The sequence below is a fragment of the Leopardus geoffroyi genome, chromosome B4 (assembly GCF_018350155.1).
Source record: "Leopardus geoffroyi isolate Oge1 chromosome B4, O.geoffroyi_Oge1_pat1.0, whole genome shotgun sequence".
NCBI lineage: Eukaryota > Metazoa > Chordata > Mammalia > Carnivora > Felidae > Leopardus > Leopardus geoffroyi.
Window position 1 is genome coordinate 42,496,248 of NC_059341.1, and position 143,186 is coordinate 42,639,433.

The window sequence follows — 143,186 nt, forward strand, 5'->3', positions numbered from 1 at the left end:
AAATTGTTGGAAGGACCTAAAAGGAGCAGGGCCTCTGCCGCATCCCAGAAATGGCTTCAAAAAAAAGACTACTGGGGCGCCTGGGTGGCTCAGTGGGTTAAGTGTCTGACTCTTGATTTCGCCTCAGGATGTGATCTCGCGGTTAGTGGGTTGGAGCCCCACACCAGGATTCTCTCTCTCTCTGCTCCTCCCACCCCCTCCCCTCAAAGTAAATAAACTTAAAAGCCAAAACAAAAACAAGACTAGTAAATTCACTCAGCAGGGAACCTTCAGAAAGGGGAGGAATCAAGACCGTTGCTGAAACTATTGAGTTCAAGAACATAGTGCTTTGGTTATGACCCAGCAGTCAGGAAGCTACTGTTGCTCACACTGCCTCAGCAGCCTTTAGGGACCATGAAGCTTGTAAGTGGATATTGGAACACTGCTGCAGAAAAACCCTACATCCCATGACCATGCTGGCCAGTAGCAACAACCAAAGCAGCCAGAAGATGGCCCCTGCCTCACTTCCACTTTTCAAGTCTCTTGGATGTGCCAATTATTGATAGATCAAAACTTAACAACTAGAGGGGCGCCTGGGTGGTGCAGTCGGTTAAGCGTCCGACTTCAGCCAGGTCACGATCTCGCGGTCCGTGAGTTCGAGCCCCGCGTCGGGCTCTGGGCTGATGGCTCAGAGCCTGGAGCCTGTTTCCGATTCTGTGTCTCCCTCTCTCTCTGCCCCTCCCCCGTTCATGCTCTGTCTTTCTCTGTCCCAAAAATAAATAAACGTTGAAAAAAAAAATAAAAAAAAAAAAAAATAAATAAATAAAAATTAAAAAAAAAACAACTTAACAACTAGAACCCTAGCTGCAAGGAAATCTAGGAAATTGAGTTTTCCAGCCTCTGTAGGTACAGGGAAAGATATAAAGAGAGAGAATGGGTGTCAGCCATACCTATCACAAGTATATATGTACCTGCATTAAAAAAAAATTTTTTTTTTTTAATTTTAGAGCACAACGGGCACCTGGGTGGCTCAGTCAGCGGAGCGCCTGACTCTGGTTCAGGTCACGAACTCACAATTCCATGGGTTCGAGCCCCACATTGGGCTTGGGGAGCCTGCTTCAGACTCTCTGTCTCCCTCTTTCTCTGCCCCTCCCCCATTCTCTCCCTCTCTCTCTTTCTCAAGAATAAACTTAGCAATAAAAAAAGAGAGAGAGCATGAGATAAGGAGGGGGCAGAGGGAGAAAGAGAATCTTAAGCAGGCTCCAGGAGGGGCTCCTCCCTGGTCGGGTTCCATGCAGGGCTCCACTCGGCTTCATCCTCCGACCCTGGGATCATTAACCTGAGCCAATCTCAAGAGTCGGGCACTCAAACAAATGAGTCACCCAGGCACCCCTTTACATTTTAAAAATGTTCTTGGTAATGGGCACCTAGCTGGCTCAGTCAGGGGAGCATGCCATTCTTGGTCTCGGTGTCGTGAGTTTGAGCCTTACATTGGGTGTAGAGATTACTCAAATAAAAAACTGTGAAGGAAAAAAAAAAAAGAACATGCTTGGTAATAAATAAGTAGAATGAAAGGACTCTGAGCCAGAACCAGCAAAAGAAGGAAGCAAAGTCTGTTTCACACTTTTTTATTTTATAGACCAATCGGGATATAATGGGGAACAGAGAACTTTTGATATAGTGACATAAAGACATTACCAGGGTGCCTGGGTGGCTCAGTCCGTTGAGCGTCCGACTTTGGCTCAGGTCATGATCTCACGGTTCATGGGTTCAAGACCCACATCGGGCTCTGTGCTGGCAATTTAGAGCCTGGAGACTGCTTTGGATTCTGTGTCTCCCTCTCTCTCTGCTCCTCCCTTGCTTTCTCTCTCTCTCTGTCTGTCTGTCTCTCCCAAAAATAAAAAAAAAAAAAAATTAAAAAAAAAATTACCAACTATCTTCTACCATAACCATCATTTCACAAGAGAATTAACATCTTTAATTTTTTTTTTTTTTTAATGAAATGAAAGAGAGACAGAGTGTGAGTGGGGGAGGGTCAGAAACAGAGGGAGACACAGAGTCCTAAGTAGGCTCCTGGCTCTGAGCTGTCAGCACAGAGCCTGATGCAGGGCTTGAACTCATGAACCTCGAAGATCATGCCCTGAGCTGAAATCAGTCGCCTAACCAACTGAGCCAGCCAGGCCCCTGAGAATTTGCATTTTTAATACAAAAAAAGACGGGAAGGCTATACTCTCAGAATTTAAGAACTGGATAAATTTCACTTCCCCCAAAAAAGAAATACTACCTCGTTCCTTCCTTTCCCAAGAAACATCTTGTTTCACTGTGAAGCCACTGAAGTAGTATAAGGTCACTGCCAGTGCAGAGAAGAAACTTAGCTTCTCGTCCAGTCTGTTCAAGACTTACCGAACAACCTTAGGGCGTCTGGGTGGCTCGGTTAGTTCAGCCTCCAACTCTTGATTTTGGCTTAGGTCATGATCTCACATTTCATGAGGAGTCTGGAGCTGGGCTCTGTGCTGTCAGCACAGAGCCTGCTTGGGATTCTCTCTCTCTCCCTCACTCTGCCCCTTCCCCCTCAAAATAAATAAACCTTTTTTTTTTTTTTTTTTTAATTAAAAAAAGACTTAGAAAAGATGTGGAAGGAGCAGTTTCTAAAAGGAACATATTCTAGGAAAAAATTGTTAATTAAAAAATTAAAAAGGCATTAGAGTAATGGAACCCTTAGTTCCCTTAGAGTTCTAAAAGTCCATTATTCAACTTTTTTCTGGACTCCTAATTACTCTTTCCCTGGACTTCAGCTTGTAGACTCTAAGGCCAACTCATCCCCTTCAGTGACCTAGATTTAATAAAGAAAAGCACAGATTTTTTTTTTTCCATGTCATTCTTTTTGTTCAAAAGCTACCAACTGTCAATAAAACATAATCCACACTATTCAGCTTGGCATTCAAGGCCTTCCTCAACCTGATCCTAATCCCAACCTGATCCATAATTCCCTAACCTTCAGAGAAGAGCTGGTATCACCTGACTAGGTGCTTTTGCTACTATTTTCCCTCATTTTATTTCAACTAATACTCACTGAGCTTACTGGGCATCTTCCATGCACCAGACTGTGTTAGAAGCTTCAAGTTTAACAATGAATCAGGCCTAGCCCCTGTTGGGGTGACCACCCATCCCAGGTTGCCCAGGACTATCCTGGGAAACCCCTTAGTCCTGGGATAACTGGGATAGTTGATCACCCTAGCCCCTGTCCACAAGAAATTATAAGGCTCTTAAGGCCCCTTCCAACTCAGACACTCTGCCTAGATGCATATTCTTTCCCCAACTTTCTTCCAGAGTAATTATTTGGGATTTCCTTAACAATTAGCATAGTATCAAAGACTATTCCTAAGCAATGACTTTTATGTCTGTAGCACCGATTATGAACTCCTGGAAGGCACAGACATCCTTCCCAGACTCCACAGTGCCTACTAGTGCCTTTAGATAGTGACAATAAAAGGGATGCGTGTTGAATTGAACAGAGAAGTTGGACAAAGTAATTTGTCAGGCTTTTTTGTTCTTTGTGTTTTAGCAGCAGCCATTTTTTTTAATGTTTTATTTTGGGGGGGGGGGGGAGTGTGCACGCAAATGGGGGAGGGACAGAGATAAGGGGACAGAGGATCCAAAGGGAGCTCTGTGCTGACAGCAGCGAGCGCGATGTGGGTCTCGACTTCAGGAACCAAGAGATCATGACCTGAGCTGGAAGTCAGGATGCTCAACCCACTGAGCCACCCAAGCGCCCCAGGCTTTTTTGTTGTGGTTCTCGATTGAAAACTTTTACAAGTGAAGCAGGTAAGGAAACATTTTTCATTGGATGGTTGTTTTTATAAAGTTAACAGCACTCAGACCAAGTGACAGAACATACTCCAAAAGCCCTTCCAGTCCAAATCCCCCAAAGGGTAACCACAATCTAGATTTATGACACCATAGTTTTGCTGTTTTTGACCTTTATATACACACAATCATTGACTACATTCTTTGCACCCCGATTTCTTTTACTTAACTTTGCGAGACTCATCCATATGGCTGCGTGCCACTGTAAGACATTTGCTCTCAGGGCTCTATTACACTCTCATTGAGTGACTATACCATGTACTTATCCATTCTTCTTTCAACGACATTTGGATTATTCCCAGTTTTGAAGCTATTAGGAACACTGCTGAGATGAACACTTTGGTACCTGGTTTTTTTTTTTTTTTGTGAACATGTATATATGCATTTATGTCGAAATACCTTGCAATGAAACTGTTGGGTCATAGGCTAGGCCTAGGTTCTGTTTTAATAAATACTGCTAAATAGTTTCCCCAAGTGATTGCACCCAATTTATCAATGTATACTCCCCTGGACCAGTGTATGAGTTCCTGATTCCTCATCCTCCCTCCCATGACTGACATTCCCTCTTTGTTCTCTTTTCCTCCACCTTCATTTTAACCCTTCTGGTGGGTGTGCAGTGGTCTCTCAAGCAGTTTTAATCTGGGGTCCCCTGAGGACCAACTCAGCTGCACACTTTTTCACGCGTTTATTGTTCATTAGGACAGTCTCTTTTTAGAAGGGCAGTATAGATCTGTAAAAAAAAACAACAAAAAACCAAAAACCCAAAGCCAAAAAAACCACCTTGTCACTGTTGCCTCGCCTCTTTACTAAAGGCCAAACCACCATGGGGAGGCTCCAAATAATTCCAGGTTAGGTTCGGGGAAGAATAATCTCTCTAAAACTTTTGTGTATCTGTCTCTTGGCCCCTCCCCTCCCCTGGGAAACACCCACAAAAAGGCAGCAGGGGACGACCTTTATTTATTACTCCTAACCCCCAAACTCTGAAGAGTCCTTTCTGGGAGGCGGCAAGATAGAGAGTTGGACTTCCCATCAGAAGACAGCTAATGGGACCAAAAGAACTACCAGGAATTGCCGCCCCCCCCCCCACCCCGCCTTCTCGGCAAGCAGTCAGGCCCGCCCCGCAGGGATATCTGGGGGCACCATCTCCCGGGCGAGGGGGCGGTGAGGGGGAACGGGTATCTCTTAAAGCAGAAATGTTAACGCCCTCTTAACGGCGACATTGAGGATGGCGGGGCCCACCGCCGTTTCCCCGTAAAGGGTCGCCCCTGCTGCCTCCGTCCGAAGACGCGGGATGGGGCTTGCGGCGGAGGCCCGGGCTGGTCAGTTTGATGCGGAGGTGAGAAGCAGGGCTGGGGCCGGCCAGGCTGGGGCTCGGGAGCGGGGCCCCTGCGCCGCCCGCGGGGGGGAGCATGCGTCTTCCTTCCGGAGGGAGCCGGATAAACGAGTCACGTTTTACTACCACTTCAACGGATCCGTCCAAAAAGAATCCTTAGCATTGGGTAGCAGCGCGGGCGTCCTAACGGCCGCTCAGCGAGCGCGGCGGAAGCGCGGTGGCGCCGTCGCCGTCGCTGCCACTCCCGGGCGCGGCGGCCTGGGACCAGCGGGAAAGCGTGGCGGGCCCTGAAGATGGGCGGTTGAGCCGAGCCGCAGGGCCCAACTGCAGTTGCCGGGTCCGGGTGGTGGGCGCGCTGCGCTGTCCCAGTGGCCCTGCCCCCGTGGCCGGCAGGTGGGAGGACCGGCCCGCGAGCTGGGACCAGGTGAAGGTGGGTGGTGACCCAGAGTTGGGGTGGGCTGAGGGAGAAGGGGTCCTGCGGCTCTGCAGAAACTGGCAAGTCGTCTCAGAGCATTGGAAAGAATACTGATTATTTCCTGAGCGCCTATTATGTCCCAGTCCCTGCTCTAAGTGCTAGGAAGCCTACCGGGAACCAGGTAGGAACAATGGCCCTGGCCTCCTGGAGCTTATATTCTAATGAAGGGACAGACACGAAAACACAGAGAGACGATGATAAATCTTATGAAGAAAATGCACAGTGAGGAATGGGGAGGGGACTGGTGTATTAACCCGGGCGAGGGAGAAGGGGTCGCATGTCAAGTCAGAGGAAGGTGATGGGGTGGGTCTGGGAAGTCTTTTCCAAGGAAGTGTCTTTTGACCAGAGACCAGAAAGAAGTGAGGAAGCCTCCAAGAATGATTCAGGCTGAGGGGACTGTGTTGACCTTGAACCGGTGTCTACCAGGAGTTTAACTGCTATGCAGATGAGATTAGCTTTGTAGGTGAAATCTGGAATTTTCTTAGAAAATTATGGGTCATCCATTCATTTAGTGCTTTATTCCTTAAGTGTGAGAGAAGGAGAGTAAGGCCTGGTGCCCTTGGCAATACACTCTTAATAATTTTGTTCCAGTGGAATGCATAGACTAAATTTAGAACTTCCATTTGTTTTCAGGAAGAGATCACCTGAATTAATTTTGTTTGCGTTCCTCTGTTTCTGGTTTTGTTCCCACTTCCTCCCCTGCGCCCCATTCCCCAAAAGAGATAAGTAGCAAAGGGAAGGGAGAGAGAAGAGGCTGGGGTAAGAAGTCTGAAGAGCAAAATGGAAAGGAGAAGTCACAAGAAGGCTGTGGGAGAGTCAAGGGAATGATCTGTCCTAATTCTCTGCCTCCTAAGCTCAGGAAATACTGGTGCTCCAACATCCCAGCCAATCCCCACAACTATACCCAGGAGAGGAGGGAACAGACTCAGACATGAGTCAACCGCAGCTCACTAGAGCAGTTTAGGCCAAAGGTGGCTCATTTCAAATATTTTACATTAAATGGCAAAATAAGCCACGTTAAATCAAGGAATTTTGTAACAAAGATTACCTAACCCCCGTTTATTTTGCTGATGGAGAAACTGCTGGTTGGTGACAGAGCAATGACTCAAAATGTAGAGGTTCCATTTTTACCACATCCACCTCTGTCCCTTTTCTCTCCCCTGGAACCCTTAACTTGATAAAATTCTTCCCACTGGCTGCTGAACGAGTGGCAAGAGCTTTGTTTGAAGACCCCAGAGTGGAGTTCATCTAACACATCGTTAGAATCACATGAGGTTTCACTTTCTTCCACAAATATTTATTGGTATGCCCGATGGCCAGCGGGCTAAGTCATACTTTTAGCTCTCAAGGAGTTTTAAGTCGATAGAGCGAATAAATAACTAGCCAATTGCAATTTACAGGAAGCAGTACCTTGAAGAGGAAGTGGAGGGAGAGTCAATTCTTAGTGTAGCAGAGAGATGGAGAGCAGCAAACAGGATGTGAGTATTGAGAATGTATTTCAGATTGGTGTCCAACTGTTTTGTCGTGGTTATGTTAATACCGATCATCTCCCTAAACTTTTGTTGTCTTGATCATGTATGACATACCCGAGTGGTGGTGGGAGGGACGATTGCAGCCCATAGACTTGGTCCGTTCCCATATTCTCTCTACTCACAATCAATGAGCATTTGCCACTTGGGGTGTTTTGTGCTTTGATGTCACCGAGCACAATTAGAAGGACAAAATATCCGTTTCAGCATTGTAATGGCAAATAGGCCTTGGTAAAATTATACGCAAACGGTCTTAGAGGAATGTCCTTGCAAAGAGCTGTGGCTGTGTAGGTGTGAAGACTGATACGATATATGAACGTACAATAATAAGAACTCTTCTTATAGAGCAGGCTCTAGAGTGTAACTGAAGTCTGTCAGTTACAAGGCATCGCGGTAAAAATCCCCAAAAAGGTACTAAGTCACGTTTGACCCTTTGGAATGAGATGGGGGTAGGGTAGACATCATTTGGTGGCTAAAATTACATACTGCTTGAAGTGAGTGGTTTACCGCGTGTGATCACGTCTAGAAAGACTTTAAATAAGGTTGCTTCTGGGAATTCTTTGGTACCTTGCATGGCTGGCATTTCAACCTGCCAGATTTTCTCCTGAACTTTTTAATAGTCTCACTAAGGGAAGAAAACCTGGGGAAGCAATTGCTCTTCCTTAGCATACTTTCCAAAAGATGAACATTTTGGAAAATTTTTAAAGTCAACCCATTTTATTTTTTTTTAATTTTATTTTTTAATGTTGATTTATTTTTGACAGAGAGAGAGCATGAGCGGGGGAGGAGCAGAGAGAGAGGGAGACACAGAATCCAAAGCAGGCTCCAGGCTCTGAGCTGTCAGCACAGAGCCCGACATGGGGCTCGAACCCACAGACCGCGAGATCATGACCTGAGCCGAAGTCAGACGCTCAACTGACTAAGCCACCCAGGCATCCCAGTCAACCCATTTTAAAAGATGATGCATTTATATGACAATTATTAAGACTATCTTTTTAAGTTTATTTTTATTTATTTTGAGAGAGAGAGAGAGAGAGCAAGTGGGAGAGGGGCAGAGAGAGAGGGAGACAGAATCCCAAACAGGCTCTGTGCTACCAGCACAGAGCCCAGTGGGGGGCTTGAACCCACGAACTGAGAGATCATAACCTGAGCCGAAGTCGAGCTGGACCCTTAACCGACTGAGCCACCCAGAGGTCCCTGTTAGGACTATTTTAGAAAGACATTAGAGGAAGCTCTGTAAGAGCAAGATATGAAACACAGAAATTAGAGTGACTATTTTTTTTAATTATTTTTAAAAACCTCTATACCTATCAAGAGCAAAGCCAGTGTGCCCCTGCCATCCCAGACCCCTACCCAGCTCCCCCTGCCACGTATTTATTTAATTTAATAATTAGATTTGACTCCTTACTTTGTTTTCCATTTCAAAAATCACAGGACTGTCTACCTCTGTTAATTGTGGGCTTCTACTTATGCTGACCTTGTCATTATTAACATACCATATATCATGGGGACGCCTGGGTGGCTCAGTTGGTTAAGCGTCCGACTTCGGCTCAGGTCCTGATCTCACGGTTCATGGGCTCAGGCCCCGTGTCGGTCTCTGTGCTGACAGTTCAGAGCCTGGAGCCTGCTTCCGATTCTGTGTCTCCCCCTCTCACTGCCCCTTGCCTGCTCGTGCTCGGTCTCTCAATAATAAATAAACGTTAAAAAAAATTTAAAAAGATACCATATATCATGGTTGTTGTTTTAATTTAAAAGAAGTACATGCCCACAGAACCTTACAACAATACAGAAATCAAAGGACAAAGTCTCTTAAATTTTGGTGGTAAATAAGGATAAGTAAAGGTTTAGATTGTTGTTTGTGTTGTTACTGGCATTAAAAACAGTGACTTTTCTTTTGACATGGTCATTTTGACATAGCCAGATATAAATGGCTCTGAAAGTTTGTCCTATTTCATATCTATTAGCTACACTACAGTTAGCTCCTTGCATGACATCTCTCTTTGCCAATTATTGTGACAGTTAAATTAGATCATATGTTCTAGCTCTCGGCAAGGCATTGGGCTATGGAGGGAAACATCCAGTTCATCCCTACTATGATTGTCTCCTGTGGGTTTCATTACTACTCACATAAAACACTTCAGTTCTGGTCACATGTGTAGAGGTTTTTCCTCACACCAAGCAATTTTCTGTGACACCACTTGGTTGTCCTACAGTTTAATTCAATGCGGACACTATCTACCAGGAGATAGTGTCAGATTCTACAGGTTAGGGACTCAGTCCCATTAGACCTCCCCATTACACACACACACACACACACACACACACACACACACACACTTTAGAAACCAGTTGCAAGCCCTGGTTATACTTGTACTTTTTTTTTTTTAATGTTTATTTATTTTTGAGAGAGAGAGAGAGACAAGAGGGCAAGCAGGGGAGGAGCAGAGAGAGGGAGACACAGAATGCAAAGCAGGCTCCAGGCTCTGGGCTGTCAGCACAGAGCCCGATGCGGCACTCGAACTCACGAACCATGAGATCATGACCTGAGCTGAAGTCCGACTCAACCAGCTGAGCCACCCAGGCGCCCTATGCCTGTACTTCTGGCCAGTTGACTGTAGATCAGAATTCCAACGTCCCCCTCTTTGGGTTTGACTAATTTTCTGGAGCAGCTCACAGAAGTCAGGGAAACACTTGTGTTTACCAATTTATTAAAGAATATGATAAAGGATACAGATGAACAGTCAGATGAAAAGATACATAGGGCAGGTCTGGGGGGTTCCTGAGCGTAGGAGTTTCTATCCCCCTGGAATTGGGGTGAGTCACCCTCCCAGTGGACATGTATTCACCAGCCCAAAAGCTCTCTGAACCCCCTACTACGGGGATTGTGTGGAGCTTCCTCACGTAGGTGTGATCAATTATTAACTCCATTTCTAGCCCCTCTCCCTGCTCTGGAGGGTGAGGGGGTAGGGCTGAAAATTCCAAGCTTTTAACCATGGCTTGGTCTTTCTGGTGACCAGCCCCCATCCAGAATCCACTCATTAACCTGAAGAGTCACCTCTTTAGAACAAAGGATGTTCCGAGTGCTCTCATCACTTAGGAATTTATAAGGGTTTTAAGATCTCCATGTCAGGGACAGGGTCAAAGACAAATATTAGAACAATAGATGCTCGCAATGTTCTTATCACCTGGGAAATCACAAAGGTTTTAGGAACTCTGTGCCAGGAACTGGGCATATAGGAAATATTAAATAATTGGGAACTTGCCGTTATTTAAATACATTGATTTGTGGGGCAGATGTTATTATCTAGAGATAAGTTTTCTAGGTCACACAACCAGACAACTAGAGCATGCTATAGCTGGCCTATGATCGGTGTCTTTATACCATAACCCTCTTTCTTTCCTTTTGTTTTACATTGTTCTAGTAGACAGATCAAGAGGTTCAGAATTCAAAAGCAATTAGGAGAAACCAATCACAGTGTTAAAAAGATAACCTACATTATTATTCACCCACTGGGTTTTAGTTTAGGCTCAAGAGGAGATCGAGAAGGAATATGGAGTTAGAAAACTAAACCTAGGGGCTCCTGGGTGGCTCAGGCGGTTGAGTAACCGACTCCTGATTTCAGCTCAGGTCATGATCTCATGGGTTTGTGAGTTCGAGCCCCGCGTGGGGCTCCGCGCTGACAGCGAGGAGCCTGCTTGGGATTCTCTCTGGGTCCCTTTCTCTCTGTTCCTCCCCCGCTTGTGCTCACTCGCGCGCTCTCTCTCTCCAAAATAAATAAATAAACTTAAAAAAAAAAACAAAAAACCTAAATCTAAAGACTGTCAACCATCCTTGCCCTCTAGCCCTATGTAACTCTTCAGCTTGTTATGTTAGGAAATACCATGGAGGTATGGAGGTACACAAACATCACTTATACAAACTATGATGGGAATCAGATATATAGTTCTTTTTTTTTTTTTTCATGTTTATTTGTTTATTTTATGAGAGAATGCAAGCAGGGGAGGGGCAGAGAGAGAAGGAGAGGGAGAATCCAAGGCAGGCTCCACACTGTCCGCACAGAACTCGATGCAGGCTCAGTCGGCAGACACTTAACCTACTGAGCCACCCAGGCACCCTGGAAGTGATACATTCTGTGAGGGAAAATGAGCAAGGGCACCTGGGTGGCTCAGTCGGTTACGTGTTGGACTTCAGCTCAGCGGTTCGTGAGTTCGAGCCCCACGTGGGGCTCTGTGCTGACAGCTCAGAGCCTGGAGCCTGCTTCTGATTCTGTGTCTCCCTCTCTCTCTACCCCTCCCCTGCTCATGCTCTCTCTCTCTCTCTCTCTCTCTCTCTCTGTCTCTCAAAAATAAATACACATTCAAAATTTTAAAACAAATTAAAAGAAAGCAAGGTAAAGACATAGATGTTGGAATAGGAGGGTAGGGTTGCATATTCTGAATACTGTGGTCAGGGAAGGGCTGTCCAGCATGAATTCAAGCAGAAACCAGAAGGACAATAAGGAGCGAACCATGAGAAGATCTGAAGAAAGCGTTTCAGATAGAGGGAAGACTAGATGTAAAGGTCCTGGAGTAAAAAGGCTTAGCAGATTAGAGCAGGGGGTCCATAAAGTTTTTGTAAAGAGCCAGATAGCAAATATTTTAGGCTTCGTAGGCCCTTTGTCTCTGTTACAACTATTCAACTCTGCTGTCATATGTTAAAGCAGCCAGAGACATTATATAAACAAACACGGCAAGGTTGTATTATAATGAAACTTCGTCTTTATAAATCTTTTTTTTAAATTTTTTTCATGTTTATTTATTTTTGAGAGAGAGAGAGACTGAGCGTGAGTGGGGGAGAGGCGGGGGGGGGGGGTGGGCAGGGAGGACACAGAATCTGAAGCGGGCTCCAGGCTCTGAGCTGTCAGCACAGAGCCCGATGTGGGGCTCGAACTTATAAACTGTGAAATCATGACCTGAGCCAAAGTTGGACACTTAGCTAACTGAGCCACCCAGGTGCCCCAGCAAGAATTTTTTTTTTTTCAATGTTTATTTATTTATTTGGAGAGAGACAGAGAGCACGAACAGAGAAGGGGCAGAGAGAGAGTAAGAGAGAAAATCCCAAGCAGGCTCCGGGCTGAGCGTGGAGCCCAATGCAGGGGTCAGTCTCACAACCTTGAGATCATGACCTGAGCTGAAATCAAGAGCTGGATGCTTAACTGACTGAGCCACCCAGGTGCCCCCAAAAGGCAAGAATTTTTTAAAATGAACATCTTGAGAACCATCTCCCTGCTTGCGAAATAGAATCTTAGAGGTAACGTAAGAGTCTCCTCTAGCTTCTTACCATGCTAGACGTCTCCATGTTTCTGAATTTTTGTCTGTCTAAGTGAAAGTCTTATTAAGAGATATGATGGTATGGATATAGTAGAGAGGGAAAATGTGATGATATAAGGGAAATACTTTCAGGTCAGAATTCTTGAGTAAGGTCAGAGGGAAAGGGATCCAGGTCTCTAGCCGAGAGGCCGGCCTCACCAGATGGGAGTAGGAGACACAAGCATTTCAACGGGGGTGGGGGAGGGGGGGGTGCTGAGTGTTTGGATTCAGACACGGTCAAGTTAGTAGACTTCGTAGTGAAGTAGAAAGACGAGGAATTTCTCGTCTCCGGCTTTCAGTGAAATTAGAAAGGGGATTATCATTTGAAGAGTGAGGAAAAGGTGTGAACTTGTTTTCTTACAGAGTAGGGAGTGAACTGATTTCAGACAAGAAGGCTTTGTGGGGCACCTGGGTGGCTCAGTTGGTTAAGTGCCCGGACTGGATTTTGGCTCAGGTCATGATCTCATGGTCTGTGAGTTTCAGGCCGGAGTCTGGCTCTGCTCTGGCAGCACGGAGCCTGCTGGGGATTCTCTCTGTCTCTCTGCCCCTCCCCTGCTCGTGTTCTCTCTCTCTCTCAAAATAAATACGCTTAAAAAAAGAAAGCTTTGCAGAGCAGTGCTGAGAGCCCACTTAAGATCATCACCTAATCGAAATGAATCCCCTAAGCAGGGTTGTGGATTTTTCCCCAGCCATTTGTTTAGTTAGTGAGTGCAAGCGAGCAGAGTAAGTAGAGTTGGAATTAACCAAGGGCTGGGATCTTACCAAGGAATACAACGGGAGGGGAAGGAGTGCCAGAGTCGCAGGTTGTGCAAAGGAGCCTGTAGAGGGACGAATGAAATGATTCAAGCTGGGTGATGTCAGAAATAAAAACCGAAAAGTGCTCATCAGTGAAAAGTTGATGGGGTCGATGGCTTAGAGATCCTACTTGTATTACGAATTGTTAGGGGCGCCTGGGTGGCTCAGTCGGTTAAGCATCCAGCTTCAGCTCAGGTCATGATCTCACACTCCGTGAGTTCGAGCCCCGTGTCAGGCTCTTTGCTGACAGCTCAGACCCTGGAACCATCTTCAGATTCTGTGTCTCCCTCTCTCTCTGCCCCTCCCCTGCTCATGCTCTGTCTCTCTCGGTCTCAAAAATAAATTAAAAAAAAAAAAAAAACATTAAAAAATTTATGGGGCGCCTGGGTGGCTCAGTCGGTTGAGCATCCGACTTCAGCTCAGGTCATGATCTCACGGTTTGTGGGTTCGAGCCCCGCATCAGGCTCTGTGCTGACAGCGTGGAGCCTGGAGCCTGCTTTGGATTCTGTGTGTCTCTCTCTCTGTTCCTCCCCTGCTCTCACTGTCTCTCTCTGTCTCAAAAATAAATAAAATTAAAAAAAAAAAAAAAAAAAAAAAAAGAATGCAGAGGAGGTGATGGACAGTGTGAGATGCCAGAAAGAGGTTTTGGAAGGAATACGTCTATCATTAATGGCCAGGCCTGGGGTGTCACCATGGGATTAAGTGACTGAGGTGGGTTGGAAAATAAAATGACTGGCAATGAGTAGACAAGGAACTGAGCGCCCAGCACATTGTTTCCAGGGATGACAGAGTGCCTAGGAATGATGATGGTAGGAGGGGTGTAACCAAGAGAGTGAATCAGGTTTTAAAATGTCCAGGGAATGAGGGGAAGCAAGCCAGGAGATCAGCAGATGATTACAGTATCCTGATGGCATGTACCTCAAAGGATCCGAGTCTTGAGAAACTAGACGATGAGAAGTAGTTTGGAAGCGACACTGTGGAGCTTCGTTAAGAATTACAAATGAAATGCTAACCCGGGCCGGAGTACTTTGACGGGAGTGAAAGCTCAGAAAGGGGCTCATGGAAAAAATGGCATTTACGGGGGACTTTGAAAGGTGAAATGAATTTTGAGAGAAATCGCTTTGGAAAGGTATTGCCAGCCAGAGAAAATATTATTACGAAAGAAGAGGGAGTTAACACCGACTGTTCCGCCCATGACTGGTGTTTCTGCCTTCGGGCCTGTTGCCGAGTTGTTAACTGCGGTAGGGTGTCAGCAGGCCACTAGGTGGCAGTGCATATCCTTGAGGATGTACAGCCCTCCTTGGGACTGTGGGTTTTTGTGAAGGCTGGAAATGAAAATCTAGCCCCAGCACTGCTGAGGGGAGGCAAGTGATGTGTGGATTGGTGTATTTAGTAAGTCTTAGCATTAAAGGGGCAAAGCCGGCAAGAGAATAAACTTGAGAACATTTAGGCAAAAGATCAGGAAGAAGATGAAAGGAAGCTGTCTCAAGACAAAGGTATGGGGGCGCCTGGGTGGCGCAGTCGGTTAGGCGTCCGACTTCAGCCAGGTCACGATCTCGCGGTCCGGGAGTTCGAGCCCCGCGTCGGGCTCTGGGCTGATGGCTCAGAGCCTGGAGCCTGTTTCCGATTCTGTGTCTCCCTCTCTCTGCCCCTCCCCCGTTCATGCTCTGTCTCTCTCTGTCCCAAAAATAAATAAACGTTGAAGACAGAGTTCTCCTTTAAAAAAAAAAAAAGACAAAGGTATGATGTGTCAGAAGTAAAGGCCGCACTTTCTTATACCATACACAAAAATAAACTCAGTGAATGAAAGACCTGAATGTGGAAACTGAAGCCATAAAAACTTCTAGAGGAGAGCATAAGCAGTCATGTCTTTGACATCAGTCAGCCTTAGCAACATTCTCCTAGATCCGTCTCCTCCGGCAAGGGGAACCAAAGCAAAAATAAACTCTCGGGACTACACCAAAACAAAAAGATTTTCAGAGAAGAAAATCACCAACAAAACGAGAAGGCAACCTACTGACTGGGAGAGGATGTTTGCAAATGGAGATGTCGTGTCTATATACAATGAAATAGTATTCTGCCATAAGAAGAGAAAGATCTTGCCATTTGCGAAAACAAGGATGGACCTAGTGGGTATTATGCTAAGTGAAATAAGTCAGACAGAGACAAACAAATACCATATGATTTCACTTCTGTGTGGAACCTAAAACACAAATGAACACACAAACAAAGCGAAAGTGGACCCACAGCGACAGAGAACACACTTCCGGTTGCCAGAAGGGAGGAGAGCACGAGGATGGGCAAAATGGGTGAGGGAGAGTGGGAGGGACAGGCTTCCAGTGATGGAATGAATCCATCATGGGGATGAAAGGCACAGCTTGGGGAATAGAGTCAATGGTATGGTAACAGTGTCATATGGTGACAGGTGAACTTCACTTCCTGTGGTGAGTGTAGCTTGCCATTCAGACTTGTGGAATCACTTTGTTGTATACCTGAAACTAATGTAACACTGTGTGTCAACTCTGCTTAAAAAAAAAAAAAAAGAAGTAAAGTCCCAAAGAAGGAAGCACAGAGAAGGGAAGAGACTTGGGGACCTGTGGTAACAGGGCGGGAAGTGGGTACCAGAGCAATACTGAAAGACAGAAGCAGTGGTCTCCTCCTCCTCCTAATTTTTTTTTTTTTTTTTACTTATTTACTCACAATTTGGAGCAGTTTTGAAAAACTACATACCCTCCTTACACATTTTTAAGTGAACAGCTAAGAAAAATGTTCGATGTTTAAAGAGCTTCCAGGGATTAATTTTTCTGCTGTCTAGTATATGAAATACGTGCTTTCAGGGCCAATGCTGGACTTTCCAGTGCCTTTGTGCAAATTTGGAAACGAATTCTCTGGGGAAAAAAAAAAGAATGGGCAGATTTTCTAGGGATGGGGCCCTGTGCAAAGAAAAAAGGCGCATCCCCTGTTGGCCAAGGAGCAGGGCCTGGCCAGCGGGATGCAGACTATATTTCAGCCTCTACTTACCCCAGGAAACTGCACAACTAGGTTTCACCCTCCACCTGCCGCTCAACCACACAGCCATCCACACGGCCTTGTAGATTTTTTTGGCGTATAAAAACCTTTGCAGAAATACAGACTAAATGGAAAAGCCAGGAAGCCCATTCACACTTATGTTCTGTCAGAAAAAGTCTTGAGTTGTTTCATTTCGAATAAAAATGCTAATTTATATCCCTGTGTCAACCATCATACTTAGTTCTAAGACAGACAGATGCTGTGGAACTTTGCTTCGGGTTTCTTTGCCAGTTGCTGCTTCTAAAACGTTAGCACACTTAATGGGGCGCCTGGGTGGTGCAGTCGGTTAAGCGTCCGACTTCAGCCAGGTCACGATCTCGCGGTCCGTGAGTTCGAGCCCCGCGTCAGGCTCTGGGCTGATGGCTCAGAGCCTGGAGCCTGTTTCCGATTCTGTGTCTCCCTCTCTCTCTGCCCCTCCCCCGTTCATGCTCTGTCTCTCTCTGTCCCAAAAATAAATAAACGTTGAAAAAAAAAAATTAAAAAAAAAAAAAAAAAAAAGACTCACTTGGAAGAGTCACTTGTTAATACAAATTTCGTGGTCCCACCCTACTGGCATTCTGAGACTCGGCAGGTCTAGGGAGGAGCTGGACATTTGCTTGTCTACCAAGCTCCCAGGAGATGCCCATGTGGTCCCTCCATGGATGATCACACTTTGAATAACACTGGATGAAATAAGGCATTGGCTGCTTTAATATTTCCCGTCAATGCCATAATGACTGTCACAGTGCTGTCCCTGAGGAGCGATGTGCTCTCAGATTTTGCCTGTTGCACCACTGTAAAAATTTAAGATAGGTTAGAGATTAGCTTTTCTCTTGCCGAGTAGGTGAAAGTAGTGACAAGTGGGAAAGAAAAAAGAGCAAACCTTTTTTTTTTTTAAGTTTATGTATTTATTTTGAGAGAGAGACAGAGAGAGCCTGTGTGTGAACAGGGGAGAGGCATAAAGAGAGGGAGAGACAGAATACAAAGCAGGCTCCATGCTGTCAGCATAGAGCACAACTCGAGGCTCGAACCCATGACCCATGAGCTCATGACCCGAGCCGAAGTCAGATGCTTAACAGGCTGAGCCACCCAGGTGCACCAAACTAGGCACACATTCTTTTTTTTTTAATTTTTTTTTTTTTAACGTTTAGTTATTTTTGGGACAGAGAGTAGACAGAGCATGAACGGGGGAGGGGCAGAGAGAGAGGGAGACACAGATTCGGAAACAGGCTCCAGGCTCTGAGCCATCAGCCCAGAGCCCGACGCGGGGCTCGAACTCACGGACCGCGAGATCGTGACCTGGCTGAAGTCGGATGCTTAACCGACTGCGCCACCCAGGCGCCCCTAGGCACACATTCTTAAGAAAAGCAGTCTTGTGAAAGAAAACACATGAAAGTTGGAGATCAGGAAAATTATTTCATTAAAAATGGGTTGGAAGGGCTAAGTGAAATAAGCCATACAGAGAAAGACACATACGGTATGTTTTCACTCTTATATGGATCCTGAGAAACTTAACAGAAACCCATGGGGGAGGGGAAGGGGAAAAAAGAGGTTAGAGTGGGAGAAAGCCAAAGCATAAGAGACTCTTAAAAACTGAGAACAAACTGAGGGTTGATGGGAGATGGGAGGGAGGGGAGGGTGGGTGATGGATATTGAAGAGGGCATCTTTTGGGATGAGCACTGGGTGTTGTATGGAAACCAATTTGACAATAAATTTCATATATTGGGAAAAAAAAATGGGTTGGAAGGGAAGGAAGGGGTGAGTAGGTCCTGCGTAGGGGATTTTTGAGGCAGTGAAACCATGCTGTATGATACAGAGGGGAGATACAAGTCATTATACATTTGTCCAAACATCAAGAGTAAACCCTGATGTAAACTGTGGACTTGACTGGTAATGATGTGCCACTATAGGTTCATCAACTGTAACAAATGTAACATTCTGGGGAGGGAGGTTGGTAATGGATCTTGAAACAAACAAACCAAAAAACAATAGGGGCACCTGGGTGGCTCAGTCCCTTAAGCATCGGACTTCGGCTCAGGTCACGATCTCATGCTTCATGGATTCAGCCCCTCATCAGGCTCTGTGCTAACAACTGAAACCTGCTTCCTGAAACCTGCTTCGTGTCCTGTGTCTCCTTCGCTCTCTGCCCCTCCCCCACTCGCGCTCTGCCTCTCTCTCTCTCAAAAATAAATAAACATTAAAAAAGAAAATTAAAAAAAACAAACCAAAAGCCCTGTCATCAGAAAATAAATAAGCACTGCAATTGACATAACTATCTTAAAAGGGTGTAACCCATGTTGGGTTGCCTAATGTCCAGAGTGGGAGTTAAGGGGTTACCCAAGGAGGTGATGAAGTCATTTTACTGAGCAAATGACACTCTTTGATTTCCAACGCTACAAACAAAGAGAAAGGCCTCTGAGGAAAGTCCACCTGTGGGATGAACTGTCTACTGACCTCTGGCAAGGAACCTTCACTTCCGGGGCTTTGTGGCCCTCGGCACCAACAGCTCAGAACTTTACGATTTCCAAAGCACTTTAATATAGGTTATTTAATCCTCTCAATAACTCAATACCTAGCTCTGATGCTACAGAACTAATCCATAAAGCACAAATCAGCCAAGGTATACAGGTTTGTAATAGGCCCTTTCACTTTATACAATAAATTCTTTCAAACATCTGAAGCTGCAAAGTATAAAACGAATTCTTTGTCATAATGGAAGCTATTGTATGCTTAAAACATAACGACTTATGACTTTTTCGATATCCACTAGCAGATTTTCTTTTATAATTATGTTTCATTCACTACCAAGTATTTTTTCCTATTTTTCATTGCTGTAGCTGAGAGAGATGGACGGGGGCGGGGAATGACCCAGAAGTATGGTGGGTGACTGGGACAATGTACACGTGTAATCGACACAGATAATTGAAAATTAATAGCATCATATTCCTCAGCCTAAGGAGAAGGCACGGAGAGCTTTTATTTACTGATAATTGCATTAGGTACTTTGCCACTTTTTCCGATTTAATCCTCTTGACAATGTATGAGATGGAACAGAACTTCAGCTCCCTGGTTAGGGTTGTTGCCAGAGAAAATAGTTTTTCGGTGTAGGTATGTCTCAAACATTGCATGGGCATATTAACACTATAAAAAGTATTCATTATTCATTTGAAATTCAGACGTAACAGCATTCTGTTTGTTTGGTTTTTGCTAAATCTGGCAACTCTTCCTGTTTCTGTTATCCCTCATGCTTAGAATGAATTACTTTTCTTCAAAAAACACATTGCAAAAAAAAAAAAAAAAACCACACACACATTGCAAGACATTACACTCCTTCAACGAATTGCCTAGCTAATAAAGGCCTATCTCAGAGATACCGCAGGTGCAGTTCCAGCCAGCACAGTAAAGCGTATATCACAATCCGCTAAGTCGGATGAATTTTATGGTTTCCCGGTGCATATAAAAGTTACACGTACACGATACTATAGTCTATTAAGTGTGCGCCAGCTTCATGGCTGAAAAACACAATGTACATTCCTTAACTAAAAAAAATACTTCAGGGGGCTCCTGGGTGGCTCAGTTGTCAAGCATCCAACTCTTTCAGTTCCGGTCGTGACCTCACAGTTCATGAGTTCCAGTCCCACGTGGGGCTGACAGGCAGAGCCTGCTTGGGATTCTCTGTCTCCCTTTCTCTGCCCCTCCCCGGCTCATGCACTCTTGCTTGCTTGCTCTTTCTCTCAAAACTAAATAAACATTTTTTTTTTTTTTTTAATACCGTAGGGGCACCTGGGTGGCTCAGTTGGTTAAGTGTCCGAATTGTGATTTTGGCTCAGGTCATGATCCCGGGGTCATGGGATCGAGCCCTGCATTGGGCTCTTCACTGAGTATGGAGCCCGCTTGAGATTCTCTCTCTTCCTTCTGCTCCTCTCCACCCCGCTAAAATAAATTTTAAGAAAAAAAGCCCTTTAGGGGTGCCTGGGTGGCTCAGTTGGTTGGGTGTCCGACTTCGGTTCAGGTCATGATCTCACAGTTTGTGAGTTCAAGCCCCGCATCGGGCTGTGCTGACAGCTGGGAGCCTGGAGCCTGCTTCGGATTCTGTGTCTCCCCCTCTCTCTGCCCCTCCCCTGCTCATGCTCTGTCTCTCTCTATCTCTTAATAATGAATAAACGTTTAAAAAAATTATTAAAAAAAGAAAAAAAAGTACTTTATGGCTTAGAAATGCTAACCATACTCTGAGCTTTTTGCTGGTGGAGGGTGTTGCCTTGATGTTGATGACTGATCAGGGTGGTGGTTGCTAAAGAATGGTGTGGTTATGGCAGTTTCTTTCTTTCTTTCTTTCTTTCTTTCTTTCTTTCTTTCTTTCTTTCTTTCTTTCTTTCTTTCTTTCTTTCTTTCAAGTTGTAGGCCCAATGTGGGGCTTGAACTTAAGAATCCTAGATCAAGAGTTACATGCTCAGGGCGCCTGGTGGCTCAGTTGGTTAAGCGTCTGACTCTTGACTTCAGCTTAGCTCATATCTCAGTGTTTGTGAGATCAAGCCCCACATCAAGCCCTGTGCTGACAGCATGGAGGCTGCTTGGGATTCTCGCCCCCTCCGACTCTCTCTGCCCCTCCCCTTCTAGATCTCTCTCTCTCTCTCTCTCTCTTTCTCTCTCTAAAAATAAATAAACTTGGGGGAAAAAAGAGTTGCATACTCTACCAGCTGTGCCAGATGGGCACCCGTGGCATTTTCTTAAAATAAGAAAACAGTGAAGTTGGCCCCATTGATTGACTCCTTTCACAAATGATTGCTCTGTAGCATGTGATGCCGTTTGATAACATTTCACCCACAGTACAACTTCTTTCAAAATTGGAACCAGTCCTCTCACACCCTGCTGCTGCTCTATCAGCTAAGATATGTTTAATGTTTGAAATCGGTTGCGGTCATTTCGACAGGCTTCACAGCGTCTTCAACAGGAGTAGATGCCATCTCGAGAAACCACTTTCTTTGCTCATCCTCGAGAGGCGACTCCTCATCTGTTCAAGGTTTATCTTGAGATTCCAGCAACTCGGTCGCAGCTTCAGGCTCCACTTCCGATGTAGTTCTCTTGCTGTTTCTACCACATCTGCAGGTCCTTCTCCACCGAGGGCTTGAACTTCTCAAAGTCATCAAAGAGATTTGGAATCACCATCTTCCAAACTCCTGTTCACGTTGATACTTCAACCCTTTCCCATGAATCACAGATGTTCTTAATGGCATCTAAAATGGTAAATCCCTTCCAGAAGGTTTTCAATTTACTTTGCCAAGATCCATCAGAGGAATCACTGTCTCTGCTAGCTAAAGCCTCACAAAATGTATTTCTTTTTTCTTTTTTCTTTTACTTTTTTTAATGTTTATTCATTTTTGAAAGACGGGGAGAGACAGAGCACAGGCAGGGGTGGGGCGGAGAGAGAGGGGGACACAGAATCTGAAGCAGGCTGCAGGCTCTGAGCTGCCAGCACAGAGCCTGACGCGGGGCTCGAACCCAAAAACCATGAGATCATGACCTGAGCCGAAGTCGGACGCTTAACTGACTAAGCCACCCAGGTGCCCCACAAAATGTATTTCTTCTTCTTTTTTTTTTTTTTTTTTTCAACGTTTATTTATTTTTGGGACAGAGAGAGACAGAGCATGAACAGGGGAGGGGCAGAGAGAGAGGGAGACACAGAATCGGAAACAGGCTCCAGGCTCTGAGCCATCAGCCCAGAGCCCGACGCGGGGCTCGAACTCACAGACCGCGAGATCGTGACCTGGCTGAAGTCGGACGCTTAACCGACTGCGCCACCCAGGCGCCCCAAAATGTATTTCTTAAATAAGGCTTGAAGTAGACTTATTCTTCGATCCGCACCCTGCAGAATGGCTGTTGTGCTAGCAGGCGTGAAAACAGCAGGAATCTCGTCGGACATCTCCATCGGAGCTCCTGGGTGACCGGGTGCGTTGTCAATGAGCAGTCGTGTTTGGAAAGAAGACTTTTCGTCTGAGCAGTAGGTCTCAGCGGTGGGTAAAATATTCAGTAAACCATGTTGTAAACAGATGTGCTGTCGTCCAGGCTTTGCTCTTCCAGTTACAGAGCACAGGCAGAGTCGAGTTAGCAGAATTCTTGAGGCCCTGGGACTTCCAGAATGTGCACAAGCACTGGCTTCAGCTTAGTCACCAGCCGCATTACCCCTTGCAAGAGAGCCAGCCTGTCCTCTGAAACTTCGAGGCCAGGCACCGACTTCTCCTCTGTAGCTATGAAAGTCCTAGGTGGTATCTTCTCTCCGTAGAAGGCCGTCTGTCTACACTGAAGATCGGTTGGCTGTTTAGCGTGGCCACCTTCATTAATTATCCGAGCTAGATCTTCTGGACAAGTTGCTGCAGCTTCTACGTTAGCACTTGCTGCCTCACCGTGCACTTTTATGTTATAGAGATGACTTCTTCCCTTAAACCCCCTGAACCAACCTCTGCCGGCTTCACACTTTTCTTCTGCGGCTTCCTCGTCTCTCTCAGCCTTCATCGGATTGAAGAGATTTAGGGCCTTGCTCTGGATTAGGCTTTGGCTTAAGGAAATGTGATGGCTGGTTTGATCCTCTATCCAGACCACTAAAACTTTTTCCATTATCAGCAATAAGGCTGTTTCATTTCCTTATCATTTCTGTGTTCACTGGAGTAGCACTTTTCATTTCCTTTTCATTTCCGAGAATTTTTCCTCTGCATTTATAACCCTTTGATGCAAGAAGCCTGTCTGAACTTTGAACATGCCTTCCTCACTAAGCTTCGTCATTGCTAGCTTTTGATTTAAAGTGAGAGATGTGCAACTCTTCCTTTCACTTGAACAATTAGAGACTATTGTAGGGTTATTAAGTGGCCTAATTTCAATATTGTCGTGTCTTGGGGAATTTGTGTCTTGGGGAATAGGGAGGCCCAAGGAGAAGGAGAGAGTTGGGGGAATGGTCAGTCGGTGGAGCAAGTCAGGACGCACACATTTATCCATTAAGTTCACCATCTTATACGGCGCGGTTTGGGGCACCCCAGAACAATTACAGTAGTAATATCAAAGATCACCGATCACAGGTCACCAAAAGAAGTATGATAATAACGACAAATTTTGAAATATTGTGAGAATTACCAAATGTGACAGAGATATAAAGTGAGCAAATGCTGTTGGAAAAATGGTGCCGATAGACTTGTTCAACGCACTGTTGCCACAAACCGTCAGTTTATAAAAAACACAATATCTTCAAAGCACGATAAAGCAAAGTGCAATTTAAAAAAAAAAAAAGGTATGCCTGTAATTTTGTCCTACTGACGATTATATTAGCAGAGCAGCCAAAAGTTAGAGGCGGAGGGTTGTTAATGCTTTAGATAACTTGTACAGGACTCTACTGCGGGAACTGTAGGAAATCCCAGAAATTTACCTTCTACTATTCCAAGATTTTTCTGAGGCTCGAGTCCTCAGTCCTAACTTCAGTGGAGAATGATTTATTTCTCTTTACCGATCAACCTGACGAATAGACATGTTGGTGAAGTCTTACAATGAGAATTGTAAATTTTTTAAATTGGAAGAGACCTTACAAATTATGTAATTTTTGCAGTTTCCAGAACCGGGCTCTGACTCTCTCTTTATTTATTTTTTTTTTTATTTTGTTAAGTTTATCTATGTATTTTGAGAGAGAGTGAGAGCAAACACAAGTGGCAGAGGGGCAGAGAGAGAGGGAGAGGGAATCCCAAGCAGGCCCAGTGCTGTCAGTACGGAGCCTGACATGGGGTTCAAACTCAGGAACCATGAGATCATGCCCCGAGCCAAATCAAGCGTCGGACCTTTAACCGGCTGAGCCACCCACGCGCCCCTGACTCTGATTCTTAAGCAAGAGCCATTGTCTCCAGGACTTTGCAGGTGGGGTTTCCCATGCCTACTGCCAGGGAGTGTCAGCACACCTTACCTTTCCCCTTTTCTTGCCTATGCTCCCTCCCAGACACCTCTCCCTGTCTGAGTACCAAACATTCCAAATGTTTTTTGTTCTTAGGTTGTAATATGTTATCTATGGCTCCAAAGTGGCAGTGATAAAAGAGAAGGAAAGTGATATGGAACAATTAGAGATGAAAATAAACATGCCCCAGACATGAGATAATCCCCTTGGTGAAACTGTGACAGGCCTGAAGAAGTCTCGTTCTTCCCAGTGAGGGAGAGAGAGACAGGGGAAGGTCAGTCTGCACAGGCTCCTTGTAGTGGCTAAACGTGAGGTTATTCTTCCAAAACCAATAGGATTCAAGGCCGTGAATGCTAAAGGACAGTAAATGTCAAGTTAGTCAGCACCTGATCTCTAAAGAATATGTAACCTTGCCTTTGTTGTGGAGAAACAAACTGAGATTAGCTGAAATATTTTCTAAAAGACTTTCTTCTACAAGGAGGGTCACCAGCTCTCAGAAAGGGTTTTCTCCATGATCAGATAGGACATGTCTAGAAGCTTACAGTGGCTTTAATCCATAATACATCTCTATGGGTATACAGAGATTAGTGCCAAAGACTCAATATATAATAGTTGATCAGTAAATGTTTATTGAATAAACACCCCCAGGTCAGGTTCTGTATTATTTTTCCTGCTTTGTCACAACTATTTCTATGGATTGTTTTTGTTGTCTGTAGTTTAGGAAAAACAAAATCAAACAAGTAATCATACCATCTGCCTCTCAGGGAAATTTACTTGAAAATAGAGGTTTACATCAGATGTACGTATTAAGTCCTTTCGTGCCTGATATTCTTTTTTTTTTAGATTTCATTTATTTAAAAACAAATTGAAAAAAACATTTTTTTAATGTTTATTTTTGAGACAGAGAGAGACACAGCATAAGCAGGGAAGGGGCAGAGAGAGAGGGAGACACAGAATGTGAAGCAGGCTCCAGGCTCTGAGCTGTCAGCACAGAGCCTGACGCGGGGCTCGAACTCACGAACTGCGAGATCATGACCTGAGCCGAAGTCGGATGCTTAACCGACTGAGCCACCCAGGCGCCCCTAAAAAAAATTTTTTTTTTAATGTTTATTCATTTTTGAGAGACAGAGAGAGAGAGCATGGGTGGGGGAGGAGCAGAGAGAGAGGGAGACACAGAATCCGAAGCAGGCTCCAGGCTCTGAGCTGTCAGCACAGAGCCCGACTCAGGGCTTGAATTCACTGACCTGATCACGACCTGAGCTGAAGTCGGACGCTTGACTGACTGAGCCACCCAGGCGCCCATGTAAGATTTATTTAAGTAATCTCTACATCCAGTGTGGGGCTTGAACCACAACCCCGAGATCAAGAGTCGCGTGCTCCTTTGACCGAGCCAGCCAGGCCCCCAATCTTTACCTGATATTCTGAGCCCACCTTCCAGTCATCACCCTCTGTTAGTATGAAAGCCCCTAACTAGTTTTAGTGATCTTAGTAATCTTTCTAAAATTCGTGCTCATGTTATTAGGGTGCTGAACCTGCTAGCTGTCTCTGTGGTACTCAGAATAAAGTCCAAACTCCTTCACTTAGCATATTAAGCCTTTTGTGATATGATCCCTACTTAACTTCCCGGCCTCTTCTCATCCCTTGGACCTCTACACTTCAGCCATGCAGACATTTTGGCAGGTTCACAAACATACCATACTCTATCCTTCGAGCTCTTTCTCACACGGTACCCTCAACCTAGAACACTATTTTTTCCTATCTCTCTCCCTCCTAAAGTGTCAGGCCTTCAGGTCTTTCTCAACTTATCTTCTCAAAGAGGAAACCTTCCTGGTCACTACCACGCCCTTCCTTCTGCCTGAATTTTGTATCTCTTCCCCAAGTCCCCCATGCAAGACCGGAAGTCATGCACTGCTGAGGGTGTGGGGGGAGTTTATTCACATAACTCTGTTGTGCATGGTGACATGGGGTGTGCAGACACGTTCTGCACAGTCATGTGGTGTCATCATGGGAGTTGATGAGTCTTTTAAGTCTCCCGTGTTTCCATCTCTCATAAGTCTGACAATTCACTAGTGACACGGCCTATTGCCATTCTGCCCCACACGAGGGCTCCTTTACAATTCTAGGCCCTATACTGAGTGCTGGGAGAAAACGAAGGGAAACTAAAGAAATTAATGTGTATATTCAATTTTAAAACATAACAAGGTTGTGGATAGTCCCATAATGGAACTGTAACTGTCAAAAAAAAAAAAAAAAAAAGTTCTGTGTAAGTACTCCAGAGAGATTATTGTTTCTGGGCATTGGAAAGAGCACAAGTGGAGGGACATTTGAGCTGGGCCTCGAAGGGATGGCCACTGGCGGATACGGTAAATAACCATGTTTCAGACAGAGAAAATATAACACAAAGAGTATAAAGGTAGTGTGTGTGACCCGATTAGATAGGAGTGAATGAGGAGGCTGGACATAAAGTCAATGGTGGAGGGTTTTGAGTGCTTCATTAATCAATATGAATTTTATATTGTAGGCAGCAGTCATTGAAGAGGTTTGAGTACAACCAGTGATATAATTAGTTCTGTTTAAAAATATTTTTCACTATTATTTTTTACTACCAAACAAAGTACACCTATTCTTTTTTTTCTCTCTTCATTTGTTCCACAAAAATATACATCAGATAAAGCAAATGGCCTCTATAATCCCACTCACTAGAGTTAACCATTTCGTATAATGCTCCATATTTTTCCTGTGCACATGTGCATGTGTTTATATATCTCATTCATTCCTAAGAATGAGATCATTCCCGTCTTTTATGTTTATTTATTTATTTATTTTTAATTTTTTTTTTTTTAACGTTTATTTATTTTTGAGACAGAAAGAGACAGAGCATGAACGGGGGAGGGTCAGAGAGAGGGAGACACAGAATCGGAAGCAGGCTCCAGGCTCTGAGGTGTCAGCACGGAGCCCGATGCGGAGCTCGAACTCAGGACCGCGAGATCGTGACCTGAGCCGAAGTTGGCCGCCTAACCGACTGAGCCACCCAGGTGCCCCTATGTTTATTTATTTTGAAAGAGAGAGAGCGTGTGCACTCACGAGCAGGGTATGGGCAGAAGAGAGGGAGTGAGAGAATCCCAAGCAGGCTCTGTGCTGTCAACGCAGAGGTTGACACAGGGCTCAGTCTCACAAACCTTGAGATCATAATCTGAGCCACAATCAAGAGTCCCGATGCTCCACTGACTGAGCCACCCAGGCACCCCAGAAAGGAGATCATTCTAACCATGCTTTTGGCCGCTGCCTTTTTGGAAGTAATAAGTATCTTCTATGAGGAGGCAGATCACACAAACATGATCAACTGCAACAAAAACGTGAGCATATGTAACTATATCCTACTTCACTAATAGTATTCAACATAGAAATGATATCCTATTTTTACCTACGAGACGAGACAAATTTAAAAGAATGATCAATATTTAGTTTTGGCGGGGATATAACAAGACACTCTTTATGGATGTGGTGGGAATAAGAATCAGGACTTTAGGAAAGGGAAATCTAGCAATTCTATTCAGAATTTAAAGTATATCTACCTTTGAGGGACACCTGGGTGGCTCAGTCAGTTAAGCATCTGACTCTTGATTCCGGCTCAGGTCATGATCTGGCGGTTTGTGGGCTCAAGCCCTCCACCGGGCTCTGTGCTAACAGCACAGATCCCTGCTTGGCATCTTCTCTAGCACCCTTTCTCTCTGCTCCTCTCCCACTCCGAAGCATATGTGCATGCTCTACCTCTCTCTCAAAATAAATACGCTTCAAAACTTTTTAAAAAAACTATATCTAGGGGCGCCTGGGTGGCGCAGTCGGTTAAGCGTCCGACTTCAGCCAGGTCACGATCTCGCGGTCCGTGAGTTCGAGCCCCGCGTCGGGCTCCGGGCTGGTGGCTCAGAGCCTGGAGCCTGTTTCCGATTCTGTGTCTCCCTCTCTCTCTGTCCCTCCCCCGTTCATGCTCTGTCTCTCTCTGTCCCAAAAATAAATAAACGTTGAAAAAAAAAATAAAAAAAATAAATCTATATCTATCTTTGAAATAACAATGTCGTATCTATAAACTTTTCCTATAAGATTCTCTGACAGACGTTCATAGTAGAAATGCACAAAGACGTTTATTGCAGACTTATTTGCGATAGAAGTGCATCCTAAAAGAACGATAAATTGTGGTGTCCCCTACCATATTATGGGCTACTGTGTAGCATATCGAAATGTACTGATACAAAAAGAATGTTTTTGATATGTTGTTAAAAGAAAAAATATCCGAGTGGTAAGATGGTATATGTATTTATAGAAACTGTTCTAAAAATGGTACATCTAGACAAGCAGAAAGCATGGGTGTGCATTCGTCTATAACGTGTGTATGTATATGTGTGCTCATGTGTTGTGTATTACACCCCCAAAGTTTAACCCTTGTTAATCTTGAAATTGAACAGGAATGCAGTGTCTTTCACTTTTTACTTTTCATATTTTTAAGTAAAAAAATACATTTACAAAAATGAACATACGTTATTTTAAATTTTTTTTTTTCAACGTTTATTTATTTTTGGGACAGAGAGAGACAGAGCATGAACGGGGGAGGGGCAGAGAGAGAGGGAGACACAGAATCGGAAACAGGCTCCAGGCTCTGAGCCATCAGCCCAGAGCCTGACGCGGGGCTCGAACTCACGGACCGCGAGATCGTGACCTGGCTGAAGTCGGACGCTCAACCGACTGCGCCACCCAGGCGCCCCGAACATACGTTATTTTAAAAATACACAGTGAAGAAGGGCACCTGGCTGGCTCAGTCGGTAGAGCACGTGATCTTGATCTCAGAGCTGTGAATTCGAGCCCTGTGTTGGGCATAGAGCTTACCTGGAAAAAAAAGAAAAAAAGGTAAAATATACAGTAGAGAGAGGCGCCTGGGTGGCTTAGTTGGTTAAGTGTGTGACTCTTGATTTCGGCTTACGTGATGATCTCACGGACTGCAGGTCGGAGTCCTGCGACGGGCTCTATGCTGACAGCGTGGAACCTGCTTGGGATTCTGTCTCTCTGCCCCTCCCCCACTTGTGCTCCGGTGCACGAGTATGTGCATGCTCTCTCTCAAAATAAATAAATAAAGGGGCGCCTGGGTGGCTCAGTCAGTTAAGCGTCCGACTTCAACTCAGGTCACGATCTCATGGTCTGTGGGTTCGAGCCCCGCGTCGGGCTCTGAACTGATGGCTCAGAGCCTGGAACCTGCTTTGGGTTCTGTGTCTCCCTCTCTCTCTGCCCCTCCCCTGTTCATGCTCTGTCTCTCTCTGTCTGAAAAATAAATAAACATTAAAAAAAATTTTTTTTAATAAATAAATAAATAAATAACTAAATAACTAAATAAAACATTAAAATATATATATATATATACAGGGAAGAAGCATATACCTAGACATGTTTCCTTTTTTCTTTTTTTAAAACCATTTTTTTTTAATGTTTATTTTCAAGAGAGAGAGACAGAGTGCAAGCAGGAGAGGGGCAGAGGGAGAGGGAGATACAGAATCCCAAGCAGGTTCCCAGCTCCAAGCTGTCAGCACAGAGCTGCACTCTGGGCTCGAACTCATGAACCGCTAGATCATGACCTGGGCTGCAGCTGGATGCTTAACCAACTGAGCCACCCAGGCGCCCCTACCTAGACAAGTTTTCAAGTCCATATATGTACTTATGTTTTATTCTTTTTAATAAGGACATAGTATTTTATTGATACCTATACTATTTATTCCTTCTGCAGTTATTGAGAGCCTACTCTACGGCAGATACGAAGCCGGGCATTGAAGGAAACAACAAGCACTTAAAACAAATTAACAGAGAAGGGTCTTCTTTAGGAAGAGTGAGTAGGGAAGTCCTTTCTCAGTAGTGACATGGAAGCTGGGACCTAAAAAAAATATGCTAGCCATGGGAGAAAAAAGCATTCTTGGCAGAGGGAACATCTATAGACAGCCCTAAGGTGCAAGAGAGCTTGGTGTTTCCTGGGGAATTGAAAATACTATCGATGTAGTTGTGACTGGTATGTTAGGGAGAATATATAGTGCAAGGTGAGATTATAGGTAACATTTTTTTTTTTTTTAAGGTGGCTCCACACCCAATGTAGGGCTTGAACTCAGGACCCTGAGATTAAGAGTTGTGTGCTCTACTGTGCTGACAGCTCAGAGCCTGGAGCCTGCTTCAGATTCTGTGTCTCCCTCTCTCCCTGCCTCTCCCCTACTCACACTCTGTCTCTCTCAAAAATAAATAACGTATACAGGGGCGCTTCGGTGGTTTAGTTGGTAAAGCGTCCGACTTTGGCTCAGGTCATGATCTTACAGTTCATGAGTTCAAGCCCCCCATCGGGATTTGCACTAACAGTGCAGAGGCCGCTTCAGATCTTCTGTCTCCCTCTCTCTCCTCCCCTCCCCGGCTCCCACGCACGTTCTCCTTCTCTTTCTCGAAATAATAAATAAACACTTAAAAAAATAATAATAAAATGAATGTTTACAAACTTTACATGTATTGCAAGTGTCTATTTTCTTTTTTTTTTTTTTTTTAATTTTTTAAATGTTTATTGTTTTTTGAGAGAGAGAGAGAGCACGGGGAGGGGAGGGGCAGAGAGAGGGAGACAGAATCCCAAGCAGGCTTCATGCTGTCAGCACAGACAGGCACCCTGCAAGTGTCTATTCTCCAAAACCTTAGCCAGGCCTGGGGATTGTCAGTCATCATAGTTTTTAACAATCTCGGTAGGGAGAACAAAAGCAAAAACAAAACCCTTTTTCTTTTCATTTGTTTTGTTCCTAAGTTTGGATGTCTTTTTGTTTTGGCCATTACTGAATCTTCCTGTACACGTGCTTGTTCCTGTGCTTGGCCTGTTATTGTCTTTCATTGTTCACTTGCTTTTATTGCTATGAAAGAGCTCTTTGTATATTATGAAAATTAAGCCTTTGTCATATGAGTTACACACTTCTTTGCCAATTTTTTAAAACTTTATTTATTTAGTTAGTTTTAATTTTTTTATGTTTATTCATTTTTGAGAGAGAGAGATAGAGTACGAGCAGGGGAGGGGCAGAGAGAGAGAGAGAGAGGGAGACACAGAATCAGAAGCAGGCTCCAGGCTCTGAGCTGTCAGCACAGAGCTCGATACAGGGGCTCGAACTCCTGAACGGTGAGATCACACCCTGAGCCGAAGTCGGACGCTTAACCGACTGAGCCATCCAGGGGCCCCTTAATTTATTTTAATTAATTAATTTATTTATTTTGAGAGAGAGAGAAAAAGCAAGTCAGGGAGAGGCAGAGAGAGGGGAGAGAGAATCCCAAGCAGGGTGCGCACTGACCCTATGCAGGCTGATGCAGGGCTCAAAGCTGCCAGCCATGAGTTCATGATCTGAGACAAGTCGGATGCTTAACTAACAGCCATCCAGGTGCCCCAGTTTTTTTGTTTTTTTTTTTTTTAATTTGATCATGTTTTATCACATAGAGAGTTTTAATTTTAGGGGCACCTGGGTGGCTCAGTTGGTTGAGCACCCAACTCTTGATTTTGGCTCAGGTTATGATCTCACGGTTCTTGGGTTCAGGCCCCACACCGGGCTACCTGCTGGCAGTGCGGAGCCCGCCTGGGATTGTCTTTCTTTCTCTCTCTCTGGTACTCTCCAGCTTTCACCCCCTCCCAAAATAAATCAATAAACTTAGGGGCGCCTGGGTGGCGCAGTCGGTTAAGCGTCCAACTTCAGCCAGGTCACGATCTCGCGGTCCGTGAGTTCGAGCCCCGCATCAGGCTCTGGGCTGATGGCTCAGAGCCTGGAGCCTGTTTCCGATTCTGTGTCTCCCTCTCTCTCTGCCCCTCCCCCGTTCATGCTCGGTCTCTCTCTGTCCCAAAAATAAATAAACGTTGAAAAAAAAAATTTAAATCAATAAACTTAAAAAAATGGAAAGTTTTAATTTTTTGTGGTCATGTTTATAAGGTTTACTCTTTATAACTTGCATGATACAGGTTTTGCTGAGAACAGATCTGTATTTTAAAAAGGCGATTATAGTGGTAATGAAGTATATGATTATACCTGGGGAAATTGAAGAAAATGGGACCAGTTGGTATTCACTGCAGATTGAAGCAGTGACTGACTATGAGCGTGGGGAATAGGAGACAGATTTGAGGGACTTTTTTTTTTTTTTAAATATAACAGCTTGATTGAGATACAGTTCATAGCATATAATTCACCTACTTAAAAAAAAAGTGTTACAATTCAAGGGTTTTTAGTATGTTCCCAGAGATTCCCAACCATTAATCAATCTGAGAACATTTCATCACCCCCAAAGGGGCCCCACAACCGTTAGCAGTCTTTCTGCATTCCTCCTTAACCTCTCCCAGCCCTTGGCAACCACTAAGGTACTTTCTGTCTCTCTAGATTTGCCCATACTGGACATTTCATGAATGGAACCATAAAGTACAAGACCTTTTGGGACTGGCCTCTTTGACTTAGCATATTTCAAGTCTCATCCATGTTGTAACATGTACTTCTTTCCTTTCTGTGGACAAATAATATTTAATTATACGATGATAATCCTGCATGTGTTTATCCGTTGATCGCTTAATGAACACTTGGGGTTTTTTTTTTCCATTTTTGACTCTTATGAATGATACTGTTATGAACATTATTGTGTTTTTTTTTTTTTTTATTTTGAGAGAGAGAGAGAGAGAGAGAGAGAGAGAGAGTATATGGCAAGCAGGGAATGGGGCAGAGGAGGAGAGGGAGAATCCCAAGCAGGCTCTGGGCTGTCAGCACAGAGCCTGATGCGGGGCTCAATCTCACAAACCATGAGATCATGGCTGAGCTGAGACCCAGAGTCAGACACTTAACCAACTGAGCCATTCAGGTGCCCCTGTTATGAACATTCATGTGCAAGTTTTTCTGTGGACATAGGTTTTCAATTCCCTTGGGTATTTGCATTGGAGTGAAATTGCTAGGTCATACAGTAATTCTGCGTTTAATTATTTTCCAAAGCGCTGCACCATTTTACGTATACACCAGCCATATGCGAGGATCCTCATTTCTCCATATCCTTGGAACAATCGTTATTTTGTCATTTTTATTACAGCTGTTCTAGTGCATATAAATTGGCATCTCCATATGAGTTTAATTTGCATTCCCTCAAAGACTGAAGATGTTTCTTGCTTATTGGCCATTGGTGCATCTTCTTTGAAGGCATGTCTGTTCAAGTCCTTTGCACCTTTTTAATCGGATTATCTTTTGTTGAGTTGTAAATTCTTTTTTTTCTTTCTCTTTTTTTTCTTTTTGGTGAGCTCTGTGCCCAATGTGGGACTTGAACTCACAACCCCAAGAGATCACAAGTCGCATGGTCTACTGACTGAGCCTGCCAGGTGCCCCGAGTTGTAATCTCTTGTATATGCCGTTTATGTTCTTTATCAGATATATGAATTATATTTCCTCATTGTATAGGTTGTTCTTTCACTTTCTTGATGGTATTCTTTGGTGTTTTGTTTTTGATGGTATTCTTTGAAACACAAAAGTTTTATGTTGATGCAGTTCACTTTATCAAATTTTTCTTTCCTTACTTGTACTTCTGATATTATAACACAAAAAGCTTTGTCTAACCCAAGTCAAAAGTGTTTATATTTAGATTTGTGAACCATTTTGAATTAATTTTTAAGTGAGGAAGGGATTCAACTTCATTTTATGGATATCATGGATATCCAGTTGTAACGGCACCATTTTCAAAATAAACTTTGATCTTACCAATAACTAGGCCAGTGTTGAGGGACATTTTTTTTAAACTTTTTCTTTCTTTTTTTTTAATATTGCCAAGAGAGAGAGAAACAGAACATGAGCAGGGGAAGGGTAGAGAGAGAGGGGACAGTAGAGAGAGAGGGGGAGAGAGCTGTCAGCACAGAGCCTGACGTGGGGCTCGAACTCATGAACCGCAAGATCATGACTTGAGTGGAAATTAGGTGTTTAACAAACTGAGCCACCCAGGCGCCCCTAGGGACATTTTTTTAAAGCAGACTTAAAAGTACTTGACAGTTGGAAAGTGAAGGAGACAGAAACATCAGAAATTTTAGTTTAAGAACTAACATTAACTTCATTAACCATTAATGGTAACTTCATTAATCAAAGTGGAGAAATCAATTAGGAGAGGAAAAGCAGAAGCAGATTTGGAAGATCTGTTTTGAGCATACTGAACTTGAGGTACTTATAGGGTATCCAGGTGGAGATTCACAGCAGGCAATTTTAAATTTGCTATGGAAATCAAAAGAATGTTTGGAGTAAAAGCCAAATTTTGAAGTCCCTTCTGTGAGTGAGGTTGAGACCACTTGAGAATCGGTTCAAAGATGAACCTGATGTTTAAGAGTCATTGAAGAAGAGCCCAATGGAGAAAGAAAAAAAGTAGAAATTAGAAAAGTTGAAGACTACCTAGAAAGTGGTGTGGGAGCTGAGAGAGATTGAGGTGCGGGGGGGGGGGGGGGGGGGGCTCATTAACAGTTTAAATGATGAAAAGAAGGAGGCACCTAGGTGGCTCAGTCAGTGGAGCATCGGACTTTGGCTCGGGTCATGATCTCACGGTTTGTGAGTTTGAGCCCCGCGTTGGGCTCTGAACTGACAATGTAGAGCCTGCTTCATATCCTCTGTCTCCCTCTCTCTCTCTCTCTGCCCCTCCCCAGCTTGTGCACTCTCTCTCTCAAAAATAAATAGACATTAGGGGTGCCTGGGTGGCTCAGTCAGTTAAACGTCTGACTCTTGGTTTCTGCTCGGGTCATGATCTCACGATTCGTGAGTTCAAGCCCCACATGAGGCTCTGTGCTGACAGTGTGGAGTCTGCTTGGGATTTCTTCTCTCTCTCTCTCTCTCTCTCTCTCTGCCCCTCCTGTCCTTTCTCTAAATAAATAAACCTAAAAATAAAATTAAATAAATAACCTTCTTTTTTTTAATGATGAAAAGAGTATGCATTGGACGATAGCTAAGAAGGTCATTGGTTTTACATTAGGTTATTCATGTCTTTTGCCCCTGAAGCTTCAACAGAGAGGTTGCAGTGGAATGTGGGGAAGAGTGCTTGAACCTTCCAGCAAAAAAACGTTTTTTCCTTTGGAAATTATTGCTAAAGACTGTACCTACCATCTTGGTAGCCTCAAGGAAGGAGCAGAAGGAGGGCAGAGTGCTTTTCTTTTGCTCTAATCCTGTCCCTATACTCCAAAACTTAAAACAGCTCAGATAAGCCTGGAATGTCATAGCAAGACTTTCCAAAGACGAAGAACGAAACAAAGAAAAAAAGAAGATTGCAACTTACGATTAATAGATATTTCTCTCGGGGCGCCTGGGTGGCTCAGTCAGTTAAGTGGCTGACTTGGGCTCAGGTCATGTTCTCTTGACTAGTGGGTTCGAGCCCCGTGTCGGGCTCTGTGCTGACAGTTCAGAGCCTGGAGCCTGCTTCCGATTCGGGGTCTCCCTCTCTCTCTGCCCCTCCCCCACTTACGCTCTGTCTCTCTCTCTCTCAAAAAATAAACCTTAAAAAATTTTTTTAAATACATACTTCTCTTTCAGTGAAGTGGTTCACTGAAGACTTATCTTCCTGAGAAGCTCTTGGCCTCGTTCCATTTACCAGAGGCCAACTGTCCCTTGTACCTCTTGGGAGGGTCCTCAAACACATCAAACTCAAAGTCTCAGGGAACGAGGTCCAGTTTCCTCGTACATATGTGTAAGAGCTCTGGTTTCCTTTTTCTGGACTTAACCTCTTTTCTCCAGATAAAAGGACGTCTACTTCTTTTTTTTTTTTTTTTTAATTTTTTTTTTCAACGTTCATTTATTTTTGGGACAGAGAGAGACAGAGCATGAACGGGGGAGGGGCAGAGAGAGAGGGAGACACAGAATCAGAAACAGGCTCCAGGCCATCAGCCCAGAGCCTGACGCGGGGCTCGAACTCACGGACCGCGAGATCGTGACCTGGCCGAAGTCGGACGCTTAACCGACTGCGCCACCCAGGCGCCCCGGACGTCTACTTCTTTGAAGGAAACCATGCTTTCTCACAAGTATGTCACCATAGGCACAGGCCGTAGCCTGTTTCCATAAAATAAATAAAAGTTTCAGTCATACCAAAGATATCGCTAAGTAGCAGGTGTGTAATTTCATACAGAGGTCCGAACTTCTATGCAGACCACTAGCTATTCTGATATATGTTGATGCTGAATAGGAGAGAAAGAAATAGAAACAGGAAGTATAGAGTCCTCTTTGGAAGAATTTGACAATGGAGAGTACCTTGACAGAGTCCGCTAAAGAAGTTGAGGTATAGGAAGGATGAGAGTATTTCAGGAGCGGGTACTTTAGAATTGCATTGGTAATGGGACGCCTGGGTGGCTCAGTCGGTTGGGCGTCCGACTTCAGCTCAGGTCATGATCTTGCGGTTTGGGAGTTCGAGCCCCGTGTCTGGCTCTGTGCTGGCAGCTCGGAGCCTGGAGACTGCTTCGGATTCTGCCTCTCCCTCTCTCTTTGCTCCTCCCATGCTCATGCTCTGTCTCTCTCTGTCTCTCAATAATAAATAAACGTTAAAATAAAAGAATTTTTAGACTTTCATTGGTAGTAGGAAAGGACAAGCAGAAGGTGAGAAATTTAAGGCAGAAATGGGAACAATGAATGGATGGAACATTCATTCATTGTGTCCTGGATCATAGACCATAAGTTTGAGCCCCACATTAGGTGTAGAGATTACTTTTAAAAAGTAAATAAAATCTTTAAAAAAGGAGAAGGACTTATTGCAATAGAGCAAGTGACAAATTATGATAGTTTTCACAAGGGTGATGCCCGTGGAGATAGGAGAGTAGAAGAAATCTGGGATATTTGGGAGGTAAAGCTGACAATACTTGCCATTGTATGAAACGTGGAAGGTGTGAGAAGGAGAGAAATCCTGAATAGCCCCTAGCAATTTGGCTTTTGCAATAGGGCGAATGGTGATCATGTTTACTAAGATGGAGAAGACTAAGGAAGGAAAACATTTGGAGATTTGGAAGAGGAATCAGTACTCCTATCTTGGCTACGCTTAGCTCAAGTTGCCTTTTAGCCACTCAGGTAGAGAGATGAGACAGGCAGTAGATTCATGACTTTGGAAATCAGGAGGCAAGTCAGTAATGGGAAACTTACTGCCTTACAGTTACAAAGCAGCTCATTATATTTTCAATAGCTCTAATTACTAGAAAGTTTTTTCTATGATATTTGTAATATGAATGTGATGCCTGCTTCTCTCGGGATACTGAAAAGTACATATTTGGGGAAGCACACCAAATATTTGGAGAACACGTTCATGTTCTACCCATCGTCTTCACCTCTAAGCTAAATAACCCTAGTTCCCTCAGCTTCTCTTCATTACCTTGTTTCCAAATACTTCATCATCCTGGTCACACCTTTTGTGAAGTAGGACGCCAAGGACTTAAAGGGACCTGGATAACATATCCCAAACATAGGACCAATAGCTTTTTGACTTGCTGTTCTTTCAAAACTATGTTTGGGGCCCCTGGCTAGCTCAGTTGGAAGGGCCCGCAACTCTTGATCTAGGGGTTGTGAATTCAAGCCCCATGTTGGGTAGAGAGATTACTTAAAAATAAAATCTTTTTTTTTTTTTAATTTTTAAAAAAATGTTTTTATTTATTTTGGAGACCGAGAGAGACAGAGCTTGAGCAGGGGAGGGGCAGAGAGAGAGGGAGACACAGATTCCGAAGCAGGCTCCAGGCTCGGAGCTGCCAGCACAGAGCCCGACGCGAGGCTTGAACTCCCAAACCGCGAGATCATGACCTGAGCGGAAGTCGGACGCCCAACCAACTGAGCCACCCAGGCGCCCCCCAAATAAAATCTTTTTAAAAAATACGTTTATGGGGCACCTGGGCAGCTCCATTGGTTGAGCATCCAACTTCGGCTCAGGTCGTGATCTCACGGTTCGTGAGTTTGAGCCCCACACTAGGCTCGCCGCTGTTAACACAGAACCCACTTTGGTTCCTCTGTCCACCTCTCTGTCTGCCCCTCCCCCACTTACACTCTCAAAAAATAAACATTAAAAAATTTTTTTAAATATGTTTGTTCACTTTTTATAATTTGTCTCTTTTCTTGCTGTCATTAGCGTGTTAGGGTCCCCTCCTGTGGCATAAGACATCTCTTCTAATTTTCTTCTAATATGTTGCTGCTTTGGGCATCAGGTAAAAAACTTATGCTCTGTATCAGATATTAACATTTTGCGTTGTATGTTTGCAATGTTTTCCAGTGATCTAAAAAGAGAGAGGGGTGCCTGGGTGGCACAGGCTTAAGGTTAAGCATCCGACTTCAGCTTGGGTCATGATCTCATGGTTCGTGAGTTTGAGCCCCGCATTGGGCTCTGTGCTGACAGCTCAGAGCCTGGAGCCTGCTTCCGATTCTGTGCCTCCTTCTCTCTCTGCCCCACCCCTGCTTGTGCTCTGTCTCTCTCTCGAAAAAGAAACATTAAAAGGTAATAATAAAATAAAATAAGTTAGTATTCCAAATAATTGAGTTCCAGATAGGTGAGGTCTTTCACCCAAGGATCTCATTAGAGATTTTCCAAGGGAATGGTTCTCACTCATCAGCGACTTTGCTCCCCAGGGACATTTGGTATTTTCTGCAGACATATTTGGTTGCTGTTACTGCGGCAAAGAGAATGTTACTGGTATCTAGTGGTCAGAAACCAAGGAGTCTAGTAAACATCATACAATGCACAGAACTGCCCCAAAGACAAAGCCCAGAATAGTACCTAGATTTAGAAACGCTGGTCTGTGGTATTTCTCTGAATTTTTTTAAATAACCTTATTGGAAAAAGGTTAGGAAAACCTTCAGTAAAAAAAACTGACATGATGTACTTAAACTTAAATTAATTCTGCATCCAATTAATTAGTACTCCTTCCTTTTGTTGCATGCTAGTTAGTATGCTAGTTAGTATGCTAGTTAGTATCTGTTAGTAATCTTTCTAGAATTGAAGGGGAAAATAATGAAGCCCCACCCTTTTTCACTGAAAAGAAATTCATAACTCCAATTTCTTTTGTTTTTTAAGTTTACTTTTTAATTTTTTTTAGTAGTCTCTACTCCCAACGTGGGGCTCGAACTCACGACCCTGAGATCAAGAGTCACGTGCCAGCCAGGCGCCCCTCCAATTTTTTTTGGCACCTCTATCAGTCTCTGCAATTGTTAGAATATTAACAGGTGGTCAGTGATCAAATCTGGGCATTTCTATGTGCATTTATTTTTTTATTTTTTAATTTTTTTTTTCAACGTTTATTTATTTTTGGGACAGAGAGAGACAGAGCATGTACGGGGGAGGGGCAGAGAGAGAGGGAGACACAGAATCGGAAACAGGCTCCAGGCTCCGAGCCATCAGCCTAGAGCCCGACGCGGGGCTCGAACTCACGGACCGCGAGATCGTGACCTGGCTGAAGTCGGACGCTTAACCGACTGCGCCACCCAGGCGCCCCACTATGTGCATTTATTTAAGGCAAAATTACACTCTCACTTTTCTCCTTGCCCTTTCTGGCCTTTACTTTCTCTTGTCCATACTTTGTTCATTTTTTCCAGGAGAAAGGTCGTGTTTCTTGAGAAGAGGAATCACCCTGATTTTCTTCTGTCATCTCTTAATATTAGATAAATACAATACAACTTGGACTAGAGGCTTTGTTCTCCTTATCTTTCGGGTGCCCCAGTGAGGCATGCAGCTATTTTGGGATGTGGCTTTACTACTTACTACTCACTAGTTTGTTACCAGTGAGTCAGACGGCGGCAGAAGTCAGTGTCCTGTCACTGGTTGTACTTAGAGGTAGAGGTGTGGGAGACAGAAGAATGCAGTTGGGTGCCCGTCCATCGCCGTGGGAACATGCCAGTCTTCCTGGGGCTGTTTTGTTTCTTGGTATTGACTGCAGGTGTCAAGATCAAAGGGGAAATAATGAGACAAGAGTAAATTCTTCATTCTCTGAGTACCTGAAAGGAGCAGGGCTGAATCGAAACTAAAAAGTCAAAGGGAAGGGATGCCTGGGTGGCTCAGTCGATTAAGCGTCCGACTTCAGCTCAGGTCGTGATCTCACGGTCTGTGAGTTCCAACTCTATGTCGGGCTCTGTGCTGACAGCTCGGAGGGTGGAGCCTGCCTCAGATTCTCTGTCTCTCTCTCTCTCTCTGCCCCTTCCCCGCTCACACTCTGTCTCTGTGTCTCTCTCTCTCTCAGAAATAAACATTAAAAAAAAATTTTTTTTAAGTCAAAGGGAAGAAATAAATTCTTTCCTCAGCCATACCCTAAGACAACAGCCAGGTAGTTCTTTTTGGATGCTTCTAAATTTTCAAATTACAACTGTGTTACCACTCAGAATCTAGTGGCAAAAGTCATCCTTCCCCAGTATCTTTGTGTTTAGAGCTGGAAGTGCATTCATTCATTCATTCAGATATTTATTGAATGTGCCTATATGTACCAGGTACCTAAATGAACCAAGGAAGCTTCTAAAAATATGGAAATTTCAAGTGTATATTTGAAAGAGGAATGATAAGTGAATACCCCATTAATAGTCAAAATAGTCCTATAACTTACCACCTTTCTTCCATGGTAATAAGCCACTAAATATTTGTATAGGCTGTCTATTTGTGGGACTCTTGAGATTGCAGAGAATAAAACAGCTTGGACCCTCTTTTAGAATGAGAGGCCCAAGACACAGGTTGAATGACTTAATTAATTCCTAGATGGTGGGAGCACAGCAGGTCACTACCATAGACTGAACTACTACCTGGATTTTCTAATTTTCAACCTTGTCTTTGCTCTGAAAATAGCACTGAGAGAAGATTGTTTACAGAAAATGCAAAACCACCCCAGGTTGGTTTCTGTCCAGAAAGCCTTCTGATTGCAACAATGGACAGGAAAGTGAAATGAAACAACGGAATTTGGAGTTCAGGGGTGGGGTTGAGAGAAGCAATGGAAAGAAGAGATTAGAAAAAGCACAGAATGAGGAAGACCATATTTTAGTTGGGACAAAGCATATAAGATAAAAGTGACAAGTGGGGTGCCTGGGTGGCTCAGTCAGTGAAGCGTCCGACTTCGGCTCAGGTCATGATCTCCCCGTCCATGAGTTCATCCCACGTCGGGCTTTGTGCTGACAGCTTGGACCCTGGAGCCTGCTTCGGATTCTGTGTCTCCCTTTCTCTAACCCTCCCCCGTTCATGCTCTGTCTCTCTCTGTCTCAAAAATAAACATTAAAAAAAATTTTTTTTTTAAATAAAAAAAAAAGTGATAAGTCTGGTATCTCCGGAGTACAGGTAGTATTGTAAAAAAAAAAAAAAAAAAAGGAAAAAATGCAATAAGATTTTCCTTCATTCCACACCCAAGGGCTTACAGTCAAAATAGCATGTCTGGTATTCAAAGACTCCAGCAGTGTAACCTGAACTTGCTTTTCCAGCATTCTCTCTCACTAGACTCTTATAGGCATCCTGCTCTTCAGCTCAACTGGTCGAAGCACTATTACCCAACCTTCCACACCAGCTTCCTACCACCATACCTCTGCCAAGGCCATTCCATTTTCCCAAAATGCCCTTCTCTCATGTCTACCTGTCTCTTACCTTACTCGTCTTTCAAGATCTACTCCAAATTCTGACTCCATGAAGACTTTCTCGATTCTTCCCGCACAAACAGAATCCTTTGGCTTCCTTCAGAACTTTTTTTATCTTGTCCCCTCCGTGGCCAGATCGTAATCAACTCCCGGGGGGGGGGGGGGGCACTTTGGGTCTTCTGCATTACTCAGCCGTGCATTTTGTAGGCTCTCTCAATGCTTGTTTATGTGTATATCTTCACTTTTCTCAACATTGCATTAAAAAAAACTCATTAAAATTTTTCTGTATTTAGAAAACCATTGTTTCTTACTGTTTTTATTAAATGTTGTCTTATCCAAAGATGGAGAGGTCCAAGTAAGAATGCAGCTAATGAGCGAAAAAGAAGAGTGAAATTGGAAGAGGCCAAGTTTCTGGCTAAGGTGTGGGGACAAGTCTGACTTTAGGTGAAGGGAGATATTGGAAAAGAGGGTGGGCTAGACAAAAGGAGCATTAAGAAGATGGCTTATAACCTGGGATAAATGCAAAGAAAAGAAAAGAGAGCAGGAAAGAGAAGGAATTGTAGAAAATTTGAGGTCCAAATATTTGAGATCCAAATATTGAAAAGATGGGAGGAGGAATAGTCAAGAGACTAAAAGGGTTATGTCTAAGAGAAAGAGCCCAGCCTTTGGTTGTCTTTGGGAGGTCCTTTCTGTGTGCAGGCAAGACAAGGAAGTGAAAAATAACATAGAAGTAAGGGTGTCCTCTGTATAACCTCCCACTGGTCCCTTCCTTGGAAATAGGAATGACTCAAAGAGGTTACATAGAAGGATAAATAAACGTTTTCTTGGAATTGTTGCTATTGGCGGCAAAGTTCTGTGCAAAGCTGTTTTCACCAGAATCCTGTATGATCTGGTTCAACCCCTGACTGTGTGTCTCCTCCCCTCCTGTGTGTCTACGTATATTTCAGGTCCCTGGGTTTGCTTATGTCTGTTGCCTTAGAACCTCCACTGTGTGCCTCTTACTGGGCAGTATGTCTCCACCCATTTCCATAAGTAAGTTGTTTATGGCATCTTATCACCTGTGCAGTTCCTCCTTGGACGGTATCAGGTCTTATCTGTGTCTATGTCTTTTCCTTTCGCCTTAATCTTTTATTTTTCTCTAAGCACTCTCTCCCATTCCGCTTCTGTCACTGCCTTTCTTACCAACTGGCTTACTATGATTTCATCTCCATGGCAACCCCTCCCTGGGGAAGAATGAGAGGAAAGGGAAGTAAGAGAGAGCCTAGAATAAATGGACAATGAGAAGCTGGATTGGAGTTGAGGGCAACCTTCTGTCCTGGAACAGAATAGAAACAAACCATGTAGATGGATTGCGGCCAAGTCACACAAAACCTTAAGGGAACACAAATTGGGGGGCCTGACCCCAGCCCCTGTTAGCATACTCATTCAGCAAATTCCTCCTATTTATGCCAAGCTGTCATCTGTTTTTCCTTCTCCTGTGATCCAGATGAACTATTCTTTCTTTCTCTGTTTCTAGGCTTCATAATTCTTATACAGTTATAGTGTCTGATACGTTATAACTTGACAAGTGATTTTCTTAAAGATTCATGAGTATTCACGTTGGAACTGCAAGGTGGTTCTTTTGAGGTCCTACAGCTTTTGACAAGGATTCCTTCTGGACATTAAGTGATCGTTAAGTGATAATAAAGAACACTTGGAATGGCCTTAGAAAAGGACAGAAGAATATATTTAATGATACTGTGCACTCTCGTGTAGGACCAGAATGTTAGACAAGAGGTTTATAAAGTAAGAAAGAAGGTTTCACAAACCACGGGATTTGTTTTGCATAAGGAAAGTGAAGTAATGGAGTCCTTCTTTCCAGTGATCTTTAAAACCGAGTAGTTACCTGTATATCTGTAAAGGAAATTGGCTAGATCGGTATATCTCAAACTTTAAGCTCCTTTTTTTCCCACTAGCTTCCCTTGACCTTAACCTGGAGAGCTTGTTAAAAGATAAAAGTGACATGCGTGGTGACACATTTTTGAGCGCCACCCTTAGAGACTGGGATGGTGTTGTCCTGGGGCTGGAGGGAGGGATGGTGGAAGGGGTATGAAGTTGTATTTCTAACAGGCTCCCTGGAGACGATGTAGCCGATGCCTTGATCACCTGTGAGTAGCACTGGTGTAGATGGATTCCAAAGTCAAAGAATACAGTTGACATACAGAGTACATAAACGTGTGGATATCGCCTTACTCTTGGGTTAAAAGTATCTTTTTCTTGGGGAATGGAAAAGCACAGATGAGCTAACTCAGGTTTTGCTTTTTCCTGCCCATTTATTTGCAAGCTGTGATATCCATTTGACAGCTTTCTTTGCTCTGTAGAGTGACGGACAATCCCCGTTTGCTCACGGCCTTTCAGTGCCAAAACTGGGACAGTCCAGGGCAGAGTGGACATTGGGGTGATCTCTCTGTTTACACGAGGCTAGTGAAATAAGAGGAATATAAAAAGAAAAATGAATTTGACTAAGAAAATGTGGTTTCTACTCCTAATTTACAATGTATTAACTTTATGACTTTAAATTGGAGATTTAAATTTTCCCTATTTCCGGGCGCCTGGGTGGCTCAGTCAGTTAAGTGTCTGACTTCAGCTCAGGTCATGATCTCACAGTTCGTGGGTTTGAGCCCTGTGTTGGACTCAATGCTGACAGCTCAGAGCCTGGAGCCTGCTTTGGATTCTGTGTCTCCCTCTCTCTCTGCCCCTCCTCCACTCTCTCTCTCTCTTTCTCTTTCAAAAATAAACATGAAAAAAATTTTTTTAATAAATTAAAAAAAGAACAACAAAATGAATTGATGAAGATAAAAGTAAGGATAGTGGTTACCTCCGGAAAGGGAGGCTATAGACTGGAAGAGATGCAAGGAAACCTGGGGAGCCAGAAGTGGTCTAGAATCTAGATCTCGATCTGGACAGTGGTTATACAGGTGAATATGGACGTAAATATTCACCCAGCTGTACTGGGTGTAATGTACTTAACATTAATGCATTTTTACTTGCTTTATTATATGTAAAAAAGAAAAAAAGAAGGCATAAAGAAAGAACTCACCCTCAGTTCTGACCCCACTAGAAAACACATTCTTGTTCTTGAAATTTTTCTAACAGCCCCAACACTATCAGGTTTGGCTTTGTGACTTGAACACCTAATATGTGGATTTAGAGGTCATCTCCTTGTTCAGATATCTTGCTTTCTAGACTTGAGTAATATATGACAGTAAAGGGAAGTGGAAACCCTTTGTCACTTGGTCAGGAAGAGGGCCAGGTTTACATCAGCATTGCAACAAATCTTTGTTTTTATTGTTCCTTTTCTTATTTTTCATCTTGGTGCCGGTAGGCCTACTTTTCTTAGGTTGGCTTTTCACCACCCTCCCCCCCCCCCCCCCCCGCCGGCCCCCAGCACACCCCTCATGTGTGCTGTAGGGGGAGGGGAGGAGTGGTCTTCACTTTTTCTTTGTGTCTGTCCCATCAGTAGCCTACTTTGGCATCTTTTCTCATGTGTCTCATTAAACTGAATGGTCCATGCCGACGTTTCCTTTTAAGAGTCTATTCCAGGGACTCACATCCGGTTCCCCTTGCCAAGGAGACTTCCAGTAGCTTTTACAGCTGTGTTCCCAGACTTGACTTGTTTTTGAAATGTGCCTGTGGCATTCCCACTTCTGGGGAAATCTCCCTAGCATAGTCCTGTCCCGCCCTCCTTCCCTCAGCAACAATTCTGCTGTGTTTCATTCACCCTCAGCCTAGCTTAGGTAAAAAGAAAACTTTCAAAAAAAAAAAAAAAGAAATCATTTATTTCTCAGAGGATTAATCAGGTGACCAAGTTGTCTGCGGGTCTAAAAAGGAGAGATTATCAGAAATATATGAGTGGAGAGATAACAGAAACCACGAGTTGTATGATATGTCCTTTCCCTTTTAAACTGTGTTGCTCTAGTTTCTTTCTTTTTTTTTCTGTAACATCAGTGTCTGTTTCATAGAAGGTACTTAATAAACGTAATGCATGGGGAGAAATATGAGGTGCGTCTGAAAAATGACACAGTAACCACACCCAGAATCAGGATGCTAAGGGAACTTTCTGAGATACAAATCTGTGGATCAGTGTTTGCATGGGTGTGTATATCTGTCAGAAGTCATGATCTGTGCACCTAAAGTGTATGAATTGTATATATTTTATACGTAAAACCGACTTTTAAACATAGAATCAAAATGCTGCAGGGGCATTAAGAAGAATCTGTAAAGATCCGAGATCAGGTGAAGTGTGAAATGTGGAACCTACATAGAGAAGAGGGGATCAGAGGTGAGAAAAGAGCAGAAAAAAATGAAAAGACCAGACCAGACATGGGGCTAAACAGGCATGGTTGTCGGGGCAAAACGGAGGAATGGGGGCTTGCAGACTGACCCTGCTCAGTGATGCCAAAAGGGATGTTTGGGGATTAGTTGTGCAGACCAGAAACACCTGCCCTGGAGGCAGAACTCTTGTCTAACCTTTTGCATCTCTCTAGAGATGCCTCGAGTTCCTGGAAATTGCAACTTTGGCCAGTGGGGCGGGCAGGCCTGCGTGCCCCTCGGGGCTTCGCGCAGCTGCGCGGCGGAGCGGAAGGGCGGGCGCGGCGGGTGGCGGGCTTGGAGCTCAGCGTCACCTTCTCGTCACTGCAGGGGACGTGCGGGGTGGCACGGCGCCCGCGGCGCGCTCTCGGCGCGCACTCATCCTGTCCCCGCCCAAGACCTGGGAATCCCGGCGGAGGGGCCCGGCCCCAGAATCCCCCGTACACAGGGCTTTCCTCGGTGTGTGCTCTTGGGCCAGTTTTGGTCAAGGAGGGAATGCACTGAAAAGAATGAAAGTGGAAAGGGGCAGGGAGAGCTCAGGAGAAAAAAGACTGAGCAGAGTGCAAGGCTGGGGCAAGAGGCGACCTGGAAACCGGGCAGCCCAATGTGTGTGAGAAGGAGGGAGAAAGAGCAGTTAGGGGAGGAGGGGGACTGAGTTGCCATGAGAAGAGTCCGAGGAGAGCAATGATTTTGAACTGATCAAGATGCTGAGTCGTGGGGTCGCCTGGGTGGCTCAGTCGGTTAAGCGTCTGACTGGATCTTAGCTCAGGTCATGATCTCAGGGTTTGTGAGTTCGAGGTGGCAGCCAGCGTCTGGCTCAGGGCTGACAGTGCAGAGCCTGCTTGGGATTCTCTCTCTCTGCCTCTCCCCTGCTCATGCTCTCTCTCTCTCTTTGCAAATAAATAAACTTTAAAAAGGGGGGGGGGGGAGATGCTGAGAAGGTGTGGCAAGATTGGGAGTGGAGAGCATCAAAGAAGAGAATAAACTTTTATAAGGAAATGGAGGAAACGCAAGTTGCAGGTATAAGGGCCAAGGGCAGGTTGCCCCCAAACGTGTCACTTCAACATATTATTTTAAATAAAAGTGACTTAAGGGAAAAAAACCAAAACCTTACTTAAGAAAGCCTATGCAAGAAGGACACTCAGACATTCCTCTGTCTCCCTGAAAGCAGAAAATAAATCTCCCATGTGAAAGGTAGCTTCCCTGTACCAGGAGGTAAGGAGACATCCTTATCGCCAGAGGTAGGAAATTTAGAGCCCAGAAGACTGTATAAACAACCTTTGTTACTTTGTACTCATTTACTACCCCCCTGCCCCCACCCCAATTTTGTTTAAAATTCCTTACTAATTGAAGCTCCCAGTTTGCCCTGTCAATTCCTCAGATTTTTTTTGTCTCTTTGTCTAAACAGTGTAAAAACTGCCTACCTTTGTTATTGCTTGAGGTCTCAATTTCATCATGGGGCCTCTGTGTGCACCTAAGAAAACTTTGGAGTTTTTTTTCCCTCTGGTTAATCTGTCTCGTGTAAATTTAAGTCTTAGTCCAGCTGGAAGACCTTGAAGGGTAAAAGGAAGAATTTCCTTCCCTTCACAGGCAAATAGGAGTTGTTTTGCATGCTGCTTGCTCTGGACCTAGAAGTTGCCTGAGAGGAGAGCAAGTAGAAACCAGGAAAAGGAAAGAAATCGAAATCAAGGACTCCCCTTTTCCTGCCTCAGTTGCCTTACTCTTGAGGTGTAAGTTCCTCTGTTTGTGTTTATCTTTCTTTCCCCCTCGTGTACTATGGAGAAAAACAAGCACCGTGTTTTCAAAACGAGGTGATTGGCTCAGTTGGTTAAGTGTCAGACGCTTGATTTCAGGTCAGGTCATGATCTCATGGTCGTGGGACTGAGCCCCACGTTGGGATCTGAAAAAAAATTAAAAATTAGAATAAATAAATAAAAACGAAGTGATTTACGTATCATGACATTCTATTTGTGAACTATATTTTAGTTATGCACTTGGTAGTATCCTTTCATGCTACTTGATGTAAACTTTTTATGACTATGGGTAGACACACACAGCCTCTATGTGTCTTCAAAACAGTGTCTATCGGGGGTGCCTGGGTGGCTCAGTCGGTTGGGCTTCCGACTTCGGCTCAGGTCATGATCTCACAGTCCGTGAGTTTGAGCCCCGCGTCGGGCTCTGTGCTGACAGCTCAAAGCCTGGAGCCGGTTTCAGATTCTGTGTCTCCCTCTCTCTCTGACCTAACCCCCCACTCATGCTCTGTCTCTCTCTGTCTCAAAAATGAATAAACGTTAAAAAAAAATTAAAAAAAAAAAAAAAAGAAAAAACAAAACAGTATCTATCGCATCGTAGAAATTCAGTCATTAGCAAATTCAGTTCTGGGGTTGCCGGGTGCCTCAGTCGGTTAAGCATCGGACTCTTCATCTTGGCTCAGGTTATGATCTTGGAGTATGTGAGTTCAAGCGCCACATCGGGCACAGATGGCCCTGATGGCACAGAGCCTGCTTGGCATTCTGTCTCCTCCTTCCCACCCCCCCCCTCACCTGCTTGTGTTCTCTCTGTCTCTCAAAATAAATAAACTTGAAAAGAAAAAAGAAAATCCAGTTCCGTTCCACCTGAGACACATCAATTGTGCCACATTAAAATCTGAATTTGCAAAGAAATGAATTAGAATGTCATTTGTATTACAGAATTATGCAGGGCTTCAAAAAATTATTAGAGTTTTACTTTTTCTTTATTTTTTTATTTTATTATTTAAAAAAAAAAATTTTTTTTTTTCAACGTTTATTTATTTTTGGGACAGAGAGAGACAGAGCATGAACGGGGGAGGGGCAGAGAGAGAGGGAGACACAGAATCGGAAACAGGCTCCAGGCTCTGAGCCATCAGCCCAGAGCCCGACGCGGGGCTCGAACTCCCGGACCGCAAGATCGTGACCTGGCTGAAGTCGGACGCTTAACCGACTGCGCCACCCAGGCGCCCCGAGTTTTACTTTTTCTTTATAACAAGCTCCCATAGTATATTTAAAAATATAACTCAGGGGGCTCCTGGGCGGCTCAGTCGGTTGGGCGGCTGACTTCGGCTCAGGTCATGATCTCGCAGCTCTTGAGTTCAAGCCCCGTGTCGGCTCTGTTGTGACAGCTCGGAGCCTGGACCCTGCTTCAGATTCTGTGTCTCCCTCTCTCTGCCCCTCCCCTGCTCGGGCTCTGTCTCTCTCTCAAAAATAAATAAACATTAAAAAAAATTTTTTTAACTGTTTAAAAAAATATGACTCAGCATCTAGCAGTGACAGAAACCAGTAAGTATAGGATCGACAGATGAATGATCTGTATTTAATAACGTGTTCTTTTTACAATGATTTACTCAGAGACCTAATTCCCCTAAGGTCCTTATTCCTCTGCTATTCACATCCCATTTCTCACCCATCACTTCATTGAATAAACGGGCAACCGTGGTGGTAACATTTTGGCTCCGGTTTCCATCCCCAACTTTTGCAACTTGCACTTCACTGGAATAAGGAGTATTAGAAGCTGGGGAAACCTCTGGCAACAGTCTAGCGCTCAGTACATTACTGTACACTCCAGCCATCCTTCCGTCCTTCTCGCCTGCCCCGTCTTCAGTGGTTGTATAAAACTCAATGTGTCTGCTCCCCTTTTTGGGTCGTGTGAAGTGACCATGCAGCTAAGAAGGACAGGGAGACAGGACTTGAAGATTAGCCACCAACCCATCTTTCATTAGCTGCTTTCTCTAATCCAGATCTTAGTTTTCCTCTCCCTAATAATTTGGAGGTCGCTATGTTCAAAATGGCCACTAGGCTCTGGAAAACAGTGTGGAGGTTCCTCAGAAAATTAAAACTAGACCTACCCTATGACCCAGCAGTAGCACTGCTAGGAATTTACCCAAGGGATACAGGAATACTGATGCATAGGGGCACTTGTACCCCAGCGTTTATAGCAGCACTCTCAACAATAGCCAAATTGTGGAAAGAGCCTAAATGTCCATCAACTGATGAATGGATAAAGAAATTGTGGTTTATATACACAATGGAGTACTACGTGGCAACGGGAAAGAATGAAATATGGCCCTTTGTAGCAACGTGGATGGAACTGGAGAGTGTGATGCTAAGTGAAATAAGCCATACAGAGAAAGACAGATACCATATGTGTTCACTCTTATGTGGATCCTGAGAAACTTAACAGAAACCCATGGGGGAGGGGAAGGGAAAAAAAAAAAAAAAAGAGGTTAGAGTGGGAGAGAGCCAAAGCATAAGAGACTCTTAAAAACTGAGAACAGGGGCGCCTGGGTGGCGCAGTCGGTTAAGCGTCCGACTTCAGCCAGGTCACGATCTCGCGGTCCGTGAGTTCGAGCCCCGCGTCGGGCTCTGGGCTGATGGCTCAGAGCCTGGAGCCTGTTTCCGATTCTGTGTCTCCCTCTCTCTCTGCCCCTCCCCCGTTCATGCTCTGTCTCTCTCTGTCCCAAAAATAAATAAAGGTTGAAAAAAAAAATTAAAAAAAAAAAAAAAAAAAAAAAACTGAGAACAAACTGAGGGTTGATGGGGGGTGGGAGGGAGGGTGGGTGGGTGATGGGTATTGAGGAGGGCACCTTTTGGGATGAGCACTGGGTGTTGTATGGAAACCAATTTGACAATAAATTTCATATATTAAAAAGAAAGAAAGAAAAAAAGAAATATTAAATGTAAAAAAAAAAAAAAAAAAAAGCAAAAAACAAAAAACCAAAATGGCCACTAGGGATTTAGGCATTATGGTATACACTGTGTTTCTAGATAAATAAAAAGAACCAGGTGAACCTATCAGCCCCCCCCCCCCCCTGTGAAGCAAGGGAACCAGTTTGAGAAGGCACTTTCAACACTGGTAAGGTTCCTCCCGTGCCCTGTTGGAAAGCATGAGAGAAAGGTGGAGAATGAATCCCTATTTCCTTTTGCATCTCCATCTTGGTAGGCCCACTTTGTTTGCATTCCCTAACAAGAAATCCCCAGGGGGTTTTTGCTACTCAAGCTGTCTGTATCCCCCCCGCCCCCCCCCCAGGGTGTATTCTATTCTCCCCTTACTCTAATCCAGCTGTACTGCCCTTCCAGCTGCACTCCTTCCCCTGACCTGGATTTACGTAACCCTGGATTCTCCCGATTTAGGAACTATTTCACTTGATTCCTCCATTGTCTAACTCTGGAGCTGGCAAATTTGACCTAAAGGGTCAGATCCTAAATATTTTAGGCTTGCTGGGGCCCCCGTGGTCCGTGTCATAACTATTCACCTCTGACACTGTAGGGCAAAAGCAGCCACTGACAATATGTAAATGAATGAGTGTGGCTGTGAACCCGCAAAACTTTACTTATGGATGGTGGAATTTGAATTTCATATAATATTTTACAGTGATGTCTATGGCCAACTTGGGGCTCGGACTCATGACCCCGAGATCAAGAGTCACACGCTCCACCAACTGAGCCAGCCAAATGCCCCTGAATTTCATGTGATTTTTACAAGTCACAAAACATTATTCTTTTTAATTTTTTCCAACCATGGAAAAATGTCAAAAGTATTCTTGCTTTATAGGTGGTACAAGGACCGGCTCCCCAAATCCATTACTCCTGAAGGAGATGCTGCCTTTTTGCCCTTTGGTATTTTTTGTTGTCAGAGCCAGCGCTGATGAGGAACAGGAACTTTCTGTCCCTCACGTCGCCTCCTTTCCTGCTCTCATCTCCCCTCCATCTATGAGGATCTTCTTGCGATAGCCTGAGAATAAAGACCCTTACTGCACCACTAAGGGGGGATGGCTCCCTTTTCCCACAACTCTTGAATAACCACATATCGTCAGCCTCCAGATTTATTGCACCCCAGCCATGCTTCCTGTTTATGACCAGCGGCTTAAGAAGGGATCAAGAACAAGCTCTATTTCTAGGAGGAAAGAGATGGGGGTGGGGATGGGGAAACACTGGCTATCCCAGATACTTTGCTGTAAACCTACATGGACTGTATCTTTCTAGTAAGATACAGCAATATAGTGTAGAAGTACAGTCAGACAATTAGCTTTGCCCCGAACTGTGGTCCTTAAGCAAATTACTTCTAGATTTCTCACGGGAAATCAGGATGGTAATACTAAATTTAAACTACTGTTGTGAATTGTAAACGAAGTAACATGGTAAGAACCTGGCACTCAATAAACACAGCTTCAATTACTACAGAGAAGAAAATTTGTGAGCTTCTCACATGTAATTAGAGAATCTTTGGAAAGTGTTTAGGTTCTTTTTTTTTTTTTAATATGCATACCTGTATTTTTTTTTAATGTTTATTTATCCTTGAGAGAGAGAGAGAGAGAGGGAGAGAGAGTGCAAGCAAGGGAGGGGCAGAAAGAGAGGGAGACCCAGAATCGGAAGCAGGCTCCAGGCTCTGAACTGTCAGCACAGAGCCCGACGCTGGGCTCGAACTCATGAGCTGCGAGATCATGACCTGAGCCGAAGTCGGATGCTTAACTGACTGAGTCACCCAAGGCGCCCTGGAACTGTATAGGTTCTTAAAAGTAATGAAGATCTAGACTTTCGTTTGTGATTTGCAGTAATTTCTTTATCTCTGAGCATATATATGTTCGACTCTTAAGTAGATATGTCTGTTTCTTTTTTCTTTTCTTTGTGGATGCTTACATGACAGTATATACTGGGCACTGTTGTGTGTGACTGATTTAATCTAATCCTCATAACCAATCTTGAGAAGTAGACTATTATTGCCTTCATTTTACATATGAGGAAATAGAAGCACAGCGAAGCTAACTGACTTTCCCAAGATCACACCATGTAAGTAGCAGAGCTAGAGTTCAAACCCAAGATGTCTGGCCCCAGAATCCATGGTCTTAGCTACTGTTGTTTTAAAATAATTTTTTTAGGGGCATCTGGCTGGCTCAGTCGGTTGGGCGTCCGACTTCAGCTCAGGTCATGATCTCACGGTTCGTGGGTTCCAGCCCCACATAGGGCTCTGTGCTGACAGTGTGGAGCTTGCTTGGGGTTCTCTCTGGTTCTCTCTGGCCCTCCCCACTCACGCTCTCTCTGTCTCTCAAAAAATAAGCATTAAAAGCCTAAAGAAAGAAAAGAAAGAAATTTTTAAAGCAGAAATAAAAAGTAAAAATGTACTAAATCATATTAAAGCTAATTTGTCAACCAAATAAAAAAAAAAAGTAAAAATGTGTGCATAACCCCAATACACATTTAAGCTCCATGCAAGCAGAGAATGGAGTTCTCCTACCACCTTGACCACAATACCCTTAGTATCTAAAACTGGGCCTGGCAACCTACAGATCCGTATGAACGAATAGATGAATTAGCCCTGACCTATATCCCATCATGGATTTTCCAGGCCATTTGTCTTTCTTCCTTATTCTTAGTATAGTATTAATTAGTTAACTAATTGATACCTCTTCCCTCTCATAGTATTAAGAGGGAGAAAGCCAAAGAATATCAATAAAAGGCCCCGAACCCTTAAAGGACCACTGAACAAGGGCATGAATTTAATGGACTACCTTTTTCCTTTAATTTTGCAAAAACGTGTGTAAACTTGTTTATTTCCAATTATCTGAAAATACCCATTTATATGTAACCGGAATTAAACTGGATTTAAAAAGCCCACCTGGAACCTAATATTTGAAGAATTGAGATTGTGATTTTAATCAGAGTAACTCTCCCACATTTGAACATTCATACGGTTACAGGATCGTAGGGACAGGCTATCAAAGTCACATTTTTTTTCCACACATTTTTTAAATAGGTACATAATCATGCAGTAAGTTCACATCCAACAATTCAAGAAGAACTCGGGTTTTACACACCCAGGAGATTGTACAGATTCGTGTCAAATAGGGAAGAACCAGAAAGGATGAAAAACAGCCAAAAAAGGGAGATAAAGATATTGCCTGCATCCCTGGTAGCATCAGCACGAAAATACATTCCGTGGGAGGAGGGGAGAAGCAGAAGAGTAAAAAAAAAAGACAGGAACCTTTGGTCACCCTTGAGTGATGGAACTGGTCGCTTAGGAGATTTGGCAGACGGTCTACAAAGCACGTCTGCACCAGCTTACGTAGCCTCAAAACGCAAGCAGGCGGGCGGGGCTAACCTACAGGGTAGCACAGCCGAGAAGAGATTCTTGGGTTTCTGGGCCCGCCTCATCCAAATATTCCAGTGACTTCTGCTTCAATTCGGGGCTGAAAACAAGAAGGCCGGTGGCCTCAGCTATTTGAAAAGAAGATGTGTAAATTAGGGAAGCTGATTTTTTCACTGCCTAGAAAGATTGCATGGCACATGTAAATGAAGCACGTATGGGAGACATAAAATTATTATAAGTACAGTGGCTAGAACACTGCCTGGCACATCATAAACACTGGATGAAATTTGTTGAGTGCATGTAGTGTGGACAGTTCTGATAAGGAGAATCCACGGTTCTCAGTTTAGCTCAAGCCCCCAATGCCTCACACATCTCTTCCGTGATGAGTTGCTGAAGGGCAAAGCTAGAATACGTGGCTGTTTGGAGGAGTGAAGGTGGAGGTTTTTTAGTCTCTTCCCACTATGTCTGTCCTGTTAGGAGGGTTGGTCATACTTCTCGCTCAAGTACCCTAATAATAAATGGCGCTGTGACTGATTTTTTTTTTTTAATTTTTTTTCAACGTTTATTTATTTTGGGGACAGAGAGAGACAGAGCATGAACGGGGGAGGGGCAGAGAGAGAGGGAGACACAGAATCGGAAACAGGCTCCAGGCTCTGAGCCATCAGCCCAGAGCCCGATGCGGGGCTCGAACTCACGGACCACGAGATCGTGACCTGGCTGAAGTCGGAAGCTTAACCGACTGCGCCACCCAGGCGCCCCTGTGACTGCTTTCTCTTAACCTCCCCCCTGCTAGGAGGGAATTAGAGCCTCTGGCTTGAAAAAGAGCTTGTTCTTTGTGATCCCACCTGGAGCTCAGACCATCTCGGAGTGGGAGGGGAACTAACTTGAAAGCAGACAATGCCTGCGGTTTCCACACTGCAATTCCACCGATGACCCAGAAACCCCCAGATTCCTCCCCTCCCCCTTCCTACCATAGCCAATGCTTGGCAGCTCCTTCGGCTGTTTTCTGGGTCTTGTACTCCCTTTTTGAGACTGTCATAAGAGCTTATGGTCAGAAAAGTACACTGAAATGCAACTTTTGCATTGACTTTCAGGGGGATTGTGTCCATCTCAGAACCCCATATTAATAAATGCCACCCCAGAGCTTCAAACAGCCTTTTTCCTCCTAGAGAACTTGATGGATTTTTTTTTTTTTTTTTCCTGAGGACCTGGCCTGTGCTGGGCAGGAGGGTCACCAAAGTTGGGGAAGTAAGTGTCTTGCTGAAAGAAGGCAGACCTTAATTATGAAACACTGCATCGAACTGTGGTGGCATTGCTCCTTACGCCATCCACAGATTGGCCCTTGGTTATGGTTTTTTGAAAGGGTGGATATGAGTCAGTGTGAACACTTCACTTATCAGTGTTTAGTAGCTGTCTTCCTGTAAATGAGCCAGGCAGGGGTATCCTGGTGATAGTGTCAGACTAATAGCCACAAAGAGAACAAAAGACATTTATGGTTTTAGAGCATTGCCGGAGTAAACTTAAGGAACTTAAACAAAGCTCTTTGCTTCTTTTTTTTTTTTTTTTAATTTTTTTTTTAACGTTTATTTATTTTTGAGACAGAGAGAGACAGAGCATGAACGGGGAAGGGGCAGAGAGAGAGGGAGACACAGAATCGGAAGCAGGCTCCAGGCTCTGAGCCATCGGCCCAGAGCCCGACGCGGGGCTCGAACTCACGGACCGCGAGATCGTGACCTGAGCTGAAGTCGGACGCTTAACCGACTGAGCCACCCAGGCGCCCCCAAAGCTCTTTGCTTCTTGCAAGCAGAAGTCTATGTTTTCTATTAGCGATTGTACAGAAGTTGACATTTAAAATACTTGCTTATGATCCAGCAGTCACACTCCTTGGTATTCACCCAAATGAATTGAAAATCTACACCCACTTGCTAGAGAACTGAGGGTTGCTGGAGGGGAGGTTGAGGGGGGATGGGCTAAGTGGGGATGGGCATGAAGGAGGGCCCTTGTTGTGATGAGCCCTGGGTGTTGTATGTAAGTGATGAATCACTAAATTCTGCAACGGAAACCAGTATTATACTCTATGTTAACTAACTAGAATTTAAATTCAAATTTGGAAATAAAGTCTACATCCACACACAAACTTGTGCATGAATGTTTATAGCAGCTTTGTTTATAATTGGCCAAAACTTGGAAGCAACCAAGATACCCTTCAGTAGGTAAACAGATAACAAGCTGTGGTGCATCCAATGGAATATTATACAGGGCTAAAAAAAGATATGACCTATAGAAGAAGAGATAAAGAAATGAGCTATCATTGGGTGACTGGGTGGCTCAGTCGGTTAAGCATCTGACTTCGGCTCAGGTTGTGATCTCATGGTTCGTGGGTTCAAGCCTTGCATCGGGCTCTGTGCTGACAGCTCAGAGCCTGGAGCCTGCTTCCGATTCTGTGTCTCCCTCTCTCTCTGCCCCTGCCCCACTCACACTCTGTTTCTCTCTGTCTCAAAAATAAATGTACATTAAAAAAGTTACGGAAAAAAAAAAGCTAGAAATGATTATGGTTAGTGAGGAAGGCATGTCAAAAACCAAGCGAGTGTGAAAGCCGGGTCTCTTGTACCCGTTAGTCAAGTTACGAGTGCAAAGGAAAACTTATGAAGGAAATGAAAGCACTATGCCAGTGAACACAGAAATGATGAGAAAATGAAACAGCCTAATTACTTATATGGGAAACATTTCAGTGGTCTGGATAGATGATCAAAGCAGCCACAACATTCCTTGAGCCAAAGTCTAACCCCGAGCAAGGCTCTAAGTCTTTTCAATTCTATGAAGCTGAGGGGCACCTGGGTGGCTCAGTTGGTTAAGCCTCCGACTCTTGGTTTTGCCTCAGGTCACGATCTCACAGTTTGTGGGTTTGAGCCCCGCGTCAGGCTGTGCCGGCCTGCTTGGGATTCTCCCTCTCTCCCTCTGTCTGCCCCTCTCCCACTCTCTCTTCCCCTTTCCCTCAAAATAAATAAATAAACTTTATTTTAAAAATAAAATAAAAATCCGATGAAGGCTGAGAGAGGCAAGGAAGCTGCAGAAGAAAAGTCTGAAGCTAACAGAGGTTGGTTCAGGGGGTTTGAGGGAAGAAGTCATCTCTATAACATAAAAGTGCACGGTGAAGCAGCAAGTGCTAACGTAGAAGCTGCAGCAACTTGTCCAGAAGATCTAGCTCGGATAATTAATGAAGGCGGCCACGCTAAACAGCCAACCGATCTTCAGTGTAGACAGACGGCCTTCTACGGAGAGAAGATACCACCTAGGACTTTCATAGCTACAGAGGAGAAGTCGGTGCCTGGCCTCGAAGTTTCAGGGGACAGGCTGACTCTCTTGCAAGGGGTAATGCGGCTGGTGACTAAGCTGAAGCCAGTGCTTGTGCACATTCTGGAAGTCCCAGGGCCTCAAGAATTCTGCTAACTCGACTCTGCCTGTGCTCTGTAACTGGAAGAGCAAAGCCTGGACGACAGCACATCTGTTTACAACATGGTTTACTGAATATTTTACCCACCGCTGAGACCTACTGCTCAGACGAAAAGTCTTCTTTCCAAACACGACTGCTCATTGACAACGCACCCGGTCACCCAGGAGCTCCGATGGAGATGTCCGACGAGATTCCTGCTGTTTTCACGCCTGCTAGCACAACAGCCATTCTGCAGGGTGCGGATCGAAGAATAAGTCTACTTCAAGCCTTATTTAAGAAATACATTTTGTGGGGCACCTGGGTGGCTCAGTCGGTTAAGCATCCGACTTCGGCTCAGGTCATGATCTCATGGTTTTTGGGTTCGAGCCCCGCGTCGGGCTCTGTGCTGGCAGCTCAGAGCCTGGAGCCTGCTTCAGATTCTATGTCCCCCTCTCTCTCCGCCCCACCTCTGCCTGTGCTCTGTCTCTCTCTGTCTTTCAAAAATGAATAAACATTAAAAAAAGTAAAAGAAAAAAAGAAAAAAGAAATACATTTTGTGAGGCTTTAGCTAGCAGAGACAGTGATTCCTCTGATGGATCTTGGCAAAGTAAATTGAAAACCTTCTGGAAGGGATTTACCATTTTATTTTTTTTTTTTTTAATTTTTTTTCAACGTTTATTTATTTTTGGGACAGAGAGAGACAGAGCATGAACGGGGGAGGGGCAGAGAGAGAGGGAGACACAGAATCGGAAACAGGCTCCAGGCTCTGAGCCATCAGCCCAGAGCCCGACGCGGGGCTCGAACTCACGGACCGCGAGATCGTGACCTGGCTGAAGTCGGACGCTTAACCGACTGCGCCACCCAGGCGCCCCGGGATTTACCATTTTAGATGCCATTAAGAACATCTGTGATTCATGGGAAAGGGTTGAAGTATCAACGTGAACAGGAGTTTGGAAGATGGTGATTCCAAATCTCTTTGATGACTTTGAGAAGTTCAAGCCCTCGGTGGAGAAGGACCTGCAGATGTGGTAGAAACAGCAAGAGAACTACATCGGAAGTGGAGCCTGAAGCTGCGACCGAGTTGCTGGAATCTCAAGATAAACCTTGAACAGATGAGGAGTCGCCTCTCGAGGATGAGCAAAGAAAGTGGTTTCTCGAGATGGCATCTACTCCTGTTGAAGACGCTGTGAAGCCTGTCGAAATGACCGCAACCGATTTCAAACATTAAACATATCTTAGCTGATAGAGCAGCAGCAGGGTGTGAGAGGACTGGTTCCAATTTTGAAAGAAGTTGTACTGTGGGTGAAATGTTATCAAACGGCATCACATGCCACAGAGCAATCATTTGTGAAAGGAGTCAATCAATGGGGCCAACTTCACTGTTTTCTTATTTTAAGAAATTGCCATGGGGCATGGGGGGCGCCTGGGTGGCTCAGTTGGTTAAGCAACCGACTTCGGCTCAGGTGATGATCTCGCAGTTTATGAGTTCAAGCCCCGTGTGGGGCTCTGTGCTGACAGCTCAGAGCCCGGAGCCTGCTTCGGATTCTGTGTTTCCCCCTCTCTCTACCCCTCCCCTGCTCACTCTCTGTGTCTCTCTGTCTCTCAATAATAGACAAACGTTAAAAAAAAAAAAAATTTAAGAAATTGCCACGGGTGCCCGGCTGGCACGGTTGCTAGAGCATGAAACTCTTGATCTGGGGTTTTTAAGCTCAAGGCCCACATTGGGCCTACAACTTACTTAAGAGAAGAAGAAGAAGAAGAAGAAGAAGAAGAAGAAGAAGAAGAAGAAGAAGGAAAAGAAGAAGTTGCCACTATCACTCCATTCCTTAGCAACAACCACCCTGATCAGTCATCAGTCATCAACATCAAGGCAACACTCTCCATCAACAGAAAGATTACCACTTGCTGAAAGCTCACATGATGGTCAGCATTTTTAAGCAATAAAATAATTTTTTAATGCTTTTATTATGTGCTCTGTCAGCACAGAGCCCGACGCGGGGCCTGAACTCATGAACCGCAAGACCATGACATGAGCCAAAGTCAATTGCTCAACTGACTGAGCCACCCAGGTGCCCAAGCAATAAAATACTTTAAATTAATGTATGTACATTGTTTTTTTTTTAATCAGACACAGAGTTCTTGCACATCTGATAGACTGTAGTATAGTGTACATATAACTTTTTGTGCCCTGGGAAACCAAAAAAAAAAAAAAAAATCATTTGACTTGATTTATTATGATATTTGCTTTATTGCAGTGGTCTGGAACCGAACCTGCAACCTCACTGAGAAATACCTATGTATGACATTCTACAAAAGGCACTACTATGGAAGCGGTCAAAACCCTGGTTGCCAGGGGATGGGGTGTTGAGGGGAGGAGGGATGAATAGGCAGAACACAGGTGTTTTAGGGCAGCGAAACTATTCACTATGATACTGTAACAACGGATACATGTCATTACATGTTTGTCCAAGCCCACAAAACGCACAAGACCCAGAGTGAACCCCCGTGTAAAGTGTGGACTTTGGGTGACTCTGATGTGTCAAGGTAGGTTCATCAGTTGTACAAATATACCCCACTAATGTAAGATGTTAATAATAGGAACGTCGGGATGGTATATGGGAACTCTCCGTACCTTCTGCTCTGTTTATCTGCAAAATTAAATTTGCTCTCCCTAAAATAAAGTAATAAGAAGAAGAATACTAAAACCCCCGAACACTGGCTTCTATGTTTCTCTTCATCCCCTTCCATGAGACCTTGAAGACAGAAACCAAATCCTTTGCATCTTTAGAATCACAGAGTCTAAGGATGGAAGAGGAGGAGAGTGTCCTATTGTTAGCACAGATCCTAAAGTATTCACATATCTAAAACAAAACTCTTGTTTTTTTTTTTAATTTTGTAAGTTTATTTATTTGGAGAGAGACAGAGACAGTGTCGGTAGGGAGGGGCGGAGAGAGAGAATCCCAAGCAGGCTCTGCACTGTCAGCACAGTGCCCCACACGGGGCTCGAACTCACGAAACCATGAGATCATGACCTGAGCCCAAACCGAGAGTCTGACTCTTAACCGGCCGAGTCACCTGGGTGCCCCCACAACAAAATTCTTGATTTGACCCCTCAAACCTGCTCCTCTCTCTGCTTTCCTAATTGAAGTAAATAGCAACCCAAGGCCTGCAGCTGCTCAGACCAAAACCCTGAGGATCATTTTCTACTCCTTCTTTTCTTCGCTCGCACCCACCATCTAGACTCTCGGTTAACCTTATCGGTTCTATATTGAAAATATCTTTTCGAATCCAACCACTTAACTGCTTCCACTACTGCTACTCTCATTCAGGTCCTGCCAAGTTCAAGTTGCCATCATTTCTTACCTGGACCAGCAGCTTCCTAATTGGTCTCTGTGTTTCCACACTTGCTCTCCTCCAGCATCTTCTCCATTGGACAGCAAAGACCTTTTGGAAAACATAAATCAACTAATGTCACTGGTTTGCCTTAAAACCTAAAATGGCCCGGTAGCTTCCTGGCTTTCTGTCACCTCTAAAATAGAATCCAGAATCCTTGCCACGGCTTACAATGGCCTAGATGATCAGAATCCTGCTTAACCCTCCAACATCATTTCTCCTCCCTCTTTGCTCCTGGTTCACAACACTCCAGAGCAGGCTTTTGGCCCCATGCCAAGCACACATCTTCCCCTCCTCTTGGCGTCTTTGTACTTCAATTGCCTTCTGTTTGAAATGCTGTTCTCGAAAATGCTCCCTAGACTTGCTCCCTCCTGACACCCAGATTTCTATTCAGATGCCATCTCTGCTAAGATCAATCCTAACTCCCCCATTGTATATACCCCCCAATTCTTTATTATCTTACCTTGCTCCACTGTTCTTCAAATGCTCCCTTATCATTCCCTGACATTATATATTTACTTGTTTGCTTGTTATCTGCCGCATTAGCCTGCTGCTATAACAAAATACCACAGACTGGGTTGTATTAAATAACAGAAACTTGCTTTCTTACAGTTCTGGGGGCTGCAATTCCAAGGGCAGGGTGCCGGCAGGGTTGATTTTTCATAAGACCTCTTTCCTTGCGGTAAGCTGCCGTCTCATGGCGTTCTCACATAGCCTTTTCTCGGTGCGTACATCCCCAGCGTCTCTTTCACTTTCTACAAGGACACCAGTCATTTGGGATTAGGGCCCCATTCTTATGACTTCATTTAAACTTTATGACCTCGTTTAAACTTAATAACTTCTGGGGCGCCTGCAGTTTGTGAGTTCGAGCCCCACATTGGGCTCTGTGTGGACAGCTCAAAGCTTGGAGCCTGCTTAGGATTCTGCACCTCCCTCTCTCTCTGCTCCTCCTCCTCTCTCTCTCTCTCTCCAAATTAAACATTAAAGAAAAATTTTTTTAACTTAATAACTTCAGGGCTTCTGCATGGCTCAGCCAGTTATGCGTCGACTCTTGATCTCCACTCAGGTCATGATCTCATAGTTTGGGAGATCGAGCCCCGCATCGGGCTCTGCACTGACAGTGCTGAGCCTGCTTGGGATCCTCTCTAACCCTTTCTGCCCCTCCCCCACTCTCCCTCTCTCTCTCCCTCTCTCTCTCAAAATAAATAAACATTAAAAGTAATCAATAACCTCTTTAAAGGTCCTGTCTCCAGCTATACTTACACTCTAAGGTATTATAGGTTAGGGCTTCAACATACACATTTTAGGAAGGCACAGTTCAATCCATAACACCCACCCTCTGCCCCACCCCCAGATTTATGTCCTTCTCACATGCAAAATACATTCATTTCCATCCCAGGAGCCTCAAAAGTCTTTCTTATCCCATTCTAGCATCTGGTCTACATCCAGAGTCTCACCTGAGTATCATCTGGATCAGATATGGGTGAGACTGGAGGTATGATTCATCCTAAGGGAACATTTCTCTCCAGCTATGAACCTGTGAAAGCAAACAAGTTACGTGCCTCCAAAATACAGTAGTGGGACAGGCGTAAGACGGACACTCTGTTTCCAAAAGGGAGAAACTGGAAAGAAAAAAGGGCTGACGAGTTACCAAACAAATCTAAAATCTAGCAAGGTAAACTCCATTAGTTCTTTCTTTCTTTCTTTCTTTCTTTCTTTCTTTCTTTCTTTCTTTCTTCCTTCCTTCCTTCCTTCCTTCCTTCCTTCCTTCCTTCCTTCCTTTCCTTTCCTTCCTTCCTTCCTTCCTTCCTTCCTTCCTTCCTTCCTTCCTTCCTTCCTTCCTTCCTTTCCTTCCTTTCTTTCTTTCTTTCTTTCTTTCTTTCTTTCTTTCTTTCTTTCTTTCTTTCTTATTGCAGTTAAAAGCACATAACATAAAATTTACCATCTTAGAGCACCTGGATGGCTCAGTTGGTTAAGCGTCTGACTTTGGCTCAGGTCATGATCTCACAGTTTGTGAGTTCGAGGCCGCATCGGGCTCTCTGAAGCCTGCTTCAGATCCTCTTTTCCCTTCTCTCTGCCCCTCTCCTGCTCACGCTTGCACATGCACATGTGCTCTCTCTCTCAAAAATAAACATTAAAAAAGTTTTTTACCATCTTAACCATCCATAAGTGTACAGTTCAGACGTGTTAAGTGTATTCACATTGTTATGGAACAGATATCCAGAACTTTTCATCTTGCAAACACTTTATACTCATTAAAGGACAACTGCCCTTTTCTCTTTCCCTCCAGCTGCAGGTAACCATTCTACTGTCTGTTTCCATGAGTGTGACTACTTTATTTATTTGTTTATTATTTTAGAGAGAGAGAGAGAGAGAGCGCGCGTGTGCGATTGGGGGAGAGGGGCAGAGACACAGAGCAAGAGAGAATCTCAGTCGGGCTCAATGCTCAGCCTCTAGTACCTTACAATGTAACTGTAGTTGGAGACAGGGCCTTTAAAGAGATTGTTAAGGTTTTTATTTTTTTTTAATGTTTATTTATTTTGAGAGAGAGAGTCGGGGGAGGGGCAGAGAGAGAGGGAGAGAGAGAATCCCAGGCAAGCTCAGCACGGTCAGCGCAGAGCCCAACACGGGACCCAATCCCACAACCTTGGGATCATGACCTGAGCCGAAATCAAGAGTCAGAAGGACACTCAACCAACTGAGGCACCCAGGCGCCCCTGACTGTGCTTACTTTAGATACCTCCTATAAGTAGAATCCTACAGTGTTTATCTTTTTATGACTGGTTTATTTCACTTAGCATTATGGCCTCAAGGTCAGTTCATGTTGTAAGATGTGACAGGATTTCCTTCCTTTTTGAGGATGAATAATATTCCCTTGGATATATATATATTCCTTGGATATTTACCTGTTCATCTCTTGATGGACACTTGGATTGCTCCCACCTTTGGCGATAGTGAATAGTCCTGGGTGTGCTACATGAATGTGCAGATATTTCTGTTTAAGACTTTGCTTTCCATTCTTTTGGATATATACCTAGAAGGGAGCTTGCTGGATCATAGGGTAGTTCTATTTTTAATTTTTTTTTTTCAACGTTTATTTATTTTTGGGACAGAGAGAGACAGAGCATGAACGGGGGGGAGGGGCAGAGAGAGAGGGAGACACAGAATTGGAAACAGGCTCCAGGCTCTGAGCCATCAGCCCAGAGCCTGACGCGGGGCTCGAACTCACAGACCGCGAGATCGTGACCTGGCTGAAGTCGGACGCTTAACCGACTGCGCCACCCAGGCGCCCCTCTATTTTTAATTTTTTTGAGGAACCACTATGCTGTTCTCCATGACAATGGTACTACTCTACACTTCAACCGACAGTGCCCAAGAGTATCAATTTCTTCATACCCTCACCAACACTTGTTATTTTCTGTCGTTGTTGTTTTTGATAATGGCCATTGTAATGGGCACGAAGAGATTTCTCATTGTTGTCTTGATTTGCATTTCTCTGATGATTATCGATGTTGAGCATCTTGTCACGTGCCTGTTGGTCACCGGTATATCATGTTTGGAAAAATGTCTATTCAAATCCTTTGCCCATTTTTGATCAGGTTATTTGAATTATTTTGTTGTTAAGCTGTTCATATATTCTGAATATTAACCCCTTATCTGATATATGATTTGCAAAATTTTCTTTGGTTCCATAGGTTGCCTTTTCACCTTGTTCATTGTATCCTTTGATGAACAAAGGTTTTTAAGGTTGATGGAGACACATTTGTCTTTTTTTTTTTTTTTTTTTTTTTTTTTTTTTTTTTTTTTTTTTGCTTTTGTTGCCTGTGCTTTGGGTGTCCTAGCCAAGAAATCTGTTTCATTAGACTTAAGTCTCAAGATAACCCTCCTTGGCTCAGTACTCTGCCCTCGGGGCCCCCTGAGGTGACAGCCTTTCCTTGAGGGCCCTTGTGCTCTGGCCTGTGGTAGGAGAGGCAACCCTGCTGATCTCTGAATCAATTTCAGTGTCATTCTTACCTCTTATTGAAAGACAGCACATGATGATAGTTCTGTTGTTCCCGTCCTGTAGAATCCTAGCAGGCTTCACCTTCCTTCATTTTATCTTCTCTCTGTGCCCATAGTCCAAGCTGGCCGTGTGTCTACTGACATAACACCATTTCCATTCCTAGATTCTGCTAAGGTGGCAGATTAAAGCCATGCATTGTGCTCATGATCTCTCTATCAAGTGAACTTTCAGCCATACCCTTGGTGTCCTCTCCAGAGCAGGCATTCTTGTTCTGTAATATGGATAGGCTAAGAATTTTCCAAATCTTCATCTTCTGGTTCCTTTTTGCTTGACGGTTCCTCTTTCAATGTATCTCTCTCTTCTCCTGTGTTACTATCGGCAGCAACGAGAAACCAAGTCATACTTTTTACACGGTACTTAGAAATCTCCTCAACTACATATCCTATTTCATTACAAACAAGTTCTCCTTTCCACAAAACACTAGAACACAATTCCTCCAAGTTCTTTGCCACTTCACAACAAGGACCGACTTTCTTCCAGTTTCCGATAACATGTTCCTCATTTTCGTCTGACACCTCACCAGAATCACCTTTCCCATTCGTATTCCTAGCAATAATTTCTTCAAGACAATCTCGGCTTTTACTAGTATGTACCTCCAAATGCTTCCAGCCTCTACCCATTACTCAGCTCCAAAGCCACTTCTAGGTTTTTAGGTATCTGCTATAGCAGCATTCGATTTCTTGGTAACAAAATTTGTCAGGGCCCTGCAGAGAAACAGAACCAATAGGATGTGTATATATAGAAAAAGATTTTTGTTTTAAGGAATTTACTTATGGAGGCTGGCAAGTCCAAGCAGGGTGGGCTGGCAGGTTGGAGACTCTCTAAAGGCCATCGCCTGCAGAATTCTTTCTTGCTTGGAGGCGGAGCAGGGGATATTAGTCTTTGTTCTCTTCAAGCCTTCAACTGATTGGATGAAGTCCACCAACATTATGGAGGGCAATCTGCTTCATTCAAAGTCCCCCAATTTAAATGTAAATCTCACTTGAAAACTCCCCCAGAGAAACATCTAGAATAACATTTGACCAAATTTCTAGGCACTGTGGCCCAGGCAAGTTGACATATAAAATTAACCATCACAGGGGTACCTGGGTGGTTCAGTCAGTAGAGCATGCAACTCTTTTTTTTTTTTTTTTTTTTTTTTGCAGAAGGGGCAGAGAGAGAGGGAAGAGAGGGAAAGAGAGATTTCCGAGCACTGACAGTGCAGAGCCCCACGTGGGGCTTGAACTCATGAACTGTGAGATCATGAACTAAGCCAAGATCAAGAGCTGGATGCTTGGGGCGCCTGGGTGGCGCAGTCGGTTAAGCGTTCGACTTCAGCCAGGTCACGATCTCGCGGTCCGTGAGTTCGAGCCCCGCGTCAGGCTCTGGGCTGATGGCTCAGAGCCTGGAGCCTGTTTCCGATTCTGTGTCTCCCTCTCTCTCTGCCCCTCCCCCGTTCATGCTCTGTCTCTCTCTGTCCCAAAAATAAATAAACGTTGAGAAAAAAAAAAAATTAAAAAAAAAAAAAAAAAGAGCTGGATGCTTAACCAACTGAGCCACCCAGGCGCCTTGAGCATGCAGCTCTTGATCTCAGGGTTGTAAGTTCGAGCCCCATGTTGGGTGTAGAGATTAGTGAAAAATAAAATCTTAAAGGGGCACACCATCAGGGTGGAGCCCGCTTGGGATTCTCTCTCTCTCCCTCTCTCTCTCTGCTTCTCCCCAACCGATGCGTGTACATGTGCATGCTCTGTCTGTCTCAAAAATAAATACACTAAAATAAATATATAAATAAAATCGTTTTAAAAAATTAACCATCACATACGCCTTCCATATTGAAATTTAAGGTTAGGGTATGGACTTTGAGGGTAGGGACTTGTCTTAGTGGCATTTGTATTACCTGCACCTAGAACTCTGCCTAGCGTGTAGTAGGCAATGAACAGTTGAGGGAAACTGCATAAATGATTGAATGAATGAATGAATGTATATATTTGCCAGAGCTTTAGAGTTTGAGGGTTTTTTTCTTTTCTTTTCTTTTCTTTTCTCTTTCTTTTCTTTCTTTCTTTCTTTCTTTCTTTCTCTCTCTCTCTCTCTCTCCCTCCCCCCTCCCTTCCTCTTTCTTTTTCTTTCTTTCTTTCTTTCTTTCTTTCTTTCTTTCTTTCTTTCTTTCTTTCCTTTCACATTATCTCATTTCTCTCAATAATCCCATGAGCTGAGTATTATGGCCTTCAACTAAAATACTGACGTGGAGACAGAGAAGTTATGTGACCTGTTCAAATGTCTAAACTCTAGTTCATGTTTCAGAGCTGGGACTCAGATTCTGCTCTTTTGAGCCCCAATCCTCTGCTTGGTCAATTATAGTAAGCTGTGATTATTCGGTCTCTCCTACCTATTCTTCCTAGTGTTGATAATAAGGACAGTGGTAACATAATAATGCCAAGTCTCTGCTAGGTGTTAAAAAGGGTGTTTCAGGGGCGCCTGGGTGGCTCAGTCGGTTGAGCGTCTGACTTCGGCTCAAGTCATGATCTCACAGCTCGTGAGTTCGAGCCCCGCGTCGGGCTCTGTGCTGACAGCCCAGAGCCCGGAGCCTGCTTCGGATTCTGTGTCTCCCTCTCTCTCTGCCCCTAACCCATTTGCATTCTCTCTCTGTCTCTCTCAAAAATAAACATTATTTTTTTTAAATAACAAATAAATAAATAAAAAGGGTGTTTAATGAGTGAGGAGGATATTTATGCCCCACTCAAGGCAGCTGTAATCAGTGAAGGGAGGTGTCAGAGAAGGAACTTCTGCTTTAGTGGTAAGTGATCATTTCAGGGAAGCACTGAGATGCTCTGCAAGGAGAGAGTGTCACTTGCTCCCTAACCCCGAAAGACCAGTTAAGAAAACACTAGAGAGTGTCTATAAATCTAAACCCCGATATTTTTTTTGCATGCTGCTTATCTTTCAGAATTAGGTTGGCATATGGGAGGGGTTAGTATGGGGCCGCTTGTGGGCAGCTATTGTATAAGGCAGTGGTATTTTTTAGTTTGAATTGTGACATAGACACTTCCTTTCCTTCCTGAACCAGTAACCTGGTTCTTCCTTTTTCTTCGGATCTTCCTTTGTCTACTATGATGACCTAGATATTATCTGTCTAGATATTGTGTCAAGAATATTCTGACAATATTATTTGTTATGTTTATTTCTTTATTTTGAGAGAGAGAGAATGTGTATGATCAGGGGACAGAGAGACAGAGAATCCCAAGCAGACTCCATCACTGTGAGTGCAGAGCCTGACACAGGGCTCGATCTCACAAACCATGAGATCATGACCTGAGCTGAAATCAAGAGTTGGACACTTACCCGGCTGAGCCACCTAGGTGCCCCCTGACAATATTATTATTGATTATTAACAATAAGTGTAATATACATGATGTTATGGCATGGTAAAATCACTTTAATCTCTGCTAAGTATTAAAAAAAAATACTTGATCAAAAAAAATAACTACTTGGTATTGACAAGCAGACTTAAAAGCATGAAATGAAGTTTTTAAGAACATGAGCACCAAATAAGGGTATATATTCAAAGAAACTTAGGGGTATGGTGTTCACTGTTCTTTTCATGAGACATTCTTACCAAATGATTGTTCAATTGAAATTAATCATTTGATTTCATTAAAGAGGCCACAAGGAACAAGCCTAGTTGACTGATTAGGCAGGGCTTAAAGGGCAAGTTGTGCTAGTGAAATTGCAAAGAAACAGATTACCAGTGGTTTACCAATGGAATGAAGAGTTCATGTCCAGTCAATACATTCACTCCCACAGAGCACAGTCTCCAAAACGAAACTACTTAATCCCCCCGAGTACTTATCTAGTGTCTCCTCTAAATAATGTATCGTACCAAGTGTGGAGAGGGTGATGGAAATGATGTTGGAGGAAGAGACACGGAAATGAAATGGACACAGCCACTGTTTTAAAATTGGAGTAGATTTCTTTCACTTAGTAACATGCATTTAAGAGACTTCCATGTCTTTTCATAGCTCAAGAGCTCATTTCTTTTTAGTACTGAATAATATTCCATTGTTTGCATGTACCACAGTTTGTTTATACATTCACCTATTCAAGGATATCTTGGTTACTTCCAAGTTTGGGCAATTATGAATAAACCTTCTGTAAACATGCGTATGCATGTTTTTGTGTGGACATAAATGTTCAACTCCTCTGAGTAAATACCAAGGAGCAGGATCGCCGGATTGTATGGTAGATGTATGTTTAGTTTTGTAAGAAAGCACCCGTCTTCCCAAGTGGCTGTACCATTTTGCAATCGCAGCAGCAATGTATGAGATTTCTGATTGCACCACATTCTCGTCAGCATTTGGTATTGTCAGTGTTCCAGATTTTGGCCCTTTTAATAGGTGGTACTGGTATCTCATTGTTGCTTTATTTTGCATTTCTCTTATGACATATAACGTGCAGCATCTTTTCATATGCTTATTTGCCCATCTGTATATCTTCTTTCTGCTGAGGTCTTTGGCCTATTTTTTAATCAGGTCGTTTGTTGTTGTTGTTGTTGAATTTTAACTGTTCTTTGCATATTTTGGATATTGGTCCTTTATCAGATGTGTCTTTTGCAAATATTTTCTTCCAGTGTGTGGTTTGTCTTCTTATTCTCTTGAAAGTGTCTGCGGCCCCTGGGTGACTCAGTCAGTTAAGCGCCCAGCTCTTGGTTTTGGCTCTGATCGTGATCTCATGGTTGGTTCATGAGTTTGAGCCCCATGTAAGGCTCTGCGCCTGACAGCATGGAGCCTGCTTGTGATTCTCTGTCTCCCTCTCTCTCTGCCCTTGGCCTACTCACACTCACTCTCTCAAAAATAAATAAATAACCACTTTGAAAAAGTGTCTTTTGCAGAGCAGAAGTTTCCATTTTAACACAGTCCAACTTACCAAATATTGTTTCCATGAATTGTGCCTTTGGTGTTGTGTCTAAAAAGTCATTGCCATAGCCAAGGTCATCTAGGTTTTTTTCTCCATGTTATCTTCTGGGAGTTTATTAACTTTGTGTTTTACATTTAGATTTGTGACCCATTTTGAGTTAATTTTGCGAAAAGTGTAAGATCTGTCTGTTACTAGATTGTTGTGGGGTTCTTTTTGCCTGGCGATGTACCATTGTTCCAGGACGATGTGTTGAGAGGAGACTATCTCTGCTCCACTATGTTGCCTTTGTTTCTTTGTAAAAAATCAGTCAGCTGTATTCATGTGGGTCTTTTCCGGGCTCCCTATTTTGTTCCATTGATCTGTTTGTCTATTGTTTTCACCAATACCACAATGTCTTGATTACTGTGGCTTTATAGTAAGTCTTGAAGTCAAGTAGGTAACATCGGTTACACAACTTTGTTCTCCTTCAATATTGTTTTGGCTATTCTGGGTCTTAGGCCGCTTCATATAAAATTGAGAATCATGGGGTGTCTGGGTGGCTCAGCCGACTCAACATTTTCAAGATGTCGGGTTTTCCTAACTTGAACTATGGATCCAATGCAATCCCATTCAGTGTCCCAGTAAGTTATTTTATGGAAATCAAAAAACTGATTCTAAAGTTTTTGGTTTTGTTTCAAGTTTATTCATTTATTTGTTCGTTTATTTATTTATCTATCTATCTATTTATTTATTTACTTTTTGAGAGCGTGAAAGAGAAAGAGTGGGAGAGGGGCAGAAAGAGAGGGAGAAAGAAAATCCCAAGCAGACTCTGAGCTGTCAGCTCAGAGCCCAGTGTGTGACTCCATCTCATGAACCTGTGAAATCATGACCTGAGCCAAAGTCAAGTGTCAAACGCTTAACCAACTGAGCTATCCAGGCATCTCAGGATTTTATTCTTTGTGTTTGTTTGTTTTATTAAGTTCTTTTTTTTTTAATGTTTTTTCTTTTCTTTTTTTTTTTTTTTTTTTTGAGAGAGAGACACAGAGTACAAGTAGGGGAAAGGCAGAGAGAGAGGGAGACACAGAATCTGAAGCAGGCTCCAGGCTCTGAGCTGTCAGCACAGAGCCGACACGGGGCTCAAACTAGTGAACCACGAGATCATGACCTGAGCCGAAGTCGAACACTTAACCAACTGAACCACCCAGGCAGCCCAGTATTTTATTCTTTATAGACAATCCTGTCATGTTCAAACAGAATTTTAGGTCTTTCCTTTTTTTTCTTGTCTTGTTATATTAGCTAGTATTTCTAGCTAATATTGCAAAGGAGTAGTGAGAGGGAACATTTCTACCTTGTTTTCTGATCTTAGTGGGAAAGCTTTGGGTTTTTCGACATTTCAGTATGTTGTTAGTCGTGGGTTTTTTGGTAGACGTTCTTTGTCAAGTTAAGGAAATTCTTCTGCATTCCTAGTTTACTGAAAGTTTTTAAATCATGAAAAACTGTTGGATTTGGTCAAATGATTTTTTTTGCATTTATTGACATGACCATGGGAGTTTTCATTTCTAACCTGTTGGTATAATGGATTAAATTAATTGATTTTCAAATATTAACACTCCTTGTATATCTGTAATAAATCCTAATTGGTCATGATGGATAAAAATTCTTTTTATTAATGTTTGTATTAAACTTACTAATATATCCTTAAGCATTTTTGTATCTATATTTATGAGAAATGTTGGTCTATAGTTGTCTTTTTTGTAATGTCTTTGTCTGGTTTTGGTCTAAGGGTAATGCTGTACCTACAGAATGAGTTAAAAGGGAATTAGTCATCTTAATGGTAGATGATATCAAATTTTAACCATCAAATGAGTATTTTTGTTTTCGAAACACAGACCACTATTCTTTTGTTTGTTAACACATTCTTTTTATTTTTTTTTTTTTATTTATTTATTTTTTTTTTAATTTTTTTTTTTTCAATGTTTATTTATTTTTGGGACAGAGAGAGACAGAGCATGAATGGGGGAGGTGCAGAGAGAGAGGGAGACACAGAATCGGAAACAGGCTCCAGGCTCCGAGCCATCAGCCCAGAGCCCGACGCGGGGCTCGAACTCACGGACCGCGAGATCGTGACCTGGCTAAAGTCGGACGCTTAACCGACTGCGCCACCCAGGCGCCCCAACACATTCTTTTTAGAGACAGCCAAGATATAAATACAATTAAAACTATGTTCAGGGACACCTGGCTGGCTCTGTTGATGGAGCATATGACTCTTGATCTCAAGGTTGTGAATTCAAGCCCCACATTGGGTGTAAAGATTACTTTTTCTTTCTTTCTTTCTTTCTTTCTTTCTTTCTCTCTTTCTTTCTTTCTTTTTTTATGTTTATCTGTTCATTTGAGAGAGAGAACACTCTCACACACTAGCGAGGAAGGGGCAGAGAGGGAGGGAGAGAGAATCCTAAGCAGAGTATAGAGCCTGATGCAGGGCTCACTTTCATAACTGTGAGATCACGACCTGAGGGGAAATCAAGAGCCCACTCCTTAACCAACTGAACCACCCAGGTGCCCCCAAAATAAAATCTTAAAAACAAACAAACAAACAAAAAACAAAACCAAGAAACTGTTCAGTTCTATTTGAATCCTTAGCAATTACTGCCTGATCAGCACTCATTTATGCAGTTCTCTCAACAAACATTTATTTATCATTTACAATGTATCAGATAATCAGAATATTGAGCCAAATAAGGTGTACTCACGGTTTTCAGGAAGCTCACAATGTATTTGGGGAGATAAATTTGTAAACCAATAATAGCAAAGCGTTTTTAAAGTAATATACACAATAATATGGGATGATAATAGATTTGTCTATGCTAAATACATTTAGAAAGTGTCCACTTTGAAACTGGCGACAGACTTAAACATAAAATTAGAAGTCCTAACAGATATTTACCAAAAACACACATTTCAAGACACTTACTTAGGAGTATAGCCGATAGTATTAAAGAGTATGGATAACAAGTCCTCAAAAGTATGTGCTTACAAATTAAGTGGTAATAGCTTAGGCTATTACTACAGGTGTTTTTGTTTTATTTTGTTTTGTTTTAATGTCAGAGGGTTTGGTTGACTGATTAGATGGAGCTTCAGAGATGGGTGGTGCCAGTGAAACAGACACAAGACTGATTGTACATTTCTTTAATTGGCTTTATGCTTTACCAATAAAAAATAAAGCTTCAGGAATGCTAGTATACTTGTGAACTTTGAATACATTAAGGACTGATTCTTGGGAAATAAAGGAAACTGTATTACCTTAATCAAGTTAATCAGGCCACACCCATGTATATCCCTAAAAGAAGTTTCTTTTCTAGGGATAGTTTTTGAAACATCTATGAATCACTACCTTTATTAACAAAGCGCTTCTATATTCATGTTGTAGAATTTACTAATTAAGGCAGTACCTGCCTGGCTGCGTCCGGTGGAGCATACAACTATTGATCTCAGGGTTGTGAGTTTGAGCCCCACATTGAGCATAGAGATTACTTAGGAATAAATAAGGGCGCCTGAGTGGTTTTGTCCGCTAAGCATCTGACTTCAGCTCAGGTCATGATCTCACGGTTTGGGAGTTCAGGCCCCACATTGGACTCTGTGCTGACAGCTCAGAGCCTGGAGCCTGCTTCGGATTCTATGTCTCCCTTTCTGTCTGCCCCTCCCCCACTTGTGCTCTCTCTCTCTCTCTCTCTCTCTCTCTAAACTAAAAACAAAAAAAAAAAATACTAAAAAAATAAAAAACATTTTTTGTTCACCTATTTGATAGGCATTGTGGACATAAAGGTAAATAAAATCTCTGCCCTCAGAGTGCTCGCAAATTAGAAGGGTAAGCGAATATGTAAATAACTAATTGCTATGGGATTTTAGTAAGTACTATAATATAGGTATGTTTGAGATAGATTGTGACCCGAAGGAAACCTTATCTTCTTTGGTTTGTCTGTGAAGGTTTCACAAGGGGGAAGAGATACTGGTTATTGTATGCATGACCACTAGTTAGCCAGTTGTATGCATGACCACTAGTTAGCCAGTTTCATCTTTCAAGATGAAAGAGTACAGAAGAATGAGTCTCCGATAACATAGTATTATGGGCCGAATTGTGTTCCCCCAAAATTCATACGGAAGTCCGAACCCCCAGTACCTCAGAGTGTGATCGTATTAGGAGACAGGGCCTTGAAAGAAATGAGGAAGTTAAAATGAGGCCTTTAGGGTCAGGCCTAATCTAATCCTACTGATGTCCTTATAAGAACAGGAAATGTGGGCATTCAGGAGCCACCAGGAATGTATACACACAGAGAAAAGGGCCGTCTACAAGTCGAGGAGAGAGTCCATAGGAGAAACGCAACCTGTCAACCCCTTGACGTTGGACACCCAGCCTCCAGAAGTGTAAAAATAAATTTCTGCTGCTCAAGCCATCCAGTCTGCGGTGAATAGTTACGGCAGCCTTTGATGTGTGTATTTTCACACCACCAAGCATCTCCTCAATTCTCAGCTGAGGATAACAGAATGCCCTTCCCAATTCAACTTAGCTCTGATACAATCCAGCCGAGATAGCAGCAGATGTCACAGATTAAAGGCTCAGCCTCCCTCTCCCTCCACTTCAGACACCAGTGGCAAACCCAGGTCGTCAACTGCCGTAGATTAGAGGTTCCAACAGCCCCCTCCTTGGATTTGATTAATTTGCTAGAGCAGCTCACAGACCTCAAAGAAACATTTAGTGACATTTATCAGTTTATTATAATGGATATAATAAAGCATACCGATGAAAACGTACACGGGGCCTGTTCAAGCCCTGACAGTTGGCTCAGGTTGGCCTGGGCAAGGAGGAGATATACTTATTGTGCGGCTAGTGTGACTGAGGAGTTTAATTATTAATTTCATCCCATTTTAATTCATTTAAGTTTGTATTTAAAATCTGAAGAAGCGTTGGGGCACCTGGCTGGCTCAGTCAGTAAAGCATGCAACTCGTGATCTGGGGGTGTTGATTTCAAGTCCTATGTTGGGCATAGAGATTACATTAAGAAAGAAAGGAAAGAAAGGAAGGAAGGAAGGAAGGAAGGCAGGAAGGAAGGGAGAGAAAGAAAGAAAGAAAGAAAGAAGCAACTTTTAAAAAGTGAAGCAGTGTAAAAATATTAGAAGTACTACAAAATGTTTTTGTTAAACGCAACTTCATCATTTCACCTCAGTCGTTGAAAATTTAGTGTCCCAATTAAGATATGCTGTAAATGCAAAATACAGATTGCATTTTAAAGATCTAGTACCAGGGGCGCCTGGGTGGCTCAGTCAGTTAGGTGGCCAACTTTGGCTCAGGTCATGATCTCACAGCTCGAAGGCTCGTGGGTTCAAGCCCCGCGTCTGGCTCTGTGCTGACAGCTCAGGGCCTGGAACCTGCTTCCGATTCTGTGTCTCCCTCTGTCTCTGCCCTCCCCAGCTCACGCTCTGTCTCTCTCTCTCTCTCAAAAATAAATAAACATTAAAAGATAAAAAATAAACAAAGATCTCGTACCAAAAAAAGAGAAAGAAAGTACCTCATTAATAACTTTTATATTAATTACAGGTTGCAATGGTAATATTTGGCATATGTATATATTAGGTTAAATAAAATATAGTATTGAAATTAACTCATTTCTTTTCACTTTTTTTAAACGTGACTACTGGAAATTTTTAAATTTCATATGTGGCTCACATGTTTCTCTTGGACAGCACTGATCTAGACTTTATTCAATAAGCATTGAAGATATTTGAGTAGGAGAATGATCCGATTAAGATTTCGATTTAGTGTAATTCATCTCAGCACTGGTGTGGGATGGAGTGATTTTTAAAGGAAATCTGAGGAGGGGAGAGTGGTAAGGGTCTGAGAGCTGGGATTAGGTGCTTCAGGATCAGCTAGAGTGATGAATGGTTGCAACCCAGTTTAGACAAGAAAATCAACATTTCTCAAATTTTTTCTTTCTTTACCCTGTGTTTTCTTTGGTGCTTTTGGATTCCAAATGAATTCTGACTGCACTTAACGAGGTAGAGGAAGATTAGAAAATAACATGCTGCAACAAAAGTTGTTCTTTATGAGGAAAATTACAAATACAAAGCAAAGAGTAGAATTAACTCTGGCAATCTTTAGCCTTTAGCTATCTGGTGAGCCTTGAAATGCCATTTACACTGGCCTGTGAAAGAAGCAGTTTTTTTCTCTGTCTGTAACTCTACGTGTTTCAAACCCGTATTTCTCGATTTCAGGATTTTTTGGTTTGTTTTCCCACTGAGTTATCGCAGTAGCAAACAGCCTCCCACAGACTAGCAAGAAGCTAGGATTGAGATTTGTGGTCTGCAGATAGCTGTATTTGGATTTAGGAGACTTCAGGCCATTATTTCGTTCATTACTTTCTTCTTTTTTTTTTTTTTTTTTAATTTTTTTTCAACGTTTATTTATTTTTGGGACAGAGAGAGACAGAGCATGAACGGGGGAGGGGCAGAGAGAGAGGGAGACACAGAATCGGAAACAGGCTCCAGGCTCCGAGCCATCAGCCCAGAGCCTGACGCGGGGCTCGAACTCAAGGACCGCGAGATCGTGACCTGGCTGAAGTCGGACGCTTAACCGACTGCGCCACCCAGGCGCCCCGTTCATTACTTTCTTCTTAGCAGACCTACATTAAACTATGAGGTGGGAATTTAGTAACATTTCTCCCCAGTCTATTCCATTTTCAAATGTATCCACCACATTTCCTCTTTTGTTTTCAGTAAAGGTGGAAGAACGTCCCACAGCAATCGAATGATACAGGATACATGTTTTATTTACTTTGGTGGCCTTCCCTAGCTTAATCACCAAATTAATCACCAGAGCTTGTAACTCCTAACTAGAGTTGGGAATCTAGTGGGACCTACTCTCAAAGTGCATCAAAGACCCCAATCAACCAACCAATCTCCCCAAAACATACCAACGCAGAGATGTATTGAGCAACTGTTATCTGTTGCCCAGGGTGCGGATTACCTAATGGATGTCTGTTACTCTGGGGGACAAGCCCAGCACTGACTGGTTTCGGGTCAGGAGTTTATTAGGCCCCTCGTCCCCAAGAAGCATGTGTCTCAATATGTCAGCACACTTTTACATTCTTGAGATTCAGTTGAATTCCAGTTGTAACCTTTAAAAAAAAAAGTACATATATTGCCACAAGTAGAATGCTCTCTGTTCCTGTGGCTTACCTTTTTTTAAGGTAATTTTCTCAGACTGAGTTAGCCAGACAAAATATGTTTGACATCTCTCTCCTTTCGCCCTCCCTCCTTTTTCCCCAAGAAGGAAATATTCTACAAAATTATTTCCAAAACTTAACCCGCAGTCTTATCTTTCTCCATAGCTGTTTTACACGCGTTTATTTGGGACACATAAATCCTGCGCCTTCACGATTACATTTGTTATTTCATTAACCATTGGGCAAATAATTACTGGGGCAAAAACTGTGTTCTGGAATTATGCCGGAGCCTGCTCTGAGTAAATGAAGGGGGCAATACAGACCTACTTTTTACTTTTATTTGTGCCATTTGCCCTTGCAAAACATTGAAGAATAATCATGCTAAGCCTAAGGAGAAGGAGAAAGAAAAGATAAAGTGATTTAGAGCCAAGAGTGACACTGTGAGACAAATAATAAATAAAAGCAAAGATAAGAAATAAGATAAATGGGAATGCAAACTGCTGCAGCCATTCTGAAGAACAGTATGGAGGTTCCTTAAAAAAGTAAAAATAGAACTACCCTACGACCCCGCAATTACACTACTAGGTATTTATCTAAGGTGTGCTGTTTCAAAGGGGCACAGGCACCCCCGTGTTTATAGCAGCACTGTCAACAATAGCCAAAGTATGGAAAGAGCCCAAGTGTCCATCGATGGATGAATGGATAGATGTGGTATATATATATATACAATGGAGTATTACTCGCCAATCAAAAAGAATGAAATCCTGCCATTCGCAACTACATGGATAGAACTAGAGGGTATTAGGGGCGCCTGGGTGGCTCAGTCGGTTGAGCGTCCGACTTCGGCTCAGGTCATGATCTCACAATCCATTGAGTTCTAGCCCCGTGTCAGGCTCTGTGCTGACACCTCAGAGCCTGGAGCCTGCTTCGGATTCTGTGTCTCTCTCTCTCTCTCTCTGCCCCTCCCCTGCTCATGCTCTGTCTCTCTCTGTCTCAAAAATAAATGAAAACATAAAAAAAAAGAAGAAGATGTGGTATATATATACAATGGAGTTATTACTCAGCCATCAAAAAGAATGAAATCTTGCTGTTTGCAACTACATGGATGGAACTAGAGGGTATTATGCTAAGCAAAATTAGTCAGAGAAAGACAAATATCATATGACTTCACTCATATGAGGACTTTAAGATGAACATAAGGGAAGGAAAGCAAAAATAATATAAAAACAGGGAGGGGGATAAAACATAAGAGAGTCTTAAATATGGAGAACAAACAGAGGGTTGCTGGAGGGGTTGTGGGAGGGGGGATGGGGTAAATGGGTAAGGGGCATTGAGGAATCTATCCTGAAATCGTTGTTGCACTATATGCTAACTAACTTGGATGTAAATTTAAAAATAAATAAATTTAAAAAAAAAGAAGAAGCAGCAATGTAATTTTTCAAAACCAATAATAATAATAATAATAATAACATAAAAACACAGAGGGAGGCAAAACCATAAGAGACTCTTAAATGCAGAGAACAAACTGAGGGCTGATGGGGGGGGGTTGGGGGGTAGGGAAAATGGGTGATGGACATTGAGGAGGGCACTTGTTTGGATGAGCATTGGGTGTTGTACGTAAGTGATGAATTACTGGGTTCTACTCCTGAAACCAATACTACACTGTATGTTAACTAACTTGAATTTAAATGAATAAATTTAAGAAAGAAAGAACGAAAGAACGAAAGAAAGAAAGGAAGGAAGGAAGGAAGGAAGGAAGGAAGGAAGGAAGAAAGAACGCAGAAAAGACCAGAGGAAAACAGGGCATCATGGTCCTCTTACTCTAAGTTGCAAGGTCCAGCCATGAGCCTCATGTAGCTGTTGAGTATTTACGTGTAGCTCATGCACCTGAAGAGCTGAATTGTTCATTTTTATTCATTTAAAATATTTTCCAATCAAACACAACTTTGTTGTTTTGATAGACACCATATTACTTTAACTATAGAACATTTAGAGCCTAAAATGGAGATACATGCTAAATGTGAAATATACACTGAATTTCAAAGACTTCTTAGGGGAAAAAAAAGTAAACTACCTTAGTAATAATTGTTAGATGGACGTCATACTGAAATGATAAATAGCTATAGGGGGTCAAATAAAATAATTATTTTTAAATTAATCCCTCTCGTTTCTTTAAAAATTTTTAATGTGGCTACTGGCAAATTTTATATTACATAAGTGCTTGGACTCTATTTCCATTGGACCTCGCTGCCATACAGGATATTCTTTGTCCTTTGGCTGCTCAATTCAGTTGCTGTGGTAACTAAAGGGGCCTCTAGGCTCAGTGTTTCCTGGAAGGACCCAGAGTGAGTGGGGGGAAGGGAGGTGTGACCTCAGGGAAGGTTTTCTTGGATGTCACGTTTCACTCATACTCGGTTCTCTCAGCTAACAGTTGGATTTAGAAAATATCCTCGCTGTAAAAAAGAGAGAGACATCATAATCTGGTTTGTTTCAGGTCCAGTAGCATCAGTTTGAATTCTAGGCCCTCAACCAAAACCCCAAAGAGAGATGCACTTTCCCTGGTTTACCAACTAGAAACATTATGTCCATTTACTGCTTTTATCACTGGCACCCTCTTCCCCCATAGTGAAGGGGTTGCTAGGCTACAAATTAATGGGCATTAGGAATTTGACCAGTGTTATCCACCCCCCAACACACACACTACCAGCAAAGCCTCGATACTATCTCTCCCCCAACTCTTTAATCAGAACTAAATTGTCTTCTTTGTTTACTCTCACCCTGGAGCCTCTTCTCTCTCTCTCCTCTTATTATCCTTCCATCTTCCTCTGTTCACATTTTTCTTATCTGTTTTTCCTACTCTTCTTGGTCAATTGTCTCCTATGGCTTAGAAATCGGATACTTATCTCACTCTTTTCTTTCAAGAAATTCACAGTCCGTAATTAATAGGCTATTGATCATTCTCTCCAGTGTGTAAGAATTAGTCGGGCTTGTCCCTTTTTAACAAACATGGTAAGTGGAAGAAGGGAAATGCTATGAATTCCTTAAAAGCCAGGAAGTTTTTTGCCCTACATACTGATGAGTCCCCAACTTCTTGGAGAGCATCTGACGTGTAGTGCGTGTGCAGCAAATACGTGTTTAACTGAATTTGGTAATTGTTCCATCTGTAGACGCTATAAACCTGAGAGTAGAGGCAAAACATTGTAGAATGGGTAGGATTGAGAATGGGTGGTATGGTGAGTGCCGTATTAAGGAGTTTGGATCCTATCCCATAGGCAGTTGATTTTTTCCTTCCTGCACCCCAGGGAAGTTGGTCTGGCTCCCAGATACTCAGGTTTTCTTCCTCCTGGGAGAAATTGTACTAATCCGAGGACAAGGAGAGCCAAAACCTGGTCCAATTCTTCCCTTGTTTGCGTTTCTTCTCTCAAACTGCCCTTCCTTCCCCTTCAAGATTGTAGACCTAGCCTGTAATCAAAAAGCAGCTGATAAATTCATAGAATTATGCATCTTTCTGCTTACACTCCTTCAAGCAACCTTAACTCTCAGATAGTAGCACCCAGTCAACTTTGCCTTATATAAATAGCATTTATTCTCTCTTTATAGATTAATTTAATTCCCAGCAGATGCGAGAGCAAAAATTAAAGTGTATTTGCCCTCCCTCCAGCCTTTTCTGGTAGCATTTTGTCTGTGAAACTAAGAGGCTATATAGCGGCTATTAGAAGAGGGAAGGAGGACGAGCTTAAAAAACGGAGTGGGGAGGGTAAAGGATGTGGTTTTGAAACAAGGGGAGGGAGGGAGTTGTCGTCTAGGGTGGGGGTAGAATTTGAGGTCACAAAATTCCGAGAGGTCACGGGATCACTAGAGGCGGGTGTGGGGTGGGGCTGGGGGGGCGGGGGGCTTGTCTCCCTTGCAGGCTCCACCCTTTGCAGAGATTATAAATAAGTAAGCCGGCGAGCTCTAACGGTGAGAGTGAGGGGGACATGTGGAGCGGTCCTGGGGACCTGGAGAAAAACTTGCTGCCCAGAAGGACATTTTGGAGGTTTTGCTGACTGCAAGAGGTGGCTCTGGGATCCCACTCCTAGATCTTTATTGAAGACTGGAAAAGAATTAAATTAGGGCCATGGGGACACATAAGGTAAGAGATGATACGATTAGCAATTATTTTTGCGCCTGCGGGGCACACTCAGAAAGGCCGAACTCAGTGGTGATGACTGTGCTGGGTTTTATTCTAAGTCATCTAGCCATCTTCAGGCCTTTTCGCTTCTCCAGCCTGAAGTGCCACAATTTGGCCACTACTCTGGATGTTAGAGCCTATCAAGGATTCATCCCCGTCCCGCTCACCATTCCGTCGTAGGGAGAGACACCGGGAGAAGTTGTGTGTGTTTCTCAGGGGGTTTTTTGTGTGTGTTTTTGTTTTGTTACATAATCACATGCACTGAGGATGCGAGGATGAGATGGTTGAGTGTTAAGGCTGCCTGGCTGTGTTGATGACAAGCGTGGGTCTCTGAACGAGCGCAAAGATTCCTCTGGAAGCATTAGACCTTGAAAAGACCTGGGATTGGTTTGGGGGCCTGGGTCAGTGTTCAGCCATCTGCCCTATAACCTATAGGAGTTCCTGGATACTAAGGAGATAGAATTCCCGTGGCCCTTATTGTGATTGCGATTGTGAGTGCACGATACATTAATAGGTCATCGTGTGTTGTGTATGCAATATTTGCAAGGAGAAAAGCATCATCACCAAGGTAAACTTATTTGAAAATAAATGAAAATAAGAGAAGGGATGAAGATGGGGGGGGGGGCGGGGAGGAAAAGGCCCTCAGGATAGTAAATGATGAGGTGAGGCAGAAAAGAAGAGGTGCTTACTGATGGGAAAAGGATTAAGCAGAAAGAGCTGTGTACGGGGCGGGCGGGGGCACTCGGGTACTTAGGCCTAGTTGCCTAGGGTACAAGGTCAGCTTGGAGAACGGAAACTCCTAGCCAGCCGCTCGGTCTAATCGGACAGGGAGGGGGTTCAAGGAAAGGAAGGACTGGGAGAGCGCTGCAGAAGATGTCTTCAGGCTTAACAATTAGGCTTCCCTCGACCTGGAAATTTCAGATAACACTTGAATTACTCCAGCAAGGTGAAAGACGACTCCCCCCTCCCCACCTTGTCTCCCCAGTGTTGGGATGGAAGGGAGCTAGTTAGTGCACGCCCCCTGCTGGTTGGGGGCAGCGGTACGTTATCAAGTAAACAGGAAGAATTTGGACCTGGATACCTGTGGGTAGATGCTGTAGATTACATTATCTCGAGAGATAAGAACAGCCCAGTGATGAGGACACCACCACCACAACTCTGGGCTTCAGTGGGATCTGGGGTACAGGAGAGACACTGTTTCCAAAATAATCCACTTCCAGGAAGCCCCAGGTCTATGCTTGCTTTTATCTGGGGCAGTTTTTTTTTAATACTTTCAAACCAATTAACCCAGGTCCCCTTAACTTTCTTCCCATAGTATCTTGCCACTTCTCCCAAGTTTACGTAATGGTCTGCACATCTCTGGATAAGTTCTTCAGTACAACCTGTTGTTTGTGTTTCCCATTCATTACCTAAATTTCATTAAGGTTTTGTTGTTTGCATACTGCTCATAGCCAAGTGCTCCTAGTACTCAATCGAGAGTTTTAAGGACTGTTTTTTTTCCCTTCTCTCCCTCCCCACCCCAGGTCACGGCACCGCTGATCTTTGCCATCTCCATCGCTACGATAGGCTCTTTCCAGTTTGGCTACAACACGGGAGTCATCAATGCTCCCGAGATGGTGAGTGCCGGAAACTAGAGTTATGGGTTAGAATTTGGAATCGGGAAATTATTCCTTGAAGTAGAGTTTCAAGAGTGAAGAATTTCAGTCAAACTTGGTGCCTAGCTCGGCTAAGGCTGAAGAGGCAGAATAACAGTGGGGAAGTCTATAGCTGAATCATTAAAGCAAAAAACTCAGTTGCTCCTTAAACCCGTGACTGGACCCGTTCTCCTCTCGCCCTGTCGTGATGGTGGGAAAATGGGGAGGTGAGGGGTTCTTGGAAGGACTGGGGTAGTCACTGAACATCGGTGCTACTACCTACTGGGATTTTCAGGACAAATCAAGCTTGTTCTTTTCGGAGCTGCCATTAACTCCAGTATGTTCTGGGTCTCTTCCAATCCTATCTGTTCACTCACTGGATTCTCTACCCATAAAGTAATCGTAATGCTGTTTTCTTAGGGAGGAGAAGATCGCCCATATTTGTCCCTTCTCTCATTCAAGTGTAACAGTCTGCCTGCCCACCCACCATTTTAATTTGCAGATCATAAAGGACTTTCTCAACAACGCTTTGAATAACACACACAACAACCCTCGCGATGAGGTGTTACTCACTTCCCTCTGGTCTTTGGCTGTGGCCATCTTCTCCGTCGGTGGTATGATTGGCTCCTTCTCCGTTGGACTCTTTGTCAACCGCTTTGGCAGGTATTGACTAGAAACTGGGCAAAGAAGGAGGCTATGCTGGTTGCATTGAGAACAGGTATTGAGAATCAGGATGGAGAGGCTATGGGGCTCCTGGGTGGCCCGTTAAGCGTCCGTCTCAGGTTAAGATCTCATGGTTCCTGAGTTTGAGCCCCACGTCCGGGCTTCCTACTGCTGTCAGCACAGTGCCTGCTTTGGGAGGACCCTCTGTCCTTCTCTCTCTGCCCTTCCCCCACTCGTTCTCTCTCTCTCTCTCTCTCTCTCTCTCTAAGTAAATAAAAACTTAAAAAAAAAAAAAAAGGGAGGGGGAGGAGGTAAGGATGTATTTGAATGAGAGCATTCCCCAATCTGATCAAGGCAAGCTTAGTCCAACAGGCACTGAATAGGACTGCCCTTGCTTGAAGCCGTGTTGCCCGTCAAGAGATTAGCCTTTGGCAGTCCAGCATAAGCTAATTCAGGATTCCCTAATAAAGTGCACTGTGGAATTTCCCAGAAACCTGTTTATATTCACAAGGTCAGAAGTTGTTTGCTTTTCTTAAAAACTTTGCGGTCTCGTGCAGATGTTTGCATTAGTTTACAAAGCCGGATCGGGAGGAAACGTTTTCTAATCCTTGGTCTGTGGCACGTGTGGACAATGGCCAAATAACTGAACTGACATTCCCCCTACCCCAAAAGAAAATCGAATCTCCTCATTCTGTGCTAACTTGATTAAAATGTCTTAGCAGAATACTTCCAGTATTCTGGTGAAGGAACCATTTCGTCTGCTAATGAAATGTCCTGGAAACACAAAGGGAACTCAACTTTTTAAAAAATTAAAGCAACCGGTTTTATTTGATCATTGTTTGGCTTGCATTGTCGAGGGCACCTTGTGTCAACTAAAGCCACTGAAATTTTAATGTGCACCTCCCAATTCACGTGACTTTCTTCCAATTGTTCTTCTCTTGAGAGAAAGAACCTCTCTCCCAGAGAGAGGTGGGGACCCAGGGAAAGGAATGCAGAGAAAGGCAAAAGAGAGAATGAGGGATGGTTTGGGATGTACCTTTACGATCTCCCCAGGATTTCAAAGCTCCCCTGGGTAATTCCAGTGGGCCTCCCGAGGGGAGAATCTAGATTTGGTTCTTCCCAACATCTGCAGTAATTTTTCAGTGTTAACCTCTTACCTTGTCATCCTTTAGCTGTTCCAGTGGCTTTGCCTCCCACATCTAACACACAAATGCGGCAATTTATTATTTTATTCTGGCTCTCAATACTAATTGTCGACGGCCTCCCCACAGGCTAGCCTTAGAGAAGGCGAGCTGCAAGGCGGTCTGCTTTTTATAAATAGAAAAACATGTGTCTGAACTCTATCTTTGTTACTTGTTGGTGACATCTAAGCAGTCACGTTATAACAAGACTCAGTAAGAAGCATAAAGAGATCAGTACTGGTCCAAAAATTTCTCTAGAATGTGTTGGACCAGGTGTAGCAGAATTGCCCAGGGCGGTGGTTCTCAAACCTTCTCATTGAATGAAATCACCTGGACTGCTTTGGGGACCAGATTGCTGGGCTCCACCCTAATGATGCAATAAATTGGGTGGATGGGACAATTTTAATTTGTTGCAGATCTCTAGCTGATGCTGTTAGTCTGTGGCCAGCTTTGGGAACTACTGGCCTTTGTGGTTACTGCGATTCTGGCTACAGCTGGGGCTTAGGAGAATCTTAAACAAGTTCTCTAGGTGATTTTATGCACACAGAGGCGTAAGAACCGCTGATCCAGGTTATCCCAGCTAGAAATGTTCTGATAACAGAAAAAGGAAAAGTTAGACCAAAAAGAGAAGGTACATAATAAGGCTGGAGAAGGGTGAAAAGACAAGGAAAGAAGGAGAGAGACTGGGCCTATTTTGCTAATTTCTCTTGTGTTTTCATTTAACCTTTCAGGCGCAATTCGATGCTCATCGTCAACCTGTTGGCTGTCGCTGGTGGCTGCCTTTTGGGGTTCTGCAAAATAGCCAAGTCGGTTGAAATGCTGATCCTGGGCCGATTGATTATCGGCCTCTTCTGCGGCCTCTGCACAGGTTTTGTGCCCATGTACATTGGTGAGATCTCGCCTACCGCCCTGCGGGGGGCCTTTGGCACTCTCAACCAGCTGGGCATCGTCGTCGGGATTCTCGTGGCTCAGGTACTTCCTGAATGTCAGTTTCATGGCTCCCTAAATGACTTAACATAGAGTAGTCCTGAATCTCTAGCCCGCATTCAACTACGTAAGTTTCAGGTATCATTACTACAACTCAGACAGCTTCGGAAGCAAGGGAGGGTAGAGAAAGGGGAAGAAACAGAGTTTTTCTTTTCCTGTGGTAAAAGCACGGAGGGTTTTCCGAATTTCGTTTTTAATCCACCGTGGCTCGGAAAGGGTGAGATTTATGGTAGCCTCTTTGCCTGGCTTCCAGATCTTTGGCCTGAAAGTCATCCTGGGGACAGAAGAGCTTTGGCCCCTGCTGTTGGGCTTCACCATCATTCCCGCGATCCTACAAAGCGCAGCCCTTCCCTTCTGCCCGGAGAGTCCTCGATTCTTGCTCATTAACAGGAAGGAAGAGGAGAAAGCCAAGGACAGTGAGTATCCCTCACACCCTCCCTGTAGGAATTTTAGGGCTGCGGTTTGTTTCAAGACGAGGGTGTTGGGTCTGTCCTCTCCTTTCCCTTGCCCCTCAGAACCCGAGTGAAGGGTTTCCTGATGGCTCTCATGTCAGAAACTTTCTTTCTTCTCTCTTTCTTTTTTTGTTTTTTAAATTCTTTTTAATGTTTATTTTTAAGAGAGAGAGAGCGCGCGCACAATCAGGGGAGGGGCAGAGGGAGAGGGAGACACAGAATCCGAAGCAGGCTGTCAGCACAGAACCCGACGCCGGGCTCAAACTCATGAGTTGTGAGTTCATATATGGCCTGAGCCTAAGTCGGACGCTCAGCTGGCTGAGCCACCCAGGCACCCCTCAATTCGACCCCTAAAGAATGACGTGAGAATTAAAAAGGGGGGAGGGCTGAGTGTCCGACTTCATGTCATGATCTCGTGTTTTGTGAGTTCAAGCCCCACATCGGCTCGCTGCTGTCAGCCTGTCAGCGCAGATCCTCTGTCCCCCCTCTCTCTGCCCCACCCCCCCCCTCAAAAATAAATAAACACTTAAAAAAAAATTAAGAGAGAAGCCGATTAAGGCACAGATGCTAGCCAAGGCTCGTCTCTCGTGGCCTCTTCCCAGCTGTTACGGAGAAAATGACCTTGGGTCAGCACCTTAACGTTATCCTTGGTTTGCTTGTTTTACCAGTCCTCCAGCGATTGTGGGGCACCCCGGATGTGACTCAGGACATCCAGGAGATGAAAGATGAGAGTGCTAGGATGGCACAAGAAAAGCAACCCACGGTGCTGGAGCTCTTCAGATCGCCCAGCTACAAGCAGCCCATTATCATTTCCATCATGCTCCAGCTCTCCCAGCAGCTCTCTGGAATCAACGCGGTGAGTATCTGCTCCACGTCTGAGGGGGCGGGCCCACGTTGCACTTAACTCCCCTGACCGCGGTGCCAGGTCCTGGCGTGGTCACCCCACAACGCTCGCCACATGGCGGCCACTCCAAAATGTTGATTATCCAGGCTCTGACTTAGTGTTGGCTTTTATTTCCTTATTACTAGAGTTCATTTATTTAAGTAATCTCTACACCTGACGTGGGGCTCGAACTCACAACTCTGAGATCAAGAGTCCAAACGCTCCCCTGACTGAGCCAGCCAGGCGCCCCTGTTTTATTGCTTTAAGATTCTGTCTGCAGCACATGTTTTCCATGTGGAAAAATAAGACAAATTCAAACAAAAAATTCATCACCTTTAGTCTTGGAACTTGTGGTTCACATTTGTCCTCTTCCAAATTGTTTTCAGTATATAGGACATTACAAATTTATCTACTTTTCATTAATCCTCTTTCTGACCCACTCATTTTTTATTGCCGGTTGTCTTTAACTTTGGTCAATCTTTTTTTTAATTTTTATTTATTTTGAGAGAGAGAGAGAGAGAGTGCATGAAGGGCAAAGAAGAAGGAGACAGAATCCCAAGCAGGCTCTGCGAGGTCAGCGCAGAGCCCGACGCAGGGCTCGAACCCACAAACCATGAGATCATAACCCAAGCTGAAATCAAGAGTCAGACACTTAACCAGCTGTGCCACCCAGGTGCCCCTAACTCTGCTCAATCTTCTCTCGTGTCATCAAAGATAATGTAAGCCGGGGCGCCTGGGTGGCGCAGTCGGTTAAGCGTCCGACTTCAGCCAGGTCGCGATCTCGCGGTCCGTGAGTTCGAGCCCCGCGTCAGGCTCTGGGCTGATGGCTCAGAGCCTGGAGCCTGTTTCCGATTCTGTGTCTCCCTCTCTCTCTGACCCTCCCCCGTTCATGCTCTGTCTCTCTCTGTCCCAAAAATAAATAAAAACGTTGAAAAAAAAATTTAAAAAAAAAAAAAAAAAGATAATGTAAGCCATACAACTAAAGTAGATCCAAGAATTTACTGCTGTGGCTTTTTTTCCCAGGACTTTACAGTCTAGAAAGCATGGTAAAGCCCAGGGGAATAATGAGGCAATCCATTCAAGAGGTATACATGTACTATTCTATATGTATATTTACAACTAGAATAGTGACTCTGACCGTTTAAAGTGGGGAGCAAAATGGAAGCTGACAGTTGGCAGGTAACTTATATTCTATGCATATAATCACCTTTCAGCATTTGAGCCTTCCGTGTGGTAAGAGAGGGTATTCCCCTACCTTCTATCCATTTGCAGATAAGATATTTGTAATTGAGACACACTGCTGTCCTGCCTCTTTAAATTTCAGATGAATGCCTTGAGAGTTTCTTACCAGTCTTTTCTTTCTTTCTTTTTTTTAATGTGTATTTATTTTTGAGAGAGAGAGCTAGGGAGGGGCAGTGGGAGTGGGGGGGTTACTTAGAGCCGAAGCAGGCTCCATGCTGACAGCGGAGGGCCCTGCGCTGGGCTTGAACTTACAAACTATGATCACGACCTGAGCCAAAGTCGGACGCTCAATCAACTGAGCCCCCCCCACCCCACCCCCGGATGCCCCTCTCATCACTCTCTGATCAATATGATTAGATCATTTTGTAGCAAGTTGGCCTTTGGCCTTTTCTCCGCAACACGCCAAGAAGGTTGCTTGTATCTGAAATAGCAGTGCTTCTCATGCAGGGTTGGAGGATGTAATATCAGAAATTGGGAGGAAAGATAGTTCAATGAATCTCGTTCTCAAATTTTGTCGCTTTAAAAATCACTGCAGGGGCACCTGGCTGGCTCAGTTGTATAACATGCAACTCTTGATCTTGGGGTTGTAAGTTCAAGCCCCACGCTGGTTATAGAGGTTACTTAAAAAAATATATATATATATGTATATTTGTGTATATATATGTATATTTGTATGTATGTACATATATATATATATATATATATATTTTTTTTTTTTATTAAAAAAATCACTGTAGTAAAATACACTCTGAAGACTTTCCAGAACAGCAGGGCTGGGACTAGAGTGAGGCATCGAGGTGCAAGTCAGTGGTCCTAAGCATGAGCGCCTCCTTAAATTGTGCACCCTAGGTGCCTCACTCGCACCCAGCATGCATAATTTAGGCTCCAATGCGGGCCCTGTGAAGCAGGATCAGAAAAAGCCCACTCTTGGAAAAATTACAAATGATAAATGAGCACTCTGGAGTACAGACTCCTCCCACTTCAGGAAATGATGTGTGAAAACACTTTTTCAACCTACATTTGAGTAGACGGTGTTTTCTAATTTCCTTAGAAAAGGCAGAGGGTCAGAGGTTGGGTAGTGTTTACCTAGCAGAGTAAAACTGCTTGAGGGTGAGATGATTACTCTGCTTGAGGGTGAGATGATGTACGAGTTAGCTTGAATCCCGCTTGATAGCAGCAAATAGCAAGGTAATTTGACTGTAAGAACTTTCCTTGAGATGTGTACGTATGCATTAGGTTTTTGTTGTATAGTGTTTTAGATAAGAGAGAGTATTGCCATAACTATTCATTGCTAGGTTTAACCGTTCAAATGTCTTTTCTCACAAGCTTTATAATATTAAGTATTATTGGAATTTTTTTTAACAGTCTTAGCTCCCCCTTCTCTTCTAGAGCAGCAATTTTTGATTGGGATGATACTACAAATCTTTTTTCCTTCCTCCCTCCCTTCCTTCCTTCCTGCCTTCCTGCCTGCCTGCCTGCCTTTTTTGAAGATTTTATTTTTAACTAATCTCTACACCCAAAATGGGACTTGAACTCAGAACCCCGAGATCAAGATCTGCATTCTCTACTGACTGAGGCAGCTAGTCGCCCTAGTTTCTTTCTTTTTTTTTTTTTTTTTTAAAGTAAACTACACCCAACATGGGTCTTGAACTCTAAGCCTGAGATCAAGAGTCGCATGTTCTACTGACTAAGCCAAGAGCCTGCAGGTCTGCTTCCAAAAGCACAGCCTTGTGGCACCTGTCTGGCTTAGTCGGTTGAACATCCTGCTCTTGATTTTAGCTCATGATCTCATGGTTTGTGGGATCAAGCCCCACACTGGTCTCCATGCTGACAGCACAGAATCTGGTAGGGATTCTTTGTCCCTCCCTCTCTGCCCCTCCCCCACATGCACTCTCAAAATAAATAAACTTGGGGCGCCTGGGTGGCGCAGTCGGTTAAGCGTCCGACTTCAGCCAGGTCACGATCTCGCGGTCCGGGAGTTCAAGCCCCGCGTCAGGCTCTGGGCTGATGGCTCAGAGCCTGGAGCCTGTTTCCGATTCTGTGTCTCCCTCTCTCGCTGCCCCTCCCCCGTTCATGCTCTGTCTCTCTCAAAATAAATAAACTTTAAGAAAAAAAATTTATTAAGAGCACAACCTTGGGGCGCCTGGGTGGCTCAGTCGGTTAAGCATCCGGCTTTAGCTCAGGTCATGATCTCCCAGTTCACGAGTTCAAGCCCCGCGTCGGGCTCTGTGCTGACAACTCAGAGCCTGGAGCCTGCTTCGGATTCTGTGTCTCCCTCTCTCTCTCCCCCTCCCCTGCTTGCACTCTATCTCTATCTCTCAAGAATAAATACACTTAAAAAAAATAAAAAATGTAAAAAGCACAGCCTTAGTCTTATTTTAGAAAATACAAATATACGTGGTTTCTATCTGAGGTGGTAAGAGTTGTTTCTTGAAAGGTAAATCCCAGTACAGATGCATATATTCATGAAAAAGTCTGACGAATTTTGCTGTAGAGACAAACACTCTGGATGAAATCATAAACTCTTGACTCAAACCTGAGGGACTGAGCCTAGATGATCTAGACACTGCCAGGCACTGTTCCCTTATTACCTTGAAGTCTGAGTCCAATATTTTGACATCTCTTTAACCATGGTAGTTGTAGCGGCCATACATAACCGTACACGTTAAATAGCAGCTTATTGAATAGTATAAAGTTAAAAGGATAGGAGGTATTACTTCCTGAAACACTTGGGATGGACCCAGAGCTAGGAATTCTAGCCCAAGTTCTGCTTCTAATTACATGAGCAGGCTTGAGGTTACTCCTCAATTGCTTCACCGTCAAATTAGAATATCAGTGTACCTATCACTGTTTTCAGGCCTAGGGTAGTTATCTATTGAAGAAGCTTACTTAAGGGGCTTGCTGCTGGTTGGCTCAGTTGGAAGGGCATTTGACTCTTGATCTTGGGGTCACGAGTTCGAGGCCCACACTGGGTGTAGATCTTACCAAAAAAAAAAAAAAAAAAAAAACTTTAAAACACACAAGGCTTAGTTGAAAATATTAACATGACTTAAACCTTTATATCTAAGTTGGTAAAAAAGATGTTAAGGAAGAGACTTAAATGGAGCAGAAGGAGTAAGCGTACAAGAAAAAATGGAAACAAGCAGCTAGAATTGACAAGAACTAAGAAGAGAATAAGAGGTGAGATTCAGAAGATAATTCATTTGCAGAAAAGATACCGTGATTGAACAAGAAAACCCCAGAAAGGACCCCCTGAACCTCCTGGGACGGTCGAGTTTATTTTTTGAGGGTTCTCTGTTTAACTGCGGTTTCAGAGCTGCATCTTTTGTTTCCCATTAGGTGTTCTATTACTCAACAGGCATCTTCAAAGATGCGGGCGTCGAGGAGCCAATCTACGCCACCATTGGTGCGGGTGTGGTTAATACCATCTTTACCGTCGTTTCTGTAAGCTGGCTGCTTTGGTAGTTTGCGGGGCCGGGCCGGTGGGGGGCGGTTCTTACTACACATGTTCAAAGATGGGTTTCCCGGCCTTCCACCTCCCTACCATCACCTAAACCTTTTTGGCCTGTTCTTCGGGGAAAGAAAAGCTATGGAGTGATGGGTGTTTAAGTAGACTTCACTCCCTCCAAGCAAACAGGGAGTGCATGAGAAGGAGGGAGGTGTGCGGGGACTACAGAGGATGCTTTCACCTTGGAACTAACACAGGCAGGGTGACCATAACAAGTATCCTGCCATTGGGAAGGCCGATTCGGGGAACTCATGCCGCGTTTTCACGAAAGGGAAAGCAGAAATTTCATGTTGTGTTATTCTCCTTATAGCTGTTTCTGGTGGAAAGGGCAGGGAGGAGGACCCTGCATATGATTGGCCTTGGAGGGATGGCTTTTTGTTCCATCCTCATGACCATCTCCTTGTTACTAAAGGTGAGTGCTCTTGGAGGAAAAGAAGGGGGGCGGGGGGAGGCGGGTAGCAGAGGTTACAGGTGACCCTCTGTGACACAGGTGGGAAGATCCGGAAGGTCACATGCCCAGAGTTTTAAGAAAAGTGGATCATCAGAGATAGGTAGTTAAACTGTTAACAATTCTTGTATCCGTATAACATGTGGCTTGTAAAATACCCTATGTGATTTAATTCTTAAACTAATCTTGAAGTAATAATGGCTCCCATTTTACGGACAGTGAAATGATCTCAATGTGAAAATGACCTGTGTGTGAGTGGAGCACAAGGTTAGGACTCAAAAACCCAGGGCTTTTGGCTAGATAGTCCAGTAACCCCATTGGACCCCGGCACAGGGAGCTTTTCGTGTTCAGTAGGTCCTCATCTCTGGGAGGCTAGATCCTAGCCAGGTTGTGCTGTCTTTTAGTACTCACTTGCCTTTGTTCCTTTCTCATATAGGATAACTATAATTGGATGAGTTTTGTCTGTATTGCTGCTATCTTGGTCTTCGTGGCCTTCTTTGAAATTGGCCCAGGCCCCATTCCCTGGTTTATTGTGGCCGAACTCTTCAGCCAGGGACCCCGCCCAGCTGCCGTGGCAGTGGCTGGTTGTTCCAACTGGACCTCCAACTTTCTGGTGGGGCTACTCTTCCCTTCAGCTGCAGTAAGTAAATTACAACGAATCTCCCCTAGGGGCGCCTGGGTGGCTCTGTCATTAAGCATCGGGTCATGATTTCATGGCTCACGAGTTCCATTCCGACATCAGGTGAGCTCGAGCCCCACTTTGGGTGAGCCCTGCTTCTCTCTCCCTCTTTCTCTGCCCCTTGTGGGGGTTCGCTGTCTGCCCCTCACTCACTTGTGCCCTCTCCCTCTCCCTCTCTCTCAAAAAAAGAAAGAAAGAAAACGAAATTCACCTAGGCAGTCTCAAAACCAGCTCACCTAAGCCAACAGGTTTAAAATCTGTTTCCTGACACCACAGAGGATTAGATATCAAGTGTTTTAAAACAGATTTTCTTTCTCATTTTCAATGGCATATAGAAAAAGAAGGAATGATGGCAAAAAAGGATTGAAGCAGGAGGGTAAGACTGGGAACCCACCCCTCCCCGCCCCCCAGAGAGAGAAAGAGAGAGAGAACACGTGCATGGGTGAGGGGGTGCTGAGAGAGAGAGAATCCCAAGCAGGCTTCGTGCTGTCAGCGCAGAGCCCGATGCGGGGCTCAAGTCCGCAAACGATGAGATCATGACCCGAGCTGAGATCAAGAATCAGACACTTAACCAACTGAGCCACCCAGGCACCCTAAAACTGGGAACTTTTTTATTAAAAGACCACTAGTCCGAGGTGATTACAGGCATAGTTCTGCCTAGAAACAATGATAGTTTTAAGTCTCCAAGGATTCCAAACCAACACTTAAATCCATAATTTGAATTCGCGTTCATGACTTCGTGACCTTAAAGGCTCACTACACAAAGGGATGTCAATGAATGGATGAGACAGCTCCTATTCTAAAATAACCTGGAGTTGGTTCCTTAAATAAAGGAACTTGCAGTGGACTTCTGGAAAGCGGTTCCTATTTCTGTGAGTCTTTCAGAAACCCGGATTTGATCTGATTTTGTTTTGTTTAAATTGTACTTAACAGAGAGTGACAGAGAGAGAGCACACACAGGGGAGGGACAGAGGGAAAGAGCAAGAATCTTGAGCAGACTCTAGCCTAAGTACAGAGCCTGATGCGGGGCTCAGTCCCATGACTCTGGGACCAGGACCTGAACCAAAATCAAAAGTCGGACATTGAACCACCTGAGCCATGCGGGCGCCCCAGAAACCCGGATTTTAAAAATCATCTTCAACAGTCCTAAACTACTCCGTAGGTATTTAGAAGCAGGGAACTTTAGTGAAGAGGAAAAACAACGGCTCAAAATTGCAGAGAAATCTAGTAAGTGAGCAAGGGCATCGTAAATCTCTGAGGAAGCCTTGATGTTCTTGTTAAATGTGGAGAGGTTATGTCTTGGAGCCTACTAGAAATGGACGGCTCCGGGGGCGCCTGGGTGGCGCAGTCGGTTAAGCGTCCGACTTCAGCCAGGTCACGATCTCGCGGTCCGTGAGTTCGAGCCCCGCGTCGGGCTCTGGGCTGATGGCTCAGAGCCTGGAGCCTGTTTCCGATTCTGTGTCTCCCTCTCTCTCTGCCCCTCGCCCGTTCATGCTCTGTCTCTCTCTGTCCCAAAAATAAATAAACGTTGAAAAAAAAAAAAAAATTTAGAAATGGACGGCTCGGAAACGGATTTGACCCTGATGCTCCTTTTTTTTTTTTTGTATCTTTTCACTAGTTCTATTTAGGAGCCTACGTTTTTATCATCTTTACCGGCTTCCTTGTTATCTTCCTGATCTTCACCTTCTTCAAAGTCCCTGAGACCCGTGGCAGGACTTTTGAGGAAATCACACGAGCCTTCGAAGGGCAGGCGAGGGAGGCTGTCAGAGGTGAGAAAGGCCCCATCATGGAGATGAACAGCATCCAGCCCGTGAAGGAGACCGCCACCAGCGTCTAAGCCGTGCCTCCTCCCCGCCTCCCTCCCAACACGGAAAAGCAACCTCTCCCCAGAGGAGGGAGAGACCTCATCAGGTTGTAACCCAGGACTGTTTCCGAATGCTGCTACTTGATTCCTTTCTCTTCCCTCCACACACCATGAGCACTCAGAGGGGCCCAATGCTGGACTTAGTTGTATCTTCAATGGCTTTCGAAACATTTCAGTTCTTGGACATTTCTCTTCCGTGTAGAAGAGACCAAGTGAACCTAGCTTCATCTCCGGAGGGACTGGCCACTTGGCTTATGACAACATTGCCAGCTCTTCCTCCCTTGGCTTCGACTATGGCCCCACGAGGGCCTACAGGGGAGTAAGAGTGAGGTACAGTTTCCCTGACCCCAGACTTACCAGGAAGCAGATCTACAGGAGTGTGGAGGGCAGAGAGGGATTAAATACGAGCACCTTCCTCACTTCCATACAGCTCTCTGCAGAGCAGATTATCTTGAGTTTTATTTATTTTTACCTTCTGGTTTTATTGCACAAATATTTATTTTTTTAAGTGTGAAGTCATTTTACCAAATAATGGAAACGTAAGGAAATTGAGGTTAGAGGGAGGCGCTTAAAGAGAGGTTTATAGGGTAGAAGATTCGATACTGGCGAGGTCAAGGTGCAATAAGGGAAGATTTGCGGAGAAAAGTAATGTTATCGGAGGGGGCACGATGGGGTGCGTGAACGATGCGCGTTGCCTCTCAGCGATTTCTGTCTTTCAGGTGGAAACTCTCAAGTTAAATTTCTCAGAGAAGTCATGTGCCTGTATTAAGAAGCTACCGGTTACCTTTGGAACTTTTTTCTTTGTTTAAGATTTTATGTAGTGTTACTTGAAATCTCGGGTTATTATTGAGATGGGCATTGTAGTTAATGGTGGTTAACGGGTTCTAATTTTGGTTGGAGTCCGGAGAAGGGAAGGCTGTTTCTAGCAATCCTGTCTCCCATCGCTGGACCAAACAACTCCCTCCCCTTGTAGTGGACTCACTTTTTTGTATTTTGTTTTTTTAATGAGCTCCTACCACCTGCCTGGTGGGAGAGCCTTCCCAATGAGCATCCCAAAATATTGGTTCTTGGTAGAGGTTCAGTATTTCTAAATGTTATTCTTTAGGAGATTTTAGGTGTTGATTTTTATTTTGTTTTAAGCCATAGCTTTAAAAGAATTCAGAGGAGAATGTTGGTAACTACCTTGAATTTGTAACCTCAGCTCTGGGGGTGGGTCTTTTCCTGAATGATTATTATCCAGTTGAACTATATGTTGTCGCTTTAAGGTCATTGCATGTGTGTTCATCTGTTGCCATATTTCCATAGCGTTACGTCAAGTGCCCTTCGGGGCCGTACATTTGAGACCGTTATGAGTAAACGTGCAGTGTAACCCACACTTGAGAGAGTATGAATGTATGTGCACTGACACTTTGCTCTGGGTAAGGTAGTTTATTGGTAACTTGTTTCCTCGGTGTTCTACAGCCCCTCCCTTTCGAACCGAATGTGTTAAAACTCGTCTCTCTATATACAGAGAACACTGCCTCTTCTGGGTGGAATTTGCATCTGTGGTTTTCTTCCAGACTTGATACAGTTCAGTCTCATCTGGCTACCTTTCCCTGGAGAGATGGGGGAGAATTCCTTAAGGAGACGGCTGGTGGTAGACTCCATCTCACCCTAGACCCAGACAGTGGGAGTAGGAAAGAAGTGTGAGATCAGGTCATGTGACCTCTGGAGGTCGTTGGGGGGGAGTCATGGGGTAGTGGGAGGCCTTTCTTTTAAGAGGACAAAGAGGGGCGTCTGGGTGGCGCAGTCGGTGAAGCTTCCGATCAGCCAGGTCACGATCTCGCGGTCCGTGAGTTCGAGCCCCGCGTCCGGCTCTGGGCTGATGGCTCAGAGCCTGGAGCCTGTTTCCGATTCTGTGTCTCCCTCTCTCTCTGCCCCTCCCCCGTTCATGCTCTGTCTCTCTCTGTCCCAAAAAAAATAAATAAACGTGGAAAAAAAAAAAAATAAGAGGACAAAGAAACAAACTGAAGACTTCTAACTCTGGAGCATTTCGGAGAATTAGATGAGATGGAGGGGTTTCTGTTCGCCCCAGCTCACGGACACCTCCACAAATCCTCTAGTTTCCCAGTATTTGAATAAATGGAGATTGGACCCCATGACATTTACTCTGTCTTCCCTCTTTCATATGTTGCTTGATCACCCTCTCTCTCCTTGGTGCTTACACAGTTCAGGCCCTTTAGCCAAACCCTTGCCTATGACAGTATTTTACTTCCCAGTTCTCACTGTTCCCTCTGGTCGTTGAGCCGCTGGAAAAAACAAAACAAAACAAAACTCATAGAGCTTTTGGAATGGGGCTTTGAACAGGTGACTTCCTCTAACCGCCCTTCTACTTCTGGCTCCTCAAAAACAGTGGGTTGGCAGTTAGCAGGTGGAAGTCTTCCCATATTGCAGCGACCGGATTGTGAATATTTCCAAATGGATTTTCTATTATTAATGTTACTGTGGTTCTTTGTTTTGAAATAAAAATTCTGAATGTACATATGACATCACAGGCTTGTCTTTTTTCATTTGTGCTTTGCTGTGTTTTTGTCCTTCCTGGAACACAAAATCAGCTTTAAGTCCTGGTTTGGCCACACCGTGCCTGTCCCTGTCTTGAGTAAGTTTCTTTATGAGAGTCTAGTACACATAAAAATAGCGATACATGTTTATCACACAGATGAAATGAAAAGCCTTAGAGCGTTGCTTTGCACACTCCATAAATTACCGTTGCTTCCTTTCCTGAATGAGAATTCTGCTTTTCTCTCTTGTGCTTTCTTCCTTCCTTTCCCCTCTAGTCTTTGCTCTCTGAAATTCATCCTACACTGATTAAGACGTCCATACTGTATTTATATCGCCATCCTACTCAAAATCCTTCAGTAGCTTCCAGCCAACTACAGAAAAAAACAAAACAAAACTTAAGCCCCCTACGGATCACTCCCCCACCCACCCAGGGCAAGGTCCCTGCTCCCTTTTCAGTTTGATTTACCATATTGTAGCTCCTATTTATACAGGAAAACACCCACACCCACTTCATCACTCATTAACACTTTTTTTTTTTTTAATGTTTATTATTTTTGAGAGAGAGAGACACAGAATCTGAAGCAGGCTCCAGGCTCTGAGCTGTCAGCACAGAGCCCGACCTGGGGCTCACATGCATGGACCGCCAGATCATGACCTGAGCGCAGACTGGGCCCCTCAGGCACCCCTCTCATTAACCCTTTCATGCCTTCATTTATTACTTTGACACTCCCCTACATTTCCAATCACTGCCTAAAGACCCGTGAATGGCTACTTTTTATTTCTATTTAGTCCAGGCGTGAGCTCCATAAAGCCTTCCTTACTGGCAACATAATCCCTCCACTGGTACTCTGTGTGACAGGTAATGAGGATGAAACCCTGACCCGAAAGAGCCCTGGGAGAGCACCATATTCTCCCCGATTGTGGGGATCGCAGCTCCCTTTTTCTGTTTTTGCTTCCTTGTAATTCATTCTCCGGCAACCAGACTGATCTTAAAGACTTCCAGTGACATCTTGTCACAAACTAGCTTGCAGGCTCCTTTCCTGTGGCCTGTTAATTCAGGGACCACACATCCCAGTTTACTGCGATCGCCCTGGTGTAACTTCCAGCATACTGCTTTCATTCATTTTCAAAACTGCCCTGAAAATGTGTTCGGGGAAAAGGTCTGCTTCTTCAACTTCATCTCTTGACACTCTGCTCACAGACTAGCCACACTGGGCCTTCTAGTTTTCAAAGACGTCAAGTTCATTATCAGTAGGTTCTTTACACTTGGCCCCTTGTACTTAGAATATTCGGCCTCGACATTTTTTTTTTTTTAATTTTTTTTTTAACCTTTATTTATTTTTGAGACAGAGAGAGACAGAGCATGAACAGGGGAGGGGCAGAGAGAGAGGGAGACGCATAATCAGAAGCAGGCTCCAGGCTCTGAGCCATCAGCCCAGAGCCCGACGCGGGGCTCGAACTCGCGGACCGCGAGATCGTGACCTGAGCCGAAGTCGGACGCTTAACCGACTGAGCCACCCAGGCGCCCCTCGGCCTCGACATTTTGTGCGGCTCAGTCTACCTTGTGAGTTAGGTCTTAGTAAACAACCTCTAGAATATAAGCCCCATAAAAGCAAGGACTTGGTCTCACTCATACCTCACACACTGTTGAACATCTAACATGTTTAAGCGTTATCAGTCTGGTTCCAATCAGAAAACAGAAACCACACAGTGATTGGTTGATTGATTGACGGGGGGGGGGGGGAGGACAAATAATTTTTAATTTTTTTAAACGAATACACCGGAGAAACCGCACAAGTATTTAAGCAGGGAAAATGTAATATAAAGAATATCAAGGGAGGCCTGGCTGTTTCAGTCAGTACAGCATGCGACCTTGATCATGAGGCTGGGGGGAAAAATATACCGAGGTATAATAAGAATAAGTAAAAGATAATAGATAGGACAAGTCAATATGGTATCCTAGAGCTGAGGGACAGTATCCAAAGAGAGACTTGGAAGAGAGGGCATCTCCCCAAAGCTGAGGTTCAGATCTTACTGGAAAAGGCACGGTTGCAGTCTACTGGATAGCAGAGAAATGTGCTGGGTTGCGGGACAATCGAGGGTACCCAGGGAGTCGGGACATCAACATGGTTGGGGGGGGCGGGGGGGGGGGGAAGGGTGGCGCTTTGGGCCTTGTGGAAAGTGATTGCCAGACAGAGGCGGAGGCGGTGAGGTGACTGAAGAAGCTTGCATTCTGGGTGTGTGGCTGGGGCAGGGTGCCACCAAATGTCCTGTCACCTGTGGTGCGGCCACCTGGAATCCGCAGCACCATCTACTGAGAAAACTTCACTGTGCTTAACGCTCTCAAGAAGAAATGATTTCAAGGAATTCTATCCCTTACCAACAGGTACTGAAGGATGAATTTGGAGCTGTGAGGCAATAAATCGGTAAGCGGCACAACTGTTAGATGGCTGGCCGGCCGAAGCGATCCTTGGCTGAATCTACCATTTCCACACCTCCCAAAGCCTACCTGGGCTTGGATGAAATTCAAGTTGAATGAATGAATGAATGAATGAATGAATTTATGTATGTATGTATGTATAACCGAGAGTGTTGCAGATATTTGGCTGAAGTTCCCACTGTGCGGCTGCCGCTGAGGTTGGGCTGGCGGTCCCTGCCCAGGGTTTTGGCAAGTGAAAAGGAGGAAAGGAGAAGGTGGCCCCTGAGCTTGGAGTGGGTGCTGCCGGATGAGGCGGGGGGGGGGGGGGGAGCAGGCTGCTGGTGAGGCCCCAGCCCTCTAGCTCCGGCTCTGCGTTCCCGGTCTTCCCCACGCCGGCCCATCACCACAGAGAACCTCCCGGGTGTCGATCCCCAAAGAGTGACGCCAACGAATCACCCAGTGTTACATCTGTGTCCTTGATCCGGGCCCTGGTTGCCGGCGCGGCCGCAACCCGCCGTCCGCCAGGCACCCCGCCACCTTCCTCCTTCCGGTCGCCGCCCTGCTCTCTCCGCGACCCCTGCTGCAGGGCGCACCGAGCGCGGGGGTTCCCAGGCCGCGGAGCCCCGCCAGCCCTGCGGCCTCGACCAGCCACTTCCTCCGCCCTCCGCCGCGTCGCTGGAGGCTGGTCTGGCGCCTGGGAAACCGCAGACCCTGCGAGAGGCGGGGCTTCGGCCGCGCCCTCACTGCGCAGGCGTGGGCGGCCGCAAACCAGTCGTCCTGAGTCCGTTTTGTTCGAGAGCGTTAGAACGATTACTGACTGGCTCTGGTCCAGGTCATAACCCAGCAAACCTTGCAATGCAGGTGTTTCCCACCTGTCGCCTTATAAAGCGACTTTACCCTTCCTGGATTGCCCTAGGCTTAGTGACTTAATTGATGGGACTGAATCACGTGAGTTAGGATAGATTTCAGAAATTAATTCCAGGGGCACCAAGGTGGCTCAGTGGGTTGAGCTTCCAACTGGATTTGGGCGTCAGGTCATAATCTCACAGTTCCGTGGGTTCGAGCCTCGCATCGGGCTCTGTGCTGGCAGCGTGGAGCCTTGTTTGGAATGCTCCATCCCTCTCTGTCCCTCCCCTTCGTGCGCTGTCTCTGCCTCTCTTATTTCTATTTATTTAATATTGATTTATTTTTGAGAGAGAGAGAGAGAGAGAGACAGAGTGTGAGTGGGGGAGGGGAAGAGAAAGAGGGAAACACAATCTGAAGCAGGCTCCAGGCTCTAAGCTGTCAGCACAGAGCCCCACCTGGGGCTCGAACCCACGAACCATGCATGATCTCATGACCTGAGATGAAGTTGGACGCTTAACCAACTGAGCCACCCAGGCGTCCCTGAAGCACAAACGTTTTTAATTTTCTTGGTGGTTTGTAAAATAGTATAACCATTATGGAAAATACTATGGAGGTTCCTCAAAAAGTTTTAAATAGAACACCATAAGGGGCGCCGGTGTGGCTCAGTCCCTTAAGGATCCGACTTCAGTTCAGTTCATGATCTCACAGTTCGTCCGTTGGAGCCCCACATTGGGCTCTGTGCTAACAGCTCAGTGCCTGGAGTCTGCTTCAGATTCTGTGTCTCCCTCTCTCTCTCTCTGCCCCTTTCCCACTCATGCTGTCTCTGTCTCTCAAAAACGAATAAACATTAAAAAAAAATTTTTTTTTAATAGAACACTATATGATTCAGCAATCCCAGTTATGGATATATATCCGAAAGAATTGAAAACAGGTTCTTGAAGAGATTTTTGCATACCCATGTTTATAGCAGCACTATTCACAACAGTCAATAAGTGAAAGTAACCCCAAAATCCATCAATGGATCAATAGAAAAACAGAATCCTGTATATTTATCTGAGGGAATATTATTTAACCGTAAAAAGGAAGGAAATCCTGTCATATCCTACAACATGGATGAACTGGGAGGACATTAGGCTAAGTGAAATAAGCCAGTCAAAAAAGACAAATACTGGGTGATCCTACTTGTATGAGGTATCTAACGTAGTCCAAATAAATAGATAAGTAAGTAAGTAAGTAAGTAAATAAATTCATGTAGTTAAAGTCGCAGGAACAGAAACTAGAACACTGGTTGTCAGGGACCAGGGAAAGAGGAAAAGGGGAGCTTTTTGTTTAACGGGTATAGAGTTTCATATTTGCAAGATGAAAAGTTCTAGATCTCTGTTTCACGGGAGCATGACTATACTTAACACTACTTTATCTGTACATTTTTTTTTAATATTTATTTATTTTGAGAGAGAGAGAGAGAGAGAGAGAGAGAGAGAAAGAACTCTCATGAATGGGGGAAGGGCAGAGAGAAAGAATCCCAAGCAGCCTCCCCCTCTGTGCTGTCAGCTCAGAGCCCTACTAGGGGTTCATCTTAGGAGCTGTGAGATCATGACCTGAGTCAAATTGATGTATACATTTTTTTTAATTTTTTTAAATGTGTATTCATTTTTGAGAGAGAGACAGCGTGCAAGCAGGGGAGGGACGGAGAGGGAGACACAGAATCGGAAGCAGGCTCCAGGCTCCAAGCTATCAGCACAGAGCCCGATGCGGGATCTGAACTCACAGACCGCGAGATCATGACCTGAGCTGAAGTCAGACGCCCAACCGACTGAGCCACCCAGGCGCCCCAAATTGATCTATACATTTACAAATGCTTAATGTCTTAGTCTCTTCAGGCTGCTTTAACAAAATACCACAGACTAGGTAGCTCATAAACAACAGAAATTTATTTCTCATAGTTCTGGTCTGGAGCCTGATGTCCAAGATCAGTGTGCCAGTTTGCTTTGGTGAGGGCCACCTTCTGGGTTGCACACTTCAGGTTGTATCCTTAGGTGGTGGAAGGGAAAGGGGAACCCTCTTGGACTCCTTTTATAACAGCATTAATCTCATTCATGAGCGCTCTACCCTCAAGACCTTATCATCTCCCAAAGACCCCACCAACTAATACCATCACACTGAGTATTAGGACTTCAACAAATAAACTGGGGGTGGAAGGGACATGAACACTCACAGTATAGCAGTTGAGATGGTTTTAAAATTTTTCAAACTAGGGGCGCCTGGGTGGCTCAGTTGGTTAAGCGTCCGACTTCGGCTCAGGTCATGATCTCGCGGTTCGTGAGTTCAAGCCCTGCATCGGGCTCTGTGCTGGTGGCTCAGAGCCTGGAGCCTGTTTCAGATTCTGTGTCTCCCTCTCTCTCTGACCCTCCCCTGTTCATGCTCTGTCTCTCTCTGTCTCAAAAATAAATAAAGGTTAAAAATAATAATAATAATAAAAAAAAAATTTTTTCTAACTGGATCAACTTTAAGTCATTTGTTGTTATTGTTCGTGCCATGGCGAAACTTCATAACCGTGAACATCAGCTGTGCAAACGTGGGAACTGTTTTTACTGCTAAGAGTGTAAAATCGTACCACCACTTGAGAAAGCGGTGGCTTTCTGGGAAAAATTGAAAAATGCATCGCCCCAGTTCTTCACCTACCCCATCCCACCCCCAATTCCATGCTCTCTACTAAGTGGTTTTGTAGTTTTGTTATGGTCTGAATGTTTGGGTCCCCCCCCCAACCCCAAATTCACATGGTGAACTCCTTCCTAACCCTCAAGGTGATGGTATTAGATGGTGTGGCCTTTGGGAAATGATTAGATCATAAGGGTGGGGCTCTCATAAATGGGATTAAAGCCCTTACAGAAGCTCTCCACCCACCCCAGAAGCTTCCTCTCTCTTTCCCTCATGTGAGATTACAGCAAAAAGATGGCAGTCAATGAACCAGGAAGCAGGCTCTCATCAGAACCGAATCTGCTGGTGGCTTGATCTTGGGCTTCTTAGCCTCCAGAACCATGAGAAATAAACTTTTGTTGTTTATAAGCCACCTAGTATGGTATTTTTGTTATAGCCACCCTAACAGACTAAGACAAGTTCCTTCTACTATAAGAGAGGAGTGTGCTTCCATTTTCCTTGTTTGTTTGTTTATTTGTATTTTCGACACCCAACATGGGACTTGAACTCAGGACCTTGAGATCAAGAGTTGCATGCACCTCCAAATGAGCCAGTTAGGGGCCCCTTTTTTTTATTTTGTTATGCTTTCCTTTAACTTTAGGCTCCGTCATAGGACTTGATTTGACCAATAAAATAAGGCAGAAGAAATAGCTATGTCAGTTCTGCATTAAGAGATCATGCCTTACTATCATTTTCCCTCTTTCATATCTGCCATTGCCAAGGGCAGAGCTTCCCTGGGTAACTGCTGCAAACTTAGACTGGCCTCCAAAATAAGCAGGTAGAGATATCTTAGTCCAAGCCTCAGGGAGAAGCCTCACTCAACTCGGTCTGTGGCTTGAAGCTTAGCCAAACCCAGCCTGGATCTGCTGACCACTCCTAGCCTATTTGCAGATTCATGAGGGGTAAGAAAAATTTGTTATTTGAAGCTACTGTATTCGGGGGCTGTACGAGCAAAAGGTAACTGATAAAATACAACTACCTGATGCCCCAATAATTCCATCCTTAGTCATATACCTAAAAGAAATTTTGCACTGAATTTAGGCAAGGATAGATGCAGAGGGACAGTTAGAAGCCACTGTAATTATCCTGGTAAGAGGTGACTATGGCTTGAGACCAGTGGAGCTGGACGAATTGGCAAACAGGTATGTGGCTTTAATGAGAGACTAGAAGTCTGGAAACCTAAAAGGAAAAGAATAAAAGAAGACATGTCACGGGGTGCTTGGGTGGCTCAGTCGGTTAAGCGTCCGACTTCAGCTCACGATCTCGCGGTCCGTGAGTTCGAACCCCGCATCGGGCTCTGGGCTGATGGCTCAGAGCCTGGAGCCTGCTTCTGATTCTGTGTCTCCCTCTCTCTCTGCCCCTCCCCTGTTCATGCTCGGTCTCTCTCTGTGTCAAAAATAAATAAACTTGGGGCGCCTGGGTGGCGCAGTCGGTTAAGCGTCCGACTTCAGCCAGGTCACGATTTCGCGGTCTGTGAGTTCGAGCCCCGCGTCAGGCTCTGGGCTGATGGCTCAGAGCCTGGAGCCTGTTTCCGATTCTGTGTCTCCCTCTCTCTGCCCCTCCCCCGTTCATGCTCTGTCTCTCTCTGTCCCAAAAATAAATAAACGTTGAAAAAAAAAAAAAAAGTCTTAAAAAAAAAAATAATAAATAAATAAACTTAAATTAAAAAAAAAAAAAGAAGAAGACATGCCAGGCAAACTTTAATTAAAAGAGTTAATTTAGGGCACCAGGGTGGCTCAGTTGGTTAAGCAGCTGACTTCAGCTCAGGTCATGATCTCAAGGTTCCTGAGTTCAAGCCCCACATCAGGTGAGCTCGAGCCCTGCTTCTCTCTCTCTCTCTCTCTCTCTTTCTGTCTGCCCCATTGTGAGATTCTCTCTTTCTTTCCACACCCTCGCTCACTTGTGCCCTCTATCTCTCAATAAAAAAAAGAAAAAAAAGAAAGAAAACAAAAACTGTCAACCCAGACATTAACAAAATAATAATAATAATAAGAGAGAGTTATTTAGGGGACCTTGCTGGCTCAGTCAGTAGAGCATGTGACTCTTGATCTACAGGTTGTTAAGTTTGAGCTCCACATTGGGTGTAGTGATTACTTTGAAATAAAATGTTTAGGAGCGCCTGGGTTAACTGGCTCAGTCAGTTAAGTGTCCAACTTCAGCTCAGGTCATGATCTCACAGCTCAGGGTTCATAGGTTTGAGCCCTGCATTGGGCTCTGTGCTGATGGCTCAGAGCCTGGAGCCTGCTTGAGAATCTGTGTCTCCCTCTCTCTCTGCGCCTCCCCCCACACTCTCTCAAAAATAGGTAAACATTTTAAAAAATTAATTTTTGGGGGCGCCTGGGTGGCGCAGTCGGTTAAGCGTCCGACTTCAGCCAGGTCACGATCTCGCGGTCCGGGAGTTCGAGCCCCGCATCGGGCTCTGGGCTGATGGCTCAGAGCCTGGAGCCTGTTTCCAATTCTGTGTCTCCCTCTCTCTCTGCCCCTCCCCCGTTCATGCTCTGTCTCTCTCTGTCCCAAAAATAAATAAAAACGTTGAGAAAAAAATAAAAATAAAAAAAAAATAATAATTTTTTTGCATATGTACTTGGGGATATTTTGGATCATCTTTGTCCCATTGATCTATTTTTTTCTGCAGCACCAAATTGCTTACATATTTTAAGGGATGCAGGGCTACTCCCTCCTCATTTTCCTTTGGAATTTTTCAGGGTTAATTTTTTCAACTTCCAGTGAAAATCCTTCTGGTATTTTAACTGGGATAACATTGAATATGAATTCATTTGAGAAGCATTACCATCTTTACAATATTGGGGGCACCTGAGTGGGTGATTCAGTTGGTTAAACAACCAACTCTTGGTTTCAGCTAAGGTCATAGTCTCACAGTTCATGAGATCTAGTCCTGCTTCAGGGTCTGTGCTGACAGTGTGGAGCCTGCTTGGAATTCTCTTTCGTCTCTCTCTCTCTCTGCCCCTCCCCCACTTGTGCTCTGTCTGTCTGTCTGTCTCTCAAAAATAAATAAACATAAAAATTTTTTTTTTTTTAATTACTTGAAGTGCTGAGGAGCATGCGACTCTGGATCTAAGGGTTATGAGTTCGAGCCCCATCTTGGGTATAGAGATTACTTAAAAATAAAATCTTAAAAAAATTATTTAAGAATACATGAAGTAGGGGCGCTTGGGTGGCTCAACTGGTTGGGAGTCTGCCTTTGGCTCATGTCATGATCTCGTGTTTCTGTGAGTTCGAGCCCCACATCAGACTCTCTGCTGTTAGTGGGGAGCCTGCTTCAGATCCTCTGGCCCCCTCTATCTGCCCTTCCCCTACTCACGCACATGTGTGCTGTCTCTCTCTCTCTCAAAAATAAACATTAAAATTAAAAAAAAAATATGTGAAGTAAAAACAGGCAGACTAAAGAGAGAAATAAACAAATAAAAAATATTGGAGTTTAATCACCACCTCTCACTAACGAGCAGGGTACTCAAAAATCAGCATGTATATAGAAGAGGTGAACGTAACCAACCACTTTTATCTCAATTACATTTAAAGAATGTTACACCCACCCAGTGACTAAAAAATACACATCATTTTCAAATGTACACGGAATGTTGACCAAGGTAAACAACATGCTGGGCCATAAAATAAGTCTTAATAAAATTTAAAACACTGAGATTTACAGAGTATATTCTCTGTCCACAACAGAACTGAATTAGAAATCAGTAATAACATTACAACTAGAAAATCACAACGCTTGGGAATTAAAAACAAACTTTAGGGGCCTCTGGTTGGTTCAGTCGGTGAAGCATGTGACTCTCAATCTTGGGGTTGTAAGCACAAGCCCCATGTTGGGGGTGGAGACTATTTAAAAGTAAAGACTTGGGGGGCATCTGGGTGGCTCAGTCGGTTAAGTGTCCGACTTCGGCTCAGGTCATGATCTCACGGTCCGTGAGTTCGAGCCCCGCGTCGGGCTCTGTGCTGACAGCTCAGAGCCTGGAGCCTGTTTCAGATTCTCTGTCTCCCTCTCTCTGCCCTTCCCCCGTTCATGGTCTGTCTCTCTCTGTCTCAAAAATAAACGTTAAAAATAAATAAATAAATAAATAAATAAAAATAAATAAAAGTAAAGACTTGGAAAGAAAGAAAGAAGAAAGAAAGAAAGAAAACTTGTGAGTAAGTAATCCATGGACCAAAAAATAAATCACAAGGAACACTGGAAAATATTCCTAAATAAATTATAAAACACAACTTATCAACACTTGTGGGCTGCAGCTGAATCAGAGCTTTGACAGAAATTTAGAGCTGAAAGTGATTATATTGAAACATATGTGGAGCGCCTGGGTGGCTGAGTCAGTTGCCCAGGCTGAGGTCATGATCTCAAGGTTTGTGAGTTGAGTCCTGAATAGGGCTCCCTGCTGTCTGTGGCAGAGCCTGCCTGGGATCTTCTGTCTTCCTCTCTCTGCTCCTCCCTGGCTGATGGGCGCACGCCCCCTCACCCATGCTCACGTATTCTCTTTGTCTCTCAAATATAAACATTAAAATTATAAATAAATAAATAAAACCCAAATATCATTTTCTTCTTATGAAGCTAAAAAAGAGACAAGCATATTAAACCCAAAGTTAGTAAAAGAAAGAAAATAATAATGCAAATAGTGGGGGGGGGGGGGGGAACCTGAGTGGCTCAGTCGGTTGAGAATCTGACTTCAGCTCAGGTCATGATCTCCCCATTCGTGGGTTCGAGGCCTGCATCGGGCTCTGTGCTGACAGGTTAGAGCCTGGAGCCTGCTTCGGATTCTGTGTCTCCCTCTCTCTCTGCCCCTCCCCTGCTTGCACTCTCTTTCTGCCTCTCAAAAAATAAAATAAAACGTTGAAAAAAATTCTTTAGGAAAAATACACAGTGGAAATTAGTGAAATAGAAAGCAGACAGGCTAGAGAAAAACATTAACATTTAAACATTAGTTCTTTGAAGATTAATGTAATTGATAAATCAGTAACAAAGGGAGACTAAGAAACAAAGGGAGAAAATACAATTTACCATCAGAAAATTTTTGTTCAATATTTATTTATTTATTTAAGTAATCTCTACACCCAACATGGGCTCGAACTCACGACCTGGGTATCAAAAGTTGCATCTTTGGGGCTCCTGGGTGGCTCAGTCAGTTAAGCGTCCGACTTCAGCTCAGGTCATGATCTCACGGTCTGTGAGTTCGAGCCCCACGTCAGGCTGTGTGCTGACAGCTCAGAGCCTGGAGCCTGCTTTGGATTCTGTCTCTCTGTCTCTCTCTCTCTCTCTGCCCCTCCTCTGCTCATGCTCTATCTCTCTCTGTCTCAAAAATAAACATTAAAAAAAATTTTTTTTTTAAGTTGCATCTTCTACTGACTGAGCCAGTCAGACACCCCTTATTTGCTTTTAATGGCTGTAAAAATACTCCAGTATATGGATTTATCAGGACATATTTAAGCGAAGTCCTATTGATGGACATTTAGACTTACTTTCTTTTTTTTTTTTTTTTTTGGCTACTCCCAACACTGATGCAATGAGTTTCTTTATGTAGTTGGCTGAATAATGACTTAGCATACATTCGCAGGAGTGATAGAAGGCTATTCACATTTTATATTTCTATGCCCATAACTGACATTATTTATTGCCTATAGTCCATGAGCTAAAAAAAAAAAAATCCTATTAGATGAATGTCTCATTCAATCTTCACAGGAACCTTTTGAAATAGCTTCAAGCATGACTTACAAGAAAACTGAAACACAAAAGATTGCAGAGTAACTTGCTCAAGGTCACAAATGGTAGGGCCGGGATTTTGATTGGAGTGGATTTTAATTGGAGAGAACCTGGTTTGGGTCTTTTTATCTGACTGCATTTCAGAAGGGCCATACCAAATATCAAATCAGTCTCCCTTCAATCTGTAAATGTTTTTTTAAAGTTCTTAATTTTTATATTAAGTAGTCTACAACCGACAGGGAGAGGGAGAGAGAGTATCCCAAGCAGGCTCTGCATTGTCAGCGCGGAGCCTGATTCAGGGCTCGAACTCACGAACCGTGAGATCATGATCTGAGCCGAAACCAAGAGTTGGATGCTTTACTGACTGAACTGCCCAGGTGCACCACGATATCTTCTTTAAATGAATATTCAAGAGAGTATTAAAAAAACTCTTACACAGTTGGTGCTCAATATTAGTAGCTAATATGGAAACCTGCCGGGTGGTTTGGAATATAATAAGGTAGACTTGACTAGTAACTATTTGGATATGGTAGATGAAGGAAAGTAAATATCCTAGGATAACTGCCAGGATCTGGCTATGATAATAGGATGGATTATCTTGCCATGAACCTGCACAGAAAATCCTGAAAGAGGAGTGTGGGTGAAAAGAACAACTTTAAATCCAAATGACAGCCATGCCTTAGTTTAAAGTCCTCTTTTTTTGTTTACTATGGATCATTGATAAAGAAAAATACAATTGCTGAAAAGTCTGTTTTGCTTGCTGTTTGCTACGAGCATTGTAAAACCTTTCCTGAATGTAACCCGCTATGTGATAGAGTAAGTTGTGAAACTTCCTAAATGTAGTCTGGTATATAATAGAATAAGTGATTGTACATAAACTAACCGGCATTTCTCGCTTCTATAAACCTGCTTGCTTAACATATTTTCCCTTCCCCTTGGTTCCTCAGGTACTTGAAAAAAGAAAACAAAAAAACAAAAAACGAAAGACCTGGGCAAACTGTTTGCCTAGTCATCGTGGTCTGAGAAAAACAAACTTATCTTGCTTGACCAGCTTGTTCTGCTTCTGTACAACTGCCTGGCATAACCGCGTGTTCTTGACCGATCATTATGATACCCATACCCCAGTTGAAGTTTGACCTAAAGGCGGGAACCAATTAAATTCTGTTAAGTGTTTAAATTAAGACATCAACCAATAACCGCTCTGTAACCGCGAAAAATTCCTAACTTCCTCACAACTTGTTTGTATCTGTCTATAAAAAGGCTGTAAAAACCTCACTCAGGGCCTCTTAGCATCACCGGCGACGGGTGCGCAGAGGTCCGGGTTCGAACCTGCAATAGACGACCCTTGCCACTTGGCTTTGACTTACGACTCTGGTGGTCTTTTGTGGGAGACTTTGGAACTTCGGGCATTACAGTGGGAAGAAGGTAATGGGTTTGATTTTGGACGTGCTAGATTTGCAATGCCAGTGAAATGTCCATAAGAAGTACGGTTACCATTCACTGAGTGCCTACCTGGGGGGTTTTGCCTACGTTAGCGCCAATCCTCACTACAAAGTAAGAAAAGTATTACTCACGCTTATTTTTTTTTTAATTTTTTTTTTAATGTTTATTTTTGAGACAGAGAGAGACAGAGCATGAGCAGGGGAGGGGCAGAGAGAAAGGGAGACACAGAATCCCAGAATCCGAAGCAGGCTCCAGGCTCTGAGCTGTCAGCACAGAGCCCGACGCGGGGCTCGAACCCACGAACTGTGAGATCATGACCTGAGCCAAAGTCGGATGCTTAACCGACTGAGCCACCCAGGCGCCCCTTACCCATGCTTATTCTACAGATGAGGAAACTGAGTGGCAGAATCAGGTTAGTGTAAATGGAGATACCAAGTAGGCAGACATGTCTGAGATCTGGGCGCTGCAGACTCTTAAACTGAAGATCCAGACTTGAGAACAATTAGCCTAGAGGTGTAGGGGTGCCAGTGACAAAGAAGGGTAAAGCATGAAGACTGGTAATAGGACAGGTCTGAGGGCGGACTCCCGTGGAATACTTCCATTAGCAGAGGAGAAGCCCTACAAGGTCTACAAGGTAACGATGGGAAAGGCATTTACGAGAATAAGGGTTATTAACAGAGATAAATTCTATTTATTTATTTATTTATTTATTTATTTTTTCAACGTTTATTTATTTTTGGGACAGAGAGAGACAGAGCATGAATGGGGGAGGGGCAGAGAGAGAGGGAGACACAGAATCGGAAACAGGCTCTAGGCTCTGAGCCATCAGCCCAGAGCCTGACGCGGGGCTCGAACTCACGGACCGAGAGATCGTGACCTGGCTGAAGTCGGACACTTAACCGACTGCGCCACCCAGGCGCCCCCAGAGATAAATTTTATTTTTATTGCCTTATCTGTATGGCAAGGCAAACATCTAATTAACAGACATCTGTTCTTACTGCCCTATGAGTTGCATTCCTTCCCTTCAAAGTCCCCTATCCCAGTCTCTCTAGCTCAGTTAGACATATATACCTAATTTTGCCTGACTGCCTTTGGAATTTCCATGCCTGTGTGGATTCCCCGTATGTATGCTATTAAATTTGGTTTTCTCTTGTTAATCTGTCTCATGTCAATTTGACTCTTATCAAAAGGACTCTGGAAGGGGACAGAATTCTTGCTCCCGGACACCAGCATTCTGAAATGGAAACAAATGTGTATAGGAGTATAGCTGAGGTTACGGGTTTTAGACTCAGCTCTACTTAGATGTGTGTCCATAAGGAAGTTATTATTCATGTTCCAACCCTCATCATCTGTAATGGGACAGTCATACCTCATCTTGTTTTATGAAAATTAAATAAGAGATGCATTTAAAGTAGTTATCACAATACTGGGCACATAGTTGCTATAAATGTTAGAGTCAGGTAAGGTAATATCCAAGGTCAAAGCATTTAACCCGTCTTATCTCCAAGAAGACAGGCATAACCTCCAACACCTAGCAAAATACCTGATACCTAGGAAGTATTAACCAATATTTCTTGACTAGCTAATGAAGGGTGAATTTTGTGATGTGTTTTACATTTTAGTTTGATTTATGACAATGGCTCATTGAGAACAGAAAATGAATTGCAGTGGATTGAAGAGGTATTGGGGGCGCAGTTTCTCAGTGGAGACTGGGGTTGTAGTCAACTCAGACGGAAGAGAAGGCCCTACATCATTGGCTGGGTTCTGTAAACTTCCAGAACTTCTGTTTCTTTTACATGTAAATGGTAGTTAAATTCAGAGTGTGGCTTAAGGATCACGCGAAATCAAATGTATAAATCTATTCCCATGTAAAAAAAATGCTGTCTACATGTACTCATACATAGTTATTTTCCTCCAAGTTGAAACTGGCTTTATTTTCCACTATTCTTTTGGAAAATGCAAGGGGCATGAGGAAGGACAAAGTAAAAAGCCGTTGATGGAGTTAAGAATAATAATCATGTTTCTCTCATCCTGATGGGGATTGTAGTGCAGAGTCTCAACAGATAAAAAGAACCCTTTTTTATATGAATAAGAATTGATCAGAGAACCAGTGGAAATTAACATAATTGTGCTGAATGGGTCAAAGGGCAGCACCAGAGGAACCTTTAAAGCCTACACAGTTTGGGGAATGTTAAGTATGATCCTAGGATTTAAGTGGCTGGGGAAGGATTTAGACATAAGAAATGAGACCTGGGGAAAAAAAAAAAAGAAATGAGATCTGGGATCGAGGGGAGGCTAAGAATCAGGGGCGATCTATGGTTGCAAAAACGACAGGAACTGCGTGGCTTATACAGTTTAATGTGCACTTACTATATTGTCTGAGAATGTTCACTTCCACTATGGAACACAACCGAAATTTTTGTAACACATACGGCACATTAATTACAGAGAAATTAGTAGCCAGTAGGACATATTAGATTTAGGTGGGCAGAGTATATGTGCACAGAGCCCGAAAGGAATGGAAGGAGCCAGAGAAGCCTTATTATTTAGCACCTCTTATTTAGCAAGCGGCGCAGGGGCAGACAGAGAGGGAGAATCTCAAGCAGGCTCTGCACTGTCAGCATAGAACCCCAAATGGGGCTCAAACTCCTGAAACCGAGATATCCTGAAGCGAGCCAAAATAGAGTCAGACGCTCAACCAACTGAGCCACTCAGGCAGCCCGACAGCATCTGTTAAGTCTTCACTTAAATTGGCCATCCATCCTTGACCCCATTCCAGCCCCACATGTATAATGCTCAGGTAGTGAAAATAAATTCCACAGCGACTCATCAAGCTAAGGAGAGCTGCTCTTGCGGCCAGGAATACTTGCCAGGGTGTCTGCAATAGAGCATGCCTGTGTGACTGTGTCCAGGGACATTCCTTCTGCAGGACCCCGGCCCTTCGATCTCAGGTTCTGCTCCTCAGTCTTTGCAGTCACATCAGGCACCAGAGACATATATGAACATCGCTACCCTTTCTATCCTCCTTGCGCCCTGTCCCTACGTATGTGAGCGTGACCCATCTCATTCCCCATACTTTGTGGCTTGGGAGTGTGATTAGATTGATTTCATATGATTCTAGCACCTTTGTATCTTGAATATATATATTTAAATACATATGTATATTTAATGGATGTATTTAAATGTATATGTATATTTAATGTTCATTTATTTTGAGAGACAGGGAGAGCCTAAGTATGGGAGGGGCATAGAGAGAGAGAGAAAGACAATCCGCACTGTGAGCCCGGAGCCCCAGGCGGGGCTCGAACTCGCGAACCATGAGATCATGACCTGCGCTGAAATCAAGACTCCGACGTTCAGCCGACTGAGCCGCCCACGGGCCTCTGATTCTAGCGTCTTAACCTGATCTTTTCTGATAGCTTGCTTGGTAGTGTACCTGGAGGTAATGCTACCATTGGCGAAGTAATTTCTCAGCTTAACCTTTTCAAGTTCTCAAGAAACGCTTTCTTCTAGGACCACAGTTTTACATCAACCACCCACAACCCGGGAATCCGTCAAGGAAAAGCTTGCCAGCAGCTGCTGCTTCTTTTAAATCAGGTTTCGCTTCAACCTCACGCAGGGGAACCTATTCAAATGCCTACATTTCAGCATCCTCACTCGAACTAACTTCCTGTGCCAGAAGCTTTTGTCTGCCCCAATTGGCTTCTTTATTTAACAAATTCTCTTTATCTCCCGCTTGAGGCAAAGCTCACGCGGCCCCCAGGAGGCATGCAATATTTACTAAAGTTCCTCCCCCACTTGCCTGCCCCTGTCTGGCAGTTATCTGCTCTTTCCTTTAGGTTTGCAGTCGTGGCCTGTTTTTTTTCCCTGTAGACACCCAGTTTTCTGAATAGTAGGATTATTCAGAACAGAATTAAACTTGTCCTTTACCCCGAGAACCGGGTGCTTGAAATTCAGTAAGCCAGGCTCCTAATCCTACCGCACTAAAAGCTTTGAATCTAGGCTGTGAAATTCAGACGACCCAGGCAAACCGACCCGGTGCGCCTCTTCCTTTCAGGTCCAAACCGGAAGGGAAATGGAAGCTGAAAACGAAGAAAAAGTGAATTTTAAAAACTGAAATATGAGAAAGTAACTTAAATACGACACCGGAGGTAACAACCACCTCCTCTCGGAGGATGGAGAGAGCAAGATTTTCAAAAGAAAGGGATGTAAAAAGATGGAGGGGCTTGGCAGGTGCACGTATAATTAATTTCCTTTCCGCCTTATCTCTATCATACTAGTTTATATTCCTGGCGATTCTGTGACCAAAAGGGTAAGTGAAAGGTTTTAAAGTTGAGTTTGCACCTCTCCTCATTCTTCTTGGCAACTTTGTCAAGCTTTTATATGGCTTACTTAAGAAGATAGTGAATTTTGCTTTTATTAACTTTATTCTCAAAGAGCAATCTTTTACCTTCTTAGGTATTGTGTGTATATATATATACATATATATGTATATATATGTTAATAGCAACATAATATATATAATAACATAATATGTATTATATATGATAATATATATAATATATAATAGCATATATATGTTAATAGCAACATAATTTGTAGTGGTAAATCACCAAAACAGAAGCAATTTTAAATAACTTACAGTGCATCTGTAATGTGTAATATAACAATTGAGTCAGTTCTAAATTTACTGGTATGAAGAAACAATAAATTTACTGGTGTGGAAAGATCTATATGATATATTCTTTTTTTTTTTTTAACATTATTATTATTATTTTAGAAAGAGAGGGCAAGCAGGGGAGAGGGGCAGAGAGAGAGGGATAGAATCTCCTGGCTCAGCATGGAGCCCCAATGCTGGATCCCAGACCCCGGGATCATGACCTGAGCCCCAATCAAGAGTCAGACACTCAACAGCCTGAGCCACCCAGGTAGTCCTCTCTCTCTCTCTCTTTTTTTAATTAAACCAAGCGTGGCTGGCTCAGTCAGAAGAGTGTGCTACTCTTGATCTCTGGGTTGGTAGGTTCAAGCCCCACATTCAGTGTAGACATGACTAAAAAAAAAAAAAGAAAAAAAAAAAAAGGAGAGAGATAATAAATAAAAACATTCATTTTTCTATGTTCATGAGCACAATCCTTTTTATTTAATTTTAATTTCATTTATTTTAAAATAAGCTCTATGCCCAACGTTGACTCGGACTCACAATCCTAGAAATCAAGTGTCATAGGCTCTCCTGACTGAACCAGCCAGCTGCTACCGCTCCCCTCCACCCCCGGCCACCCCAGGATATACTTTTAAGTAGAAAAAGCAAGTTGCAGAACAAAATGCTTGATGGTATTCCTTATTAGGATAGGAAAAATAGGTTATAATTCTATTGTGTGTCACGTGTACACATGGAAATGTCTGGAAAGATAATATCAAAGTTAACAGTGATGTTGAAAGTTAACTTTATGTAATAATCTTCTCTTAATATTGTACAAATAGCTTTTGTTTTTTTAAGGGAATGACAAAGTCACACTGAGATGTAAGAACGAGCCCCCAAACTTACTATTTCCCTGTAGTTCAATGACCTGAACTTCACCCTGATGTTCTTCCCGTCAGAAATGTTGTTAAAGAGAATATTCAAGAAGGAGACCATCTCAACCTTGGCTGATACATTTCAGGAAAATAGGAAATCTTTTTTAAGAATGCAACTATAGGAGTGGTTGGCTGGCTCAGTTGGAAGAACATGCGACTCGATTTTGGGTCGTTGAGTTTGGAGCCCCACCTTGCGTGTAGAGATTACTTAAATAAATAAATTTTAAATAATGTAATTATCAATTTTTAGGATTCTTCCAAATAGATATATACCTCTAAATTCTGACATGCAAAGAGGTTGAAGATATAATGCTAAGTGGAGCAAAAAACAAAAAAACAAAAAAACAAAAAAAACTCTCAGAAGAGAATGTATGGTATGATCCTGTTACAGTATATACAAAAATTCGCATAAAATCACCCAGGGGGTGCCTGGGTGGCTCAGTTGGCTAAGCATCTGACTTTGGCTCAGGTCCCGATCTCACAGATTGTGAGTAATAGTCCTGCATCGGGCTCTCTGCTGTCCGTGCAGCGCAGGCTTTGGAGCCTCTCTCTGCCCCTCCCCCTCTCTCGTGCGCGCATGTGCACACTCTCTCAAAAATGAAAACATTTATAAAAAAGACCATCCAGGGGCGCCTGGGTGGCTCAGTCGATTAAGCGCCCGACTTCGGCTCAGGTCATGATCTCATGGTCCGTGAGTTCGAGCCCCGCGTCAGGCTCTGTGCTGACAGCTCAGAGCCTGGAGCCTGTTTCAGATTCTGTGTCTCCCTCTTTCTCTGACCCTCCCCAGTTCATGCTCTCTCTCTGTCTCAAAAATAAATAAATGTTAAAAAAAAAATTTAAAAAAAAAGACCATCCATATGACATATACTAAAATACCTGTAGAAATTAAACTGTGCTTACTAGATTTGATTTATTGTTCATTTCTCTGTTGTTTAAATTTGTTCTCCATAGCACGTTTTAGTTTTGCAGTCAAAAAGGTCCAGGCAGCTTCTTTCTGCCTGTAGGCGTCCTGTGCTTTGATAAAAACACCTTTCTGTACTGGGGTGGGGAGGGTGGGGAGAGGCCCAATCTCTTAAAAAAAATAAACCCAGACTCTGGTTCCCTGATGATAGTGGGGCTCCCTGAGGTGTTTTGTCTTTACCCTGACAGGTGCTTGTTTGAAGACACAGGAGGTGACTGGCATTTCCAAAATGGCTAATCCCAAAAGAAAACGCTAAACACCAGAAATTCTTTTTTCCTTCTTTTCTTTCAATCCTTCTTTTTCCCTTCTTTTCATTTCCAGAACCATGTTTTAAATGTAACAGGTGTTCTGCCACTCTAAATCTTTAATTCTTAGCCATTCCCTTGCCTATTCCCAATGTCTTATAGCTGAACTTAGTCCAAAGCAGAAACAAGCAGCGATCAAGGGTGTAAAAACATCTGTTACATGACAAGGTTCAGTACTAGAGAGCTAACTGGAGTTTCTGAAGACTTTGCAGGGCCTGGGTGGCTCAGTTGGTTGGGTGTCCGACTTTGGCTTAGGTCATGATCTTGTAGTCTGGGAGTCTGAGCCCTGAGCTCTGTGCTGACAGCTCCAGGGTTTGGAGCCTGCTTTGGATTGTCTCCTTCTGTCTCCGCCCCTCCCCCACTTGTGCTGTCTGTCCCCCAAAATAAACTTTTAAAAAATTAAAAAAAAAAAAAAAGACTATCACTTTATGCTAGCTATTTTCCCAAGGTCCTAGGTTCTCGTCCACCATTTAGTATTTCCTCATATGTGTTCGCAATTTGTTATGTGCATTTAGTTTTAGAGCAAAGGATTTCATAAAAATGTTAGTGACATATTACCTTTTTTAAAGAGTTTATTTATTTATTTATCTGAGAAAGAGAGAGAATGGGGGGAGGGGCAGAGAGAGAGAAGGGGACGGAGTATCCGAAGCAGGCTCCATGCTGACAGCAGAGAGCCCAATGCTGGGCTCAAACTCACCAACCGGGAGATCATGACCTGAGCCAAAGTCCAATCCTTAACGGAGCCACCTAGGTGCCTCCCTTTTTTTTTTAAAGTAAGCCCTACACCCAACGTGGTTTGAACTCAGGAACCTGAGTCAAGGGTTATCTGCTCCACTGACTGAGCCAGCCAGGCTCCCTAGTGACATATCTTAAAACGCTCTAATCTCTTAAAAAAGAATTTTTCCTTCACTCAATACACTTAAATGAAAAAACCAGGTGGCAGAACAGTGAAATCACGTTTTTAAAAAGTCATACTGGGGGGGGGGGGTCGGGGGGCATCTGGGTGGCTCCGTTTGGCTCAGGTCAGGATCTCAGTTTGTGAGTTCAAGCACCCCATTGGGCTCTCCGCTGTGGGCACAAAACCTGCTTCAGATCCTATCTGCCTCTCTTTCTGCCACTTCCCCAACTTGTGCTCTCTCAAAAGTAAACATTAAGAAAAAAAAAAAGTCATACTCAAATCTGCTTCAATAACAAAATGAAAATAATAGGGATTTAGAGATTTCATGTACTATTTTAATTGCTCAATCAATGCTTTGTTTTCATGATTTACTCAGTTCATAACATAGTGCTTGGCACAAAATTCAACTATCTGACAACTTTTAAAAGAATATTGTGGGGCGCCTGGGTGGCGCAGTCGGTTAGGCGTCCGACTTCAGCCAGGTCACGATCTCGCGGTCCGTGAGTTCGAGCCCCGCGTCGGGCTCTGGGTTGATGGCTCAGAGCCTGGAGCCTGTTTCCGATTCTGTGTCTCCCTCTCTCTCTGCCCCTCCCCCGTTCATGCTGTGTCTCTCTCTGTCCCAAAAATAAACGTTGAAAAAAAAAAAAATTAAAAAAAAAAGAATATTGTGTTGTGCCTAGGTATAGGCAGAAATTACCCCTGATGTCATTTGTCAAATGTCTAGAGAATTTGGATGGTCCCACAGCAACATTGGAAAATTGGGGAAACCATGAGGAAAATGACCAGGAAAACTGCCTTAGTGGATCAGTCTCTGTGTCTGCTTCAGAAAGTACATGTTGCCATGGAGCAAGAAGGCAGTGGTGATTAAAAGTGCTCTGATTCAGGGGCGCCTGGGTGGCGCAGTCGGTTAGGCGTCCGACTTCAGCCAGGTCACGATCTCGCGGTCCGTGAGTTCGAGCCCCGCGTCGGGCTCTGGGCTGATGGCTCGGAGCCTGGAGCCTGTTTCCGATTCTGTGTCTCCCTCTCTCTCTGCCCCTCCCCCGTTCATGCTCTGTCGCTCTCTGTCCCAAAAATGAATAAACGTTGAAAAAAAATTAAAAAAAAAAAAAAGTGCTCTGATTCAGATCAATTCGGGGTGAACTGGGATGGAAAAGGATGGTAAAAAGAAATATTAGTATAGTTCATAGATGCCTGCCTTGCTTCTTCTAAGGGGAAAACATAATTTACCTGGGGAAAAAAGTATTCCCAATTAGCCTCAGAATTTAAACATGTCTCTGATCCAGTTTATGTTAACACTAATATATTTGTAGATTTAAGTTTTTATTTTGAGAGAGAGCGAGAGAGCGCACGCACCAGCAGGGGAGGGGCAGAAAGGAGAGACAGAATCCCAAGCAGAGCACAGTTCGAGGCTCGAACTCATGAACCATGAAATCATGACCTGAGCTGAAATCAAGAGTCGGAGACCTAATCAACTGTACCACCCAGGTGCCCCTATACTTTTATTTTTAAAAAATTTTTTAATGTTTATTTTTGAGAGAGACAGAGACAGAATGCGAGTGGGTTGGGACAGAGAGAGAGGGAGACACAGACTCTGAAACAGGCTCCAGGCTCTGAGCTGTCAGCACAGAGCCCAACGCGGGGCTTGAACACACGGACCGTGAGATCATGACCTGAGCCGAAATCGGACGCTTAACCGACTGAGCCACCCAGGCGCCCCTGTACTTTATTTTTTAAAAGATTATTTTAAGAGAGAGAGAAAGGGGAGGGGCAGAAAGAGAGGAGCATCCCAAGCAGGCTCCGCACCGCCAGCAGGAAGCCCAACGCGGGGCCCGAACTCAGACACCGGAGAGGTCTGGACCTGAGCCAAAACCAAGAGTTGGACGTTCTAAAACATTGATATTGTGCTTTGTAGTTGGTCTATAAACTTAACAAGTCCCTTTTTAAATAAAAGCTGGCATTAAAATGTCTTAAAAGAAGCTTATTTCCACACAGTGCCTTCTGGCACAGTACAATTGTAGAGAAGAGTGGACACATCCCTGGTGTGAGTTACAGGGTGAGATTCCAATTGGTTGACCTTTTCCCCTCCTTCTCCAGTCTTCTCTACCTTCCATTATTACCTATTCCCTGGCTGCCCTTTATTTAAGCCTCTTTACAAACCTAAGAGCTCTGTTTATCACTTTTCTGCTTCTGATCGTCCAGATGGGGCACTCTTCTTTAACTCCCAATAACCACGAATTTTATTGTTTCAATATTATTACACACACAAGGAGGAAAAAAGTTCGTTGAGATTTAATTAACCAGTCACCTAGCTTTGTATACTTAGCTACCTTTTCCTTACTCTTTTTTTTGTCCCTTTACTTTACTTTTGTCCCTTTCTAAGAGCAGCCTCTTAGCAGAATCTTAAAGAGATTTCAGTTAATTGGTCCTTCCCACATCAAAAGACTCTAATAAAGACCCGTGTTCAGCCAAGTTTTTTAGTCACTGAGCTACTGGTGAAATCAGGGTAGAGACAACTAAAAGATAAAGTGGGTATTTATTTGTACTTAAATCTATCATAAACCACCAGCCAAACTGGTCCTATCATCACGACACATTAAAATATACAAACAGCTTTCTACAAATTCTGGAATAACAAACAGGTCAGGAGTTGTAGTTAAACCAGCACAGGGGGCAGAGGAAATCAACGACACACATTATAACTTAACCCTCCACCGTTAACAATTGAGGTTGTTAAGCCTCACTATCTCAGAAAATACAAATAATCCTTCATCACATCTTTGTATTTTTACTTCCTATTCTTGTGGTTAAACTCTGGAGCCTAAAGATATACAAGTTAGTATTGTATCTAGTTATCTAGAGCCAGAAACGTATTTCCGCATGTTGTTCAAAGCAGCCAAAGCTACGGAATCCTCTTTGATGAGACTCCTGCCGTTCCCCCTTGATGGACAGAATAAACATAATGAAAAGCAGAATATCAAGGCAGAGATACAGGACCCTAACAGACAAATCCTAGAAGTAATACAGCCATCGCCCAAATGGAGACGGATTAATACACTCATGGTCACGCGACTTCAGGCTGTATGTTCAGGGTAGTTTGGGAATAAATCCATTATTTGCTGGGCACTAAAATACTTAGCCGTTTGCTGTATTACACTGTGGCTTTCCCCAGTCGTTTCTAAGAGGGACTGCAAATCGCTGACAGAATTTTGCTGTAGCTGTATCTGGGGCTGCGGGGATTCCTCTCCACAGTCGTGCAGCTGACTGTTCCAGGCCTGGCCATTCCAGGCTTGGGGGCACCAGGTCTGACTGTTCCAGGTCTGGTTGCTCCACGACTGACTGTTCCAGGTCTGGTTGCTCCACGACTGACTGTTCCAGGTCTGGTTGCTCCACGACTGGCTGTTCCAGGTCTGGTTGCCCCATATTGGAAGGTTTCCGGAAGTGTTCATCAGGTATCCCTGGTGATAGGAATAGAAGCCTGGGTATTCTGGATTTGCAGAGCTGTTCTGAAAGAGAACAGGAGATCCACTGAAAGGCTAGAAAGAAAATCAGGATGGTCTGCAGCTGGGGTTCTAACGCGTTAGCAAGGACCAAAACGAAAAAAGCCACGGAAAAGAACGCAGAGGCATGCCTGGCTGGCTCAGTCAGTAGAGCATGCTACTCTTGATCTCAGGGTCGTGAGTTCAAGCCCCACGCTGGGCATGGAGCCTACTTGAAAAAAAAAAAAAAAGGAGGAAGATACGTTTCCTGTTACCTGAGTCACAGTGTTGTTATTCTTTGGCCAGTTTTTTTGCCACCTCTTACATTTCATTCTCTGGTTCTGGAACCAGGTCTTAACCTACAAAGAAAAAGGTGACAGGAAAACAGGAAAACATAAAACACCAGTCATGTGGATGTACTAGGGATCAAAGAATATTGTTAACAATTCCCCTCCCCACCCCCCCACCCGCCCCCCCCCCCCCCCCGTCCGCAACTACAACTATTTAAAGCTCAGAACACTGAAACTTCTAGAGTCCTTTCTGAAATCTTGACACCATCTTCTATGAATGAATGTCACAGCCCCTCAAGTCAGTTGGCTGCTTTTTAATAAACCTAACCAGTTTGAGAAAAACCACTGCGTATCTATTCTAGAACGTTCACATTGAATGTCTACCTATCTCCCTTTTCATAGTTTACCCACGCCAGTAGTCAGCTAAAGGTACTTTGTCTGCAATAAAGAAGGCTCCCCCATAAGCACACTTCCATTTAACGTGATAATGGTGGTCATTTCAAGTCAAGAAATATGAAATATACCACAAGGACAACTATTTGGAAAATATCAAATCTATTTAAGCATCCAAGAAGCTTAAATTTCCAGGTGATTTGTAAAGTATAAGGTAGAAAATGACATTATGGAGGACCAGAAGTATTTATATACTTGGACTAAGTATGGCACCAGTGACAGAAAACCATACAATATCTGTCTGACTGCAAAATATGCAAGAATATGGAAAATGATTAACCTCGCTTGTAATGAAATGCACACAAACGAGAGATTCCAGTTTTATTTTTTTTTCAACGTTTATTTTATTTTTGGGACAGAGAGAGACAGAGCATGAACGGGGGAGGGGCAGAGAGAGAGGGAGACACAGAATCGGAAACAGGCTCCAGGCTCTGAGCCATCAGCCCAGAGCCCGACGCGGGGCTCGAACTCACGGACCGCGAGATCGTGACCTGGCTGAAGTCGGACGCTTAACCGACTGCGCCACCCAGGCGCCCCTCCAGTTTTATTTTAATGAGGAGCAGTGTTGGTTAGGGACTCTCCTAACCTGGAAGATGGGAATACATGCATCTCCTTTGATTAAGGAAAAATCGGCAACATTTTCACGATTTTGGCTTGTGCAACAGGGAAAAGTGGCTAAATACACCATGGCATAGTAACACATTACAACGTTAAAAAAATGGTCACGGGGGGCGCCTGGGTGTCTCAGTCGGTTGAGCGGCCGACTTCGGCTCAGGTCATGAGCTCACCGTCCGTGAGTTCGAGCCCCGCGTCGGGCTCTGTGCTGACAGCTCAGAGCCTGGAGCCTGTTTCAGATTCTGTGTCTCCCTCTCTCTGACCCTTCCCCGTTCATGCTGTCTCTGTCTCAAAAACAAATAAACGTTAAAAAAAAAAAAAAAAAAAAAAAAAACTGGTCACGAAACGTTGCAAAGATCCTACTCTTCTATGAAAATTATCTGTAGGCAGTACCTAAGCCTACAGATGCACACACAGATGTTAGGAAATGCTCGTCTGCAAATTGGGTTTTTTATTTCGCACTGCAAGAACAAATAGGCGAACTCTACCTGCTTATAGCTAAGGTTCAGAATGTTGGAAAGTTCTTGCATCTGCTGGAGACTGAGGTATTTCTGTCTCTGAAATCTATCATTGAGTACATATAGCTGGGTCTGAGAGAAGACGGTTCTGATCTTCTGTTTCTTGCCCTGAGCTGGATCGTCCTTCTTCGCGGTGATCTCCTCTGCAGAAGTGGGTAGCACTTTTACTCTGGGACTGGTGGAAGAATCGGGGCTGTCCTGACCAAGTAGATCCATGCAGGAAGGAAGAGGAGAGACTGTTGGGAATAAAACAACACTTTTCTCTAAAACCTTTCAAATAGCAAATTACATTCGCCAACCTATGGTTGTCAAGGCATTTATTTTTTATTTTTTTTATTTTATTTTTTTATTTTTATTTTTTTCCCAACGTTTATTCATTTTTGGGACAGAGAGAGACAGAGCATGAACGGGGGAGGGGCAGAGAGAGAGGGAGACACAGAATCGGAAACAGGCTCCAGGCTCTGAGCCATCAGCCCAGAGCCCGACGCGGGGCTCGAACTCACGGACCGCGAGATCGTGACCTGGCTGAAGTCGGACGCCTAACCGACTGCGCCACCCAGGCGCCCCTGTCAAAGCATTTTTTGAGAGCCCTCAACCTCAGAATCAGGTAGTAGGTAAAAATTTACCTCTTGTGTGACCCCCGAACACTTTGCTGATCTTTGTAGGATGCCAATCCAATAACTTACCAGTCGCTCCCATCTTACAACCAAGGGACATGGCCAATGGCTTACTAGTTGGGAAGCAGAGTGGGACTCAACTTTTTTTTTTTTAAAGACTTTACTTTTTAATGTTTGTTTATTTTTGACAGAGCAGAGCATGCGCATTTGGGAGAGAGCGCGGGGGAGGAGCAGAAAAAGAGGACAAGGAGCCCAACACGGGGGGGGGGGGGGGGGGGGGGCAACTCAGGAACTGAGCCGAAATGGGACACTTAACCAACTCAGCCACCCAGGTGGCCCACGATTTTATTTTTAAGTAATCCCTATGGCCAACATGGGGCTCGAACTCACAACCTTGAGATCAAGAGTCACATGCTCCACTGACTGAGCCAGCCAGGTGCTCCTCAAACCTCCTTGACAAAAGCTTTCTACTGCAAATCGATGCTCAAGAGTCCATGCTGTGACTGTTCAGAAAAGTGGGAATGATCACTGGAGTCCCCTCCCCCCACCGCCCCTATCATGTCCCTTCCTAACTTCTTTTTGTAAAGTTAATCATCCCCTACATCATATTTAATACTGTAGGATCAGTTTCTGGGGACCCTTTAAAATCCACAGTTTAGGGGCGCCTGAGGGGCTCAAGTCGGTTAAATGTCTGACTTCAGCTCCGGTCTTGATCTCCGGGTTGGTGGGTTCCAGAGGCCCGCATTGGGCTCTCTGCGGTCAGCAGAGTCCGCTTTGGACCATTTGTCTCCATCTGTCTGCCCCCACCCCCCCCCCCACCCCGTTCGCGTGCTTCCTCCCCTCCAAAAAAACTAAAAAATATTATATTGCCTAGATTTAGCAGCCGTTTAAACTCTTTAATTTCTACCCTAGTCATGGAATAAAGAGACAGCCTTTACGAGGCAAAAATTCACAATCTTGTGCTTCTTGTAAGTGGGCCAGGCCAAGGACTTCAGTGGGGGGATCTCCTAAAAAAAAAAACCGGTCTCTATAAACTTGCTCTTGGCTTGCTAAGGAGGACACGCCCACTTGCTGATTCCCGAGCCATTTCTCCCAATCCAGCGCTGTATTTTCAATGTTCGGAATTATAAAAGGGCATCGACATGAAGTTTAGGAAAACCGGGGAACATTAAAATCCAACAATCCAATAAAGCAGTTTCTTAGTCCTTCTCCAACAGCTTGGTTTTAGGGGTAATCATGTAAACAATGTTTAAACGATCATTTTTACCATGAATCTTAAAAGTGGTTTTTCTTGGGTAAACATTCGTTTACGTTTTCATTTTTAACAATTACTGCCGAGTTGATTCACAAAAAAGCGGTGCGGACTTCACAGCAAACTGATCATCCCCCACCCCTGCGATTACCATGTAGAAGCCAACCTGGGTTTCAAATTTGGGCTCTCGCCCCTGAATGTCAGCAGGTTAAACCTTCTGGGATCTTCTACCATAAAATGGGGTGGACATTTCCTCAGGATATAGGGGACTTGAGCATAGCAGGCTCTCAGAAATTCGGAGCTGCCCCAGTTAACGCCCACGGAGCCAAAGAGGCAGGAGAGCCACTGCCGCTGTTGTACGAAGGTAGAACTTTTCAACAAGGTGCGATTCATAATTAGCCACGCCATTTCTGGAACTCCTTGAAAACCCGACAAATCAAAAAGGTGATGCTCACGGCATCCCCTACCCCTAGCTGTGATGTTAGCACTTCTGACTTAATAGTACATTTACTGTTACTATGAGCTCAGCACCCAGTCTGTTAAGATGTATATTATCAACTCATTTTTCACAACACATTTGTGTTTCCACAGGGCCTATGCACCTAATGCCTCAATTATCCAGTGAGCCATTGAAATGCCAGCGTCCTGCGGCCCTTGTCGCTTACCTGACACCTGGGACCTGGGTGAAAGGGCACGCACCCACCAAGTTACAACTGGGACAGGTGTCGAGAGGCTTAATAGAGGACACCTGCTTTCATTAATGGACTGTAATTGCTCACGAGGGAAACGAATGACCCTTCCCCTCCTCAGATTTCACTCTCCCTCCAGGTAATCAGCCTTTCAAGGATTAATTTTCTCTTACCGGTCTCCGTGTGGGGGGTCTCAGATGACATTTGCAAGGGTGCATAATTTTCTTCAGGCCCATCAATCTCAGGCACTGGAGAAGAGTCCCTAGAATCGGGCGCTTCGGGGCAAGGCGGGCATTGGGGCTGAGCTGGATCCGTATTCATGTTGCTGAGTTGAGGGAAGAGAGAAAAAAAAAGAGGGAGATGCAGGCTTACGTGTCTAGGTGGAAGAACTTAAAAGAGAAATCTGAAGATCTCCAGATGTAAGAGTATCAGAAAGACAGGATGCAGTGGCGTCACCACCGAAAGGGCCAAGCACCAACCAACCCAATTTAGCAAAAGGTGAAGATTCTGGAGGCTCTAGATTTATAAGGAAAGCTCGCCCATCCTTAGACCCGCCCCTCCCGGCAGCCCCACGCCCACACACACCCTCGAGAATTCTCAGTTAATCCTGTCTGCCAGTCTCACCAAGGCCATTGTCATGCAAAAGGTAGCTGCCGGGTAGTCCAGACTGGGTGGGGAACGGGAAAACTGGGGCCACAGGACCTAGGAGCAAAAGGAAATTAAATATTTCTGGGTTCACCACGTTTCCGTCTTTTAAAATCAAAGATGCACTTGAGGCACCTCAGACGATTGAATCTTCCACTCAGGCAGTTAATATCTTGATCTAAGACCCCGTAGGGTCTCAACATCGAGCTGGTTATGGCAGAAGCTCCAACCACGTAGCTCTATTTTCTCATGAGTCCCCCTAAGGTCACAATAAGACACACATTGTATGTTGCTAAGGCTCAGTGGATGTTAAAAATAGTACTTGTTTTCAACTCCCTCTTCTTGTTTTTTAGCCTTCGAGAGACAGGCTTGTCTTTGCCCCAGGACTGTTGTCTCCTTTAACAAAAGCCAGAGGAGGGGACCTGTGGCCTGCTGATCTGTAGCTGACTTTGGTGCCTCGTAGGTAATTATGCATTCGCCGCCAGTATGGAAAAATTTTCAGGAGTTTTTAGACATGCGTGGCTGGATAGAATCTTGACTCGGTTTCCTCATCTGTACCTTGTCTGTGTTGCTATAAAAATTAGAGGAAATAAAGTGCTAAATCCTCATAATATTTGACACTCGTCGATCTACAAATGGGGGCTATTAATAGGAATTCTGTCTTTATCCTATGCTCATGAGCTCCAAGTTTGAAATTACCTTTTTATTATGTTTATTATTTTCATGCAGCGAACAACATGATAGATTGAGAGCAGTCCTTTCTTATTTCATCTGGGACGTTCCTAGATCTAAAATAATGAAATTTATTGACCTGTAAACCAACCCAACTGAAAAGAGGAAGGTAAAGAAGAACATCCTCCAAGCAAATGACATTCCTGTGGGTGGATTTGCCAACACATTTGCGACAAGTTTCTTTTAGAATCTGTGTTGGACCTCCCGTCTCTTCTTTTTTTTTTTTTTTTTTTTTTTAATGTTTATTTATCTTTGCGATATAGAGAGAGACAGAGCGTGAGCAGGGAAGGGGCAGAGACAGAGGGAGACACAGAATCCAAAGCAGGCTCCAGGCTCTGAGCTGTCAGCACAGAGCCTGACGCGGGGCTCGAACTCCTGAACCGGGAGATCATGCCCTGAGCCGAAGTCGGCCTCTCTTTCCTTCTCTGGCTCTTTTTTACGTTAGCTTTTCCTTCCCTGGCCCGGCAATTCTGTCATGTCCTGCAATCCTACTCCATCCCCGGTTTCAATTATTTTTCTTTGTTTTCAGTCAGTTTTCCAAAGGAGCAGTTTTTAGGGTTCAGTTTTAGCAGTACATATTTATAGACAAAGATAACAGTCTGCAGCTTTCAACTCTCCTCCCCACTCCTGAATTCAATATTAGAGAAACCTGAGGCACCTGGGTGGCTCAGTTGGGTAAGCTTCCAACTGGCTCAGGTCAAGATCTCAAGGTTCATGAATTCAAGCCCCGCGTCGTCAGGCTCTGTGCTGACAGTTTGGAGCTTGGAGCCTGCTTCCGATTCTGTGTCTCCCTCTCTCTGCGCCCTTCCCCCACTTGCACTGTCTCTCTCTCTCTCTCTCTCTCAAAAATAAAAATAGACATTAAAAACATTAATATTGGCGAAGCCTAACATTTCTTCCTCTTTTCCATTCTCCCACCCCTAAAAGTAAACCCTTAGCAAATTCCAATTACATATTTTTCTGAGCTGCAAGCTGATGACACCTGTCACATTCTCTGCTACTTGGGTCTCCACCTAGAGCTGCTGGCTTTGCTTTCCACGCAAAAAGAGTTTTGCTCATAACTCGAGGGTGCCAATTCGTGAGCATAGGAATACTGCTGGGACCAAAGCATGGAGATAAATTCTATGTAATCTTTTCTTTGTCTTCTCAGACCGTCCTGCTGGAGGGGAAAAGAATACAAACAGGAACATCAAGGAAAAGACGGGTGGAAATACAGTGTGCTCAGGCAGAGTCTCTGTCTCATTACAAATAGAATATGATCTTTTATACTTTTTTAAATGTTTTCTTATTTATCTTTGAGAGACACAGCATGAGTGGGGAAGGGCAGAGAGAGAGAGGGAGACCCAGAATCCGAAGCAGGCTCCAGGCTCTGAGCTGTCAGCACAGAGCCCAATGTGGCTCAAACTCACAAACGGTGAGATCATGACCTGAGCCGAAGTCGGATGCTTAACCGATTAAGCCACCCAGGTGGCCCTATAGAATATGATTTCTTTTTTTTTTTATTTATTTTTTTTTATTTTTTTTTCAACGTTTATTTATTTTTGGGACAGAGAGAGACAGAGCATGAACGGGGGAGGGGCAGAGAGAGAGGGAGACACAGAATCGGAAACAGGCTCCAGGCTCTGAGCCGTCAGCCCAGAGCCCGACGCGGGGCTCGAACTCACGGACCGCGAGATCGTGACCTGGCTGAAGTCGGACGCTTAACCGACTGCGCCACCCAGGCGCCCCGAATATGATTTCTTTTAATCAAGGGAATGTAATGTTGGATGTGTACTAAACTTATTGTGGTAATCATTTTGCAACATATCGTACATCAGTTCATTATGCTGTGCGCCTTAAATTAATACAATGTCATATGTCAATTACATCTCAATACCACCGGGAGAAAAGTAAATTAAGACGCGGAAAACTTAACTTCCTGCCGCTCAATTCGCACAGTTGGTAAATGAGCGCAGTCAAGGCCACCAGACGCCTTACTTTGCCCACAGCTCTCTAAACTGCAGGTACCAGAAGCTTTGTTCTTTGCTGACTGGGATCTTTGCATGAAAGCCTGGGCTGAAGTCACCCCTCCCCCATCTGTGTCTTATTGTATCTAGGGTCGGAGCCTCCGGAGAGAAAGACCAAAGGGAAGGGGGCTGGTAGCTAGAAGGCAAACTTAACTACATTCTTTGCCCAGGAAAGCAATTTGAATAAGGTTGAGCATGCTCAGGTAGGTGTTGGAGACCTAGGAATTGTAGGGGTGGGCTGCGTGGGTGGAGGAGGGGTGTGTTACAATGCGCTAGAGTCCAGGGCTGCAAATGCAAAAGTGATTTTAGGTTTTGTTTTCCTAGGACCGCCCTCTGGGAAAGAGCTGAAAAAAAAAAGAGCTAAAAATGAAAAGTATTTTTCAGACAAGACTTATTCCTCACTTTAAAGGTAGGAAACGCACGTTGGGTGACGTAATCCTTTCAGAGCACAGGTGTCCCAACTTTGCACCAGATTTTTGCTGACCTGTCACGAAAAAGAGGAAGTGACAATCATCAGGAGGATGAATATTGACTTCACTGCTCCTCAGTTTAATGTATACATCAAACATGGAATTAATTTCTCACGGACGGGATCGTCGGATTTATTATTGATGCATCATTGTTTTTACCCTGCACCCATTGTCCATTTGAGTTGACTTGGGTGTATCCAAACTGATAGGCATTCACCTGTTTTCTTTTCACTTAATTCTCACGTATGTTTCTGCTCCTATTTTCTCTTTCCGTTCTTTCACTCTGGCTAATAAACGCATTCTATAAGTAACTGTTTCTTGCCTACATACGTACAGACATATGTGTGTATGTATTTATTTACTTCTTATTCAACTAATAATGCATGAGTGCCTATCATGTGCTAGAGAGGAAAGAAATAATTAAACATCATCTCAATTTTGAGGAGGTAATAGTTTAGTAGAGTAGATCAAAACAGACCAAAAAAAAAAAAAAAAAAAAAAGAAAGAAAGAAAGAAAGAAAGAAAAAGAAAAAGAATGTCCTGGGATGAGTATTGAAAAGAAAAATAAATCCAAAAATGATGTATGTACTGGCTGTTAAGGGGGCCCAAACAAGAGAAGGTGTGGTTGGGGAGGGGAATCCGCAAAGCCTTCTTGGAGGATTTTCTGTTGAACCGAGATGGAAAATTGTTGAGAGAATAGGGGAGGGAATTCTAGAAAATGAACACTTTTGGCAAAGAATCATTATTATTTTAGAAAAATAATGGATGGTTAGGAAGAATTATTATTATTATTATTTTAGAGAAAATAATGGGTCATTGGAAAATAGGGACAAGAGACCTGACAGGTAATGAAGTGACCACAAGTAGTAAAAAAAAATTTTTTTAAATATATTTATTTATTTTGGGGAGAATGCAAGCAGGGGAGGGGCAGAGACAGGGGGACCGAGGATCTTCGTGCTGACAGGCTGACAGAAATGAACCTGGTGGGGTTCTTCTTATCTGGTTCTTCTCATCTCCTTTCATCAAAAAGTTAGAATGTACCAAAACTTAGTTCTCAAACCTCTTTTCTATCTTGACTCACTATAGTGGTGATCTTATCCTGTCTTATTACTTTCAATACCATCTATATGCCTTTGACCTTCAAATGTACATCTTTATCCTAGACCTAGTCCCCAAACTCAATCTCATCTATTCAACTGCCCACCTAACATCCCCACTGGGATTTCTATAAGGCGTCACAAAATTAATATTTCAAAAACCAAACTTCCAATATTCCTCTTTAGACAGGCTCCTCCTACGGTCTCCGTCTCAGTGTATAACAATTCCATCTTTTCAGTTGTTCAGGCCAAAACCTTAAGGCCATCTTTGTTGATGGTGCCTTCAAAATACATGTAGAACCCAATGTCTTCTTTCTTTTAATTTTTGTGTCTTCCAATGTTTCTTTCTTCAATGGTTGGAGTATTTTTTTTTTTAATATTTGTTTATTTTTGAGGGACAGAGGGAGAGAGAGAGAGAGAGAGAGAGAGAGCAGGAGGGCGTGGGGGAGGGGCAGAGAGAGAGGGAGGCAGAGGATCAGAAGCAGGCGAAGGGGGTTCTGTGCTGACAGCAGCGAGCCCCATGTCGGGGCTCAAACTCACAAACCACAACCATGAGATCGTGACCTGAGCCCGAGTCAGACGCTTAACCAACTGAGCCGCTCAGGCGCCCCTGTGGGAGTGGATTTTGATCATCACATGGGCCAGGGCTTAGAGAGCCAGCAGAGCAGCAAGAAATGGTTATTTATTTTATTTTTATGTATTTGTTATTTTTATTTACTTTATAGCCCGTGATGGGGCTTGAACTCACAAACCCTGAGATCATGACCCGAGTCGGAATCAAGAGTCTGATGCTTAACAGTCTCAGCTACCCAAGGTGCCCCATGGTTATGTTCTTTTAAAGAACATGTATTTATTGGTTATTGCCTGTGTCACAAGAGAGCCAGGGGCTTGAAATTACGTGTGTCCAAGCTGCATTTGACCTTTTCTAAAGTATCTCCCAGGTTACCAGTCTATCCAAACCACCATCTGTCCCTTGGATGATTCCAATAGCTTCCCAACTGGTCTCTATGTTTGCACCCTAGCCTTCCTATTGTCTAGTCTCAACATATTGTCCAGAATGAATTTTTGTTAAGACAAGTCATATCAAGCTATTCCTTTGCTTAAAATCCCCGTTCGGTGTTATCACATTTACAGTCACAGATCGAAGTCCTGGATTAAGGTGAACCTCTTCTGGCCTTGTAAGACTCTGTCCTGTCACCTTGTGTTCTCCGCCCTCCTAGCTGGCCTCCTAACTGATCCTGGAACAAGCCAGGAAATCTCCAGAATCAGGGCTTTTGCTATCATTCTTATCTCTCCCAATCGGTTCTTCCCCTCGAAATCTAAGCAGCTTGATCTCTCCACTCCTTTACATCCTTAACATTACCTTCTCAAAAATGTCCCGCACTCCCTATCATTTTCCACTTGGTGTTTCTTTTTGTTTCACTATTATTATTTTTTTTTTTTAATTTTTTTTTTTTTTCAACGTTTATTTATTTTTGGGACAGAGAGAGACAGAGCATGAATGGGGGAGGGGCAGAGAGAGAGGGAGACACAGAATCGGAAACAGGCTCCAGGCTCTGAGCCATCAGCCCAGAGCCTGACGCGGGGCTCGAACTCCCGGACCGCGAGATCGTGACCTGGCTGAAGTCGGACGCTTAACCGACTGCGCCACCCAGGCGCCCCACTATTATTATTTTTTAATGTTTATTTATTTTTGACAGAGAGAGAGAGAGAGACAGAGATGGAGACAGAGCATGAGTGAGGGAGGGGCAGAGAGAGAGGGAGACATAGAATTCGAAGTAGGCTCCAGGCTCTGAGCTGTCAGCACAGAGCCTGACGCTGGGCTCAAACTCACAGACCTCGGAGATCACGACCTGAGCTGAAGTCAGACGCTCAACCAACTAAGCCAACCAGGCGCCCCTCCACTTGATTTTTCTTCAGACCTCCCGTCACCATTTGACATAATACATATTTGCTCTATCCTCATCTGTCTATATCATCTCTCATCTGTCTATCATCTTCTATTTCCCTACAACTAAAATATAAGCTAAGGGGTACTTGGCTGGCTCAGTCAGAAGAGCGTGTGACTCTTGATCTCAGGGTCATGGGTTCAAGCCCCACGTTGTGTGTAGAGATGAGTAAAATAAAAAAAAATAAATTTCTAAAACATTGTTAAAATATAACTACGTGATGGGGCCCTTGGCTGGCTCAGTCGGGAGGAGCATGTGACTCTTGATCTTGGCGTTGTGAGTTTGAGCCCCATGTTGGGTGTAGAGATTACTTGAATGTAAATAAAAACTTTTTAAAAATCTTAAAAATACGGCGCCTGGGTGGCTCAGTCAGCTAAGCGTCTGACTTTGGCTCAGGTTATGATCTCACGGTTTGTGGGTTCGAGCCCCACACCGGGCTCTGTGCTGTCAGCATTGGAGCTGCTTCAGATCCTCTGTCCTCCTCTCTCTGTCCCCCTCTCTCTCTGCCCCTCCCCTGCTGGTTCTCTCTCTTTCTGTCTCAAAATAAATAAACTTTAAAAAATGTAAAAAACAAAAAGTTTTTTTTTAATCTTAAAAAATAAAATATAAGCTATGTGAGGGCAGTTATTTGAATTTTTGCCAGTTTTGTTCCGTGTAGTATTCCAGCCCTAGAAGAGTGCGGCTGTCCTCATCAGCATCACTTGTGAGCTTGTTAGGGACACAAATGGGTGGGCTTAGCACAGAACTCCAGAATAGGAATCTGTGGTGGAGGGGACTGGGAATCTGTTTAAAAAGTTCTCCAGGTGATCCTTTAGTATGCCATTGTTTTGAGAAGTACTATCTAGAAAAGTACCAGGAAAATAATAGATATTCAGTCATTATTTGTTGATGAAGGAATGGGTTTAAAGGAGACGTAGGGCTTTGTAAGCAAATAGAGGGCAGGAGGCATTTCCTTATATTTAAATATTAAACTGCATTTCAATTAATAATCTTTAAAAAGCAACAATGCTCTTTGCCTCAAGTCTCCTAAACTGTATTCAGTGAGCCTGAAGCTCTTCTAAAAGAGTCAACCTTAATTTGCAACAAACAATCCATCTTTCTGGCTCCTCTGGGAGATAGATTACCCTCAATTTACCTCTGTTATCAGGATGAACCACACCACCAAAGCTGCTGGTTTAGAGATAGCTAGGAGAGAAAAACCACACCTTTTTCCCCTAAAAGAAACTTACTATGAAAAACTTCACACTTTTTTAAAAAATGTTTTTTATTTATTTATAAGAGAGAGAGAGAGAGAGAGAGAGCAGGGGAGGGGCAGAGAGAGAGGGAGACATAGAATCTGATGCAGGCTCCAGGCTCTGAGCTGTCAGTACAGAGCCCGCTGTGGGGCTCGAACTCACACACTGTGAGATCAAGACCTGAGCCGAAGTCAGACTCTTAAGTGACTGAGCCACCCAGGCGCCCCGAAAAACTTCACACTTACATGGTGGAATATGATAAACCTTGATAATATATCTGTCATCCACTTCAAGTAATTCATGGCCACTTTATTTCATCCAGTGACTTTACCGCGAGCACAAGTTTCAAAGTTCCGTAAAAATTCACCCAGTAGGGGCACCTAGCTGGCTCAACCGCTAGAGCACGTGACTCTTGATCTCAGGGTTGTAAATTTGAGCCCCATGTAGGGTGGAGAGATTACTTAAAAATTAACATCCTTTAAAAAAAAAAAGTTTATTTATTTTTGAGAGAGTGTAACGCCCGAGGTCGTGAAACCCCCCACAAGAGACCACCAGAGTCATAAGTCAAAGCCAAGCGGCAAGGGTGGTTTATGGCAGGTTCGAACCTGGACCTCCGCGCACTTGTTGCCAGTGACGCTAAGAGGCCCCGATCAGGGTTGGTACAGCGTTTTTATAGACAGAGACAAATAGCATAGGGGAGGTTTCAGATTATGGGGGGCCTGATTAGTTGATTTTAAAGTAAGGACATTTGTTGTTCTCTGATTGGGCGTCCTTTGTCTGTCCTTTGGCGGGAAGGCTTTGTCCGTTACTTGTGGCCGGAGAAAAAACGGGGAAGGGGGAAGGGGAGGAATGTGTTAAGCAAGCAAGATTACAGAAGCGAGAAAATGCTGGTTAGTAAGTATTTTCATAATCTTAGGGTATAGCAAACTAAGTCTAGAAAAATTTAACGGTGCTTACATCGAACAATAGGCAAGACATACAAAATTTTAAATTCATTTTCTACAAGAGAGCATGAGCTTGACCAGGGGAGGGGCAGAGAGAACCCCAAGCAGGCTCCGCACTGTCAGCATAGAGCCCGATGCAAGATCTCACAGACCAAACCGTAGGATCAAGAATCGGCCCTTCAACCGACACAGGCAAGCAGGGCTGCCCCCCACCCCCAATCTTAAAAAAAAACTTCACCCTACAAAATAGGTGAGATCACTGACTCCTTTTTCCACCACCCAAACTTCTATTCAGTCAGTCAATAACTATGTCAGGTCACTTATTCAGGCTGCCATCTTAATGGCCTCACTTGACCCTTGTCCAAGCACCGTCTCTTGCCCCCATCTCTGTACGCCTCCAGTGAACCTTCCACACGCCGAACCAACTCTGTGCCAGGGTGATTTACTTTCCATTCAGCCTTACTGTCCCTCTGCTGAAGTGTTGGCTAAGGAAGCCAGTCATCACTCTGCCTGCCTCTCAAGCCAGTTCCAAGCCTTGGCAAATTGTTCTACCCAAGCAATCCCCTCCACCCTGAATGCTTCCCTCCGGCTCTTTGGTTCGTGTTTTTAGGTTTTTTTTCTTAAGCTTTTTTCTTTTTTTTCCTGGCTTATCTTTTTTTTTTTAATTAAAAAAGTTTTTAATGTTTATTTATTTTTGAGAGAAAGAGAGTGAGCAGGAGAGGGGCAGACACAGAAGCCAAAGCAGGCTCCAGGCTCGGGGCTGTCAGCACAGAGATGGACATGGGGCTCGAACTCATGAACCATGAGATGACAGCCTGAACCAAAGTCAGACGCTTAACTGACGGAGCCACCCAGGCACCTCTTCCTTGGTTATCTTTTAAGACACAGATCGGACATCATCTTCCACAGTTCCCTTCTCTGGGTGAATTAGATGTCTCTCTTCTGTACATCAATCTTCCCACAGCAGTGGTCACTGCATTTTAGTTGTTAGTTTTTATGTTTGGAATAATAATAACTGGTGGGAATAACAACTCCTTAAGGGCCTGGTTTATTTCTAGAACCTAATGCAATGCTACTACAAGTATAGTCCTTTCTGGCAACATCAGCATCACCTAAGCACTTGTTAGAAGTCAAAATCAGGGGCGCCTGGGTGGCTCAGTCGGTTGAGCGTCCGACTTCAGCTCAGGTCACGATCTCGCGGTCCGTGGGTTCGAGCCCCGCATTGGGCTCTGGGCTGATGGCTCCGAGCCCGGAACCTGCTCCGGATTCTGTGTCTCCCTCTCTCTCTCCCCCTCCCCCGTTCACGCTCTGTCTCTCTCGGTCTCAAAAATAAATAAACTTAAAAAATGCTCTGTCTCTCTCGGTCTCAAAAATAAATAAACTTAAAAAAAAAATTAAAAAAAAAAAAAAAAAAAGAAGTCAAAATCATTGGGACACCCGGGGGGCTCAGTGGGTTGAGCGTCCGACTTCGGCTCAGGTCATGATCTCACGGTTTGTGAGTTCAAGCCTCACGTCAGGCTCTGTGCTGACAGCTCAGAGCCTGGAACCTGCTTCGGGCTCGGATTCTGTGTCTCCCTCTCCCTCTGCCCCTCCCCCGCTCATGCTCTGTCTCTCCCTCTGTCAAAAATAAATAAACATTAAAAAAAAAAAAAGAAAAAGTCAAAATCATGGGCTCGGTGTTATCCCAGACCTACTGAGTCAGCATCTCGGGGAGTGGGACCCAAGAATCTGGCTTTTATTTTATTTTATTTTATTTTATTTTTAGTGTGTGTTTATTTTGAGAGAGAGAGTGTGTGTGCACACTAGTTGGGGGAGGGACAGAAAGAGAGAGAGAGAGAGAGAGAGAGAGAGAGAGAGAATCCCAAGCAGGCTCTGGGCGCTGTCGGCACTGAGCCGGACATGGGCTCCATCTCACGGAACTGTGGGGTCAAGACTTGAGCCGAAATCAAGAGTCAGACGCTTAACTTACTGAGCCCCCCAGGTCCCCCAAGAATCTGTTTTTCAGGAATCTATAATTCTTGTGCATCCAGTAGTTTGAGAACCAGTGCTCTAGAATACAGTGCGTAGCAGTAGCAGAAAAAAATCTCAATACATATGGTTTTAAGTCTTTTTTTTTAATGTTTAGTTTTGAGAGAGAGAAAGAGAGAGGGAGAGAAAGCTGGGGAGGGACAGAGAAAGAGGGGGACAGATCTGACGCCGGGTCTACTTCACAGCGGCAAGCCCAACGCAGGGCGATGCAGGGCTCGAACTCACGAACTGAGATCATGACCTGAGCCGAAGTCGGAGCCTCAGCCAACTGAGCCACCCAGGATCCCTTCAATACATCTGTATTGAATTAATGAATCAACTCATGTGGTTAAAACACTGATATTCAGAAAACTGGAGAATTACAAGAACTCTCAAAAAAAAAAAAAAAAAATCGCCCTCCAACCCAACCATCTACTTCCCTGTGGCTCTGTTTTGCATTTGTCAGAGTTTACTCTAACCAAAGGCTTTTAATATTTAAGAACTGAATTCCTAGGTGTAGCGAATTCTAAGGTGTCCCTGTGGAGACCTCTCAAGGGTAAACTGAATTGGCAAAGAGCCTTGACCCTGAGCCACACTACGAGGCTACTCCCTGTTTCCCACCCTACCCTCAGGGGATCTTGACCCAATGTAAAAAGGGAATCCTTTCTCCTCCCTAGCGGAGGTAGCCCCCAGGGAGAGGAGACATACCTAAGGATGTCCAGCAAAAATTTTCCAAGTATAAAATTGCTCTGGAACAAGCCCGGAAGAGAAGTGGGCTTCTCGATTTCTCAGTAGGTGTGAGAGAATGAGGAAGAAGAAGAACTTGGAAAAAGTAGGTGGTGGGAGGGGCTGGGGGGGAGAATAAAGGGAAAAATCTAACACCTTACTAGTTGCTCCAATTTGCTGGTAGTGGGATTAGATAAAGCTGTTAACTCTCAAAATACCACATCTAAATAGTTGACTCAGAATATCTCTGGATACCAGAGTATTCTAATATTATAAAAGGACTAGAGGAAGAGGTAACAAGAGCATCCTGCCGTCCAGGAGTAAGTAAGTTTAATTGTGAAAAACAAGTTCAAAGTTAAGGCAACTAGTTTGATGTTGAAAAAGGAATTCAAATTTTAAGGAAGCATTTGTTGAATGCACTAGAAAGGGTTAGGGCAAGATGAAACAAAGCTTTTTCTTTTCTTTTTCTTTTTAATTTTTTTTAATTTTTTTTTTAACATTTATTTATTTTTGAGACAGAGAGAGACAGAGCATGAACAGGGGAGGGTCAGAGAGAAGGAGACACAGAATCTGAAACAGGCTCCAGGCTCTGAGCTGTCAGCACAGAGCCCGACGCGGGGCTCGAACTCACAGCCCTCACGGACCGCGAGATCATGACCTGAGCTGAAGTCGGCCGCTTAACCGACTGAGCCACCCAGGCGCCCCATCTTTTTCTTTTTTTAATTAATACTGAGAAATTACTTGCATAGAATGAACAAATCGCAAGTTGTACAGCTTGGTGAATTTTTTTTACTTATGTATGCAGATCAAGTTACAACCACCCAAATGAAGACAAGCCTTCTAGCACCCCAGGAGGCCGGCTTGCATTTTTGTTAAAGGCTCAGAATCTCAAAATCCAATGTCTCTCAGACCTTTGTCAACTTCTTTTGTTGACTTCTTTTGTGTTTTAGATATAAGGTAAGACAGCCTGAATTTTTAAAAAATTTTTAAAAATGTTTATTTTTGAGAGAGAGAGAGAGAGAGAGCAGGGGAGGGGCAGAGAGAGAGAGGGAGACACAGAATCCTAAGCAAACTCCAGGCTCTGAGCTGTCAGCACAGAGCCCAGAGCCTGACAACGGGCTCAAACCCACAAACCATGAGAACATGACCTGAGCCTAAGTCGGAGGCTTAACTGACTGAAATTCGGTTCAGGCGCCCCCGAATTTTTTTTCTGAAGTAGGCTCCACACCCAACGCAACTGACTGAGCCAGCCTGGCGCCCCCACCAGCCCGAATTTGAATCCCCATTCTACCCACTAGCTATGTGGCAGGGTTCACATTTCTGTGCCTCAGTTTCCTTCCTATGAATAACAAAGAGTGAGATCATACAAACTGATCAGATTTGGACGCGGTATTTTGGAAGTGCTCCGTAAGTGTTAGCTCTTATTATTTTCTCTATGCAAGCTATATTTTAGGGAATCCATGAATTCATTCACTCAACAAATATCTATTAGCATCTCTGAAATGTCAAGTGCTAGGAAAAAGAAATGAGTTAGCGTGCTTCCTGTACCAAAGTACTTTATAGCGTCGTATGGAAAAGAAGCCATGCGAACGAATGCGTGTGTGAAGATATTATGAAACTGGGGTATGAATATGGGGTAGGCAGAAGGAGTACAAAGGAGGGACTTCTGTGTTGGAGGGAAATGAGTTAAGAATGTCATCATACCTGGCGTCAGCTGGCTCAGGGTCGGGCTAAGATGTGGTGTGTGGAGAGCCTCTGAGGCAAGTCCTGGGCCCTAGCTTCCCACTGCTGACCCTCCAGCCGCCTCTCCTCTGTCCTCACTTCGTGGGGAAACCACTCGTCATGTTTGTCTTGGGCAGTCCCAGCACTGGCAAGGGGACCCAGTGTGCATCGTAGAGAAAATGAGCTACACATACCTGTTTGCAGGAGAACTTCTTCGTGATGAAAGTAAGAGCCCAGATTCACGGGATGGTGGACTCACTGAAAAGTGCATTAAAGATGAAAAGACCGTGGGGCACCTGGGTGAGGTCGGTTAAGGTCCGACGTCAGCTCAGGTCATGATCTCACGGTTCGTGGGTTCATGTTTCTCTTCGGGCTCTGTGCTGATGTCTCAGAGCCTGGAGCCAGCTTCAGATTCTGTGCCTCCCTCTCCGTCTCTCCCCCGCTTGTGCTCCGTCTCTCAAAAGTAAATAAACCTTAAAAAAAAAAAAAAAAAAAAAAAAGATGGAAAGATTGTGCCAGTTGAGATAACCATCAGTTTGTCAAAGAAGAAAATGGATCAGACAATGGCTGCCAATGCTCAAAAGAATGGATTCTTGATTGATGGGTTTCCAAGGAATCAAGACAACCTTTAAGGTTGGAACAAGACCATGGATAGGCAGGCAGATGGATCTTTCGTTCTGTCTTTTGACTGTCATAGTGAGATCTGTATTGAACGATGTCTTGAGAGGGGAAAGGGTAGTGGTAGAAGTGATGACAACAAAGAGAGGTTGGGACGGAGAATTCAGACCTATCTTCAGTCAACAAAGCCAATCATTGACTGATACGAAGAGATGGGGAAAGTTGAAAAAAATAGATGCCTCTGGCCTGGATGACAGTCGGTTGAGCATCTGACTCTTGATTTTGACTTAGCTCGTGATTCCTCCATTCGTGAGTTCAAGCCCCACATTGGGGCTCTGCGCTGACAGTGCAAAGCCTGCTTGGGATCCTCCCTCTTACCTCTCTCTCTGTCCCTCCCCCACTCACACGTGCTCTCTGTCTCCCAAGATAAATCAATAAAATCTTAACAACAACAACAACAAAAGAAAATAGATGCCCTAAGTCTGTTGATGAAGTTTTCGATGGCGTTGTGAAGATTTTTTTTTATAATTTTTTTTCATGTTTATTTTCTAGAGAAAGAGAAAGAGAGAGAGACAGAGCGTGGGGGGGGGGGATGGGCAGAGAGAGAGGGAGACACAGAATCTGAAGCAGGCTCCAGGCTCTGAGCTGTCAGCACAGAACCCAATGTGGGCTCAAACCCATGAACCAGGAGATCATGACCTGAGCGGAAGTAGATGCTCAACTGACTGAGCCACCCAGGCGCCCCAGAAATTGTGAAGATTTTTGACAAAGAAGGCTGACTCTAAACCTGAAAGCATCCTTGAAATCATGCTTGAATATTGCTTTGATAGCTACTATTACAACCTCCTTTGAAGGCAGTTTCAGTCTTTCATAATTACCTCTTAATGGCTAGAAAGTATGTAGTAAGACAAATTAAATTAAAAAAAATTTTTAAATGTTTGTTTATTTTTGAGAGAAAGACAGAGACAGAGTGCTATCTAGGGAAGGACAGAGACAGGGAGACCCAGAATCTGAAGCAGGCTCCAGGCTCTGAGCTGTCAGCACATGGCCCGATGCAGGGCTCCAACTCAGGAGTCACGAGATCATGACCTGAGCCAAGGTCAGACGCTTAACCAACTGAGCCACCCAGGTGCCCCGACCAATTGCATTTTTTATTTTTGATTTTTTTGGTCACAGGAGTAGATCATGAATTCGGGTCTAACTTCATCTTCGCTATGGTACCCACAAAACAAAGAAGGATATCAGCTAATTCTTTGTTTTTCCTCAAAAAAGCATATCCCTTTTATAGTTTGTGCCTTCTGTGAGCAGAGCTTTAGTCTATGTGTATATCCCTTTAGTAATTACAACATGTTAGGATTAAGGATTTTCTACTTCCTCGTTTTCTTGCAGGTTTTAAATTTCCAACATTTTAAGTGAATTTTATGGACCAAATTCCACAGGAATTTTTGTGTGGTCAGTTCTTGCAAAATGTGTTTGATAAACAAACTCATAAAATGAATTCCTAGAAGTGTTTTAGTATTTATCAAATAACTGAGCATTTCCTATAGGAAGGTAAGAAACCTTAGGCTTTGTTTTATTGCAATTTACAGAAAGTCGTGTGACAAGGCATCTTTTTGCTTCCAGGGATCGGGATGAGGTCACTGGGGGTTCGGAGCCTGGCAGAATTATCAGCTTTAGTGTGACATGAATCGGAGGGTTAGGGGCAAGGATCACATCTAATGACATGTGTTCCTGTGCCCTTTTATATAAGCGTTATTCATGATTAAACTGATTTTTAACAAAATTCCTAGCAGTGGAACCTTGAAATGCATGTACTAGGCTTATGGTAAAATGATTTGGTTAGTGTTTTGTTATTTTGATTTTTACTTACGCTTATTTTTGAGAGAGGGAGACAGAGCATGAGTGGGGGAGGGGTAGAAAGAGAGGAAGACAGAATCAGAAGCTGGCTCCAGGCCCTGAGGGGTCAGCACAGAGCCGGATGGGACTCACGAATCATGGGATCATGGGATCGTGACCTGAGCCAAAGTCAGATGCTGAACCGACTGAGCTACCCAGGAGCTCCTGGTTAGTGTTTTAGTAACACTTCATTGGAATTTCTTTTGTTTTCTTTTTCTTTTTTTTTTTTTTTTTTTTTTTTTTTTTTTTTTTTTTTTTTGCTTTTAAAGTTTATTTATTTATTTCAAAAGAGAGAGAGGGAGAGAGAGGGAGGGAGAGAGGGAAGGAAGGAGGGAAAATCCCAAGCAAGCTCCACACTGTCAGCTCAGAGCCTGACATGGCTTGATCTCCGGAATCTCAGGAACTGTGAGATTATGACCTGAGCTGAAATCTAGAGTCTGAAGCTTAACCTACTGAGCCACCCAAGAGCTGCCCCCCACCCCCAACTTAATATTCATATAAAGGTAAAATAAACATTTCAATAGGAAAGATCTTTGGCAGATCTCACTCCCATTGGAGTACAGCAGGGAGTCCAGGAGACCGTAGGTAGGGTGTGGTGGGGACTAAAATGATGACAGGGATGGAGGTTGTGTACAGACGCAGCCGTGTGGGCTTTCACTCCCTGAGACTGACCTGGCTACCTCCACTGCTGAGTGCCCCGTCTGCTTGTAGCAAAGACCAATACTGCATCCCCAACACGGCGCCATTCCCTGGGGTGGGCGATCAGCCATCTACCTAGCGGCCGGTTGATTACACTGGATGGCT

At 44.0% G+C, this 143,186-nt stretch overlaps 2 protein-coding genes, 2 long non-coding RNA genes and 1 pseudogene across 10 annotated transcripts; 3 read left to right on the forward strand and 2 right to left on the reverse strand.

Annotated features, from left to right (window-relative positions):
- The first annotated feature begins 5,014 nt into the window (after positions 1-5,014).
- Positions 5,015-96,397, forward strand: SLC2A3 (solute carrier family 2 member 3). Of its 6 annotated transcripts, none has more exons than XM_045466295.1 (11): positions 5,064-5,182; positions 7,055-7,132; positions 83,005-83,097; positions 83,618-83,778; positions 85,691-85,931; positions 86,200-86,362; positions 87,067-87,254; positions 91,863-91,967; positions 92,342-92,443; positions 92,916-93,119; positions 94,777-96,397. In XM_045466295.1, the coding sequence occupies exons 2-11, from the start codon at positions 7,112-7,114 to the stop codon at positions 94,993-94,995; spliced, it is 1,497 nt and encodes a 498-aa protein (XP_045322251.1). In that variant the 5' UTR covers positions 5,064-5,182; positions 7,055-7,111; the 3' UTR covers positions 94,996-96,397. The 6 variants fall into 6 exon arrangements, with proteins under 6 accessions (XP_045322248.1, XP_045322251.1, XP_045322250.1 ...); XM_045466294.1 differs by having other exon boundaries at positions 5,169-5,609; XM_045466293.1 differs by lacking the exon at positions 5,064-5,182 and adding an exon at positions 5,290-5,603.
- Positions 13,907-15,159, forward strand: LOC123591701. The gene is made up of 2 exons (XR_006709464.1): positions 13,907-14,823; positions 15,068-15,159. It is a non-coding gene; the product is annotated as an uncharacterized LOC123591701 (long non-coding RNA).
- LOC123591702 lies at positions 49,396-61,824 on the reverse strand. Of its 2 annotated transcripts, none has more exons than XR_006709466.1 (3): positions 61,625-61,824; positions 61,132-61,212; positions 49,396-49,443 (listed from the first exon to the last, which is right to left on the reverse strand). It is a non-coding gene; the product is annotated as an uncharacterized LOC123591702 (long non-coding RNA). The 2 variants fall into 2 exon arrangements; XR_006709465.1 differs by having other exon boundaries at positions 49,408-49,439.
- Positions 96,398-121,379: 24,982 nt separating the features above from the next.
- NANOG (Nanog homeobox) lies at positions 121,380-126,782 on the reverse strand. The gene is made up of 4 exons (XM_045462703.1): positions 126,509-126,782; positions 123,748-124,013; positions 122,177-122,260; positions 121,380-121,928 (listed from the first exon to the last, which is right to left on the reverse strand). Exons 1-4 carry the CDS (start codon positions 126,654-126,656, stop codon positions 121,497-121,499), a joined length of 930 nt encoding a protein of 309 aa, XP_045318659.1. The 5' UTR covers positions 126,657-126,782; the 3' UTR covers positions 121,380-121,496.
- An 11,443-nt stretch (positions 126,783-138,225) lies between these two features.
- Positions 138,226-141,341, forward strand: LOC123591776 (annotated as a pseudogene).
- The last annotated feature ends 1,845 nt before the right edge of the window (positions 141,342-143,186 follow it).

Excerpts from the sequence above, each read along its gene's own strand:
- SLC2A3 (XM_045466292.1), top strand. The coding sequence starts at position 5,138 with ATGGGGCTTGCGGCGGAGGCCCGGGCTGGTCAGTTTGATGCGGAG. Across the intron at positions 5,183-83,004 it reads CTGGTCAGTTTGATGCGGAG|GTCACGGCACCGCTGATCTT; the intron begins GTGAGAAGCAGG and ends TCCCCACCCCAG. Across the intron at positions 86,363-87,066 it reads AGAGGAGAAAGCCAAGGACA|TCCTCCAGCGATTGTGGGGC; the intron begins GTGAGTATCCCT and ends TTGTTTTACCAG.
- NANOG (XM_045462703.1), bottom strand. The coding sequence starts at position 126,656 with ATGAATACGGATCCAGCTCAGCCCCAATGCCCGCCTTGCCCCGAAGCG. Across the intron at positions 124,014-126,508 it reads GACCCCCCACACGGAGACCG|TCTCTCCTCTTCCTTCCTGC; the intron begins GTAAGAGAAAAT and ends TATTCCCAACAG. Across the intron at positions 121,929-122,176 it reads ATAACAACACTGTGACTCAG|AACAGCTCTGCAAATCCAGA; the intron begins GTAACAGGAAAC and ends GTTCTCTTTCAG.